The sequence below is a fragment of the Carcharodon carcharias genome, chromosome 4, assembly GCF_017639515.1.
Source record: "Carcharodon carcharias isolate sCarCar2 chromosome 4, sCarCar2.pri, whole genome shotgun sequence".
NCBI classification, from domain to species: domain Eukaryota; kingdom Metazoa; phylum Chordata; class Chondrichthyes; order Lamniformes; family Lamnidae; genus Carcharodon; species Carcharodon carcharias.
Genome location: NC_054470.1, coordinates 36,990,670 through 37,134,848, shown reverse-complemented (window position 1 = coordinate 37,134,848; position 144,179 = coordinate 36,990,670). Strand labels below are relative to the sequence as shown.

General features: G+C 40.6%; 1 protein-coding gene across 1 annotated transcript; it reads left to right on the top strand.

Moving 5' to 3' along the window:
- The first annotated feature begins 43,952 nt into the window (after nt 1-43,952).
- ptch1 (patched 1) lies at nt 43,953-133,418 on the top strand. The gene is made up of 24 exons (XM_041186590.1): nt 43,953-44,425; nt 45,590-45,782; nt 69,968-70,157; nt 70,426-70,495; nt 70,643-70,734; nt 74,573-74,771; nt 75,654-75,775; nt 78,560-78,707; nt 80,158-80,289; nt 86,494-86,649; nt 90,646-90,744; nt 91,726-91,851; nt 95,131-95,249; nt 96,233-96,638; nt 99,387-99,699; nt 105,709-105,851; nt 107,327-107,510; nt 111,388-111,668; nt 113,983-114,120; nt 117,810-117,952; nt 123,144-123,243; nt 124,321-124,575; nt 129,458-129,979; nt 130,474-133,418. The coding sequence occupies exons 1-23, from the start codon at nt 44,258-44,260 to the stop codon at nt 129,977-129,979; spliced, it is 4,299 nt and encodes a 1,432-aa protein (XP_041042524.1). The 5' UTR covers nt 43,953-44,257; the 3' UTR covers nt 130,474-133,418.
- The last annotated feature ends 10,761 nt before the right edge of the window (nt 133,419-144,179 follow it).

Here is a 144,179-nt window from a genome sequence, read left to right as displayed (position 1 = left end):
CATTCAGCCCCTCAAGCCTGCTCTGCCATTTAATAAGATCATAGCCGATCTGATAGTAACTTGAAATCTACATCCCACCTACCCCTGATAACCTAACAGCCCCTTGCTTACCAATAATCTATTGACCTCTGCCTTAAAACATTCAAAGGCTCTGCTTCCACTGCCTTTTCAGGAAGAGAGTTCCAAAGACTCACAACCCTCTGAGAGAAAAAATTTCGCCTCATCTCTGTTTTAAATGGGTGACCCCTTATTTTTAAGCAGTTACCCCTAGTTCTAGATTCTTCCACAAGAGGAAACATCCTCTCCATATCCACCCTGTCAAGACCCACATCCACCCTGTCGCCTCTTACTCTTCTAAACTCCAACAGATACAAGACAATGGCTAACATTACCCATGATCTGGTAATGATAGACACAGAAATCACAATTTAGTTCCAAAACTTAATGATAGTTATATATTTGCCAGCATTTGTCTTGGTAGTTGGGTATACAGATGAGACCATGGAACATGAGCAGAGATTTGTGTCATCATTCAGTGGGAAAGCCCTTAGCTAATGCCTTGATCCTGAACTATAATGGTGTGAAATGCATGATTCCCAACTGTTATAAATTCATACCTGAAGTTTATAAGAATAAATTTATGTCTTTTTAGAAACTGGACTAGAAATTCAACTGTGCCCCTCCCAAAAAAAATTAGGCTTACATGTTCACTTGGTCCAAGGAACTACAGTAAATTCATGCTTGGACCTCATTGAAATTTCTATGTGCAGTCAGCACTACCCTCATTGTTGATTACTTGAACGACTGTTCAGCGAGCCTGGAAACCGTGCATCTCTGATGCTGCTTGAAAGCAGTCAGCACCTCTTAAAGGGGAAATGCACTCTTGCTGCTGAGAGCAGAGAATATTTATAAAGTGAAAAATGGCTGTAAGAGGTGCAGATATAGCTCCCAGCTTGTCTGATTCTTTGGAGGCCCTGGTGTAGGCAGTGGACAGCAGAGGGGAATCCTGTTAGCTACTTCCAGGAGGCAGAAAGCTCTCCAGACAACCCCTTCACTGCCAATGGCAAGAAATTGTCGAGAAGGTTAATGCAAGATTAGCTCCCAGGACAATGCTGAAAGATGTTCAACAACCTTACCAAATTTGTCAAGAGTATTGCACATTTACACTCAGTTCACACTTCCACCACACCCAGCCTCACTACTCACAATATTCCCATACTTAATTTCCTTTCACTCTCCTACAATCACTATACCACAATTCATTTCACCACCTCGTCCCTATATTCACATATTACAGTAATTCTCACCACATATTTTACACACTGCATACCAACTAGCCTATCATGACAGGCTCATTTTCTAAACACCACTGTCGTTAGTACATTCCCATCTTCCTTCTTCTACTTTGTTTTGGGAGTGTCTGAACGGAGAATCAGCTTTTGTGTGTTTATTTGAATAGTACGAGCTCATACTCTGAGATTTCTCCCTTAGTTTCTTCTTTCTCCAATCACATGCAACATGAAGCAGCATTCACGGAGACCACAGGTTTGAAAAGTTCAATAAATGGATAGAAAAACCAGACACCTAAGACCCCCAATTTCCCTGCCTCACACAATCTTCCAACACCATTCCTCCTAGGAATGTGCAGAGAATCAGCCCTTGTACTCATTCTGTAAATTCTACATCCTTAAGTGTAACGTATAAAAAAATACATGCAAAAGTTTTTGTGCTTGGAGCAGCCTTTAAAAGAATGAGCTTATCCACAAAGCATAAGTCCTGGAATGCTAATATTTGTATGTTACATTTGCTTTCAATACAACAACAAATGAAGGGAAATGAAATTTTCATAACATATGGGTGATGCTTTTTTTTAAAAGATCAGGTCTGTGTTCTTGTAACATTTCAATTCTAAGATATCGTTGTAATTGGACTTGTTTTGCACCACAGTACTTTTCCTTAGACCTTTCTTTTCTTGTTTAACTGTTTATATTCACTATGCTGAGCCTTTGGACAAGCTAAACAATGTGCAATTAAAAGCACTAATGTCATGGAATAAACAGTTGCAGCCAAATCAAAGTCCAAATACACCCATAATTGTCAAACATATTTTCATGATTAAAGTGATTTCTTTTTGTTTTCAAAAATGTAAACATAGATTACATTATTTATTGATCATACAAAGTCAATGCAGCTTAGCAATAGCAAAATGACTTTTACAATGTTAAGACTTCATGACACTGACCGTAAACAATGACAATGCATTTTACGCCTATGGGGACATTCAAACTTCTGTAAATGAGAGGCAAGGGAAAGGGGACGAAAAGCTAAAATGATACAAAATGTTCTCAGCAAGGTTTTATCAGAAATACCACCTGCAAGTTGCCCACCAAGCCACTCACCATCCTGACTCAGAACTATATCGGCGTTCCTTCATTGTCGCTGGGTCAAAATCCTGGAACTCCCTCCCTAACAGCACTGTGGGTGTACCTACACCACATGGACTGCAGTGGTTCAAGAAGGCAGCTCCCCACCACCTTCTCAAGGGCAACTATGGATGCGCAATAAATACTGGCCCAGCCAGTGAAGCCCACATCCCGTGAATGAATAAAAAAAAAGTACTAATGACAATTCATCAGGTTGTTAACACTGATAATTGTGAAGGCAAATTGCAAATTCCATCACTGCCATCACTGGGTGAATATCATCAGTAGATGCAAACTTATAAGGAGCAAAGCAGCAGAGTACATTATCTTAAGGAGGCAAGAACACAAGCATGATGCTGGCCCACAGATGCTTCTTCATGCTGATTGAAAAAGAAAAAGCATGGATGCAATATATAGATTTTTTCTTCCAATGCATGGTTGAAGTAAGTGTTAGTTAAACCATTTCTTACTGTTATGGGAATCATGTGATTGTACAGACAAATCAGCCCTAAGTGCGGGGAATCTTAGGGGTGGAGCTTTTTAGCCTTGATCTTGGAACAAGCATGTAGCCTCACCAGGGGTCTGAAAATAAAGGTTACTGTTTCTTACAAGAAACCAGCCCAACATTCTAAGTTTATTACAATGGTGATACTAAGACATGGTGCACCAGAACACAACACAACAACAGCACAAAGCAGAGGAATGCCAGTTTGAGCTCCACTGAGTTCTCAAATCTCAGCCATTCTGTGCAAAGGGCTACAAATGGAAGCAAGAACCTACAATCTAAGGGGCGAAAAATCAAGCAAGATATCCCACTGGATTATGGTCAACTAAGAATGGAAATGGTACTGGCCATGAAGCAAATTGTCTGCTTTGTTAGCTGGAGAAGCATGTTGCAAAATCAGGGAGCAAAAGAGGTCAACAGAACAGTTTCTACATTTTATTGTACTTTAACATACCCTAAAATCAACCAAATGATAGGCAATTTGGTGTCAATTGTCTCCGTAAGAAATAAGTACTTTACACTCTAATGTATCACACACGCCATGGAAAACAGTCTATTTTTTGGAACCAGAAGCACCAATCGAACTCAGTAGTTCTTGATCGTACTTGCCATTCTGTGCTTTAATTTGGAATGAAGCAGCTTATTATTCGAATCAAATTTCGGTTTATCGATTGCTAATTTGATCTACCTCTGGAAAAAAAGTTAAATGCATGCACCAGACACAGAGACCTGATCCAGCTCACAGCAGTTTCATTGTTACACTCCTGTGTTCTGTTACCATATGAGTAGAATTTGGACAGTACGAGTCATCATTGAGGGTTGGGATATTTGTGGCGCCTCCTCCAAGTGGTGTTCAACATTGAATATTGATTTATTAACTGAGGCAGGACGGTAGGTGATAATCAGCAGGACGTTTCCTTGCCCATGTTTGACCTGATGTCATGAGACTTCACGGGGTCCAGCGTCAATGTTGAGGACTCCCAGGGCAACCTTCCCCTGACTGTATACCACTGTGCCACCACCTCAGGTGGGTCTGCGCTGTTGGTGGGAAGGACATATCCATTGATGGTGATGGTAGTGTCTGGGACATTGTGAAAATGTGAAATTGTCCATTTTGGCAGGAAGAAAAAAAGAGAAGCATATTATCTAAATGGTAAGAGATTGCAGAGGGATCTGGGTGTCCTAGTACATGAATCACAAAAGGATAGTATGCAAGTACAACAAGTAATTAGGAAAGCTAATAGAATGTTATCATTTATTGCGAGGCAAATTGAATACAAAAGTAGGGAGGTTATGCTTCAGATGTGCAGGGCATTAGTGAGATCATCTTCTTTGGAGTACTATGTACAATGTTGGTCACCTAATTTAAGGATGGATGTAAATGCATTGGAAGCAGTTCAGAGAAGGTTTACCAGACTAATACCTGGGAAAGGGTGGGTTGCCTAATGAGGAAAGGTTAGGCTTGTTTCTGCTGGAGTTTAGAAGAGTAAGAGGCGACTTGACTGAAACATAAAAGATCCTGGAAGGTCTTGACAGGGTGAATGTGGAAAGGGTTTTTCCTCTTGTGGGAGAATCTAGAACTAGGGGTCACACTTAAAAAATAGGGGGTCGCCCATTTAAAACAGAGATGAAGCAAAATGTTTTCACTCAGGGTCATGAGCCTTTGAAGCTCTCTTCCAGAAAAGGTGGTGGAAACAGAGTATTTGAATATTTTTAAGGCAGAGGTGGATAGATTCTTGGTAAGCAAGGGGTGATGGGTTATCGTGGGTAGGTGGGATGCAGACTTCAGGTTACTGTCAGATCAGCCATAATCTTATTCAATGGCAAATCTGGCTCGAGGGGCTGAATGGCATCTTCCTGCTCCTTGTTCGTATGTTCGTATTGTGTGTAAGATAAGATTCCATGAGTATGACTACATCAGGCTGTTGATTGATTTGTCTGTGGGACATTTCTCCAAATATTGGCACAAGCTCCCAGCTGTTAGTAAGGAGGACCCTGCAAGGTTGACAGGGCTGGGTGTACCAGTCGTTTCATGTGCCTAGATCAATGTCCAGTTTCAATCCTTTTAGATTTTGTAGTGGTTTAAAACAACTGAGTGGCTTGCTAGGCCATTTCAGAGGGCAATTAAGAGTCAACCACATTGCTGTGGGTTTCGAGTCACATGTAGGCCAGACCAGGTAAGGATGGCAGATTTCCTTCCCTAAAGGACATTAGTGAACCAGATGGGGTTTTATGACAATCAACAATGGTTTCATGGTCACCATTAGACTTAGCTTCTAATTCCAATTTATTAATTGAATTTAAATTCTACCTGCTGCTGTGATGGTACCTGTGTTTCCAGAGCGTTAGCCTGGGCCTCTGGATTACTAGTCCAGTGACATTACCACTACACCACCACCTCTTTTTGCCTAATAAAGGAGTCAAAGGTGATTGTGGGTAGGTGGAATGTGGAGTTGAGGCTGCAAAACGATAATCTTATTGAATGGCAGAGCAGGCTTGAGAGGCCAAATGGCCTACTCCTGCAGCTAATTCGTATGCTTGTATGTCTTCACACAGTGCATGTGACTTGAAAGGCTTCAGCAGAGTTGTGCCAACCCCTTAAAAGACATCTCCAGCCAACCTAAACCATTGGCATGACACTTGCACAGTACTGAACGTTTATGCCTTTAACTCATTCAAGCTGCTGTTGGAATATGAACAACATTTGTCAAACTGCAGTCTACAGATGTATCAAGCAGGCAACTGGTACATTTTTCATCAGGGCAAGCAATACTTTCCATATGGGTAACCAACAGTAGAATCTGAGGGCAGTGGAAGTTTTTTTCAGATGGTAGGATTTCCCATAGTTTAGAGCATCACTGGTGGCGCCAATTTCAGGAACCACAAGGGTTTCCACTCAAACAGTTTGCCAGCAATCTGTGATCATCAAAGCAGTATCATGCAATTGAGTGCCTACTTCTCAGGCAGCAGATTTGTTTTCTTTTGAGGCTTGAAGTCAAAATGATGTAAGTCCGAAAGAAGGATGCAATATTGGCTACAAGGAAACCATGGTTACCCTCTTGAGTCCTGACTAGTAATACCTGTAAAACAACCAGAAACAGCAACACAGCACAGGTGTACAGAAGCCCACACAGTCATCATGGTCATACCCAAACACACTGTAGCAATGTTGAAACAACACATCTTTGAATAATGATCCCCTTGGGAGAACCATAAAACTAAATAGCCAAATTTACTAAATGACCCCAAAATGAAGAAATTACCAACAAGTTTTCACTTTTTGGGCAGAATCTTCTGGCTGGTGTGTGGGTGGTGGAGCCCGCATGCCAGCGCTGAAAATGTCACGAGCGTCCCAACGTCAGCGTGCGGCATCGCGATATTTCAGTTGGCGGGCGCACTATGTAGCAGAACACGCACCCGCCATTAATTAAAGGCCTCATTAAGGCCCTTAACTTGCCAATCGTCGACGATTTTGAGGGGCCCGTGCGAACTTGGGCTTGGCGCACGGGCCCAATGGGCAGGCGAGTATGTGATTTTTTTACAAACCTCTTCTAGTGGCGGGATGAAGTTTGATAGCGGTTTAAAAAAGTTTAATAAAGTTTTTTGTTTGTTTCATTAACATGTCCCATCTTGTGTGACATCTTCACATGAGGGGGACATGTTAATGAATTTTTTATTGTTCTATTTTTTATATTTGCCAGGCTTTCAGCAATCTCCCTGAGGTAGCACTTTGCCTCAGGGAGGTGGGTGAAAGAGCGCACTCTGACAGTTGGGGAATCCCTCCCCCACCCCCCCACACAGGAAGCACATAGCGTTTCCCGTCGGACAGCCCGCTGGGCAGGCCCTTAATTGGCCCGCTCACTTAAAATGGCGGCGGGGCCCGTTTCGGCGGTAGCGATCAGCTGCCCTCTTGCCGCCGAGCCGGTGGGGCCTGCCCGCCCATCAAGGGCAAAATTCTGCTCTTTGTAATTTTTACTTTAACACAAATCACAGCCAACACAAATTAAACGTGAATTAAGGCACATGATACTTCAAATAAAAAGTTAAGATTCACCTTGTTGCTGTATTGATAATTTTATATATTTTACACAACTACCCACAACACTCCCTGTAAACATGTGGGACCACATGCAATTCCAAAGTACAGACACACACACCTCCTTGTAAATGTGCCTTCTGTATTTTCCCCTCTGCAGCAGCTCTCCTTTATGTCTGGCTACACAGCTTTTGGTCTTAACTTCATTCCTGTTAGTACTGCTTCCAGGTCAAGGGTCGCCAGGTCACATGGATCTGTATTTTTTTATGGAAGAAAATTGCAATTGATCACTTTACAAACGATGAAGATTCTTAAAAGCCCTTTTCAAACATTCTTTAAAATAATTACAGATTCCACAAACATGTGAAAGAAATTACAATTTTTCCTTACTCATACTGCTTCCAGATCAAATGTCATAAAGATCATCCTACAATATATTTGAGCTAAGATCTTTAAAATCATCATGTGCATGCTCCACAATTTTGCTATCTGTAGGGCATAAAAATTAAGCAAATTAAGGAACAAGATACTGGGCTGAATTGCACGGCCCCCTTTCAGCGGGGACGGGGCCGTAAAATGCGGCGAGACATTATAAACCCCATTGACTTCAGCGGGAACATAAAATCCCGCAGTTGTAAAATTCTGCCCCTAAATCAAAGCCAAGAACACAGCAAGGTGGAACCTGAAGACATTCCTACTGGGCCACCTTTCCAGGCAGCAAGAGCATACAACAATATATACAACACATTCCACTGAGTACACCATTCCCCAGTAGCATAGTGGTCTCCACATTTACACAATATAGTGGTCATACACTCTCACCGAAATTGCTCTCTGTACCATCTCAATTACCCACAAAGTCCAATTTTTGAATCTGATAAAACCTAATCATTCACAATTCCAAGCAAACAGTCTGTACAGAAATAAATAAAATACAAACGGAGTTAATCCAGCAAATATGAATTACATGCCTGCCTACTACTTTTTGTGCTGCTCCTTCACCTTTCTTGTGTTTCTTCCAAATTTCCAACTGAAAATGGAGCTCATCACCTCCTTGTCCAAAGTATTTGTTTTACTTTGCACAGCAAAAGGTTAGGTGAGCTCTTAAGTGTTAATAGTATCCTTTGAGAGCTGCAACTGAGCTATATTTCTCACATCTCTCCAATAACAGTCCAACCTGCACTGGCCACATACTATGAGTATGAATTGACTCACCTTGTGAAATTCTGGCCCCCCAGTTCTGATGTTTCAGCTTTAGTGACAGGACCAGAGTGTAGAAAAACTGGAATAACACAGGAGGAAGTTATTTCATCCTATTTTATTTTGTTTTCCTTTAGCTATGTTTAGAGACAGTTCGAAGTCCCTTTTCTTCTGGAACATGCAGACCTGGGAAACAGAGTAATTGTTTTGGCACAGCCTTCCAAACCTCCCTTGCAACAAGACAAATTGTATTGAGTTAATTCTTGCAATTATAGTACATTTAAAATGTTGGAAGGAAATTCTGTGAAATTTTCACTCACTCATTTAGTTCAGAGGGAATTCTTTGATACAACTGCATCCATATTTGGATGAATAATCAGTAAGTTTATGTAGAATGGAAATCACTTTTATGTCAATAAAAGCACGGGGCTGAACTTCCTCAGAGTGGCAATCAACATCGGATTGACACTCTGTGCCCAATTTCTTATCTTAAATTTTATCGATCCTATCTCACCCAACCTTGCGGCTTAGCCCAGGTGAGATCCAGGCACTGCAGCATGTCCTCAATGCCCAGCATTGAAGCCCAGGAGATTCGAAGGGTGAGAGGCCACACCCTCTTTTTCAGCCCGAGTTGTTGTAAACCAGGTACGTTTAAAGGTCCATTGAAATGTAAAGGTCCTTCACAGGCCAGGGAGAGGGTAAGTGGATAGGATTTGGGGAGGGGGGGGGATTTGGAGGTTGGGGCGGGGGATCGGAGGTCAACTGGGGGGGATCAGAGGTCAGGGATCGGAGGTCATCGGTCAGAGGGGAGGGTTGGATGACGGGTCCAGGGTGGGGCAGTGGGGACTTTGGGCCTCAGGTTGGGTCGGGCTTGGTGGGGGGTGTGGTGGGGTGTGGGGTGGGGAATTTGTTGGGCCTCGGTGGGTTGGGCGGTTGGGTTAGGCCTCAGGTGGGGTCTGGTCAAGCCTGGGGCAGGGTGGGGGTGAGAGTCAGGCCCGCCAGAGTGTTGGGAGGGAGGTGGGGGAAATCCCATGGTGGGAGGGGGAGGAGGGGTTAGTCGGGTGATGGGGGAGACACCCGGGGCATCGGGGTGGGGGCTGGAGCCCCCATGGGGTGGGGGCTGGAGCCCCCATGGGGTGGGGGTTGGTCTGGGTCGGTACAATAGTTACTCAGAAGTTACAAGTGGTTTTAATTTTTCTAACTTTTTCTGGATAATTATTGGAGTAACCCTGTCAGAATCATCCAAAGTTTGCGATTTAAATCACATTTTCGGATGGTTCCCAGTGCAGGGAAGTTTGCACTTCTGGGCAATTGCCATGCAAACCTTACCTGGAAACTTCCGAAGGGGATTCCCCAGCACACCTTAGGGTAACCCCCACCCTCACCGATGCAATGCTGGGGAACTTGGAAGTTACAACCCCTTGTGACATTATCCAAAGTGCAGAAATCTGTATGAGGGGGAAAGAAACAGAGGCAAAACTGCAGGTGTTCTTACTTGAAGTAGACCACCAGCAGATACGTGCTCCAGTTGCACCTGTGAGCATCCAACCTGAGCCAGGATGCCTGAGGTGGAGCAAGTGCAGGCAAAAAATGTGAGTTTCAATAGTATTTGGCTGTTACCAATAGTTTAAACGTGATATAAGTTTTGAAATTCATTTGCAACACAAACCTACTGATTTTGTGTGAAATTGTGCTGTTCTATTTACTCTACATGAGGTAATTTTATGGGCAGGATTTTACGCGTCGGCGAGTTGGGGTGGGGCCCGCTCGCCGACAAATAAAATGACGCGCGGTGATATGGGGCGGAACTCCCAACGTCACCACGCCCCATTTAAATTTTCAGGTAGGCGGGGCGCAGCAAAATCAGCTGCGCGCCCACCGACCTGTCACTGGCCAGTTGAGGCCATTGACAGAGTCAATTAAGTAATTAAAGGACCTGCCCATCCAACTTTAAGGATGACAGCTGGCCAGGAGTCCCGGCACGAATTAGAAAAAGCATGAAACCTCATTGCCTACCCACGTAAAATGGCGCCGCACCCCTGATCAGGAGCGCCGATCAGAAGCGTGCCCACCCTTCAACTTCGGCCCCGATGGGGGGAAAATCCTGCCCTATGAGTCCACAATGCCTGTGAGGAGCCTGACCTCACAGCAGCACATAGCAAAAGATTAGGCACATGCTGCCTACAATTCTCCATATATATATATTTTATATATATATATATATATATAAATGACTGCAGTCTCCAATGTCAACACATCAGCTACATGCTCCAGGTAGTTCACTGAGTCTGGTATTCAAGAATGTGATGCTCCATGCCTGCACTTACTTGTAAACTTACGCTACACATATTTTCAGGATTAGAGCATTTTGGGGGGGTTTGCTGGTGTCCATCAAATGGAAACTCATCACCTTGTTTAAAAGATTCCAAATTAAGCCTCTGAGAAATCCACAAAGGTAAGTTTCTGTCTGCCCAATGTTGAGTCAACATCCCCCTTGAGCACAGTAAAAAGATGAAATGCACCAAGCATCTTGATGCTTGTGATTCCCAAATCTCATGCTTGCTCATCTGCTTAACACAGGTCCTCATGTGATGTCTTTGAAGATGACATATGACTACTCAGAGGCTGCCTACCCTTCCAAGGTGCTCAATGATCGACCAGCTTAGACTGAAGGCATCCTTTCATGTGAAATTTTCTTTTTTTGCCACTTCACAACATGGTAACAACAAAATTTGCATTTATATAATGCCTTTAACATGGGAAAATGTCCCAAGATGCTTCACAAGAATGCTGTCAAACAAAATTTGACACCTAGCCACAGAAAGATGTTTGGGCAAGTGACCAAAAGTTTGGTCAAATAAGTAGGCTTTAAGGAGCCTCTTAAAAATCACACAATGGTTCCAGCATGGAAAGAGGTCATTTGCCTATTGTGTCCATGGTAGCTCTCTGCAAGAACAAATCAACTTGTTCCACTCCCATATCCCTGCTACAGGACAAGAGAGAGGTAGAGAGAAGAGAAGTTTATGGAGGTAATTCCAGGGTTTTGGGGCCTAGTCGGTTGAAAATACAACAGCCAATTATGGGGCAATAGAAAGTAGAGTGCACAAAGGAACTGAATTGGAAGAGCACAGAAATCTCAGAGGACTGTAGGGCTGGAGGAGATTACAGCAATAGGTAGGACCAGGTCATGGAAGGATTTGAACACAAGGATGAGAATTTTAAATTTGAGGCAGTGCCGGAATGGGAGTCAGGGTAGGTCAGCATGTATAAAGGTGACCATACAAATGAATATATGAACATACGAATTAAAAGCAGGAGTAGGCCATTCAACCCCTGCCCCACCATTTGAAAAGATTGTGACTGATCTGATTGTGGCATTCACACTACTTTCCTTCTACTCCATATAACCTTTGTTAATCTTGTTATATCCATATAACCCTTATTATCTCCATATAACCCTTGTTAATCAAGAATCTATCCAACTCACTCTTAAAAATATTCAATGACTCTGCTGCCACTGCTCTCTGGGGAGAAAGAATTCCACATACTAAAGATCCTCAGGGAAAAAAATTCTCATTTCCATTTTAACTCAGAGCCCCCTAATTTTTAAAATTAGTCCCCTAGTTCTAGTGTCTGCCATAAGGGAAAACATCCTCCCATTATCCACTGTATCAAAGCCCCTCAGAATCTTATATATTTCAATAAGATCACCTCTCATTCTCATAAGATAACTCCTTCATTTCAGGAATCAGTCAAGTGAAACTTCTCTAAACTGCTTCTAACACAATTGTATCTTTTCTTCAACAAAAACAGAATTACCTGGAAAAACTCAGCAGGTCTGGCAGCATTGGCGGAGAAGAAAAGGGTTGACGTTTCGAGTCCTCATGACCCTTCGACAGAACTTGAGTTCGAGTCCAAGAAAGAGCTGAAATATAAGCTGGTTTAAGGTGTGTGTGTGGGGGGCGGAGAGATAGAGAGACAGAGAGGTGGAGGGGGGGGTGTGGTTGTAGGGACAAACAAGCAGTGATAGAAGCAGATCATCAAAAGATGTCAACGACAATAGTACAATAGAACACATAGGTGTTAAAGTTAAAGTTGGTGATATTATCTAAACGAATGTGCTAATTAAGAATGGATGGTAGGGCACTCAAGGCATAGCTCTAGTGGGGGTTTTTTTTTATAATGGAAATAGGTGGGAAAAGGAAAATCTTTATAATTTATTGGAAAAAAAAAGGAAGGGGGAAACAGAAAGGGGGTGGGGATGGGGGAGGGAGCTCATGACCTAAAGTTGTTGAATTCAATATTCAGTCCGGAAGGCTGTAAAGTCCCTAGTCGGAAGAAGAGGTGTTGTTCCTCCAGTTTGCATTGGGCTTCACTGGAACAATGCAGCAAGCCAAGGACAGACATGTGGGCAAGAGAGCAGGGTGGAGTGTTAAAATGGCAAGCGACAGGGAGGTTTGGGTCATTCTTGCGGACAGACCGCAGGTGTTCTGCAAAGCGGTCGCCCAGTTTACGTTTGGTCTCTCCAATGTAGAGGAGACCTTTTCTAAGTATCTTTTCTTCCCCTTGCAATAAATACCAACATTCCATTTACCTTCTGAATCACTTGTTGTACCTGCATATTAATTTTTTGTGATTCATGCATCAGGACATGCTGTACCTCAGAGTTCTGCAATTTCCCTCCATTTTTTCTATTCATCTCTTCAAAATGGAAGTTCACATTTTCCCACATTGTACTCTATCTGCCAAAATTTTCCAGACTCACGTAACATTTGCAGACACGTTATGTCCCCTTCACAACCTACTTTCCTATCTATCGTTCTGCCATCAGCAAATCTAGCAATCATACATTTGGTCCCTTCACCCAAATCATTAATATAGACTGTAAATAGTTGACGCCACAGCACTGATCCCTATGGCAATCCACTGGTTACATCTTGCCAATCCAAAAATAACCCATTTATCCCTACTCTGTGCTTCCTGTTAATTAACCAATCCTCTATCCACGCTAATATGTAACTCCCTACAGGAAGCAGAGTTCTGAATGAGCATGCAATTTATGAAAAAAGGTGGAGTAGCCAAAGCTAGAGGTAACAAAAACATGGATAAGGGTTTCAGCAGCGGAAGTGGGTATTATTGTGGAGATGGAAGTGGGCGGTCATGATGATGGAGGGCATATGACATCGGAGGGTCAGTTCAGAGTCAAATAGGATTCAACCTCTGACAGTGGCCAAGTCCACACATATGCAAACCTCCTTCCTGGGGATGATGACTGGACTTTTAGCTTGGCACTGTAAACAGGATGTTGCGTGGCTAGAGCCCAGCCTGAAGCACAAGAGTACTTCAATTGACCTGTTATCTTCAATTTACTGGAACAAATGTCTTCTATTACTATTTAAGTAGTCAAACAACATCTTGATCTTTCCCTTTGAAAGTTTGATAATGTACTCTCCCATCTGAAATAGTATGTAAGTTAAGAGAGAACTCCACTGCTGCCAGTCAGACTGAAAGTAATACCTGGTTGACACCCATTTTTGCAGCATCCCACGTGATTATCCTCAATCAAATCTGATTCTTCTCAATCATGTTTGAAATTATTGTTCAGTCATACAGAATGTTTGTTCATCAGGAACAGCACTTCTTGCCTAAATAAGAGTGATGTGGAGGAATGGAATGTGAAAAAAGACTAGAATAGTAGAAATCTGGAACTACCTCTCCCAAAAGGCAGTATATGTTAGGTCAATTGGAGCTTTCAAGACTGAGCTAAGCGGATTTTTATTAAGTAAGAGTAAAAGAGATATGATTAAAGGTAGGAAAATTGAGTTAAGAGGCAGATCAACCATGATCTAAATGAATGGGAGAGCAGGCTCAAAGACCGGAATGGCCCACTCCTGTTTTTGTGTTTCCCAAGAAGCAGTGAGATGCTAACTGACCTATTCTTTCAACAATGCTTGCACTTATTTTGGCAGCAGATGTAAAAGCACAAGCATTCTTAATAAATTTTTAAAACAAAGTGCATAACTTATTCCAAATGCTGAACAAATTTAGCCACTAACACTTTTTAACAATCATAAATAGAAAACAATGAAAGAAGTTTTCAATTATTGTGCCTACGAAGAACCGGCCTTTTAGAATGCTAATAACAAGATGTGATAGGATGTCTATCTTTAACAACTCACTGTCACCAGTGTGATTTATTTTAATGAGCTGTTCCTTCTTGCAGTGGTCACGCCATACTGTCTGTAAGTGGATCCTGTGCCCATTAAAAGCCAGAAGATAGGAGCCTGCACAGACTGCATACTCAATGGGATTTGAATAATTCTAGATTGCAGCTATTCATTGAAATTTATTTTTCTCCAAGAACACAGTATTCTTATCACAACCACACTCAAGCAGGATGCTTGATTCTGAATAAGCCAACTATTTATTAACAGAACTTAAATAAATAAGAAATATATAAAACAATGTAAGATTTTATACAATTACTTCAGTAAATAGCATGATCTTTTAAAATATCACTTTGCTTCTAACAGTAATAAATATAATGAGTCTCTTTACTACCAAATTTTAACAGCTTCCTACAATATCTTTCCATTTCTTTCCACTTTGGAAAAGTACCCACACTTCCAAATTTATAGTTTTCTCTCTCTTTTTGGAGCCCCCACCTCCCCAAATACAACTTAAATGTAGCACTTGCCTTTAAATTTATGCTGCAGAAATTTCCAGGTAGACATCAAATAATGCATATGTTCCAGTAATTTCCAGATAAAACAATCCACAAGAGGGATCTACAATGTCATTTTGGCTTAATTAACACTTTAATATTGTATAGAATTTGAAGACAATAGCAATTTTCCAGAAACCAGCATGCTGTTGTTGGATGCCCATCTTAGTGTTCACTCAGCCTTAATGTTAAATTTATACAACTCCCAATAAATTCATCAGTACGTTTATACAGAAAGCTGTATCTACCTTACACAATGACAATACCATCCAGACAAAGAGAAAAAAAATGCAAAACACAATAAAATGAAGTGCATTCTGTTTACTTCCCTACCAGTTGTCTGTGTTGTTCTTTTTTGTGTTTGAAACAGCATATGTCTTCTGCTCCCTGGTCTATTACTCCCTCGGGAGTTGGGGGGGGGGGTGGTGGGGGGGAAGAGAGAGAGAGAGAGAGAGAGGGGAGGGGAGTGAGTAAGTGTGGTGGCTGACTTCTAGCACCTATGGGATTAATTGGTCAAATAACTCCTTATGCTGGGTCATAAAATGCCTAGCCACTATTGGACTTCAGGTCCCACATTGACTGGCTAGGTCATGGTTGACATCTGGCACTTCACAAGTCCTTCCAGGGGCTCACTTGGGTTTAATGAATGTGGCAGCAACATGAGAGGTAGCTGTCACCTGCCATGCACTAGCTGGTGGGCACTCCTTCTGGATGACTAAAGATCTGTATTGGAACAGACCACTGGACATCACTGAAGATGTGAAGTTCACTAACAAATTTCCCTCAAGCGGACACTCTAATCTGCATAATCCAAAAATAAGAGCAACCTGTAAATTTGAGATCCGGATCTCAACAGTTTTGTGAAGAGGATTCACGAGAGAAACTGCATTTATGTTTTAGAGCCCTGTCATTTGGGGTCCTCCTGCATGGAATTGCCAGTTTCTCCAATTTTATGCTGCAAGTTTATGAATGCATTTCACATTGCTGCAAGGATGTTGGTGCTGCTGGAGACTGCAAACTCTCTGATGCTCCATGCTGAGTGCTATGAAATACTTCGCGAGCACTTTTGTTCATTGACGCCATCCTTATAAGACATGAATTGACAATCGCTGTAGTGAACAAATACCTAAACCACAATCTCCATTCACCTGATTCCTGCTCCTTGGTGTCCTCTCAACTTATCCTACTTCATATGTATTAGGTGCTTCACCAGGTGCTCTTTCTCCTGACCTTAATTGATTGCATACAACTGAACTGATGCTAAAGTTTGTGAAGGTGCGTTGTGTCTTGATGCCCTCTGGTACCAAATATGTCATCTTGGGAGATCACTACAAAATAAAAAGGGAACATATGTTAACATAGTGCCTACATAAAATGGCTGATCACAGGATTCCAATGTAAATAAACTGAGTATTGCTGAAAAAAGAGACATATCAAAGCTTTTCGTCTTGCACTCATCAGGACACTTCACAAGAATACCCATATAAGGGGAAAACAACAATTTATACTGATTGTGAAGAGAGTGTTGATTAGTTGGCAACTGGACTCTCCATTGTGAACAGTGGCTGGGACATGCTGTTTGCTACATGGGGAGGCAATGGCACAGTGGTATTGTCGCTGGACTAGTAACCTAGAGATGCATGGTGATGCTCTGGGGAGCTGGGTTTGAATCCCACCACAGCAACTGGTAAAATTTGAACGCAATAAAAATCTGGAATTAAAAGTCTAATGATGACCATGTCAATTGCTGTAAAAACCCATCTGGTTCACTAATGCCCTTTAGGGAAGGAAATGCTGTAGTCCTTACCTGGTGTGGCCTATATATGATGCCAGACCCACAGCAGTGTGGTTGACTCTTAAATGGCCTAGGAAGCCACACATTTGTATCAAACCACTACCAAGTCACAGAAAAGGAATGAAATCTGGCATTGACCTAGGCCTTCACTGTCACTGGACCAAAATTATGGAACTCCCTTCCTAATGGTCCTGTGGATGTGCCTACATCACATGGACTGCAGCAGTTCAAGGCAGCTCACCACCACCTTCTCAAGGGCAACTAGGGATGGGAATAAATGCTGGTCCAGCCAGCAAAGCCCACATCCCATGAACGAATAAAAAAAAATGATCCTATGTACAGCCTACATACCTAGCATCACACGTATACCACCTTACTTATTTGTGTGATCGGCAGAATGTCTTATTGGTTTGACGGCAGCATCCTCTTAATGGTGAATACCACTCATGTTGCTATTGCATGGTAGCAGCATAAAACAGCTAGCTTCATGTGTTGCTCAAACTTTTGAGATACCTTGCCTTTCTAAGGTAATCTGAGGTAGACTGGGCACGTTCCAGGGCCAAAAGTGACAGCCATAGGTCCATTCATGAGTGTGCGCAATATACAGTGCGAAATGATCTGATCGGGGTCGCCATTATCCTGCAGAATGCCTTTGATGCGCCCTATTTCAGCATCAAGCTTGCATGGTGAGCAAATGACTCAGGCCCTATTTACAAGACCAATCTTATAGTTTCTGGCATTGTAAGAATCCCATCGCATATATTGACCGGTGAAGGTAGTCTTGCAGTAGACCACAGTAGAGAATCCCTGGCAGATTTCTCAAATAATGCATCAAGGAAGGGAAGTTCATTTGACTGCTCCATTTCAAAGGCAAATTTGAGCACAGGATGGAGCCCATTAAGACATGTAAGGAAATTATTACATGCAGCTGCAGATTTAAATATAGCAAATGTATCATCCACATATCGGAAATATGCAAGGGGTATGAGGTTAGGCGTCATTCCATCGAAGACACATTTCTCATGGAACCCAGCAGAGATGTTTGCGAGAGCTCAGCCTAGAGGGGGTCCCATGGCAACACCATCTATTTAGGCATACATGGTGTCATTAAAACTGAACTCAACTGCGCGAGTTGCTGAGTTCATAAGTTCATTGAATACTGATTCACACAATGGTGGCGGGTCTAGATCTCCATGAAATAGCTCAAATATCTATGGCTTTCTTAAGTGGAATATTGGTGAACAGGCTAGCAATGTCAAATGAGCACATAGACACAGCATTGCTATTGATATGAAAGTCCTGTATGGCCTTCGTAAATGTGAAGGAGTCCTTCACTGCGCATGTGGAAACTTGGTCAAAACTGGTTGTAACAATTTGCCCAATCATTTGGCCAATTCATGTTGTGCAGAACTGGTCATAGATAAGATAGGGCATTAAGGGACATCACTTTTGTGACTCTTGGGCAGCCCATACATACACGGATGTAGCAAACCGTGAGGATGAACCCTGTCATATATATCAGGCGGCAGCTCATCACTCTTACTTAAGTCCAGCAAGCGTTTTTTTAAGCTTACTTTTGAGTAAAGCTGTCCGGTCATCTTGAATGGCAAGTCCAAAGGATACGAATTTGGACCTGTCATTAAGAATGGAGTGCATTTTGTTGATATAGTCAGGCTTGTTAAGGATGACTGTTCCTGTCCCTTTGTCAGATTTACTGATGTATATATCTGAGTTGGTCTTAAAGCCTCGCAAACCTGTAAGACATTCGTGTTGCTGACTATACCCAACCGGCCTGAACTTGCAAAACTCAAAACACCATGTCCAACAACTTCACATTTTCCCATATTAAACTCCATTTGCCAGGTCTTTGCCCACTCACTCAGCCTATCTATATCCATCTGCAAACTGCTCATGTGTTCTTCACAACATACTTTCCTACCCTACCTATCTTTGTGTCATCTGCAAATTTAGCTACCATGTCTTCACTCCCCTCATCTAAGTCATTGATTTAAATCCTAAAAAGTTGAGGCTCCAGTACAGACCCCTGTGGGACTCCACTCGTCACATCCTCCAATCAGAAAAGACCCATTTATGCATACTTTCTGCTTTCTGCCAGCCAGTCAATCTTCTATCCATGCTAATGTGTTACCCAATACACCATGCGCTTTTATTTTTCATAATAATCTTTGATGTGGCACCTTATCAAATGCCTTCTAGAAATCCAAGTACAGTACATCTATAGGCTCTCCTTTATCCACTGCGCATGTTACTCCTTCTAAAAACTCCAATAAATTGGTTAAACATGATTTTCCTTTCACAAAACCATGCTGACTCTTCCCTATTGCCTTGAGCTCTTCTAAGTGCCCAGCTATAACCACCTTAATGATCAATTCTAATAACTTCCCCATGACAGACGTCAAGCTAACTGGTCTATAGTTTCCTGTTTTCTACCTCCCTCCCTTCTTGAATAGAAGGGGTATATTTGCTACTTTCCAACCTGATGGAACCTTTCCAGAATCTAGCGAATTTTGGAAGATTAACACCAGCACATCGACTACCTCATTAGCCACTTCTTTTAAGACCTTAGGATGTAGTCCATCAGGACCCGGAGACTTGCCAGCCCGCAGCTCCATTAATTTGCTCAGTACCATTTCCCTAGCGATTTCAATTTCACCAAGTTCCTTCCTCCTGTTCGCTTCCTGATTTGCAGCTATTACTGGAATATTTTTTGTATCCTCTATAGTGAACATAGGAGCAAAATATTTGTTCATTTCTTCTGCCATTTCCTTATTATCTACTATTAACTCCCCACTGTCACTCTCTAGAGGACCAACACTCACTTTACTTATGCTTTTCTGTTTTAAATACCTGTAGAAACTCTTGTTATCCGTTCTTACATTTCTAGTTAGCTTCCTCTCATACTCTAATTTCTTTCTCCTGATTAACTTTTTAGTCATTCTCTGCCGTTCTTTATATTCTGTCCAATCATCTGTCCTGCCACTCATCTTTGCAGAGTTATATGCTTTTTCCTTAAGTTTGATGCTTTCCTTAACATCTTTAGTTAACCACGGATGGTGGGTCCTCCCCTTAGAATTTTTCTTTATAGTAGGAATGTACTTATTCTGAATATCCTGAAACAACCTCTTAAATGTCTGCGACAGCTACTCTATTGGTCTATCCTCTAGCCTAGTTTCTCAGTTCACTTCAGCCAGCTTGGCTTTCTTCCCAGCATAGTTGCCCTTATTTAAGTTTAAGATACTGGTCTTAGACCCACTTTTCTCCCTTTCAAGCTGGATGTAAAATTCAATCATGTTGTGGTCGCTGCTACCTCGGGGTCCCTTTTCTCTGGAGTCATTAATTAATCCTGTCAGAATACACAATACTAAGTCTAATATAACCTTCTGCCTGGTTGGTTCCAGAACATGCTGCCCTAAGAAACTATCTCGAAAGTGTTCTAAGAACTCCTCATCCAGGCAATACTGCCAATTTTTCCACTTGACGTGTAGATTAAAATCACCCATGATTATTATGTCCCTTTATCACAAGCACACAATATTTTCTCTTGAATACTTTGTCCTATACCTTGGCTACTGTTAGGGGGCATGTAGACCACTCCCACTTATTACTTTTTTCTCCTACCTTTCCTCATCTCCACCCAAACTGATTCTAAATCCTGATCTCCTTAACCAAGGTCATCACTAACTATTGCATCAATGCCCTCTTTGATTAACAGTGCTACCCCTCCACCTATACCTAGCTTCTTATTCTTCTTGAATATCATGTACCCTTCAATATTAATGGCCCAATTGTTGTCATCCTGCAGCCACATCTCAGTAATTTCTATCAGATCATATTTATTTACTTCAATGTGGGTCATCAATTAATTTATTACTTTGTTATGAATGCTATGTGCATTCAGATAGACATCCTTCAGTTTTGTCTTTTTATTACCTTTGTAACACGTATTCTTGACTGTTGATGTATTCTTAAATTTCTCTGTCCCTTCCTGCCATTCTCTGACCCTCATTTCTCATGTTACTAATTTGTCCTCCTGTCTTGACTCTACACCTTGAATTGCTACCTCTACCGCTATCCAAGCTTGATCCCTCACCCCTCTTGTTTAGTTTAAAGCACTCTCTACTTCCTTAGTTATGTAATTTGCAGGGGCACTCATCCCAGCAAGGTTCAAGCCTCTCCCTCCCACTGCAAGTTCCTCTCCAGCCCTGAGCAGATGTCCTGAACTCTGGCACCAGGCAGGCAACATAGCCATCTGGACTCTCACTCTTTGTTGCAGAGAACAGTGTCAATCCCCCTCAGTATACTATTCCCTACTACCACTACATCCCTTTTTGCTCCCCCAGCTCAAACGGCTTCCTGTACCACAGTGCCAGCTCATTCACCTTGCAGATTTTGCTTTCATCCACACAGGTTGTGAGCACCTCAAACCTGTTTGACAGTTGCAAAGCCTGAGGCTCCTCCCCAACTGTCTGCTCGGTCCCATTATCTGTCTCACTGACAGTCACATCCTCCTGTCCCTCACTGCTGACCAAAACAAATGACTGTCTTCTAAGAGGTGTGACTGTCTTCTGCAACTAAGAATCCAGGTATTTCTCCCTCTCCCTTATGTTGTGCAGTGTCTGTATTTCGGCTTCCAGATAAATGATCCTGATCCAAAGTTCCTCAAGCTGCTTACACTTCTTGCAGACGTGTTTGTCATGGATCACCTTGGTGTCCAAAAGCTCCCACATCTCACAGCTGCAACATACACCTGTCCTGCCATTCTAACTTATGTTATTTAGTTAATTTACTTTAATTACTTTCTTCCAATGAATGCTACAATTTACTGTGTTGATTGAATGCTAGTGCCACTGACAACTAAAGGTTATAGGCACCTTAACTGCAAGGTATGTGCTTTAGATGTTTGTTCAAATTATTTTATTTTTATTGCTGTTTTTATCTTTATTGTTTTGATTTTAGTTTTAAAGTTTTCAAATTTTGGTTTATTATTTTAAAGTTTTAGTTCTTTTTATTTATAGATCTACCTTAACTCGCCTGTCCTAGGTTGGTTTCTCACACACTGTCCCTTAGAATGAGCACTTACCAGGCAATCAACTTACCAGCTTCCTGTGATGTCACAGTTGCTTTTTTACTTTTTCCCTGACTGCAGCCTCACAGCAGCTGAAACAGTGAACCCATTGACAGTATGGTACTCTGGCTACCAAAGTCTTAATTCTCCCAATTTCTCATACCTAATATTTCAATGAACCAATCTCCCGACTGCACAGCTCCCGACTGTCTCCCACAGGTCCGCTCCGCTCTGCTCCAACTCACCATCACTGGTGCATTCTCCATGGCAATGCCCCTACCAATCAGAGTCCACTTGCCAACAAATCAGCACTCTCTTCACGTACAATATAAATTGTTACCTTCCCCTTATATTGGTATGCTTGCGAAGTGTCCTGATGAGTGCAAGGTGAAAAGCTTCGACATGTCTCTTTTTTCAACAATACCCAAGTTCTGTACTACCAAACAACTATTTGTAAATAAACTGAGTGCCATTGTGTAGAATAAGCCTCAGTCTTATTGAGTGAATAGGTTTAAAGGAGAAGCAAGAAGAGGCCAACTTGCTTATTGTGCTGGTAGAGATTTCCCTCAATTATACCCTCAATCATTTTCACTCCAAAGTATGCAGGGCCACCTCTTCTAGTCTAAAGTCTAATGGTGCAACTGTGGGCTAGAAGGATGGTAAACTTCCACCTGCTGCTCTTACTTTGTCCTAACTCAGCACAAGATCAGGAGATTGGTTCATTGAAATATTAGGTATGAGAAATTGGGAGAATTAAGACTTTGGTAGCCAGAGTACCATACTGTCACTTCAAGAGGGAAAGGCACCTGATAAGCACCCCTCCACTGCCAGTTCAACATACTGGTGGCAGGCAGAAGAAATGTCAACCCTCAAAGTGCAACTTTCCGGGCTGCGGAGAAAGGATGGAAACCTAACAAGTCTGGGTTTCACCTGAACTTCTGTCTTCACCACACCTCCACCAATTCTATCCACCCCCAACCCCCACTCCCCCTCCCACTCCCACCACGACCACCACTATCAGGATTATACTCAATGTGGCAAAATCTCAAGGTAAAATTTCTTCAGTTGACATAAAAACATAAGAGCAAAGGAAATGGGATCAGAAGTTGGCCATTCAGTCCCTTGAGCCTACTCCACCATTCATTTAGATCATGGCTGATCTTCTATGTCAGCTACAACTGCTTGCACTATCCCCATATCCTTTGATTCCCTTAGTATCCAAAAAATCTGTTGATCTTGGACTTGAAAATACAGATAAGGTTAATGCACATCAAAATACATTTGAAATCTTTTGAAAAATACTGTGATTTTGGGGGAACCACATAAAAATGCATCATAATAATATTATAGGGCAAAATTTTCTGCCTGTTGAGCGGGCCAGTCAGGAGCAGGTGCGGGCGGGTGGGGAGCCGATTGCTGCCCACAATCGGCTCTGCACCGCCATTTTACACGGGCGGGCCAATTAAGCCCCGTCCAACATGATTCACGGCTCCCGAGGACAGTGGGAGGGGGCAGGTGGCGGCGGGACCACAATGACCAATGGGTCCAATGGTCACCCAGCGGCCTGTATTCATAGAGCACACAGGCAGCCTTCCAAAGGCTGGCAATGATGGCCAGCAGAAGGGCTCCCGAGAGCGCTCTCAGAGAGCAGGCTAGGCAGGAGGGCAGATCAGCGGGGCACAGTGCCCCTCGATTCTCAGATGAGTGCCTTACTGCACTCTTCAAGGAGGTGGCAGCACAGCATGAAATCCTCGTGCCGAGGGGCGGGAGGAGGAGGCCCTCCCCCCACATGACAAAATGTGCCTGGGAGGAGGTGACAGAAAGGGTCAGCGCGCACAATGTGGTGCAACACACCTGGGTTCAGTGCCGCAAGCGCTTCAACAACCTCTTGCAATCGGGAAGGGTGAGTACCCTGTTGGCATGGGTCACTTAGCACAGCAGTTAGATTGGCCCCCCATGCCCTCTCCCCACCCCCAACTCTGAATGTAGTTGAATGTAGTTACTGCATTAAATCATTCACGGCATGTGGCTTTCGCTGCGTGGGCCAGCAATTATTGCCCATGCCTAGATCACCCTGAGAGGGTGGTGCTGAGCTGGGTTCTGTATCCACTGCATGTGGAACACTTACACCCACAATACTGTTTTGGGGGCGACTTCAAGGGTCTGTACCTAAGAGCAGTGCTGGAACTCCGAAACATTTCACAGTCAGAATGCTGACTGACTGGGAGGGGAACTTCCAGGTGGCGGGGCACCCATCCATCTGCTGCCCTTGGCATTCTACGTGGTTATGCTTCCTTGCTTTGGAAGGTCATACAGTGTGCGTGGCAAATGTGATGGAGGCAGCGTCTGGGCAAGGGGGTCAGCCCTGGCTGCTTGGTGTGAGTGTGTGACTGCTCCAGGGTCATGATTCACTGGAGCCCTGCAATGTTTCACTCAGGTAGGGGTGGCAGGAATGCAATGGCAATCCAGGTACAGGGTGGACTAATCGATGCTCCTCTCTCCTTTTCAGGAGAAGACCACACACAATGGGCAGAATTTTCTGCCTGTTGAGTGGGCGGGCCCAACCCAATCTCTGGCGGGTGGGGAGCTAATCCCCGCCAGAGAAGCAGGCCCCGCCGCCATTTTATGTGGGTGGGCCAATTAAGGCCCGGCCAGCGTGACGTCCGGCGGGAAGCGCTATGTGCGGGCGGGGGGTATTCCCCAAAGTGAGAGTGTGCTCTTTCGCCTATGTGCCTGAAAGAGCGTATATCTCCCTGAGGCTAAGTGCTGCCTCAGGGAGATCGCTGACACTTTTAAAAAGATTAAAAATAGAAATAAAAAAATTTCCTTGACACGTACCCCTCATGTGACAATGTTATGAGATGGGACGTGTTCATAAATTACTGCAAAACTTTATTAAACATTTTAAAACCCTGCATGAAACCTCATCCCGCCGGTGGATGATGTTTCATGCTTTTTCTCTTGCCCGCCAGGGCTCCTGGCCTGCCCGCTAACCTTAAGGTTGGTTGGGCAGGTCCTTTAATTGCTTAAATGATCCTGTCAATGGCTTCAATTGGCCATTGACAGGTCGGCAGGTGCACAGCTGATTTTGCTGCGCCCCTGCCTTCCCTAAAATTTAAATGGGGAGGGATGACATCGGGGGCTCCCCCCAATGTCATCCCGACATTCATTCAGTGAATCAGCCCCCTAATCGCCGACAGAAAAATTCTGCCCAATAACTCTGAGCAGATGTGGATTGGCTGAGGTCAGGCACAGTTGGCAGTTCTTACCAGATACAAGCAGGAGGCTCTTGAGCTGGAGAGGTGCCATGCGCCCAGGTCAACTGGTAGCTATGAGGCTGGAGTGCCAGGGGAAGGTAATATTGCCGTGCACTGAGGTCACCATGTCTGTCCATGCAACCATTCTACTGTTGACTGTTTAGTGAATTAAGCTTCCAACATGGGTTGAAGGAGGAGCGCATACTGATCTGGGGGCCAGGCATGCACATTAACAGTGTCTCGACTTCAACTAATCAAATGTCCTTGCTCTTCCTTTCAGCCTCACCGAAGCTGGCCTGGAATGAGGAGGCAGAGCGCTAGCCACTAACACCTGAGGGCCCTGACAACTTACAAGCACCATCTCAGCCAGGCAGGCACCAGTGCAGATACCAGCACCTCGGTGGGGATTAGATTGTCGGCTAGTGTACTGGGGCACAGCAGTGAGGGCACTTCACACTCGCTTGAGGTGCAGGTGGAGAGAGGGCCCATGGTGCCAGCAGTTGGAGGACTGCAGGGGACCAGGAACAAGCTCAATGGGTGGCTGATGATGGGCCTCTGGAGTCATCACTGAGGCAGCAGACGCTGTAAGTCCAGCAGGGTCTGCAGAAGGATCTGGCAGAGATATGTGAGGCAATGCATGGCATGGTCTCCGTGATGGAGGGGTCCATGCGGATCATCAGCAATGCATTGACCCTCATGGGCTAGCGCAATGTTTCCTCCATAGCCAGGAATTCCCGGTCGGCGAGCTGGGGGCGGGGCCCGCTCACCGACACATGAAATGACGCGCGGTGATGTCGGGCGGAACTCCCGATGTCTCCGAATCCCATTTAAATTTTCAGGTAGGCGGGGGCTCAGTAGGATCAGCTGTGCGCCTGCCGACTTGTCAATGGCCAATTGAGGCCATTGAAGAGTCACTAAACTAATTAATGGACCTGCCCATCCATCCTTAAGGTTGGCGGACAGGTCAGGAACCCTGGCTGGCATTAGAAAAAGCATGAAACCTCATCCAAGGGCAGGATGAGGTTTCATGTCGGTTTTAAAAAATGTTATTAAAGTGTATGTAAAAGTTATGGGCATGTCCCAACTCATGTGAAGGTGTCCCCCCATACCCCCATCTTCCAACTCCCCCACCCCTAACCTCCAACCACCCTCTCCAACCTCTTCGCTGGGGCCTGCGAGGAGTCTTTAGATGCAGGTCCCAAGCAGTTCCAGTGATTGGAGGTGTCAGCGTAATTTTCAAGGACAGATAAGTATGTATGCCCTATGATAGACTAAGAAATAAAATCAGAGAATGTAGAATCAGCAGACAAACGGTAGAATGGATTGCTCTCTCTTTTCAGCGTTAGTTAGAAACTACGGCCCATTAAGATTGGTCAAGTTAGATTTTCCCTTTTGAAATCCGTGCTGGATATTCATAATTATATTTTTCATTTATAAATGTTCTCCTATTCCCTCCTTTAGTAGGAATTCCATTATTTTTCCTACCACCAATGTTAATTACTGGACATGTTCTGCGTCCCTTCTTAAATATTGGAATTGGCTATCCACTAGTCCTCCACCTTTTTCTAATGCATTATTAAATATGTGTAGTAATGCCTCTGTTACCACATTACAAGATTCTTTTAACACCCGTGGATGCAGTCCATCCAGATCAGATGGTTTTCTTCCTCTTCAAAGTGGTTTAGTTTATTCAGTACTTCCCTTTTTTATTTCAAATGCAGTTATCTCATTGCTCATTTTGTCATTCAATGTCATGCAAACTATTCTCTTTCCTAGGAAAATACCCAAGTGAGATCATTATTTAGGCCAGAATCTTCTGTAAAATGACGCACAGTGACGTCGGGCATGCGTCCCAACGTTACCGCGCATGATTCTGATCTTCCATTCAATGGGCGCACACTGGAGTCGGCTGCGCACCCGCCAAACTGTTAAGGCCTGTTAAGGCCATTAATAAACTAATTAACCCTATTGAGAAAGCTGCCCGTCCAACCTTAAGGTTGGTGGGCAGGCAAAGAGCCTAGGCAGCCTTCGCGTTTTTCATGAAGCCTCATCCACAGCGGGATGAGGTTTCATGAAGGTTTCATTAATTAAATAAAAAAATTTATGAAAGTTCAGAAACACGTCCCAGCTCATGTGACACTGTCACATGAAGAGGCATGTCTGAATAATTTTATTTTTTTATTTTTCAAGTTTAAAACTGAAGTTAATCTCCCTGAGGTAGTTGCGTGCCTCAGGGAGATTTCTGCACTCTCCCTCCTCCCCCTGCCTGCACAGATAGCGCTGAGTGCTTCTGGGCACACGTCACGCTGGGTGGGCCTTAATTGGCCTGACCATGTAAAATGACGGCGCGCTGTCAATTGCGGGCAACAATTGACTTTGCGCCTGCCCGCGCCTGCTCCCGACTGGCCCGCCCGACGGGGAGAAAATTCTTCCCTTAATATTTCTGCCATTTCTCTGTCATTATCTGTGTATTATCCTGTCTCTCCCTTAATGGTCCTGTTCTCATCACAGTCTTCCTTTTATTTATTGATGTGCCTTAAAAAATTACTATTTTGTTTTATTATCCTTGATAATTTAATTTCATTGTTTCATAGTTCATACCTTCTCTTTTTTGTCCTTCTCTCCTAATCTCTTTGTATTCTTTCTTATCCTACATCCGTCTGCTGTCTAGGCACTTATATATCTGTTTCCTAACTCTCAATTACTCCCTTATTCATCCATGAAGTTTCACTTGTGTTTACTTTGTTCTCTCTCTTAAGTACTTTCCTGCACTCTGTTGAACACAGTTTTAAGTGTTTCCCAATGTTGCATTAGATCACTGTTTGCCAATATTGTTACCTGTTTTATTTTCCCGAGTTCTATTCTCAGTCCCTCAAAATCAGCTTTTTTCCAATCTATTAACTGGAATTTTGTAATACTTATGTCTTTCTCTATCATCTTAAAGCATATTAAATTTTGGTCACTATTGCCTAGATGTTCCCCTACTTTTACCTCTCTTATCTATTCTGGTTCATTCTCCATCACTAGCGAATCTTCCCTTGTTGGGTGTTTAACATATTGGGTTAGAAAGGAGTCTTGTACACATTGTAGGAACTCAATTTCCTTATCCCCTTTCATGCTCAATTAATATCAGGGTAGTTGAAATCCCCCACGATTATTATTCTATGTTTCCTTCATTCAATTTCCTAATTTGTCTGCATATTTCTTCCTCCACTTCCCTCCCACTATGAGGTGGTGTTTAGACTACACCAATTAGTGTGATTAATCCTTTATTACCTTTAACCTTTATCCACATTTTTGTCTTGTTGATAGCCACATCTATTTACTGCCATTATGTTATCCCTAATAAGTAGTTACTCTGCTTCTCCCTTTCCTCATTTTTTCCTAAATACGTTATACCCTGCAATGTTTAATTCCAAGTCCTGATTTATCTGCAGCTTTATTTCAATAATCCCAATTATGACCCGTTCTCCAAACGCATGATTGAATCCAGCTCTCCTGTTTTATTACAGACACTTGTGTACATTGATGTACAGACATTTTAATTCATTTTTTAATAGGATTTCCTCTCACTTTTGTTTAACCATCTTTTAAGGCTCCTGTTCAGCAATCCTGTTTATTCCCTTGCCATCAATGTCCTTCCTTAATTTATTCTTTCCTATGCTCTCCTTTCCTGTTTCGTTCACATTTAGACTGCTTATGTTCCTTGTTGATCCCCCCCCCCAACAACTCCCCACCCAGTCCTCCACCATCCCCACCAACTGACTAATTTAAAGCCTTTGCCACCTCTCTGTTTATTCTTTTCACAAGGACATGTCTCCAGTCCCAGTTCAGACGGAACCCATCCCATCAGTACAGCCCCTTGCTGTCCCAGAACCGCTGCCAGAGTCCCATGACATGGAACCCCTTTTTCCTGTGCTAGCCCTTTAGCCAAGTGCTAATTCTCCTGAAGTATCTGCTCCTATGCCAATTCATACATGTCTCAGGCAATAATCCAAAGTAGTGTTTTTCAACCGGGGCTTCCCAGAACCCAGGAGTTCCACGAGTATCCCTAAAGGTTTCTGCACAATTTTCAAGTCATTTGAAGAGTCTTTTTAAACTTTGCGCAAGATGCTAAAGTGAAATACTTATGGTATGCAAGCAATGTCCAATCCATTGTAGTATATTGCAAATATGCTGTCTTTAACAGTATAATTAAATTTTGCATTGTTTTAATTTTAACAGAAGATAGGCTTGTTATTTAACAGTATTTCATAGGGTTCCTTAACCAAAAAAAGGTTGAAAATTATTGATCCAGATATTATTCCTGCTTGTTAGTTCAGAGCCAAACTCCTGATAGTATTTCAGCAGGACTTGTTCCTACTGATGTTGTTTGTTCCAAAATGGACTGCAACAACTGGATTTATCCCCACCCTTTCCAAGTTCCTCTCCAGTGGCCATGAGATATCCCATATAGTGGCACCAGGTAGGCAATATACTCTTTGTGGCTCTCGTTCTTGGCTGCAGAGCACTCTATCTATCCTCCTTATTATTACCACATTTACATTATGCTGTTCTTCCCCAACTCCATCACCCCGACATTCACACCTCTCCCATTCCTGGACTGACTTCTGTGCCATGGTGTCTTGGTCTGCATTGTGGCTGTCCTCCCTGCAGTCTTTCTCTGTGTCCTCACTGGTAATGAATACCTCATACCTGCTGGACAGGACCAGTGTTTCTGGGACCTCCTTCTCAACCTCTCCTAATCCCCGCTACCTGGTTTCCTATCAGTCACACCCTCCATTTCCTGACCTGTGTTTTCCTCTGGGTGTGACCGTATTTGATGTAAAACTGTCCAGAAACTCCTCCCACCCTGTTATCTATAAGTAATAAGGAAGAAGCTGTGTGACTGTGCATGAACAATATCTGGCACTGAGGTGAAGTAAAGATTTCTTATCTTGATTCTGGGTATGTGGGTTGCAAAACATCATTCAGTCCACTAGATTTTATTTTCTTCAAATTCTTTACCATATGTAGAATATCTTAATAGAATGTGTATGACATAGCAATGCAATCTATATAAGTATAGCGACATAGTGTTTATGGATACTGGACATTCAAATCACATTATGGCAAGTTGTAAAGTAGAATTGAATAAATAAGGTAATTTGTGAGCTAGCACTAACAGGAATGTCACAAAAGCTACTGGATTGTATTAAGAACCCAGTTGGTTCAGTAATATCCTTACCCTCTCCTAATATCCTTAGCCTACCTCTGTGATTCCATTCTCGCACTACATTATTGACTTTTGATGCTCTCCAGCAACTAAGGATAGATAATAAATACTGCCTTGCCAGTGATTTGCCCACACCCTAAGCACAAATTATGAAGCTATTGACTTACTTACGTTCAGGTCAGCTCATGTCCAGTAAGTAAAATGATACCTCATGTCAATGCATGTCAAATTACTTGTACAATATCACCTCTATTAAATTATACAGTTCAAGCACTGGGACCTTCATTATCCACCATGACACCTTGGTGCTTATTTTTTGCTTAACAAAATCAGGAATGCTAATCATAGAGATAAAAACAAAAAAAACTGCGGATGCTGGAAATCCAAAACAAAAACAGAATTACCTGGAAAAACTCAGCAGGTCTGGCAGCATCGGCGGAGGGTCATGAGGACTCGAAACGTCAACTCTTTTCTTCTCCGCCGATGCTGCCAGACCTGCTGAGTTTTTCCAGGTAATTCTGTTTTTGTTTTATGCTAATCATACTAGCCCTTGAAATTACACTGTAGAAAAATAGATTAAATGGGTTATCACACTGATTAAAATAGAAGGGGGTGAAAGTTCAGGCAAATCTAAACATTAATATCCCACAGCCTAACTAAAGGCCAACATTTATACCTCTTTTGAAGCAACCAGAAGGTTAAAAATAACTTGGAGCTAATACACCTTCTGAAAGAGGCATCACTAATACACTGTAACGAAAAGACAAACTATTTAAGGAAACTTAACAAATCAAAATAAACATTCCCAGGGCGATGACGCATTCCAGTCACCCCAGTGCCCACCAGTCGTGGATGGCCTTAAGTGTGCCAGCAGACACCATTTGTACCCTCTCCAGGGACATCTGGGTGAGGAGGTAACCATGGAATAGAGGCAGCCAGTCAGGTCCATATTTATGTCCATTACACAGAAAAACCTACTCCGGAATGTGTTGGAAGGCCACAGTACATCTCAAATTGATAAATCACTTAATTTCAATCATTCCAAATATGTTAACTGCCTTGTGACATGATGCCAGTTATGTCCTCTGGTTCCCTGAATTTAAAATAGGCACACTTTTAGACTCAAATTCTGGAACTCAATCACGTGTATTCCTTACAGTTCTCCATGTGCTTAGTGAACTAATGGACAGGTACATTGTTATTCAGCACATGGCTGCAGTGTTACTGTGAATGTGGCACCCTGGGATATATCGTCACATAACAATTAGTTCATAGCTCTTTACAAATAATATAACATTACATCCCTCTTTCTTTAAAAAATATATATAATGCCTCTATAATCAATATAGCCGTTCTAATCATTAACTTTCTTTCTAAACAAAAGAAGATTAACAATCGACTTTTATAAATAAACTGAACGCCTTAAGAATCTTTTTTGCTGTTTCCTCTTCTCAAAATATTAATCACGGAATCTCTTAGGTGATAGGATATTGTGCCTCCATCTTGTAGATTTGGCAGTGATGAGCTGGCATGCTGCACAGGTGATGTTGTGCATGTTGTTTCTGGTGTTGTGGGAGTTGAGCTTGATGTTAATGCTTTGTCACTTGCTGGTGACATTACTGATGTTGCAGCACTTGTGAGTGATGCGGCTGGTGTTGTCTCAATGGTTAGTGATAGCTTTGATGTTGTTGGTGATCTTTTCTGCTTTTCCAGCTCAGGGGTAGGTTGAAAATTGACTCTGTTCCTTTTCATTTGCTGACCAGTTTCAGTCTCAATGATGTATGACCTTGGAGTCTCAGCTTCATCATCAACAACTTTTTCTGGGTTCTGGGCTTTCATGATTGGATCCTGTACATGTACAATTTGTCTTTTCACCAGCTCAAGCAGGGATTCAGCAGGCTTATTGAAGAGTTGATCTCCTTCTACCTGTGTATCGGTGAGCTGCTGTCTTACTTCCTCCTAGTCATTTGGAGGGAATATCTTGCTTAGTAGAGTAATCTTTTTTATTTTCTTCCAATCAACAGCACTGTAAGGAATTTCATGTCGGTCTTAAGAGATTCAGACTGGAGTAACAATAAGGCAAGATTGGATCTTCCTTTGTCTCTCAGCATTCCATGAGGGTTCTCTTAACTGTCTGGGCATGTGTTTCTATAAATCTAAGTCCCATTGTGTAACGCGGTGATGAGGTGATGATGTTGAATCCATAGTTTAGCAAATTTCTTAAATTCTTTGCAGGTGATTTGGGTTCCATTATCACTTATTATTATTTCAGGAATCCCTTGCTCAGCAAACAGAACTCGTAGTGCTGAGATGATTGTAGTAGCTCTCAAAACTTTCACCTTTTGGATAAAAGGAAACTTTGAGTAATGGTCTGTAATTATGAGATACCATTCATGATTGTGTGTGAATAAATCAGTTCCCACAGCCATGGTCTGGGTATCATCTGCTATCATCTCCTCTTTTTGCTGTGTATTTCTGTACTTCTGGCATATATTTCATGTAGACACCATTCTTTCTTATTTTTTGCAGATGCTTATCCAGTAGACAGCTGATCTGGCTCTGAGCTTTCACTTCTCCATTCCCAAATGGCCTTCATTTACCTTCCGGTGAAGACCTTCCTGCATTGCCTTGGGTATGATCTGGCTGGCAGAAGACCATCTTCTAGTGAGATGTTATCTTTGATAGACCAACGCTGCTATATTACTGGCTGTGTTTGCTCTATTTTATCAGGTCATCCTTGGATCACTTGCTGAGAGAGCATCCCTGGTCTCATCTCTAATTTAACTCCATTTCTGTGGCCTTACATTCACTAGGTGAAGGATCTTTATACCTAGATCTTTTACCTCATGGTTTACTGAGGTAAGTTGCAGCCCTTCACAGCTGCTCAGCCCCAGGACAGCAGGACTTTGTTTCAGTGATGTGGAACATACAATTAACATCTTTTCCTTTGTGCGTTCCTTTGATTTAGGTTGTTTCTAGCTGACAGACCTCAGTTCCCCATATGCCATTAGCCTCACATTGCTCGGTTTTCCTTTCCTTGGGTTCTCATTTTCTTTCAAATATTTAGGAAAGAACTTCAGGTATAATCTGAGCATCTGAGCAGAATAATGTTACTCTGTGTTCTGGTATCAAGCTTCAGCTTCAGATTTATGGCTGTGGGTTTATTTCTCATCCTCTTCCTGACCTGAATGGTTGTGTGAGTTTCTTTTCTCTGGGAACTGTCACATCCAGCCATTCCATGCAGTTGTATGGTTTCTATGTCTATTGTGTCCTCAAGCTTGTCATCATCTCCTAGGGTTTGGATGTTTTTTTTTATATGTTTTTATTTGCTCTGTTTCTCCATCTCTGATAACTCATTTACCATCTTCTTTCATTGCTCTGTACATCTTTTCCCAGTGATTGGGCTTTCCATAAGCTCTGCAGTTTGACCTTTGTGCAGGACATTTCCTATTGTCTGTGAACTCATGTGGTCATCCACAGATCTTGCACATCTTACTCTCAAACTGGTGTGCATTCTTTTGTTGTTGTTTCCTGCATCAACCTTGCTACCTTTCTGTTGACTTAACTGAAAGCTAGCCATTTGGGTAGTCAGCGTATTTATCTGTCTATTCATGGCTTCATGTGCTCTGGCAGGTGTCTACAGCCTGCAATATTGCAACTTTGTCCTTTAAGATGTGCAGATCCCCAACTGAGCTGATCTAGCGGCCTTTTATCCATGTCCTTGAATTTACATTTTTTGGCTGCATTTTTCAGTCTTGTTAGGAAATTGCTAACAGGCTCACCTGATTCCTTTTTTTTTATTAATTCATGGGATGTGGGCTTTGCTGGCTGGGCCAGCATTTATTGCCCATCCCTGGTTGCCCTTGAGAACATGCTGGTGAGCTGCCTTCTTGAACCGCTGCAGTCCATGTAGTGTAGGTACACCCACCGTGCTGTTAGGAAGGGAGTTCCAGGATTTTGACCCAGCAACAGTGAAGGAACAGTGATATATTTCCAAGTCAAGGTGGTGAGTGGCTTGGAGGGGAACTTCCAGGTGGTGGTGTTCCCATCTATCTGCAGCCCTTGACCTTCTAGATTGTACTAGTCATGGGTTTGGAAGGTGCTATTGAAGGAGCCTTCGTGAATTCCTGCAGTGCATCTTGTAGATGATATTCACTGCTGCTACTGTGCTTCGGTGGTGGAGGGTTGGATGTTTATGGATGTGGTGCCAATCAAGCTTTGTCCTGGACAGTGTCAAGCTTCTGGAGTGTTGTGGGAGCTGCACTCATCCAGGCAATTGGGGAGTATTCCATCACACTCCTGACTTGCGCCTTGTAGATGGTGGACAGACTTTGGGGAGTCAGGCGCTGAGTTACTTGTCATACTATTTCTAGCCTCTGACCTTCTCTTGTAGCCACAGTAATTATATGGCTAGTCCTGTTCAGTTTCTGTTCAATCGCAACCCCCAGGATGTTGATAGTGGGGATTGAGTGATGTGTTGCCATTGAACATCAAGGGCCAATGGTTGGATTCTCTCTTGTTGAAGATGGTCATTGCCTGACACTTGTGTGACGCAAATATTATTTGCCACTTGTCGGCCCAAGTCTGGATATTGTCCAGGTCTTGCTGCATTTGGACATGGACTGCTTCAGGAGTCACGAAGGATGCTGAACATTGTGCAATCATCAGTGAACATCCCACTTCTGACCTTATGGTGGAAGATAGGTAATTGATGAAGCAGCTGAAGATGATTGGGCCTAGGCCTGAGGAACTCCTGCAGTGATGTCCTGGAGCTGAGGTGACTGACCTCCAACAACCACAACCATCTTCCTTTGTGCTAAGTGTGACTCCAACCAGTGGAGAATTTTCCCCCTGATTCCCATTGAAACAATGGGAATCTCATATCTCATACAAACTCACAATGGTAAATCTGACAATCTGGCTTTGGTTGAAGATGTGTGCTGAATTTTTCAAAAATATTGTCTAGGTTTCTGCTGTTGTCTTCACTCAGCTCCCAGCTATTAAACAAATTTAATCTTTTCTCTCTTGCCCACAAAAGGATGTAGCTGACTTTTTCTACTTCACCACTGCCTTTTAGAAAGCTACTGAATGTCAGTTCACACTTTTGTTTAAACTTCTCAAATGCCTCCATAACATCATCAGCCTCCCAATTCATCAGGGGCTGGAGCAGTGTTTATTGCTGTGGCAAGCATTTCATTTTTGCATGATTCACTTAATTTCTCTATCTCTGTCTCTCTCTGGCACTAATTCAGGTTGATTTTCCAGTCTAATTAAGAATTACCTTTGTTTAAAATGTTTGGGGTTTCACTCACAGACACCTCACTTCCACCATGTTATGTCTTCTAGTTCCCAGAATTCAAAATAATCACATTTTGGACTCAAAATGCTGGACCTTCTTCGAATGAATTTCTCGCAGTTTTCCATGTGGCTGGTCGGATGGTGGACTGATACATTGCTACTGGGCACATGACTGCAGTGCAGTGTTGCACCCAGGGCTGTATATTTACATAACAATTAGTTCCTAGCTCTTTAAGAATAATATAACAATATAGCAGTGCCTATTTATGGAGAGATGAACCATGCTTTTAGATCTATTAAATCTTGGATGCCACATTCTCATGGGAATGACATTTGCATCAATTTGCAAAGCCGGACCAGGCCAGGCCACGAGCAGTCAGTAAGCCTGTTGCCACGTGCTCTTGCTCTGGAAGAAAGCCCAACACCGACCTTCGCCTCCAGGCCGGGGAGGTAATGATGACAACCGCCGTCTCCCAACAACTGCACTCAAGAGGCCCCCGTCTAAGCTAATAGCACGCCATTAAACAAAACAACATATTGCTTCAGTTAGTGTTACTGTGCTTGGAAAATGAGAATGGTTTCACTCTTGTCCCCCCATGTGGCAGCATCTCAGTATCTTCTCTGTCAATCTCCTGCTGAACTGTTCCTACAAAACCATTTGGCCATTGAGACCGGGAGTCTGCGACTGGGAAACATTCTGTGACAGATATTAAAGCTGCTGTTCGTTTTTACTGGCAGTAAGATTTTTAAAGTTACTTCAATGAAATGTGACAAAAACTGGTAACCCTGTTTGGGACTGTGCAAAACTATACTGCCAAATTAAAACAAGAAAATCCGATTTAAAAAAAAAGACTGGGTTAGTGTAACTAGAACAGACGCATTTCATTAGGGGTTAGAATAAGTTTTTTTCTATTGTCTTCCATCTCTGTCTCCTCGTCTAGTAAAAAAAAATGAAATCAAACAGCAGAAAACATATTCTGATATCTGCAGTGTTCTCAGCTTCGAGGCTGAAAAGAGTTCTCTATAACTAAAATCATAATTTAAAAATTATGAAATAGCAATAACGATGTCCCTTTTTATAATGAGATAACCTATTATCTAAAAATGAACCCGATCCAGCGCTGTCTTGTCCTCATACTGTTCTTTTCTTGTGATGAACAGAATTGCCATTATTGATCGCTGCTCAGCATGGAGTTTGAAAGAGGACGGAAATCTGCGATTAGATATTTTTATACATTGTACAACCATGTGCAACCAACAGGACAAAGATCAAGAATGACTGCTCTGCAATTACCCTGTATTTCTTGGTTCTGGTACATGGGTAGAAACCAATCTATGCCTTGTTTAAGAAAAAAATGAGCTGCTACATATTGCACATTGATGTATTAATCTATTATACTTGATCTCTTTCGCACATGCATTTACAAGCTGACTCCTTTACGCTGTGTGTTTAATTCTTTATCACCCCTACACACAAACAGACACACTTTAACAGTCTGTCTATATTTGATGTGTTTCTGACAGTATTTATTACATTTTTCCTGTCTTTCACTCAGTCTTCTGTCTTGGGGTCTCATTATTTCTGACACGCTGTTTTTCTGCCTTTCACGTATTGTTGCTCGGTGTCTCATTCTCTTCCTGTATCTCTTTTTCTCACACATATCTTTTTGTCTCCCTTTATCCCACAGTCACACATCTTTTTTCCTTGTTACTACTATTGTCTTGAGTCTTGCATCCTCGTCTCATTCGCTATTGTTCACCCCCTCTCGCCTCGCGTTACAGTTCTTAACAATTGTTATGAATTATTAAATAATAAGATAACGGTAACACAACTTCTATAAAATTGAAATGCCTTTATTGAATGCATAGCATGATAACAATTCATACCTAATGCAATTTCTCGATTGGTGCGGACAACTGTATGTAATTGAGGCTTATCCCAATCAGTGTATTTTGGCAAACATTTCGGGGTATTTGAACGTTTTTTTTTATCAGAATAAATGAATTAAATGGCTGCGTCTCACATAAATGTGCTGATGTAAAGTATGTAGTTACGCAATTTCATCTTTTCCAACTGAGTCATGTCTATGTACAAATGTGTTGCCATTCAATTTAGTCCCATTTATTTTCTCTACACAAATTGTTCGGTGCAATTTCAAGCAGTAGTGGATAAATTTGCCCTATTTTAGTTGTCAATGTTTTGGAGAGTTGAGTATGGATTTCACAGCAACCGAATACGTGGTTCCTCATGGTTTGTGCTTTACAGGCTGTTTACACAGCACTGATAGCATGCTAGTTTCGTTTAGATTTAAGTTTAGTTTATTGTGCGGCGGCGGGGGGGGGGGGGGGGGGCGGGTGTTGGGATAGTCACGTGACGGTGACAGGTCCTGCCTATTGAGAGCAGACCACCCACCTCGAGGATCGCGCTGCTTAATAGAAACAGGCATGTAATTGTGAGACCTTCCAGCACACAGCAGAATGACTGCAACCTAGCAGGATTATTACACTTCTTGTTCTCTTAAAATCACTTTTTAAACTTTGTGAAAGATAACATCGTATAGTTCCCGAAAATATAAAGCAAAGCAAGACCGGTACGGTCACACAGGGAAGCCTCGAGGAAGATGGTAAGTAAAATTACCTTTGATGAAAAAAGAGACTGCAATGCTCTTGGGGTGAACTCTTGGCAAAGAGCATGAGCTTGTTGTGTTACTGATATAGTTAATTCAGCCACTGCTGCTGTAGTTAATAGTGGGATTATTATGGTTGGGCGATATATCAGCATTGATATGTATCTGAGGTGATTTTGTTTTCTCACTGTATTCGGAATACTCAGTTAGGCTTGGTTGGTCGCTGAACAGACGGGGTCATTGATGGAAACGCTGACAGAGTTGGGGGTCCTTAGGATCCCTGTAACTTATTTTCACGCTCCAAGGGGTCGCCCCCAGCTTCCGTTCATTGCAATTCCTATAGAGATGCACCTCTGGGACAAAAAGAAATCTCTGATTACTACTGTCTCTTAGCAGGGAAAAAAGACATCTAAATTTTCTCCAATTGTACCTCTGTAAGTGATGTGGTGTGCCATAATATTGCTGTTTTATTTAACCTATTTCCGATATATAGAATGTCAATGAATATTGCATTTTTTTATTTGCTTTACTTCCAACATATTTAGCATTTAAATGCGATTTGAAGTTAAAGTCTAGTTAATCTGCCCATAAAAGTAATCCAAAGCATGGGTGATAAACCGAATAAAGTATTTCAGATCAAAGGCGACAATACAAAGTGCAACCAGATAATTATATTTAAAGCGTAGCCTTTTACAAAAAATTCTTCAGCCACGAAAAGGGATGGTGGAGATCGCTGCGTGTAAAGAAATGTCTTAATCTTTCTCATTTTCACTTAAATAGTTTTCCCCCAATAGACATTAGCAACCCCCCCCCCCCCCCTTTATTTTTTGCTGGTAATAGTCCTATTGAGTGATGTAGGCGTGAGGTGTAAACCGGATTAGCAGAGTCAAAGGGTGAGCACAATGAGGCGGAATTGTTTTACTTCCTTTCATTTCTCACGCCTATATATCTAATAAATTTGTTGCTACAGCGGTAGGTCAAAGGATCGTGTCGCCAATCGTGTTCGACAAGACGTGATGCTAGGTTGTCAAATGAATGACCCCTGAAATGATTAAAATTACTTACTGAAAGCAGATTTTTTGGTGTGTGTTTGTCAGTGTATACATGTCTGTGTGTTGTACCCCTAATTCGGTGTCCATGTTCTGGACAGCGTGCAATCCACTTCTCTTTCAGCTCGATCAAGGGTAATTAGTTTCATTATTTTGACAGATTTTGTGAGTAGTGCTTTTCCCCTCCATCGTGTGTGGGAGAAGTGGGGGGCTTGACATATTGGAGCGAGGTACAAGAAAAACGACTGTGGACTGCGTTTGAAGATTAAAACTTATTGGAGGACAATATCTATTTCAGTTGAAAATCCCTGTTAATTGAAAATAGTTCAAAGAAAGAAGTACAAGGAATATTCACAATCTGGTGAATCCTTAGTAATTAGTCCTGACAACAAGCTACGTTGAAAATATGCTGCACTTTCAGATGAGTCAAAGTGATCTCTAATGTTCCGTCACTCTGTGTTCCAGGAGTCAAACCAATGTATGAGAAACTCAAGTGAAACTAAACGAATTATATATGTTGAAGAGAGTTCTAATTCAAATCCAGTAGTTAAATCAAATAGCTCCAAAGAAACAGTTGATACGAGTTTGGAAATGATGTCGAAAGTTCCAGTTCACTTATGTTTATTGGAATTGAAAATGGGATGAATGATCCAAGTCAGTCAGGGAGTCTTTTATAGAGAGCCTGTATTTTTTGTACCGTTGGCGCCAGAGCTGCTTAGAAATGGATAGTGTCTTTAAATCCTAAAGATTTAAAACCTATATATGTTGGATTTGGAAGAGCCTAAATGTCTAAATGTGCCACAATGCATATCTGCTGGCATTGCCTATTAAGCGGGAGCTAATAATGAAACACTTCAAAACCTATAGACTGATGACAGCATGGACAGAGGGACGAAAAGCCCTGGCACAGTATATGGATGGGTGGATAGACTGAAAAAGGGAACAATTAAAATAAGCGATATTTCACGATGCACTGATTTACACAAATATACATACAGTAATTGGATAGACTATTAAAACTTGTAACCCATTCATTTAACAGTTTTATACTTGTAAATTTAAACGCTAAAACTTGCTGGTTCCTTCCAAGTCAGACAATACTGCTCAAAAAAGGATTATCTAACAATTCAGGGTATTAGATTTTATGCCTGTCTCTACCTAAACATAATGATAAATGAAAAATAACCAAGTGAAGTTAAAAATCCACATAACGTAAAACATGGGTATCCCGTTAATGTATGATTGGATGGTTGATTAAATATACAGAAATCCTGTTAATAAATGCCATTGCAGAAAAGAAGGGTCACATGCAGGAGAGTCACACTAGCTTGCTAGTTGTACTCTGCAAAACCCAACTGACAAATAAAATTGATTCAATCCATTTGAAAAAAAAGATTCTGACCACTATGACGAGACCTTTAGTGATTTGTTGAAGTTAACCCAACCGGGCGTCGAGCGCCGCTTACATGAGCAAGGCATGCATATTAAAGACAACAATGCTTCCAAATGTAAATAAGGCTAGATTGATTACGAACAACATTATCGCTTCGGAATGGAACACTCGCATGCATTAGCAATGAGGCAAATTGAGGGCATCCATAGCTGACCACCCAAGATGTGAGTTTGTGCTCACACTTCTTCCTTTCTCTCCAGCCACACAGAAGCAAGTCAATTATATGCTAAATGTACTCCATCCAATCGCTTTGCCTTTAAAGCAGTTAACTATAGACCACAAGATTAAAATGCATCGTCCTTTTAAACGTTTTCCTATTTTAAATAGGACAATCGTTTATAATAAATTGGAGGAAGAACTGCCATTGCAGCTTCAACATTTTGTCAATAAACGATCCCTGAACACAGACCCATTCATTATATTTGATCACAAGCCAAATGTCTTACATATCGCAGAGTTGCACACCTTAAGCACATTGTTTATAGGTGCGTGAAAATGAAGTTCTCCGCAGCCATTGATTAACAACGTAACAGGTTACACTCCCCTTTCAAATAATTTTGTAATGTTAGGTTAGCAAATACATTTCTCATTGAGGTAAGTGTCGTAATCTCAGATCCAATCAATAAGAATTTTTCTAGTTAATTGTATGAGTCTTAAAACAACTGAAGTTTAATGATACAGACCACCAAAAGATGACCTTCCTTGACAGTCCCGATATGGAAGACATCTTTTGTGTACAGATTAAAATTCGCAGCCAAGTATGACATCAGGTTAAAAGGATAATGTTCCTTCAACATTTCGGGGTACACTATTAAATGTGGACAATGACCAATTAAGATGCGTTGATTTTTTTTCCTAAATTACATTTATCTCTTGAAATTGAACATTGTTCATTTCTCACGTTTCATTTGTGGTGACGATATTTTAAAATGTTTATTTTTAACGGAATATCAAGACCCCTCACACACACACAGTCACACACGCATATCTAGATAACGTAGAACGCGTTTTGAACAGAAACAGCTGTCCTGGTAATAAATGCTAATTCAGAATTTGGATTGCATTTCGACCAAGCCATCAATCTTCAAAGCGGTTCATTGCAGTACCTATTGGGGTCTCTATGGGGCGTAGCATAAAATATGTTTTGCGGGAAAGGTACAACCATATAAACCCATTCATTACAGAAGTATGGTTAGCGAGTGTATTGCATTACAATTAACATATTGACCATAGGAGAAATGTATGTGTATCCAATATTTATAATTGTGACGATATTTACTTCCACTGTCCTAATAACAACAGAAATACTAATCCATGAAGACTCTATGTTGACCACACATCTGTAGGATTGATGTAAGTACAATCGAACTAAATTGAAATAGACAATGATTAAATAATAACTCATTGTCATTTTCAATTTAGTTCGACTGTGATTAAATAATAACTCTGGGGTACTTAAACAATTCATGTATAGATTGAATAAATTAAACCAGTAAAAGGTGATAGATAATGTCTAGTTATTTAGAATAGTGGTTAACGAGCTTTCCACTTTCTCAATAATGAAATCCAGTTGTGCTAAGAATTACGATGTTTACTTTAAAATAAAAATGTGAAAATATCCGTTCTACAATGGAATCGATTTATTGTCAATATTGAAATAAATTATGGTCCTGAATTTATAAATCGCCACTTTTGCGGTTATCTTAAATGTCTCCTTTGGTGTTTATGTAATGTGATCCTACTTCCGTTTGATCTCATATGAAAAGCTTAGAAATGCTGAATAAACGATTCCGTAGGTCTGCCCGATTCGTCGTCTGCATTGCCCACATCCTCGTATTTCAGTTCCTACATTCCATGCGATTTCTGGCCTCCGTGATTCTGAACTGTTATTCCAATTTAAACTTGAATTTGTTGTAACATACTGTAGTGTCATATTACGGTATTGCGCTCGATAAAATAACACATCTCAACGAGCCCAGCTTAAGGCCTTGAAATACTATCTAATTGTGACATCGAATGAAAGGAGGACTGAAAAAAAAATAAAGTTCCTAAAATGGGCTATGCGTCTTCAAGCTTCAACCCGAAGCACTGGTAAATGGTACAGTATTGGGTAACGGCGAATGGATAGATCTCGTTAGGAATGCCGGCTTGTCTCAAATTCTTTGCGCACCATCGCACACGAAGGTGAAATTCAATTTAGCAGGTTTCCTTCTCCAGCCACCTCCTTCCCTTCCAGAAATTAACAGAAGTCTGTTAATTAGCCATGCAAATCACACTGATCCTGATGGAGTTTGACAGGACCACTGAGGGTTTTGTTTTCTTCCTGTGCTACTACTGTAATTCAGCCATTCCCACATTGTTACAGCGCGTCGCCCTGGGTACGCCGGTCACATGACCTTCAGTGAAACTCCCCTATCTCTCAATGAATAAAATAAAAATGTGTGTGGTTTGTGCGAGGGCGGCCGGGAGGGATGTGGGAGATTTTTATGATTAAAAATTAAAGATAACTTTATTTGTATCTGAAATCCCCCGTGGTCACAAAAGAAATAAGGTTTAATCATTTTCCAAAAGATTTTTTGTCATCCAGTCGGATAACTTTCCCATTTATTTGAAAAAGTTTATTTTGTTTTTCATTTGTGTGCGTTGAGAAAAAGCAGCTATTAAGATTTCGAGCGAATACATGCACAAGAAAATCTGACACTTCCCACTGCACGATCCAGGCACTGTCATTATTTGTGCAAGCTGGTAATTCAACTGAGACCTCCCAGCATTTGTTACAACTTGAGGCCAAGATGCCGCGAAAGGATTTTCTTTAAACAAGAGCAAGTTACCGACCAAAAGTTCAATCTCCTCGCGAGAATCGGCCGCAGTGTAATCTACAGAAACCCCGATGTGCCGCTAAAGAAAGAAAAATAATCCTAGGATCGTATCTTTATATATAAAGTCTTGTTTTTAACCAAGTGCGTGCAAAAGAAGAGAGAGAGAGGGAGACGGGAGTGAAGAGCTATGATTTCTTTCAGGCGAACCGCGGCTCCCCTGAAGTGGGGATGGATGCATTCACAGCCTGGGTGGTCTCTCTACTTTGGTGAGCTGTTGCTAAGCAGCTAATAATAGTCGTGTTTGCTGAGTAATTTCTGCCTTCCTCAGCCAATCAGAGCCAAGCAATACAAGCCTTCTCCCAGCCATCTGACGGCCCTGGAGGCGGGTTTTTGCTTTCCTTCCCCCCCTAAATGGAGAGAGAGGCTTTTTTTCTATTGAATCAAGGCTCACAGAGTTCCAGGGCCTGGTGCAGAGAATGGTTCAAGCGAGTGATCGGTGCGGGTAAACTTCCGAGTCTCTGGAAGAAGGTGAACGTTTTCAAGCTTCCCTCTCCGGTCTCTCTTAAAGCGCACAGTTCCCGTGAATGTAGAAGATCGCCAGGATCCCCCAGATCGCGAAATGTGGGAATGGAGGGCGCAAACTTTGACTCGCCATCGCTACGAGGAGTATGAAGTTTGCCAGACAGCGTCTACTTTGCTGAGGATTAAAGTGGCCGTTTGGTGGAAGCTAAGACAGTGTGTGATTATACTAGCCCAGTCCCATCCACAACATGGCCTCGGCTGTTAACATTGCGGAGCGCCGAAGGACAGAGGAGGACCATGTTCAGCAAAACAGGAGGAGGAGAAGGAGAAACCTGCGGCATCCGACAGCGGTTTTAGATTATCTGGAACGGCCGAGCTATTGCGATGCTGCCTTTGCGCTGGATCAGATCTCAAAGGTGCATTTCCAGTTTGTAAAACCCTCCTTTTTTTGTCTTTTTTTGTGCACGGGGGCCTTTTGTGTTCCCTATTATTATCCTAAAGCGATATAGTGGGAGCTGAACGCCGCCGGATCATTGCTTTTTACCCGTGTTATGAACGAATCGCTGAAAAGAGTGAAAGTTTTAAGCAAGAGTAAACAAAGCTCAGCTCTCCGACTCTCCGAGCGGTGTTTCCAGAGCTGCTGCAGTACAAGTAGCACGGAACATCGACACACTTGGATATGTGTGTGTGTGTGTGTGTGGGATTTCATGTCTTTTAACACGCCATTTTTCCATATAAATGCTTTAAACCGAAGAGGATCCCGGATTATCTTTTAAAAAAACACGAGGCAAAAAAGATCCTGGCTGCGTGTTTAAGTTTTAAAGTAAACAAAAAGGGAAGCATTCTTTAAGCGATGGTATCTGTTGAGAGTAGGGTTCTAAGCTGAAATCCATGTGGCTGCCCTCTTCCGTTCGCAAATATTGTCGTAACTCTCAGATGGCTGCTTCACTTCCTAATTCAGATCACAGCGTCCTGATACTGCTATGGAAATGAATTACTCCAGCTTATGATGTTACAGCAGAGCAACCACGTGGATGTACTATTTGCTGCTATGTATTCCATTAGATGTTGACCCTATAAATGTGGTTGTTACATTGAAAATATTAGTTGGGAAAACTTAACATGTTGATCCTTTTGATGTTTAACTTTTTTTTCCTCCTGAAAACAAAACCGTCAATGCCTCTGTTGTCATCTTAATTCATTTGCTAATAAATATAGATTTCAAACGATGAGAAATCTGTTTGCAACGTCTGTATTTCACTCCCCATAGTATCCTGTCACCACTGTCGGTGGATTGCAATGATACTCCACTCAGTCGGATGAAGTGACAGTCGCTGTGGAGACTTGCCATCATCTTTAGTAATATAATATCTTTACGCCAATGTCTATTGAACATGAAAGAATTGCCGAATGGTGCTAGTTTAGGTAAACAAACTGCGATATAAAAGATAATTTTCCGTCTGAATCCCTATTACTGCAGCTGGAAATGGTCAATAAGAAAGAGTGCTGTCTCTTTAAGGGTGCGATTGTCCACTGAGTTCTCTCAGTTCCTTAAACATCTCTTCTGGTTTTTATTTTAGGGAAAGGCTACTGGAAGGAAAGCACCGCTGTGGCTTCGAGCTAAGTTTCAAAAACTGTTGTTTAAACTGGGCTGTTACATTCAAAAGAACTGTGGAAAGTTCTTCGTTGTGGGCCTGCTGATATTTGGGGCTTTCGCAGTGGGATTAAGGGCTGCTAATCTAGAAACCGATGTCGAGGAGCTGTGGGTAGAAGGTAAGGGAAAACTTTCTTGTGATCTTCTTTTACAGAATCTAACTTTAAAATAAGGAATAAATGTGCTATTAGAAAAGAGTTGGTGGGGGGAATGAAGAAACATCGTACCAGAATGGGATTGTTTATTGTATAGCTGTTTGGCCAAGAGCCAAGGAAAAGTTACAAAGAACTTGCTGTAATCCATAATGATGAATTTCTACATTTGTGTAAACCTTGCTGGGTCTGGTGTTAGAGGTGATGATAGTGATTTGTGGCATATTGTTTAGGGGAGGAGGAGGTATTAAAAAGTTTTTTTTTAAATCGAGCTTGTCAAAGCCGCCATTTTGTGAGTGCCCCCAGCAGCAGAATGTGATCAGTGCAAGCTCTCTGTGAGTGAGTGTGTGTGTGGTCCTGTTTTGGACAGCTTTCAACTTTCAAAAAAACATTTGTCTCAGGAAAAAAAGTGAAGTCGTACAGACTGGAACGCATGTTTGCAAAGTAGATTAATGTAACCTAGCGGGTGGTGACGTATGTTTAATATAATTGCAGTTAGTATTGCATTAAAAAAAATTTCTATAAGTCGTGTTTTTTTTCTGTGGGAGGAAACTAAGTTCAATTAAGAAAGATTTTGTGAGCTTTGATCTACATTCTAGTGGTCAAAAACAATGGGGCAAAAATGGTGAATTGTTAATTGATGCATGAGTAGTTCACGATCTGAAATGCATTTAGTGAGCTTTTAGCACTGCAAATGAACAGTTTTTATTGTTTGGGAGGGAGAAGTGAAAACAGTTTTTTTGTCTCAATGCCGTGAAATGTTTCTCACAGAGTACTTTTTTACTAATTAAACGTAGATTGTGAAACCTATGTTTACTATGTTGTGCAAGGATAAAGTATTTTTTCTTTAAATGTTATTGTAATATTATTGTATATGTCAAATGAAACCTTCAGTTGTGAATTTTTTTGTTATTTATATTGATAAAATCGCATGAAAGTTACTAAATGTTTAACTTTATGCCTTCGAATATGAAAATTTCAGCATTTTTATGAGTAACCCTCAATGTTCCTTTTATATTCATTTGCTTAAAGTTTTTTTTATTTGCTACCTGTAGCTGTGATTTTTTTTTTAGGATTTTTGTCTTCTCATTTGCTTCACATTTTGCCTTTGTCCCTCTGCCTTCCCTCCTCCTCCCCAAATGGCTGACAGCAGCAGGAATCTTGTGTAGCTGTGTGTGTTCTCAGTAGAGTGTGTAACGCTTTGGTCACGAACATGGGCTCTGCACAAATAAACCAAATGAGCAGCAGTTGCATATTTCTGTGGTTAAATGTATAAACAAAAGGGAGTGCAGAGTGAGGAACTGAACAGAGAGAGAAGTTGGGGGTGGGGGGGAGGTGGTGGTGGGATTCTGTATGGGGGACTAGTTTTCTTGGTTTGCAAAAAATTGGCATCATAAATGATGGGATGCAATCATCACTAGCTGTTTGACAATATTTTATGTTCAGCTCATCAATTTTCAATCAAAAAATTTTGAAGTATTTCAGTGTAAAGTTAATTTGACCTATTGCAGAAAATGATGGCTTTCATACTCAATAGATCACTAGTGATGAAATAAAGTAATATACCTTGCTGATGAGAATGTGCCATTGAGGTTCATTTTAAAATTAATTAGAGGATACAAAATCATTTAGTCAACTTATTGTTTTGACCATTTGTAAGAACAAGCTATTTCTATAGTTATTTACAGGATTATCATAATTCATGGTGGTAGGGCGTGTGTGAATCTTTGAATGCATATTGAGAAATGTGCACAGTTATCTGTCCCATTGATTGAGGATGAATGAAGACACCATTTACTATATCTAGTCTTCAAAAGATTCTAATTTCTGCAGAACTGTGTTCACTAATTGCAAAAAGATTCTGTAAATTTGCAGTTTTCTTCCAACAACTCTTAAAGGTTATAATGTGATTACTCCAGAAGCGAATAAATTTTACTTCATAACATACCATTGTGTCTTTCTACACTCAAAAGACATGGATTTAAATATTAGACAAATTTATAGCTAAAATATTTAAATTGTTTATAATGTACTTTTTGGAACAATGTTAGAAGATGCTTTATATACTGTCTTAATTTACTCACTTAGCCATTTGTGCCACCACTGTTATTTACTGCTTCAGCCTGTGAATTTACTTTTTTTTGCTCCACGGTTTATTCACCAGCAGGCACACTTGAGTAATATGGAATGGCTACCAACCAAATGTTCTCCTCTTCTTCTGGCCATGATTGGCAGGTGTTCTCTTGGAGAAACTTAAATGTAGATGTCATTTGTTACTAAAATTGATATAGTTACAGGCTTCTTGAGATAATTTTTCACAAAAGCCATTTACTTTTGTAATTGGCCTTCCTATCAATCAATTAATAAAAAGAATAATTGGGTACACTAGATCATCACTAAATTTATATAAAGTGTTTGGCACTGTTAGCAACTTTCAAAACAAACTACAGCTTATTCAGATCATGTATCCAATTGAAGTAGTCAGTGCCAACTGCCTTGTTAACAAACAAAAGGACCAAAATATTGTTGAGTGTTTGGTTAAAACAACAACATTCAAAGTCTTCTAGAAAAAGGACCTCACAGTTCAGGTCAATTGCATTTCCTGTACTGTGCCATATGGTACTAAGCCATACTATAGCCTTTGCATTGAACCAGATACATTCGGTGCATTAATATATTTTCTTCTGGAAAAAATTGTGATTGATTACAAATATAACTGATCGTAAAATAAAATTTCAAACTGGGGTCCTTGCACCTTGCAGAGTCAACAAGAACAACAGTTTTTGATGTTTCTCTGCATTTATTGACAATTACTATTTATTTCTGTTGCTGAATACTTACCAAGTATTTCAGCAATGATAGCATTGTTTGATGATCACTATTCTGAATTAAATAATAAAATGATCAAATTAGTTGAATACTCATTTTAGGAAAAGCTTAACATTTGCAGTAAGATAAACGTGTCTATGATTATAATTATAAAATATAAAGCACCTGGGAACAGGTTAAGAACAAAAGAAAGGGTGAAATGAGAAAAAAACACTTTGCCCATCAAGGTCATTCCTTCCTCAGACCACCTATAATCTATTGCATTTATTTTTATGCATATATATTCCTTGATATCCAAAAGTTCTTCCTCTGCACAATATTGTGGCAATGTGATATAAACTAATATTCAGCTTCCTCTTGAGAAATTGCATTTTTTTTAATTTAAAGATTGTTCTTTATAGAGCTTCCCATTCCATGGTGTAAGATACATAGGAACATAGCACTTAGGAGCAGGAGTAGGCCATTCAACCCTATGAGCCTGCTCTGCCATTCAATAAGGTCTTGGCTGATCTGGCTGTATCTCAAGTCCACTTTACCATCTGCTCCTCATAACTCCTGGTCTATCAAAAATCTGTCTAACTCTGCCTTGAAGAAATTCAATGACCCAGCCTCCGCTGCTTTCTGGGCAAGAGAATTCCGCTTACTAACAACTCTTTGAGACAGATAATTTCCTCTTTTCTCCATCTTAAAATGGTAGACCTCTTACTCTTAAACTGTGTTCCCTAGTTCTAGTGTCTCCCACAAATGGAACCATCCTCCCAATATCTACCCTATCAAATCCCCTCAGGATCTTACATGTTTCAATAAGATCACCTCTCATTCTTCTAAACTCCAATGAGTATAGGCCCAAACTGTTCAACCTTTCTTCATTAGATAAGCCCGCCATCCCTTGAATGAGAGGAAAAATTGGGTCGACTAGGCCTGTATTCACTGGAGTTTAGGAGAATGAAAAGAATTGAAACATATAAAATTCTGATAGGGATGGACAGACTGGCAGACTGGATGCAGGGATGATGTTTCCTCTGTCTGAGGGGGTCTAGAACAAGAAGTCACAGTCGCAGGATACATGATACGCATTTAGGACTCAGATGAAGAGAAACTTCTTCACTCAAAGTGGTGAACCTGTGGAATTTTCTACCACAGAAGGCTGTGGAGGCCAAGCTATTGAATATATTTAAGAAGGAAATAGATTTCTAGACTCCTGGGATAAAGGGGTTGACTTATTAAGAATGGCTAAACAGGTTAGGCCTTTATTCATTAGAATTTAGAAGAATAAGGGGTGATCTTATTGAAATGTACAAGATTCTGAGGGGGCTGGACAGGGAAGATGTTGAGAAGATGTTTCTACTCGTGGGGGAATCTCAAACTAAGGGACATAGTTACAGAATAAGGGGACACTCATTTAAAACTGAGATGCAAAGGAATTTCTTCTCTCAGCGGGTAGTGAATGTCTGGAATTCCCTACCCCAGAGAGTTATGGAGGCTAGATCACTGAAAGTATTTAAAGTGGAGGTAGATAGATCTTTGAAATATCGAGCAGTTGAGAGCTATGGGGAGCTGGCACAAAAGAAGAGTTGAGGCCTGGGGCAGATCAACCATGATCTTATTGAATGGTGGGGCAGGCTTGAGGGGCCGAATGGCCTACTCCTCCTGTTTCTTACGTTATACTCTAAAGGTGTCACGGGGTATGGGGAGAGAGCCGGAGTATGGTGTTGAAATAGAGGATCAACCATGATCATATTGATTGGTGGAGCAGGCTCAAGGAGTCAAATGGCCTACTCCAATGTTTCTATTAACCTCTGAACTGCTTCTAACGCAATTATATATTTTTTCAAATAAGGAGACCAAAACTGTATACAGTATTCCAGATGTGATCTCACCAAGGCCCTGTGCAGCTACAGTAAAACTTCACTACTTTTCTGTTCCATTCTCCTTGCGATAAATGCCAAAATTCCATTGGCCTTCCTAATCACTTGCTGTACCTGCATACTAACTTTTTGTTATTCATGTACCAAGACACCCAGATCCCTCTATATCACTGAGTTCCGCAATCTCTCACCATTTAAATAGTATACTGCTTTGCTAATCTTCCTGCCCCAGCACTGCTCCTTGTCACAGCTTACCAACCTGAAAAAGATCCATTTATCTCCACTCTCTGCTTCATGTTAGCTTACCAATCCTTTATCCATGTGAATATGTTACCCCCACACCATGTAATCTTATTCTGTGTACTAACCTTTGATATGGCACCTTATTAAATGCCTTCTTGAAATCCAAGTACAACACATCTAGAGGTTCCCTTTTATCCACCCTGCTTGTTACTTCCTCAAACAACTCTAATAAATTAGTTAAACACAATTTCCCTTTCACAAAGCCATGATGACTCTGTATGATTAAATTATGATTTTCTAAGTATCCTGCTATGAGCTCCTTAATAGTGGATTCTAGCAATTTCTCAAGACAGACGTTAGGCTAACTGGCCTGTAATTTTCTGCTTTCTGCCTCTCTCCTCTTCTTGAATAAAGGTGTTACATTAGCTATTTTCCAATCCACTGGGACCCCTTCAGGATCTAAGGAATTTTGGAAGATTATAACCAATGCATCTATTATCTCTGCAGCCGCTTCTTTTAAGACCCTAGGGTGCAGGCCATCTGGTCCTGGGGACATGACAGCCTTTAGGCCTATTAGCTTTCCCAGCACCTTTTCCCTCATGATGGTGATTGTTTTAAGTTCCTCCTTCCTGTTCACCTCTTGATTTTTAAGTATCTTTGGGAAGTTTTCTAAGTCTTCTACAGTGAAGACAGACAGAAAGTATCTGTTCAACTCCTCTGCCATTTCCTTGTTTTCCATGATCAATTCCCTAAACTCACTCCTTAGAGGACTAACACTAGCTTTAGTTATTCTTTTCCTATTTAAATACTCGTAGAAACTCTCACAATCTACTCTTATATTATTAGCTAGCTTTCTCGCATGCTCTTTTTCTCTCTCTATTTTTTCTTAGTCATTCTTTGCTGATTCTTAAAATTTCACCAATAATTTGACATATCACTAACCTTTGTAGATTTGTACAGCTTTTTTTTCAATTTGATACTATCATTGACTTCCTTGTTCAGCCATGGATGATGCAGCCTTCTCAAAGAGTCTTTCTTTCTCACTGAGATAAGTCTTTGCTGAGAGTTATTAAATATCTCAAAAGTCTGCCACTGCGTCTCTACTGTCCTACATTTTAACCTAGTTTCCCAATTCACGTTAGCTAGATCTGCTTTCATACCCTTATAATTGCTTTTATTTAAGTTTAAAACACTAGCCTTGGACTCCTTCTCCCCGTCAAACTGAACATGAAATTCTATCATATTATGATTGCTGTCACCTAGAGGCTCCTTTACTATGAGGTTATTGATTAATCCTGTCTCATTACTCATTACCAGGTCCAGAATACGCCTACAGAACAAAAATGAATCAATATACCACTACCAAAAACTAAAGGGTGGCAGTTCAAAATTAAAAGTAGAGTAACATTTGTAATTTCACTCCCAGATTATGCAACTATCATTTATTGAGCAAAAGAAACCCTGATCTGGATTATAATTATGGCAGTGCAATCAGTGCTAACAATAATTAATTAAGACATAACCATTTACCAGTGTGCAATAAACATCAATGCTTCCTATAATCTACCTTGAGAAGCACTGTTACAGTAGTATATAAACTTAAGAGAACACAATTCTTAGCAAATACCTTTCCTCACTGAGGTGATTTCTGCCAACTTATGCACTCACTGTCCAAAATACTAGGATTTGAGCTTATTATCTTCTACACCTGTTAATTCACTAAAGTTTAGTTTGGAAGTTGAACTGAGTTCTCCCAGAGAGTATAATTAAGCTGAAACAAAAACAGAAATACCTGGAAAAACTCAGCAGGTCTGGCAGCATGGGCGGAGAAGAACAAAGTTGACGTTTCAAGTCCTCATGACCCTTCAACAGAACTAAGAAATAGGAATGGGGCGAAATTTCACCCCTTTCCTATTTCTTAGTTCTGTTGAAGGCTCATGAGGACTTAGAACGTCAACTTTGTTCTTCTCCGCCCATGCTGCCAGACCTGCTGAGTTTTTCCAGGTATTTCTGTTTTTGTTTTGGATTTCCAGCATCCACAGTTTTTTGTTTTTATCTCTGTATAAATAAACTGTCCAGACCATAGTGAACTTGAGGGTAATTCATTTTCAGTTCGTATTTTATAATGTAACTGAACCTTTTGCTCACCTCAGAGACCACATAGTTTTGTACCCTTCAGTTTTTGCACGCTTCCAACTTCAGGCATTTATACAAACATACAAACTAGGAGCAGGAGTAGGCCACTCAGCCCCTCAAGCTTGCTCCACCATTCAATAAGATCATGGCTGACCTGACTGTAACTCCAACTCCACATTGCTGCCTACCCCTGATAACCCTTCACCCCCTTGTTTATCAAGAATCTATCTACATCTGCCTTAAAATTATTTAAAGACTCTGCTTCCACTGCCTTTTGAGGAAGAGAGCTCCAAAGACTCACGAGCCTCTGAGAAATTTCTCCTCATCACTGTCTTAACTGGGTGATCCCTTATTTTTAAATAGTGACTAGCTTTTATTTATAAGCTTTTATTTTGCTGGGAGTTATTTCCACAAATCCAATATACATTGAGGGGTGGGGAATTTTTCTGTTCTCCAGACTTGTTTTAGGCTTGTTAATTTTAAAGTATATCTTGTGGCTCTGCATTAACTATGGTGCTGAAATAGTTTGCTAATATCTAGATAATTTTGTGTTTCAGCATTTTAATAACCCGCACCATGTCCGTCTGTATCTTCTCAAATGAGAATAAGTTCTACAGATTTCATAACCTAAAGGTCTAAATTTTCTTTCTGTAGGTAAGGTTCCCAAGCTTCAAAATATGGCCTGGTAATGATCTGTACAGGGTTGAATAATTTGTTGTGAATATTAATCAAATTCTACAAGATACAAGTTGGCAAGTAAATTTTAATACTTCAGCTAAAGTGGTTGACATTATTCCATATTGAACCTAAATAATAATATCATGTGACATCAACAGTATAATAGTGTACATCTATTATAGGCTCCAGCTACTTTCTCAAATGCTTATTCCTCCTGATGAAGATTTCTGACTCCCAATACCCAATAAACCACAATGGAAAGTTTGATTACGTGAAAGATACTACAATTGTTGTTACTGCAGTATTCTATTGAATGATGCACAGTTGTGCAGTTGCTGCTTGAAAAATGTTTTACCCATGTTATTCCGCAATAATGCACAAATGAATATTGCATTATTGACTACTGTTGTGATCTCAAAGATATATTTGTCTATACTTCCACTTATGCAGGAGTGACCTCAGACCAAAGCTCCCTTGGCCCAGAGAATCTTTGATTGAAGTAATAGCCAATACTTCAGTAAACCTTCAATAACAGACATTATAAAAATGGAATCCTGGCCTTATGAAATGCTAGTCTTTTTAAAATGAGAAAGAACAACATTTTTTTAAAAGTTATTAGCTATTTACATGGCTACTGGAACAAAAGGATATAATAAGTATTGAAAAATAACTCTCAGTCCACATGATTAGGACTCTGTGTAAAGGTATTTCTATTTTATTGACTTAATTTCTCATAGAGGTTGGGTTACTGGTTCACCCATTTTGGGACTTGCTAATTAAAAAAGCCATTTAGCTTTTGTATGTATTCATTCTGGTTTAAGCAAAATGCTTTAAATTTAGGTTATATACAATACATGGCACAAAAACAAACCATTCAGCCCAACCAGTCTGTGCCAGCGTTTTTGCTCAACTCAAGCTTCCTCCCATTTTCCCTCATCTAAATCTATTGTAACCCTCCTATTCCTTTCTTCCTCTTGTGCTTGTCAAGCTTTCCCTTAACTGCACCTATACTGTTCGCTTCAACCACTCTCTGTAATTGTGAGTTTCAAACTCTCATCACTCTTTGGATAAAGAAGTTTCTTCTGAACTCCCTGTTTTGTTTCTGATTTAATCAATTTTTTTCCACATTAACAGTACTTTTATCCTGAAAGTTTGATTGAGAATCATTTTTGAATGTTCTCAACTCGCCAATAACAATTCTACAGCATTATTTATCTGCTCATTCACTGTCAAGGTGTTCCAAAATGTATTAGTAATTTCCAGTTTTGAATGCAATATTAAAATACCAATTTTATTATCTTCTTGATGTTAGTAAATGTTGGTGTGTCTTCCACTAAATTACAGGCATATCATGTGTGCCCTGCTCAAAGGCAGGTCTTTGGCTCATTGTCTGCTGATGAGCTGTTTTCTTGGCAGTCTTTTCAGTGGTGGTTTGCCATTGCCTTCCACTCTCAGGGGTAGAATGAGGAGCAGGTCCCAAGTCTACCTCAGCCGGAACAGGAATCAAACCCAAATTGTCGGTACTATTCCGAACCACACATTAGCCATCTAGCCAACTGAGCTAACTGCTCCCCCTTAAATTGCAGTGTAACATCTAATTTCTTGTGCTTCACAGGATATTATCACATTGAAATATTCACTTCAAAGATTGCTTTCACAACTGTAAATCTATAAACTAGATGCCGTGGATCTTTACTTTTTAAATCAACTTATGCTGCATTGGTATTTTTATGTATTTTGCATTATTCTAAAATTCAGGTCAATGGAGCAGCATTTAAGTCTGGCAGAAATACCAATTATGTTAAGAGTATTTTTAAAATAAAATTCCTCCTCAATATTATGCTGTAATGAAGTACCACACATTGCATCGAATGCATTTAGTGAAAAAGCATATTCTCTGACATATACAAAGCTCTCCTTACGACATTGGACAATACAGGACAACATATGGATTAAGCATGTGTAGATGTTAATATTTATTTTACAAAGCTCTGACTCTAAAACGGAAAAAAAAGTTTGTATGTTGGACCAGTATTTAAACTGTACATATCTGTGCTTGAAGACTAAAATAAGACAGCTTCCAGATGTATGAACTGAGTGATCCATTTGTTTAGATTATGCTCCACAGCTGATGCCTAGATTAGTGCTGGCTGGACGAAGCTATGGGAGATTTGTCTGGTTTCCACGATGCCATGTTTATATTTCATTTGGATTCCTCCTTCAAAGCTGACCTCCCTGTGACCTGCTGATAGGCTATGTCCACTAGGATACTAGATTCATCTTGGCTGCAACTGATCTCAAATTGAAAAATTCAGATTATGTCTTTTTCTTCTATTCTGTTTTTATTGTCCTGCTTTGGGATTAATTTTGTCCAAATAATTTTGACCTTATGCTGAGATGTTGGTGGAAGCTGGAAGTAACTGGTTAATTACATCTTGTTGCACTTTGAAAATGTATTATGTCAACAGACTGGCTTACTATATATCTAGATTACGATGTACAGTCCTCTGTGTTTATTATTTAATTAGCTTAAAAAGTAGTTTAGTGCCATTGTTTAAGGAAAGGAGGGCAAAGTGGTTGATGCTATCAGTATATTTAGTGATAAATTTCCAAATAAGTATTACAAAAGGGAAAAGGAAATAAATGGCTAGTGTACAGCTTTTAAAATAGTATAGCTAAAAGACTTTTGGCCCAAGGCTAAGGGATCCTGCCCAAAAATGCCATATGTATTACACAATCGAGCACTGCAATGTAAACAGAATACTGTGCCATGGAAGCAGGGTGGTCTAAACCTCCATCCCTCTTCCCCACACACCACCCCCCCTCCCACCCCAGTTAAAAAATCTTCTCTGCTGTGAAATGACCACAGTAGTTGTAGTGTTATTTCTGTTTTGGCTGCTGAGCCAGGTTTTGGAACAAAACTGACAGTGAACATTTGAATTATTATAGGTTCTGCACTGCCAAGGAACTGCAACTGAATTCAAAATCCGGTAGAAACTGGGTCAGATCCAATTGTCTCATTGTTTTTAAACAGCTTATAATACATATGTACACATATATAGTTCCCAATTCTAGTAACATAATACGTTTCTCTCTATATATTAAACATCTATATAATTTTCTGCCAACGGTAAAGCCCAATTTTAAGCTGCCTAAAATGACATTGCCTTTGGTGTAGATTGTCCCTTTAATCAAAGGGAATTCAATTGAAATGTAAAGTCTTTGAATTGTATCGAAATATACAATCTTTATATGATTTATTTTTGACAAACTCTGTAGGTGTTTGATAATTAAATGGCTCAAAATATTGGATAAAGCTTTTTCTTTAAAAGTAGAAGGCATCTTTTCCCTGAATATTCCGACGGCGATTGTTGCACAGTATCTTTGATCAGTCGAAGATGATTTTTTTGTTAATTAGTAGCTCATTTATTCTCTGTGAAGTAATAGAGGAGGTGAATTTTTTCTATAACTTTTTTTCTGACTAGTTTTGTTACCTGCTGCAAAAAGATCAAATGCTCTTCATTCTGGAGATCTTGGGAAGAAATGGCTGGATCTAGTGGTTTTTCTTTTTTTTTAAAGCTACTGTTTCACATGGCTTGCAAAATATATCTCTTTTTTGTTTCCCACACCAATTGATTTATCATTTTGCTTGCAAGCAGACTTAGAATGTTAGGGCAGGAACACACTCACTTTTTTCTCGTAACTTTTTTGTTGCAGGCCGAAACCAGTTGACTTGAATAAATTTTTCTGCAGTCTGAATGAAGCCAGCAACGTGGAAAAATCTTACCATTCAGGGTTGTCTGAATGTACATTTCAGCCACACAGTAAGCTGTATTTGTAGGCAGTGGACTGCTAAATACAACCATTTTTCGCAGCGGAGAGTTAGACAGGTGATTAGCATAATTAGCACAGACCAAGCTATACATATGGAAATACTAAGTGTGTAAATGCCAGCTGCGGTGTAAAATTTATGTCAGGGGGTCGACAGGGCTGTGTGAAAGTATTGTGTTACAGCTGCAGGTCAAAGCCTCCATTGCTTACCCCCTTTCTTTTGATAGTGAATGCGCTAAACAGAAGAGAGGAGAGAAAGAACGGGAAAGAGAAGAGAAGAAGGAATATAACAGATAAGGCTTTGATAAAACATCATGATTGCTCTAAAAGTTTCTATTTTCTTTAGTGGGTTTGTTTTTATTTTTCCTACTTTCAGTCCATCCGTGTATTTGTTGACATTAACTATTTCTCATCATAATTTCCATACAGTGTTGCACCCATTTTAGTTTCTGAAATTTGTGAAATACTTTTGAAAGGAAGCATCTGTTTTAGTTTGCAGTGAAATGTAACAACTGCTGGTAAACATTTAAATGTATTTTTGATTAAAATGTTTCTTCTATGTGCATAAATATCAATTTGGTGGCAAAACTGAATGAGTACCTCCTGTATCATGAGGTGATCTTTTGGAAGATAAAAAGTGTAGAGTTCTTTAGTTCCTTCATTGAGTTATTAAATGTATTTCTAAAATTCTTTCTTATTTCCTGCCAGGAAAAAAAACACTAGGGGGATATATTTGAATGAACCCATAAGTTTCATTTTCTATGAAGTGTTCATTCAGTTTTTGTTTTTACACCTATTTTATGATAGACTTGTGGTGTCAGTAGTGGAGTATAGTTAACATCACACTGACCCTGTGATGAAACTTCCTCGTGTCTGCAGGGGGTCCTTATGAGTCGGCCCCTAATCCAGCTAATCCTAGTCGCAACAAAATCATGAAAGTGGCCCCCAGTGATGTGTGTTTCCCTGCACAGATGCAGAAGGAAAAGTGTTGGTTATAAATCACTCTGAAATGATGTTCCATACAGACTGGGGAGCTCGTGTGAAGCTGGGGGCGGCCATTGTGTTTGCCCCATGTGGCCTACAGTGGAAAACCAATGAAAAGAGACTTTGTTGCCTAGAGGTGAGACCTGCTCAGAACTGATCAGTGATGTCAGCTTCGCAGAATGTGGATAAAAGGAGTGGGGTCAGTGTGACGCAACAAAAGTGAATGTAGTGACATAAGGTTACAGCCTTTATCAGCGAGTGTATGATTCCTGAGAAATTTCTACAACACAAATTATTTGTAATAAGGCTAGTCATATAGATGTTAGAGTTTCCTTTAGATTTTGGAAATTCAATTTGAATTAATTTGATGTTAACATTAGTATTAAATGGTGCAACATAAATTTAGGTGTATTTTTGCAAGAGGATAGTTGAAAGTTAATTTTGCATGGTTTCACAATAGTGAATATTTACGGTTCAAGTTTACATTCAACAAAACTAAAAACCAAATTCTACAAAGTTGTCATTTTCAGCTCTATATGCTTTTTTTATTCGTTCACAGGATGTATGTGTCGCTGGCTAGGCCAGCATTTATTACCCATCCCTAACTGCCCTTGAGAAGGTGGTGGTGAGCTGCCTTCTTGAACCATTACAGTCCATTTGGTATAGGGAGACCCATAGTTCTATTAGGGAGGGAGTTCCATGATCTTGACAAAGTGACAGTGAAGAAATGGCAATATAGTTCCAAGTTAGGATGGTGTGTGAATTGGAGGGGAACTTGCAGGCTGAGGTATTCCCATGCATTAGAAGCCCTTGTCCTTCTAAATGGTAGAGGTCGTGGATTTGGAAGGTGCTGTTGAAGGAGCCTTGGTGAGTTGCTGCAGTGCATCTTGTAGATGGTACACACTGCTGCCACTGTGCATTGGTGGTGGAGGGGGTGGATGTTGAAGATGGTGGGGTGGGATGCCAATCAGCTGGCTACTTTGTCCTGGATGGTGTCAAGCTTCTTAAGTGTTGTTGGAGCTGTACTCATCCAGGCAAGCGGAAAGTATTCCATCACATTCCTGACTTATGCCTTGTAGATGGTGGACAGGCTTTGGGAGGTCAGGAAGTGGGTTAATCTCTGCAGAATTCCCAGCCTCTAACCTGCTTTTATAGCCACAGTGTTTATGGGGCCAGTCCAGTTCAGTTTCTGGTCATTGGCAACCCCCCAGGATATTGATAGTGGGGGATTCGGCAATGGTAAGGTCATTGAATGTCAAGGGGAGATAGTTGGAGATGGTCATTGCCTGGCACTTGTATGGCAGGAATGTTACTTGCCACTTATCAGCCCAAGCTTGCTGTGGATATGTGCACTGAATGGTGGATGCACAACCATACAGATCAATTCTCAAATCTGATCTGTGCTGAGTTCACCGATCCAGTTAATCAGGCAATGTAATTGTTCTCCAAACCAGTAGTTAGGGTGGAGAAAAAAATAGCCCAAGGTTCCTGCTTGTGATCAGGAACATTTGCTAGAAGGTAGGCATGCTGAAGAGTGACTGAAGGTGAAATCAATTCTGCTATGTATTAATGCTGAATAGCCCGATGTCACTTGCTTGTGCATGGTACCAGAGGCTGCTAGTATCCGTGGAATGGTACCCCCAGCACGATTTGTCTCCTTCAGGCAAGAAAATGGAAACTTTGGCCAGAACTTTCAACCCCTCCTGTTGGTGGGATCTTCCAGTCCTGCTGAATCAATGGACGTTTGAATGACTTGCTACATCCATTGTGGGATAATCCCGGCCAGTATCTATTTTAAAGTAATTTGAGATATAGAATTTTAATATTTCTTTTGACTAGAGTGGCACTGGTTCATATATGATAGTGTAGCTTAAAATCTTTGTAAAGATAGTAAAACTTGATTCTTTTCATTTTCACGTTGTCTTGGTGGAAGAATGCGAGTTCCGAATTTATCCGAACTGCACTCCTGGGATGGAGGTCAGGCACTATAGCCCAAGGTAGAACATCTTCCAGGACTCAGGGATGTTAGAACTCCACTCAGAGTCTTGTCTGCTGGCATTTCAAACAGCAGCCTGGTTTTTGGATCCATTCCAAGCACCAGTATCCGAGGAGCTGAGGGGAGGAAATTCCAACCACTGAGAGCAAGCCGGACATGAGATGAACTCTGTGTACAAGTCTGCTCAGTGACACAGCTGGGACCCACCAGGAGTCCAGGCTTGGTTCCAGCCCAGAATTCCTATCGGAAATCCCATAGCATGACTGGTATTGGACCCGTGCACCTTTTATAAGTTTTTTTTGAAAACTGTCAGTGACTGACCACTTTTTTCGTCATCCCTTCTCTAGCAAGCTGTGTTCATCATGACCAAGGCATCCATAATTTGAATACAAATCAATTACCCAATCCTTATCTTGGAAATTTCAACAGAGTTAGGAGTGGGGGTCACCAGTTCCCACTCAGCCAAGGTTACTTTAGCAGAGCAGGTCTAAGGATTTTTGAGTCCACTTAGATTAGTTATGACATTGCCACTAATAAGAATCTGGTTTTCTGTATAAGTTGATTATGAAGCCTCTGCTATTCATATTGAAGCAGACTGGGTATCAGGAGATGTTATTAAACATATATCTTCCCATGGCCATTTTGGATGGGAGATTCTATCACCTGTACATTCATCCCCTGTGGTCAGGCTGGCAAGGTGGGTGGTTTGACCACCAGCAATGCTGTTGTTGGCCAGCCAGCAAGAATGACTCAGTAGGGAATCATTTCCTGATTTTTTTTTTCTCCAAAGCATGTCTATAACCAGTTTCTTCCATTCAATATAGCGGAGATTGGGAATTCATTGTAGTGATAATTCTCTTTTTAAATGGCTTCTGTGAATGTGGGTAACAGAAACCTTCTCCAGGTATTGTTGATTTTGTACCAATAAAATTTAATGTAAGTAGTTGACAGAGCAGAAATATTCAAATATCAAATAGCATATTCCATGGTTCCCAGTGGGGAAAAAAATAGACATTTGCAGTATATTGGCAAAGGTCAGCCTATACTTTAATATAAAGGAGGCCTTCTTGGTTGTTTCTAGCAGAACTATCACACTTTTTGGATAAGGTGTTGTGACTCTGTAGGCAATGACACAGGGTGGAATTTTATGCCGGTGAGATTTTATGGTCCCGCCGAAGCCAATGGACTTTTGAAAAGCTCGCCGCATTTTACGGCCCCACCCTCGTCGTGATGGGGCTGTAAAATTCCACCCATGATTTGAGTCTCGCCCACTGGGAAATATTGTTCTGACCTGATCATGCTCAGCAGAGAATATACAGAGTAGTTCTGAAGCTCTGTAATAATGCAAAATTTTGTGTAAGACTTCATAGTAGCAAATGATGGTATATCATTTCAGTACACCAAACCCAATCCATATTACTTTTATTCAGTTAATAAATGAAACATTTGAGGCCTTGCTGCAATCAGTATAAGTTTATAGTTCCAAATGTAACAATAACATTTACAGACATCTGATTCAAGACCCAATCCTTTCCTTACAATTTCTTGAAGTAAAATATAACTTTGCATATTTTGTTTATTTGCATAGCTTCCTTGAACACCAGTTATTATCTATATCAAGATAGTTGTTTGGTAGTACAAAATTGGAATATTGCTGAAAAAAGACACATGTTTTCAAATCTTTTCATTTTGCACTCATCAGGGCAATTCACAAAAATACCAAAAGTAAAGGGAACAACAATTTATACTGCATGAGAAGAGTGCTGATTGGTTGGCAAGTGGATTCTGATTGGTAGAGGCATCAGTTAACTGATGACTGACAGTTAAATGCCAAGCTATGTTTAAATTCAAACCAGGCAGATTGACTCTGATTGATCAAGCCATTACCCTGGGGTATAAATCAGAGAAATGGCTGTCACCAGTTTGGTTAAGCTAAAAAAATGCAATGTGTGTACATGTGCTTTCTGTTTGCAAAGCACAGGGCTGTGCATTAATGTATTGTAGCTTCTAGCATGCTAAGTGAGCCACACAGCGAGCCCAACTAATTATCTTAAATTGGTTGTCAGTGTAATTCTTAGCATACTCAGGAATATATCAAGCAATATTTTTCACAATATATCAAGATACCTTATTATAAAAATATTGACTAGGATCGAGACAGTAGCAGTTAGTTAACTGTTGACCTGAGGGTTCTTGAAGTGTGAAGAAAACCTCAGATCATTGGGTTGAAATTCCCCTTCGTGATATTGTCATAACAATTAATGGCAAAATATTTCTGGCCTTTTGACTTTAGCTTTGGGGTGCACCACCAAAATTAGTCTGATTTTGGCCCAAACTAAAAATCTGCCCTATGGGCAGGTGCCATGATCATACTTATACAAGCTTGGCTTGAGCTTCCACATCATGTCATTGAAGAGCTGAATGTAGATGAATTAGAGGGAGAAGCTAAGAATTGATCTTGGAAGTCTCCCAAGGTGACAGTGTGGGACTAGGAAGGGAAGCCATTGTTAAAGATGGTCTGGTTACTGTTAGGTAGATACGAGTGGAACCAAGCAATGATTTTTCCATGGAGAAGGACAACAAGAATGGGAGGATGGTGTAGTCGATCATTTCAAGAAGCCAGGGAGGAATAATGCTCTATGGTTGCTGTCATAGAGAACTGCATTCACTGGTGTAGTGGAAGGATGCCAGATTGATCAAACAGAGAGTTGTGGGAGAAATGGCCATGGAGCTGGGAGACAAAAGCACAAGATGGAGTGGAAGCTGTTGAGAAGAGAAGGGTCAAGAATGTGTTTTGAAGGAGGAAGTAATGATGGTGGTTTTCAAAGAGAGGAGAGACAAGTGCCCGAGAACAGGAATATATTTACTCTGCCAGTTAGCAAAGGATGTTGAATGGTATGGAATGTAGTGGGAATGTTGCCAACAAACCAGAAGGAAGCTGAGCCTGGAGAGAATAGCATGTAATGAGGGAGAATCTGGAGGGAGACAGGGGTTTATGGCTGGAGTGCAAAGGAATAGCATTGTGGCAAGCTGAAGGGAGGTGGAGGTGGAGCAGCAAAGCCATGAAAAACTACCTTGATCTTAATATGTTAGAAATACCCTGGCCAACTGGATCAAGGTAAGGGTACAGTGTTTGATTCCAGATGTTACTTTGGACTCTTGATTATTTCAATAGCATGATAAATAATTTGCTTTTATCATTACTGCATTCAGTTACGGTTAATGTTGGGTATTATGTAGGGTAAAGTTAATCACCTGTAAAATCACCTATTTAGATTCTTCTATATGTGAAGCTGAGGTTTAATGGCTTTACGTGCATGGATAGAGATGTTGGCAGCAAAGTTTCTGATTGATCTGAAATCGATGGAAATGTTCAGGATAACAACGTAGAATAGAGAAATTGACCTACCCATGATGATAAAGCAGCTTTGTAGGGAAATCCGAACATAATGAACCATGGCAGAATGTTTTGTTGCACAGACTGCGGTTCAATTTTATATTGCTTGAAATCTGGGAATATAAACGTTTGTCTAATTCCTGTGAGCTGCCATTGGTTACTGAAAAATTCCTATGAAGTAGTATCAAATGTGAAAGTTTTTAGCGATAGTTTTAAGAATGTTGAAATTGTGACGTGGCTTGAGTAAGTGTAAGTAAATGAAAATGTGTGTGGTCGAATCATTAAATGGCTGGTCAAATTAATATATGCATGAATTTAAAACACTTCCTAAAATTACTTCAGAAAAAAAGATTGAGTTGAGATGATCCTGTATTTTAGGAAGTGTAAATTCTACTATGCTCCCGTATTCGTTGTTGCTGCATCCCATTTCAGATACAGAAGAAAATAACACCCCAAGTACAAGAAATGTGAATGTTTTCTTCTCCATATCAAAATATGTAATTTTTAAATTATATTATATAAATTTGCACGGTTTCCTACTTTTTATGACGTTCTATTGACACTAATTGAAAATTTACATAAAGGCACATCAGAAACTTTGTCTTTTTCCATTTTTAAAGGCATTTTATATGTTATTGCAATTTCTCTATGTGCCAAAATTTTGAATAAACTATCAGGCTTCCTTTGTGGATAAATACAAAATTAATATTGGGGTTTTACTTGTATTATGTTGATCTTGAACCGAAAAGAACTCATTGGCAAATGTACAAAATGGTTTAAGGATGTTAAAGTATGCACTTGCATTTATCTGAGAGCTATGAGGTCTCAGAAGTTTTTGACATTCAGTCGCATCTCATTGAATGCTAAACTTTGACGTGCTCTAAGACCTTTGGGTATTGAGGACCTCTTGACGGTCTTCATAGTGGCATTTGTCCTATTTGTCTAAAGTATGGAACTGAAATATAATTACGTGTAAATTATTATTGAATACAATAATGGACTCTGTGTCTATTTTCTCTCATGTGACTGTACATATTCTGTGCTCCAAATTGATGTTAGACTCAAACTGGACAGATTGTTCAGTCTTCCAGTCTTTCCTCCATTTGGCAAGATCCAACAAACATGCCTATTATTGTTCAGTCACCAAGTTTTTCCAGTGCGCTGTCCAAATGGGACCTGTAAAATGTTCATATCAAATACTAATTGGTTGGGGTTAATTTAATGGCTCTGGCAGCTCCTTAACATGACAGACCATTCACACTACAGGTATCTTACAAATTAGTAACAACCTATCCACTCCACATTGATTTTTATATTTATATATAATTATCAACTTTTCTAATGCCACCAGTTTAATATTTGCTGCTATAATTTTTTGTTGTTTTGATCTACCTAAAATCAGATGTCATTTAATGGCAAGAGAAGCAAGTTTTATATATTGCATATTAAAAAATCTGTACTGTTGATCTGAATGTCTGTCTTGGATTCAAGGTCATTTTAACCTGAAAATTAGAAAAGTAGTAGTATGTTTATTAAAATCCTGCACTGGAAGACCATGAACCGCTAATAAGCACTTTTGTAGCTGATCACTGAAGTTCTATGTAGTGAATTCAGACAGACTTATGCTGTATGAGTCAATACTCATTTTGTGTATTTGTAGTAAATTCAAATGGAACTAGTGAAGTGGGATTTAAAGTTTTCCTTTATAAGTGTTGGGCAATGTCATATAACATAGATCAACAAACCATGCTTTTAAGATCTTTAATGGAATTTGACAAGAACTTGTTTGGGAAATAATAACTAGTGTTGATAGTAAACAGTTGGTCAATTTGAGAAAAGATGAAAAATGTCTTGTTTGTCCTGGTCAGGATTTGTCGTTGATGCAAATTAGTGTTAAGTTCCATTGATCCCAAAAGGAAATATCATCTCGGGCAAGGATTCCTAATAAGAATCCTTTTGCTATTGAATGAAAGATGGCTTCTGCAGTTGGTGAAATTCTTTTTTTTGTCTTGACCCTGGTTGGGATTTAACAAATCTTATTAAGTAATTTTTTATCTGAATGGATGTCAGGGGTCTTTACTGTTTCAGCTCTTTGATTAGGGTGATAGTGCTGGAAAATGTTATAGCTGTACTGATACTAAGCACTGATGCAGACTGTCTCAGTGCTGGAGTAATAGAAGCTCTGTGCTGGTGATTGTTAATGAACTGTGTAAGTGGATCATTTTGGGCTCCTTTTGTACACTGCTGATTACTATTGCAAGGCCTTATGTTTTATAGAAGTAGAAAAATCATGCGGTGTAATTTCCACAATATAGTGATTAATGAGAACTAGGAAGTAATTGTCATGATGGGAAATAATAGCATATAGTGCACAAAATTACTTTCTAGGCCCCTACAGTAATTTAAACTTCAAGTAACACAAAGTAATTTATTATAGAGAATGCTGAGTATATTTTTCCTCATTTTGCTTGCATTACTCGTTTGTTCTGGGGATAACCTGAAGGATTTCCTATAATAGTTTGCCAAGTGAACCATGAGTAAAAGTGTTCTTGGTACAGAGTTTATACTGATATTTCTGGCAAAAAATAGTGAAGTTTTGCTAGTTAAACAATCAATTTGTCATTTGTTTAAAATACTGTATTTAGGCAGAAAAATATTCAAAAAGCTTTAGAAATTACATAATATATTAACGTTTTTCTTCTTGGAAAGAGGAATTTTGTTGGAGCATTTGCACAAGTACTGCAGAATATAAATTGAAAAAAATTATCAATACACATATTGTAAGTAGCCCATTTATTCTTGTGAAAGGTTGAGGGAAGGCTGGTATCAGTGCCAAAATCATGGTTCTTTAGTCTGGAACAATAATGGTAACATTGTTCTCAGAGAATTTGATGAGATACAGAAGAACATTTTAAATGACGTTTTTTTAATAAGTTAATTTGACCCCGTTGCATTCTTTGGCGATGTTTATTCAGGCTACAGGTACGTATGAACCATGTACAGGCTGTGGGAATATTTCAGCTCCTTTAACTGAAATGCACATAAATGAGCAACAATTTAAGCAGTAGCAGTAATTTTATACCATTTATACATTGCTAATCTATTATCCCTAAATTTAAAATGTTGAGCTATTTCATATTCACTTCTATATAATTTGTGCTATTTTGTGTTGCAGTAAAGCTTGTTTTAATGTCCCATATAGTTCTGGTGCATTGTAATCTGCAACTAACTTAAATTTAGAACTAGATATAATTAGATCTTTTCATACCTGGTCTAGGTGTGAATTACCCAATCATTAACATCATGAATAAATTATTTGTGACCGTAGAGTTAATCTTTTAATCCCTTCACATCTGTTTTGCAAAATATAGACAATTAGCATTCTCATTTCTCAGTTTTTTTGGCGTTCAGTTATTTCTCATTCTGTTTCTTGTGTTTTCAAAAGTCTCTATCTACCTAATATCACACATGTGCTGAGAAAATTTTGTGTTGTTTAGTGCTGAAGTTTTGTTTCTATTCTGCAGAATGCATTTTCTACATCTCCTTCTAAGTTTCTCTAGTAAAAGGCTATCAAACTTTAACTCCCAATTTTAACATAATTATTTTCAGAATACAGTATTAAATGTAACAATTTTAAGGAACCTCTAACTCCAAAGGAGTGACTTCCATAAGACAAATGTGTAATCTTATATTTTGTTGTTGCCCTGTGGCAAGCAAAGTACTTACAAATAAATGCAAACTTTTTAATCTTGATTCAGAAAACTGAGCAAACTAAAGGAACTTCCTAATAGGTATATTAAACTGAATATGGGCTATGCTGATATGCTTGACACTGAGGAACTTTACAATTACACTAACACATCCATCATGGCCTTGCTCACATTCAGTTGGAGATTTAAGATGAGTAGGAATGTTATTTCAAGTGGTATTATCATGATCACTGATTAAGCAGGATTGGGAGAAGCCTGGGGTTTGACATTAATGTGGTAGGGTCTCAGGATCCTTGACTACTTAGGCAGGGTTTCCAGATCCAGAAGTACTGAGAGAGGTGATCCTGTGTTTTTGGAACACTCGTATGAATGAAGTGGTTCTCAGAATATTGCAACAGATCTTGGGATCTGGGATCATTTCAGTAGAAGTCCTGGCATTGATAACAATTGAGAGGAAAAATAAATCCATTCTCAATGGAAATCCATTCTCAACCTGTTCTGGGGGTTTAAAAAGAAAGTAAACAAGCCACAATTGCTGCTAAACACAGTTCTCAACTAACTGTGTACTTTGTAATAGAAAAGTTCTTAATACTTTAAATTAAAACTGCCAAAAATAAATCATTGAAATTCACTCTTTGGTTTGATTGAAAACCTTTTGAAAAATCAAGGATCTCATAAATCTTCACAGGAAGAGATTTGCTTTTCTGCTTCTAATGCATGATGGGAAATTCTGCAAGCAATACATGCTCAGAACGAACAGTTGTGGTTGGAAGCTCTGTACAATTTTTTCCTAAGATAGAAGAATCAAGTCCAAGCTTAGATTTTTAAGATATGCTGAGACCTTGAAGTAAAGAATTAAAGAAGGCATCAAGACACAAAATGAATGATAAATTTAATCATGTTATTGTGAAATATGCCTTTAAAATATTTTGTTTAAAACTCATTTTGGATATTATAAATTTCAGTTACTAAGGAAAAATGACAAACATAACATTTTTGATAAACATTTTGATCGGTTCATCAACAAACCGACAGCAAGTGTTTAAATTGAAAATTAACATTATAAATATTTATATCCACAGTTCCAATTTGAAATGTTGACTTAAAAATTCTTACAAGAATTGGATGGAAATTGCATGCTTATGAAATATTTTGATAAGATAAATTGAGTACAAACAAAATTTTATGCATCAAATCCTGATGCATTTCAGACCTAAATCCCACGTTTAGGATTATTTTGAAGCTGCAGGTCGGAGTGGAAGATGCAACATATAATCAATTCCTCTTTATAATCAATTGTGACATAATAGAAGTGCATCTGATTACTTAACAGAATGGTTAATTTTTCAAGCAAAACTTTAAATAAATAGAGTATTTTGTCAGCTTGCTCCTGTAAGGTAATAAAAATCTGGCATATTGGTGCTAAACTGGCCAAAAGAACCCCATCTAGAACAGTGTCCTGGAGACACATAAACAAATGTTATTTTATATGTTTCTTTGTTAATTGAAGTACTATAATCAATTCATGATCTACCAAACGACATAAGGCTAGGTTTTTATGTTTGCCATATAGGCATTAAGCATTGTCGGAATGTAGTGCAGAGTAGAAAGTTGATTAGGGAGGATTTCATGCAGGCTGTAGAACCTAGCCTATTTTCTTCCCATTAATTTAAATGAACAGAAAATTAGACAGGCTGTATTTAGACAGGCATGCAATCTTTCTCACTCAAGTTGACTCTGTGACCCTCTCAGGCAATGCTTAATTCCCAGACAATAAGGATGAATATCTACCTGGCAGTATCTTGGATGGAGTGTGTTATGGTGAAACGTTTCTGGGTGTACATAAATGGATAGAAGGAAGCCACAGAACTGTAATCTCGCCATTTAGTTAAATGTGTAAATTGAGGTTGAAGAAGTTTGTACCTGTGTTTTGCATATAACTTTAATTGTCCCGTCTCTTAATTTTTATGGCATGAGTAATTTCAGAAATGAATAATGATTAGTAATGGTAAAGATGTGCACCATGTGTTGTGATTAGTGGTTGGGGTGAAGAAATTCCTCTTATTGCTGTATTCTGAGCTTGTTTTTTCACCATGCAAATGAGAAGTGGCTCACCCATCAAAATGCCCAATTCGGTATTGAACCCAATACTGAATCCCTGAACCATGTTGCAAATTACTCCTACAACCAACTACCTTTTTTACATATGTGCAGGTTTTCTTCCTTACTTGGCTTTATTCCTAAAAGTCAGTGCCATATAAAGTTAGATCGTAGCAAAATAATTCATGGTTAATATCAGAAATGGTGCCTTGTGAGTGACATATGAAAGAGTGTGGGAAGTTTTACATTATGCAGCTAAATTCTTTAAGTATTTGGGGATTCATTAAGAAAGCATGAATTTGTAGAATAGCTTTACGCCATACCAATATCATTAAAAAAATCTTGGTCGTAATAATTGAAAATACCCTTTTTTCCCTTAGTTGGTGGTAGAGTGAGTCAAGAATTATCATACACACGACAGAAGATAGGGGAGGAAGCCATGTTCAATCCTCAGATCATGATTCAAACAACTCCTGAGGAAGGTGCTAGTGTTCTAACAGTTGAAGCACTGCAGCAGCACCTTAACTCTGCATTTAATGCCAGCAGAGTGCAAGTTTATTTGTACAACAAGTAAGTGACATTAATTCAATCACATTTCTTCATATTTTCAAAATTGCATGGGGAACTTCTTTCAAAATCAAATTAAATCTTTGTTCTTAATGGGAATTTGAGACTTTAATGTAGACAAATGTACCATACTGTTGCTTTTCAGACCTGTTAATTCTGGTCCAGTCTTGTTGAAGTGCCATTTGATCTTCCCGATTTTTAATTTTTATCTTGTCGATATATTTTTTAACTAAGCATTTTTTTGTCTTTTTCTTTTAATCTTATCATTTAGACAATGGACCTTAGACAACTTATGTTATAAATCAGGAGCACTTGTAACAGAAACTGGTTGGATGGATCAGGTGAGTTTGGATCCCTCTTAAAATTAATAGAACATTTTTAAATCAAAGATATATTCCATTAGACAAAGTAATTAATTTGTTCCATTTTTTGATGCTTGCTATTCTTATTCAACTAAATGTGATACCTTGCTTCTATGTTTTTACCAGCTTATTGAAAAATTGTATCCCTGTGTAATAATCACACCCTTGGATTGTTTCTGGGAAGGTGCTAAGTTACAGTTGGGAACAGTCTACCTGCCGTAAGTAAATCTTGGTTGCCATTAGTTTTAGTTCCATCAGTTAAAAATTACAGCTTTAGATTCTTAGAAAATACTTCTTGTGATTCTTTTTGTGTATATCTTTTTATTATAAGTATGTGAATCATTACTAAAAACAAAGCCAACTGCAAGGTAAAGCATTGACTACACAAAGATGCAGGATTTTAATTAGGTCCTTCACTGTTGTAAGGGTCAGGAACATTAAAGCTTTGAGGTTGTGCTGGTTAACAATTTCAGTCTGTAGGCTGCGATTAATATTTATTTCACTATACTCTCCTGCACTAAAAATTTTTAAAGCAAGCAAGGTCTGAAATTGCACTTTGATGCATATGAGTACAACAAAGCCCAATTTGGGACGAACGTCTAATGTACAAAGACCCCTGGAAAACATCCAACCCAAAATTGGGTTGGGGCAATTTTTAAGTGTCCTTGGCAGCCACCTATAACAGACATTTTACAATTGTCGGTTTACCACCTGTTTTAGGAACTTGTGCAGAAATTGGTAATGGTAGAATGGAGCAGGGTCCTCTCTAGATTCTTCATTGGCCATTGTTTTAGAGCCAGGAGGAGCAGAAATGCTCCCCCAACTACACTGTCCAATTGCTATTCCACATCCACCCCTTCCCCCAACCCCACTTCCTGGGACTTAACCTTCAGGCTACCTCTAGCGCAGCAAGTGACCCGATATTCATTTTTCAAATGGGTAAGCTGCCTGTGGAGTTGCGACAGGAGCCAGCAGCTTACCCACTTAATAGTAATGAGACTCAAGGCATAATTTCATGTCAGACACTAACCTCCTGGCTCTAGTCACTCGTTTTGGCCACATTCACACCTAAAACTGAGCACCAATGTATTTTTACCCCTCAATCCTTTTACCCAGTTCACACAGCAAACATTTGGTGCCATCAATCTCTGTTCTACTGCCCATTCACATCAATCAATGGAGACTTTTGCCTGCTGACATCAATTAACAGGGAGTAGTGAAAACATATTTTCTCACATGTGACTGCTTATCAGTCACTTACATTTAGTATTTAGACATGGAATATTACATAGATTTATAGGATAATGATCCTAACAAGAATCATGAGCTATTTTTTCTCTGAGAGTTTGGAAGTTTGTTGGAAGGGTGGGCAGGCACAGAGAATTGATAATGTAAAAATGGAATTGTAAATAAGGGTTTTGTGTTTTCTGGTTGGGAGAGTTGAAATAATGACTCAAGCCTGGTTAAGCAGATACAATGTGGTTTGAACCACAAAATAACCCAGCCAAAAGCCTCTCCAGTCTGTCAGCATCAGGAAGAAATTCAAAAGGGGGGGATGTTGGTCGATTGCCAGGTTGTCAAAGAGCATAAAGAAGTAAGGTATCATTAGTGGTAATAAAGGTCAGGTACTATGATTGATTCAAGTAGAAAAACAGTTATTATAATACAGGAGGACTGTAATCAGACATTATGTCACAATCTTTTGATGCTGCCAGATGCTAGTTTCTTATCCTGTTAATGTGCAAAACTGACATCATATTTTCACAGTGGAAAAGTCTCAGTAGGTACAGGCTGTCAGCACTTTCATATTAAATACTAATTTATCTCACAGTATCAATCAAAGTAACATAGGCAGAATTTAGAAGAGCATATCTGTTAAAATATTTATGTTCCTTTAGATTAAACAGAAACAAGTAACTATCCAGGGAAAGAGGAGTATTCACATTTTTGGTGGTGGAGAGAAACCAACATTTGTTGTTCACTCATTTCCAATTTGAATAAACTTAGACAATATGATAGGATTTTTTTATTCCACTTCAATGTCTGCACATATAAATACTTATTTTAGCCCCATTCTGAAAGTCCTTTATTTTTGTGAGCAAGTTATTACTTTAATTTTTGGGCTTTATTCTTTTTGCCTATTCAGCCTGATACCAATGTAGGGTAGGCTCACAGCTCTCCAATGCTGTTGGTAGCCGCCAGGAGGTGCTAGAGATCACCTAGGTATGTCCTTCCCTCTGAATTTCTATTCTTTCTACTGGGAATTCTTTCAGCCTCCTACTTGATGCAGCACTGACTATTAGCATGCAAACCCTCAACATCACTGAGCCTTCCCAAAAAATTCATTTTGACCCATTGTGCACTGATGAATTTTAGCACAAGGTTATAATTTTGAGTTTAACACAAAATTAAAATGTTAATTTTATTTTTCAAGAATGAATTGAATTAAGAGATTTTATGTGGTGAATTTTTTGAGTATCATTCTATATCTTCGTAAAGTTTTATGATAGCAGTTCACAGAGCTTATACATGTCGAATTTCAATGAGATTGATAGAAAACACAAAGCTAAATTTCTTGCTGATATAGCAGAAGTTGGTGGGGAAGATATTAAGTTTCACTGTTAGGCTGATGAACACAATATTGTGAATTGACCACCCATTATACAGCACAACGAGTTTTCCTTTCCATTTCAATGAGAAGAAAAATTGAGTTGGGAGTATAATGGGCATTCAATATGGTACCACTAGCTTTCTGTCTGGCAGTGGAAGTCATAATCTATCCCCATGAAAAATCTGTGCACCAGTTTCGCAATATATGCTTCTGGTGTGGTAAGCCCATTTGGGGAATGCTAAAGATGAAAATTTACCCATGATTTTTCGCTTGCTTACAGCAGCAATGTTACCATGCTTTTGATTTTCTTCCTTTCTCTAGTTATGGAGCTATCAGTAGGGCACAGTGAGGAAATAAGATGTTCACAGGGCGGCCTACAAAAATGGCTGAAACAAAAGTTGAACATTTTAACTTTGCTTTTGTTCATGGCAAAGAGAAAACATAGATTTGATTTCAGCAGTAACCTTGCTACCCTCTCTTAACATAAAAATCTTGCCCACAGAGTGATATGACTATATGCAATATAGTATGTGAAAATTTGATGCCATGTAGTATTCTAATGAACAAACTATATGAATATTTCATTACATAGAATTTGTAGCACAGAAAGAGGTCATTTGGCACAAAAGGTCTATGCCAGCAGGCTAGATTTTATTAGCTTGGCAGCTGGGTGCCCAAAAATGGCAAGGGAAGATGAGAGGGGGGACACGGGAGTGGTGGGAGAGAACCTATCATCATTCTGTTGCCATGTTATCTTGCTATTGGTGGAGAAGGTGGTTGATGATCTTCCCACCCAGAGACCAATTAAACAAATTAAGGACCTCTTCCTACCACTGGCATTTTAGCAGTGCCGGGCAGGCCCTCTGCCTCATGGGAAACCTGCGAGATAAACCCTGGTGGTCCCCTAGTGGGTTCAATGGATGAGGGTGGGCTCTCCTATTTGGGCACTGATTGGCCCAGGGAAGGGTTCTCTGGCAGAAATAGCTGCTCCCATGGCTATGGCTGCACCTGCCCTCATCAAGCTTCCACCAGCCCCCCACACCCCTCTCGCCACAGCCTGTGTGATAGGTCCTGGTGCCCCCCAACTCCACGTACCTGGTGGCAGGATACCATCCTTCTGTGGCATCCTCATCTAGGTGCAGTTCCAGCAGTGGCCACAGCTCTTAGTGGTGCTGGTGAGGCTGTAGAGCTGCTTGCACATGCGCGCGCGCGCGCGCACACACACACACATAGCACCACCACCACCACCACCACCCCCCCTCCCCCACCCTCCCCAGCGATTGGCCAACAGCTCCCAGGGGTAGGCAGCCTCTTTAATAGGGATAGCAGCCCCGGCAGAAATCAATTAGTTCATAATGCAACTAAGCTCATAATGCAGCTCCCATCTGTAGTAACACTTTTAGATGTAATTTTTTTAATTGAAGACTGTATCTATTTCTTGACAGAGGCAAACTGCAGTTGCAGTGGACAAATCTTGACCCCTTAGAATTCCTGGATGAGTTGAAGAACCTAAAGTATGAGGTGGATGGTTGGGAGGAGATGCTGAACAAGGCTGGGGTTGGACATGGTTACATGGATCGCCCATGCCTGAACCCTGCAGATCCAGAGTGTCCACATACTGCCCCTAATAAAAACTCAACAACAGTAAGTAATAAATGTAGACCTTCTACCTAAATTGGGATTCATACCATAGTAATTATTACTGAACTTTCATTGTGAAACATTGACATAGACAATTTGCCTTAATTATCATTTCTTCCACGGCCAGAATATCACATTGGGTGCGTAGGCGTGTGCCCGACACGCCCGAGTGTGAAATGACATGTGATGACATTGGGCGTGCGTCCCGACATCACCACGCAGTCTCGTGATGTTTCGTTCTACGGGCGTGCACTGAAGTCGGCTGCACGCCCGCTGATAATTAAAAGGCCTATTAAGGCCATTAATAACCTCTAACTTGAAATTAATCTGCCTGTCCAACCTAACAGGATGAGGTTTCCTAAAGCTAATACACATTAAATTAAACTTTATTTTGGAATTAAAAACATGTCCCATCTCATGTGACAGAGTCACATGAGTGGGGGCATGTTTTATTAATTTTTTACTGTCTATATTAATTTTTTTTTTAAAACACTTCAATCACCTTGAAGCAGCTCCTTGCCTCGGGGAGATTTGAAGCGCTCTTTTGCGCATATGTGCAAACTGCATGCTAGGCCCGGTTCTCCCTCCTCCCCCCACCCCCACCCACACCGGCAGCACTCAGCGCTGCTGCTCATGATTCATGCGGGACGGGCCTCAATTGGCCCTCCCATGTGAAATCGTGGTGCGGAGCCAATCACGGGCAGCGGTCAGCTTCCTGGCCACCCCCACCAAGCCAGCCCTACAAGGTAAATATTCTGGCCCATGTGTTAATTACAAGTGTATCTGAATTGTAAATTGAAAAATGTGGAAAATAATGAATCCTCTTGTTACTGTTTGTAATTATATGGTATTCAGTTGTCTAATGATACTTTACTATATTTTCAGCCTCTTGATATTGCCCGAGTGTTAAGTGGTGGTTGCCAGGGACTGTCCAAAAAGTACATGCATTGGCAAGAGGAGCTAATTTTAGGAGGTACCACAAAGAACAACAGCGGAAAACTACACAGGTAAACAATCAAACTAGATTGGAACTGAAATCAATTTGCACAACCCAAGTTATAGTTTCACTTAGTGCACAGCAATCAGGAAACAGAAATACGCAGCACTGAAACCTAACTAAGGATCTTTTGGTCAAGGCCACACAATGGGCCTGGTTTTGAGCCCCCACAGGAGTCGGTTATGGAGGTGGGTGGACGCTCTTGGGAAAATCAATTTGAGTGACTGTTTCGTACAAAGTAGGTGGAATTTAATATCCTCCCCACAAGGCAAGTTTGGAGTCTGAGGACGGAGAGTGCAATTAATTGGCATGAGGGTGAAGTTGGGGACCACACTGCCTTCCCAGCTTTGCCCCAATTAAGTTCAGATCCAGAAGGCTTGTGGCGGCCTTCCCACTCCGATGGCAGTTAAGGCCCTTAAGTGGATAATTAATGTCCACTTAAGGGCCTTATCCTGATACCAGCAGCGGGTGCAAAATGAAAACCCTTCCTGGGGGGAATGGGATGTAGGGGGAAATGGTTTCCTCGTTCAAAGGCACTCAGTGCCTGATTGAGTGGACTGGCACCGTTAAGTGGGGGAGAGTGTTGGGAGTCACCCCTGCCCCCTCTGTCCCATGGTCCCCTCCCCTGACCCCCGTCCTATCCTGGGTCCCTCGCATATTCTGGGCCTCTAATGTGCATTACTGGCAGCTACCCCCAGTGGTGCTGACGGAAATGTTGGCCTCTGATCAGCCAGCAGCTCTCAGAGGTGCTGGGAGGGGTGCTCGGGGTGATTTCCGACCCCAGGGCCTTTGATCCCAGGGAAGGCCTACCGCTGGCCAATACAGACGACATGGGGTTCTTGCCAGCTGTCCAGCGCAGGCTTTGGATCCCTCTTTAAGTCTAACAGTGGGGTTCAGAAACCACATGAAAATCATGCCCTATATGTTGTAAATATTCACTGAGCAATCACCTGGGAAGGGGAAACTCTCCAAGTAGACTGTGTTTGTTAAAAGTGAAAAGTCTTAATAGCTTGAACTGCTGACTTTTTGTACACCAAAGAGGGATTTTGTCTTAGGAAGAACAACTCTTTTTGTAAAGACACAGATATTTAAATGATTTGTTTTCAAAAATGACCACATTTCCTGTTACGTATGGAAGTGCTAGAGATGTCAGAGATCTTGTATCGACCTATCCCTGGTCACACACTCCAAGACCCCACAATCACTATCAGCAACACACCCCTCCGGTCAGGACAGAAGTTTTGCTATCTTGGGAGTATCCTTTCCAATAACACTACACTAGATGACAAAATCAACCATCACCTGGCAAAATCAAGCGAACGTTTGGCAGGCTCACTCACAGACTTTGAAAAGAGCATGGAGTTTGTCTCCAAACAAAGATCAAAGGCTACCAGGCTGTGGTGTTGTATCACTTCTTTATGGGTGCGACACTTGGACAACCTACCGGCATCACATAAAGCAACTGGACTCTCCACTGTCTGAGATCTATTTGCAACATCAGGTGGCAGGACAAAATCCCCAACACCAAGGTCCTTGCAAAGTGCTGCATGTCTGGCATTGAGGGCATGCTCACCAAAGCTCAGCATCGCTGGGTTGGTCAGGTGGTCCGAATGAAGGATTCCCACATACTAAAGGCAGTACTGTACAGCCAGCTGAGCATGGGAATCTGCACCAGAGGACAACCCAAACTTATATATAAAGACAATCTGAAAGCTAATCTCAGAGCCTGCAAGCTGGATCCCAACATGTGGGGAGAAACAACCTTGGACAGGCTCAAATGGAGTAGTCTCCACCATAAAGCAATTTCAACATTTGGGGAGAACAGAGTCAAGTGCCTTAAGGGCAAGCAAGCATGGCACAAAGCCACTGCCTCCATCCATCCCTCCACCACTGACTTCATAAGCAGTATTTGCAATTGATTATCCAAATCTAGACTTGGTCTAATGTCACACATGAGGCAACATTAACCTTGACTGTAAACTAGGTTTTTTATTGCTGAACACTCATCTGTCAAAGTGACAGGAGAATCCATTATGGGAGTGCAAAAATAGCGATATTTAAATGTATTTTTAAGTAAATATATAATCTAAACTAACATGTTTATTTATAATCTTTTAGTGTGGACCAGTGTTTTAGTCTGGCTCAATGTGTTATATAAAGCTACTGAGCTATCATTTGGGGAGTTGTTTTATTAAACTGAAAAGGGGAGTTGTCCATTATCTCTACTCATATACTTCTTTAGGCAGAGGGGAGGTGTTTTGTTTTGGAAGTGATGGGAGAATGATATTTTCCATTTTAGGCCTGCTTGAATTACATTTTTTTTATCTGAGTACCATGATAAGACTGCCATTGATAACAATCATGAAGTCACAGTTCTGGCTTCCTTGAGGACATTGCCTCTTCATAAACAGATCATGAGGGAAGTAAGCAGAGAAAAAGAAAAAGAAATTCTCATCCCAAAAAAGGTTTCCAACCTGGTTTCAAGTGGTGTTCAACTTTACTCTGTACAATACAAAACCTAATGAACTAATCAATAAAATAGGCCTCCTTCGAAGCAAAAATACTCATGTTTTCTATCCTGCTTCTAAGACAAACTAGGGACAGGCATGTTGTATGTTTGTTCACAAGTTCATTCACTTAAACAGCATTCCAGCTTAATAAAAGTCAAATTTTTAAAGGGTGAAAGAAGTAGCTAAGAGATCATGAGCATTTCATTTATGACTTTGTAAACTGAGTTCTCTTCCTGATGATGTTTATTTTTTCCCAACCCCCATCTTTCTGTGCCTCTGTTCAGTGCCCGGGCTTTCCAGACCATGTTTCAGTTAATGACCCCCAAGCAGATGTATGAGCACTTCAAGGATTATTACTACGTTTCGGATATCAACTGGAATCCGGACAAAGCTGCAGCCATTCTAGAGGCCTGGCAAAGGAAATATGTTGAGGTAAAATGAAAAGTAAATTAAAAATGCTTTTGGTGAGACCAATACATTGGATCAGGACATACAGTAAATAATATTTTAGAACCTAAGGAAAGAGTTAGCTACCACAATATTCACTTTACAACATTGTAGCCATCCATCTGTTTGTGGGATCGTCCTGTATGCAGAATGACTGCTGTATTTGCCCTACATAACAACAGTCACTGCACTTCAAGGTAGTAAATTGTGGGTGAAGTGCTTTGAAACATTTTCAGAGACCTTCAAGTTTTCCAGCTATTTTACAAACCATCATTTGATAATTTAACTTATTCTGAATAAATAAAATCCCATTAGCATTGTAAGTTTTTGTGCATTTGTTTTTTCATTTTAACTTTAGAGTTGGAAATACGATAAGTTGTATTTCAATGTTTAGAAAACTTTGCATATAAGGCTATGTGTAATAGGAAGGATGTGTCTGTTGAATGGTCTATTTAGCTTCCAGATTTGGCTTCCTGCAGTGAAGCCTGCTTCTGTCTCTTTTTGCTTGCACAGTCTACAAAAAAAATCTATGCTATGCAGTGCCTGATTTGAGATAAACCTGTTGGGATTCAGAATCATTGGTATTGCTTTTTTTTTGGAATACTACCTGTGGAGATTGTACTTTTAATCCAAACAAATGTTGTGTTAATATTTCAACCAAACTGAGAATAACATTTGTTTTCAGCTGCATTTACAAACATAATATAGAAACAAACAAAGCCTACACTGAAGTGAGCAACAGTCACCCACTGTGATTGTTACTCTGTTTATTAAAAAAGGTGTCTGGAAAACATTAGCTAGGCACAGAATCTGCTCACAGCTGCAGTCCCATTGGTAGGGTCATGTGACATCATCTGGCATTTGTTTCCCGGGCAGTGACCTTTTTAAAGCAGCCTGTGACCCTGTGTGCTGGCCAGCCAATGAAGCATGAATGAGAAGCCCAGAATATTTCTTTTTTGTTTGAATGAAGAAGAACCTGATGAATTGCCTAAGCGGTGACTTTTACTGTCAATGGAGGAAGGTGGGGGGGGGGGGGGGGGGGGGGGGGGGGGGGGGGGGGGCGGTGGTGGTGGACGGGGGGCAGGGGGTGCAAGTAACAAAGACTTTTACATATAAGCAGAATAGGAGGTTCATTAAATGTCTGTAAATCAGAAATGCAGTTCAAGTAAGATGACGAGCATGAAATAGCTTATCTCATTTTCTAATGTTGCTGTGGACCTTAGGCAAATTTCAAAATTAATGCAAAGATTATATGGAGGCTTTGAATCTTTATACCTAATTGATTAATTATTAACTGATCTGGTCATTTTTTAATCATTTGTTGCAACTATTTTAAGAAAACTAAAGAATTTGGATACAATTTTTACTGAAAATGCTTGTTGGCAACCAAATGAGTATCTCCTTTTAAAGTTCTTTTTTATAACATTTTCGGCAGGTTGTCCATCAAAGTGTTGCACAGAATTCAACCCAGAAGGTTCTTTCATTCTCTACTACTACCCTAGAGGACATCCTCAAGTCATTTTCCAATGTCAGTGTTATACGTGTGGCTGGTGGCTATCTTCTAATGGTACGTCATTCTGTGTATCAGAGATTGCAGCTATGGAAATAATAGCATCAGTACTTCTAACAATGAAAAATATTAGGGAAGCTGTTAGTTACTGTAGCATAAAGGCATTTGGCAGAGTAAGTTAATGTGGGACTGGGGAAACAGTACATATTGATGTAGAGAGTCACATGATGGTAGACTGTGTATAGTAGAGTCTGGAAGGAGCTAGTGTGGAGACAGCACCCATGCAGGGCTGTACTTTTGGGATATATATAGTTATAGATAACTAATAAATGATTTATGTTCAACCAAATAAGCCTCCAGACCTCTTAGTGAGACACCAAAAAACCTTACAACATGGTGGCAGTGAAGGATAGACCCTGAAGTCCTGGAGAAGGAACCCAGAATCTCGAAGCATGAAAAGCTAAAGAAACTGAAGCCTGGCCTGAGTAAAGAATGCATAAATCGAAGACACATGTGGAGATCGCCTAAAAACGAAAAGCTCCAATGCAGAGGTGGAGGCTGAAGGACTCCATTAGAGCATATGGAGCTCCATTGGAGCTCTGATCAATCACAGAGTCAAGGGACCTAGCTAGATCACAAAAGGCTAAACAAAATTCAAAAAAGGATAAAAAGCAGAAGAATCCACTACAGATGAAAAGTTGGACCTGATTGAACGCAGAGGCAGAGTCATAGGACCTAGCTGAATCGCAAACGGGGAGGCGGTGGTGTAGTGGTATTGTCACTGGACTAGTATTCCAGAGACCCAGGGTAATGCTCTGGGGACCTGGGTACGAATCCCGCCAAGGCAACGGGTGGAATTTGAATTCAATAAAAAATCTAGGATTAAAAGTCCGATGATGACCATGGAACCATTGTCGTTTGTTGTAAAAAGCCACCTGGTTTACTAATGTCCTTTAGGGAAGGAAATTTGTCATCTTTACCTGGTCTGACATACCCACAGATCTGGCATCGACCTAGGCACCGGAAACGACAAAGACAATCTCAGCCCTGTCAGCCCTGCAAAGTCCTCCTTACTAACATCTGGGGGCTAGTGCCAAAATTGGGAGAGCTGTCTCACAGAAGCAACAGCCTGACATAGTCATCCTCACGGGATCATGACTTTCGGATAATATCCCAGACACCACCATCACCATCCCTGGGTATGTCCTGTCCCACCGGCTGGACAGGTCCATCAGAGGTGGCGGCGCAGTGGTATATAGTTGGGAGGGATTTGCCTTGGGAGTCCTCAACATCGACTCCAGACCCCATGAAGTCTTGTGGCATCAGTTCAAACTTGGGCAAGGAAACTCCTGCTGATTACCACGTACTGCCCTCCTCCAGCTGATGAATCAGTGCTCCTCCGTGTTAAACACCGCTAGGAGGAAGCACTGAGGGTGGCAAGAGCGCAGAATGTACTCTGGGTGGGGACTTCAATGTCCATCACCAAGAGTGGTTTGGTAGCACCACTACTGACCGAGCTGGCCGAATCCTAAAGGACATAGCTGCTAGACTGGATCTGCGGCAGGTGGTGAGGGAACCAACAAGGGGGAAAAACATACTTGACCTCATCCTCACCAACCTACCTGCTGCAGATGCATCTGTCCATGACAGTATTGGTAGGAGTGACCACCGCACAGTCATTGTGGAGATGAAGTTCGGCCTTCACATTGAGGATATGGTCCATCATGTTTTGTGGCACTACTACCATGCTAAATGGGATAGATTTCAAACAGATCTAGCAACTCAAGAATGGGCATCTATGAGGCACTGTGGGCCATCAACAGCAGCAAAAATGCACTCGAACACAATCTGTAACCTCATGGCCCAGCATATCCCCCACTCTACCATTACTATCAAGCCAGGGGGTCAACCCTGGTTCAATGAAGAGTGCAGGAGGGCATGCCAGGAGCAGCACCTGGCATACCTAAAAATGAGGTGTCAACCTGGTGAAGCTGTAAAACAGGACTACTTGCGTGCCAAAGAACATAAGCAGCAAATGATAGACAGGGCTAAGTGATCCCACAACCAAAGGATCAGATCTAAGCTCTGCAGTCCTGCCACATCCAGTTGTGAATGGTGGTGGACAATTAAACAACTCAGTGAAGGAGGAGGTTCCACAAATATCCCTAACCTCAATGATGGAGGAGCCCAGCACATCAGTGCAAGAGATAAGGCTGAAGCGTTTACTACAGTCTTCAGCCAGAAGTGCCAATTGGATGATCCATCGCGGCCTCCTCCGGAAGTCCCCAGCACCACGGATGCCAGCGTTCAGCGATTCGATTCACTCCATCTGATATCAAGGAACAGCTGAAGGCACTGGATACTGCAAAGGCTGTGGGCCCTGACAATATTCCAGCAATATTACTGAAGACTTGTGCTCCAGAATTTGCCGTGCCCCTGGTCAAACTGTTCCAGTGCAGCTACAACACTAGCATCTACCCAGCTATGTGGAAAATTGCCCAGGTATGTCCTGTACACAACAGGCAAGACAAATCCAACCCGGCCAATGACCACCCCATCAGTCTACTCTCCATCATCAGTAAAGTAATGGAAGGGGTCATCAACTGTGCTATCAAGCGGCACTTGCTTAGCAATAACCTGCTCACTGATGCCCAGTTTGGGTTCTTCAGGGCCACTCAGCCCCTGACCTCATTACAGCCTTGGTTCACACACGGACAAAGAGCTGAACTCCTGAGGTGAGGCGAGAGTGACTGCCCTTGACATCAAGGCAGCATTTGGCAGAGTGTGGCATCAAGGAGCCCTGGCAAAACTGGACTCAATGGGAATTGGGCGGAAAATACTCCGCTGGTTGGAGTCATACCTAGCACAAAGGAAGATGGTTGTGGTTGTTGGAGGTCAATCATCTCAGCTCCAGGACATCACTGCAGGAGTTTCTCAGGGTAGTGCCCTTGGCCCAACCATCTTTAGCTGCTTCATTAATGACCTTCCTTCCATCATAAGGTCAGAAGTGGGGATGCTTGCTAATGATTGCACAATGTTCACTATTCGTGATTCCTGAGATACTGAAGCAGTACATGTCCAAAAGCAACAAGACCTGGACAATATCCAGGCTTGGGCTGACAAGTGGCAAGTAACATTCGCGCCACACACATGTCAGGCAATGACCTTCTCCAACAAGAGGGAATCCAACCATCATCCCTTGATGTTCAATGGCATTACCATCACTCAATCCCCCACTATCAACATCCTTGGGGTACCGTTGATCAGAAACTGAACTGGACTAGCCATATAAATACTGTGGCTACAAGACCAGGTCAGAGGCTAGGAATCGTGCGATGAGTAACCCACCTCCTGACTCCCCAAAACCTGTCCACCATCTACAAGGCACAAGTCAGGAGTGTGATGGAATACTCCCCACATGCCTGGATGAGTGCAGCTCCCACAACACTCAAGAAGCTTGACACCGTCCAGGGCAAAGCAGCCTGCTTGATTGGCACCACATCCACAACATTCACTCCCTCTACCACCAACGCACAGAAGCAGTAGTGTGCCAGAATTCACCAACCTCCTACAACAGCATCTTCCAAACACACGCCACTGCCATCTAGAAGGACAAGGGCAGCAGATAGATGGGAACACTACCACCTGGAAGTTCCCCTCAAGTCACTCGCCATCCTGACTTGGAAATATATTGCCGTTCCTTCACTGTTGCTGGGTCAAAATCCTGGAACTCCCTTCCTAACAGCACCTTGGGCGTACCCACACCACATGGACTGCAGTGGTTCAAGAAGGCAGCTCACCACCACCTTCTCAAAGACAACTAGAGATGAACAATAAATGCTGGCCCAGCCAGCGAAACCCACATTCCCATAAATGAATAAAGAAAAGGCTGAGCAAAATTTAAAAAAAAAAGAAACAATGCTGAAAGTCAGAAGAATAATCCATTGTGCAAATGAAAAGAAGAACCTGAGGGAACGGATTGTCATAGGACCTAGCCAAATCAAAAAGAAGAGAGCAAATTTCAGGAAACAAATGAGATTACCCTTTTAAAATAGCAGCTATAATTCAGCTATCATGATCAGCACTAGCATTCCAGAATGCAGCTGCAGGAAAGCTGCAGCAATGGGTCCACAGCCGGCGCCATTACACATGGCGGCCAAGCTCAACTAAATGGGAAAAAAAAGTTTTTAAAACAGTAGACCGAGCAGAAATTCATCTTCTCTTTGATCCCCAGGCTTAAAAAAGCAAGTAGCTGGGCCAAACAAGCTGTTTTGAAGGTTTCCCACAGAGAGCATAAGGTTAAAAAAACAGCCCCGTCAGCGCAATGGGAGCCCACCAAAACCCAACCAGTGCAGGAAGAGCAAAGAGCAAAATAAGAAGCAACTGCAGAGCCATCTTAAAGAGGTTATGAAAAATAGCCATGGATAGTAAATGAAAACCAGCAGATCAATTGAACTGATGCAACAGCCAAACCAGACCCAAAATTGGGCATCATGGAGAAGAAATTTTTTAGATTACAGGAGTACATCAGTATTAAGCAAGAAAGTAGAAGTAGAAATAGTACAAGTTAACATGTTTTATACTGGTTTGGTGTATTGATGACATAATCCTAATGCAAGGCATTGATGAATCCTCAACCAGTTTTGATGAGCTATTAAAGTTCTTTGACAAGTGTTTTAAACTTTAAGTTTTTTAATCTTCAAGTTGTGGAGCGTACAGAGCTTGAAAAGGGGGATAGAGCAACCCAAAGAAAGCAACAAAAGGGAAAAAGACAATGCCCAAGCAAACCACACGATGGTAGCAGAGAGGCAGAGAACCATGTGAAAGGCTGAAAAAAATATCCTTTTGAAAATTCTGACATTACCTAATCTAAAACAGCAGGTGGCAGTGCAGAGTGGGCAGCTAGCTGTGAATGAAGGAAAGCTATCTGAGAGTGCCCAAAAGCCAGCAAAACCTGAAAAAGGAAAATGAAGCTATTCCACAGGAAAATGTTCGTTTCAAAGCTGAGTTGGAATAACTCAATGAGAAGAGCAGCGAGACACAACAGCAGACAGCTAAGGTACTCAAAGAAGTTGCTGCCCTGAAAGACTCTTTGAAGAATCAATACATAATCCTGGAAAAACATGAGGAGTTAAAAAGATGCTGAATACTTCAGAAAAAGCTGTGTTGGAATTATCAATAGCAACAAAGCAAAGCATTGAAGCACAGTGTTAGTTGCCAAGAGGTCAACAAGAAAACAAACGGTTGAAAGAATAGTTGATTGTCCTTCAAGATCAAAAGAAAAAGGTGTACATAAACCTTCAGCAACATGAAGAAATGAAGACCGTCTTGAACAGTAGAATGGAAGGACAGCAGAACAAAGTCGAGGAGACTCTGATTTCTTTTTATCCATTCATGGTAACAAATGGAAATGAAGGTTCCATTTTTGAAATGTCAACAACCAGCAAGATCATGTCAGCCCCCACTGAAAACAAAATTCTAAATCCACTCTAGGAATGAACGGAGTGAGCATTCCCTTCGGAAGGAACGGGACAAACCCATGGTTGTTAGTAGAGAGAAATGCAACGCGAAGGAGCACCAAAAGCAAATCAAATGCAGACAACAAAGTGACGGAAACACAGCGAACAACAATTTCAACATCAAACCAACAAAGTCAATACAAAGCAACTGAGACTATCATTCCTCCAAACTTGACAAGAACAAAGTATGGAAGAATTGTCAAGCATCCACACTGTCTGAATTTATAAAGTCAGAGACTTGTGGGGTGGGGGGAAGGTGAGCATGGAAGCAAAGAAAATTGTACTGTCAAAATATTTGGGTAAGGAGTGGGGGAGGTGTAATATATGGGTGTTCGGGTTAATGTGGTACTAGGGAAACTGTATCGTCCTCATAGTGATGTAGAGAATCACATGATGGTTGACTGTATGCAGCCGAGTCTGGAACGAGCCAGTACAGAGACAGCACCCATGCAGAGATGTACCTTGGAGATGTATATAGTTATGAGTTTTTAATGAAACGGTTTATGTTCAATCAGACAAGCCTCCAGACCTCTGTGAGACACCAAACAACCTTGCAACAACTACAAACTGGTTTGATTGTATTCTCATAAAATTGTAATAATTTATAGCGCTCCTTTGTGTTTGAGTGGGAGTAATGTATTGTTTTATTTCATTTTGAGCTATATTTAAGTAATTCTTCATTTAGAAAACATCAGGAAAAATTAAATTTTAATGCTTGTCTTCTCCCTTGTTCTGCTTGCAGCTTGCCTATGCCTGTTTAACCATGTTACGGTGGGACTCCGCCAAGTCCCAGGGTGCTGTGGGGCTGGCAGGCGTCTTGTTGGTTGCACTGTCCGTGGCTGCAGGATTGGGCCTGTGTTCTTTGATTGGAATTTCCTTTAATGCTGCAACAACTCAGGTACAACATAAAGTCAATTACTTTGTACTAAAATAAAATAAGTTAACTTTTCAGTCCTGTAACTATTTAAGTAATGCTTTGTGTTATAATATCCATCAGAAGTGGAGTAACTTATTCCCAGTTGTGTGTCTCATTATTATTGCGGCGTTTTAAGATTAAATTATAATTAATATAGTAATGGCTTCTCCTCCGAGCTGTATGAATAATCAATTTAAAGAGTAAAGTGGAGGGAATGGGTGGCTATTTCTTTCCCTCCCTCAATAAAGTCAGTCAAGAGAATCTGAATGGAGTTTTCTGAATTCCCATCGCTAGCAACAGTGCATTCATTTTGTTGCCTGACTAATTAGTAGACACTCAACTGAGTTTTGATTTTCTAATGTTTAGCAAAAAAAAACTGAGGCCAGGGGTGAGGGTTGGGAGGAGGGAATGAAGGTGTCGGGGGCGGTGAGGTTGGGAGAGGGGGTAATGAAGGTGTCAGGGGCGGTGAGGTTGGGAGGGGGTGGAGGGAGTACGGGGGGGGAGGATGGGGTAACGGGGGAGAAAATGGCAACTGGGGAAATAGGTGTAAGAGAAGGAGTGCGGAGAGGGGAGGGAGTCCAGGGGATGAGGGAGAGGGGTTAAGAGTGGAGGAAGAAGCAAGGGTGTCTGAGGGAGTCCGGAAGGGGGAAGGAGTAAGGCTGGAGGAAGAAGTTAGACTGGAGGAAGAGGTAAGACTGGAGGAATGAGTTGGGAGAGGGCATGGACTAAGGGTGGCGTAAGAATTAAGGGTGTCTGAGGGAGTCAGGAGGTGGGACAGACTAAGTGGGGGGGGGTGGCAGAGGGTTCTGGAGGGGGGGAAGGGTTTCTGGTGGGGAGGGGTCGGAGTGGGAAGGAAGGGATCTGGATGTAGGGGATGGATGTCCAAATGAACGTGCAAGGGAGGGTCTATGACTGTTTCCTGGGGAGTGAACTGAAGGTGGGCATGGTATGAGGGAATGGTGGGAATGACAGAGAACAGAGTGAGACAGTAGGGTGGGAGGTTGAGGGTTTGACTTTAATGGTAGAAGGGGTGGCAAGGGTGGTTGGTTGGGACTCGGAGGCAGACACAGATCCTGGGGTTGGGAAGGAGGAAGTCGGGGAGGTGATTGTGGATGGGGTGAGATTTTCGGGAAGGAGGGGAACGTGCACCTCCATCTGCACATCCCCAAAGGAAAAGGGTTGTGGCTGGTTGGTCACGGAGAGGAGGCAGAAGGTGATGCTGGGGAGGGGGTCAACTGTGATGGGAGAACAGAAAAGGGTGATTGGGGAAGGGAAAAGACGGGGGACTGCACATAAAACCGAATCCAGATCATGCTGTCCAAATCGAAAGTGAAAGGACAGTCGTGGTGGGCGAGACATGACACTGCATAGAATGTTTGTGTGGTGAGCGGAGCCATGGACGGGATGAGGACGTGAGCTCGAGAGGATATGAGCCTGATGGAGATGTGAGGGTATGGGGAGAGTTAGTGGTGTTGTCCCTTGAGGTGTGAGATCCCCGTGGATGTGTGATGGGTTTGTGAGTGTGTGAGTTGAGAGTGATGAGAAGAGTGATTTACCTTGGCAGAGACCATTCATCCTGTAGTGGCACTAGGTGGCAGTCCTGTCTTGCAGGGCATTGGCACTGACCACCACTGGCACCACCTCCCAAGCCGTATTAGTGATGTTGCTGCCCATCCTCCGGCCATAGCAGGGGTAGTGGACATAATTGCGAGCCTCCACTGCTTCCAAAAGGACATGTCATTGAACCTGGGAGCTGCAGTCTTTTTGCCTTTCAGGGCCATGTCTTCTCTGCAGCAGTTCTGGCTTGGAAGCACTGAGAGGTGTGCATGCGGTTGGACTTTAAATATGGTGGCCGGTGTGATGAAGAGGCGAGGTGTTGCATGGCGGGCGAATGAGAGCCTGCCTGCCATGGAAGTGGCGTGTTTCCCGGGAAAGCATTATTAATACAGTAGGTTTGGGATGGTACAGTGTGAAAAACAGCCATTGTGGCCAACAGGTAAAACATCGTTTTACCCAGCTGCTACCACATTTAAGGTGGAATCATCCCAGATTTGCACTGAGTAAAATATGTTTTAAAAACTACCCTGAAATCGTCACCAATACCAAGAGATGGTGGATGTGACCCAAAAATGTCAGCCGAACACATTTATTGCAATGTTTCACTCAGCGGTTGGATTATTTGAACAGCTCACTGGAGAAATTTAAACTGCAACCTCTTAAAGAATATTTTTTCAGGAAAAGGAATTACATGGGATGCTTTCAGAGGTTCATACTTATTGATCATAAAACTTGCTGTTTGAATAATGTTATTTCATATATTTTTAATTTACGTACCTGAGCTACAATCCAACACTGACAAAATTAAAAACAAATAAACTTGCATTGTCAAAATTATCTGGTTGTCAAAAGTATGGAGTAACATTTTTTTCCTTTGCTATATTCTCTCTTCTTAGACATCTTGAGTGCTAAACTGAAAAAATGTTTATACTGACACATGTTTAACTTGGATTCCAGGACAGCAATATCCATGAGCCAGTTCCAGCATTTATACTAGCAAATTGGGCGCCCATATTCTGGGAGCAAAATAGTAAATCTAATTGTTAATGGGCCTGGTGTTGCACCACCAAAGCAAGGGAGCAAGATTTACTACTGTAAACAATGGAAGCCATATCATGGTCTGTAATCTCCCTAAATTAGACCTGAACACATGCCATTTTCATGACAACTCAAAAGAATATTGTATGAAGCTGATTTCCAATTAAATTGAGTCAGCCATGAACTACAGCTTCTTTTGACCTTTTGGCGGTACTTCGATTACCTCTGGAAGAGACCAAGGTGTTATGGTGATCCTGAATGACTATCACCAAGGAAATGTATTTTGTTTCATCAGTAAAATATACATCATAGTCTCAGATTGCATTGGACATCTTGATGTAATTGTGTATTGCTCATTTAACTATATAGCACTGACAGTTCAGTCGCTGACTCAAAACATAATCCTCATGCAAATTAGTTCCAAATTTGAAATCTAAACACATTTAATTTCCCGATCTTAAACTTTGTGAGCCACGAAATGTACGAATGTTATATTGAGGACTAAGACAGGACTAAGTGCTAATGAAATAAATGGCCTTAATCTTTTATTCAAATGATTAAGTTTAATGTCACTACTATTACTACAGCAACAACTTACATTTATATAGCACCTATAGCATAGAGAAATGTCTCTAAGTACTTATTCTTAATACTTAAATATTAAGGAACCCCAGCGGATCTCCGGACCGAAGGCCAGAGAATGGGGTGGAACCTGGTTCATCTGAGATTCCGTCCCATATTTCAGGTATGGGAGGCTGTGGGAAAATGTTCAATCCATGTCCAACAACCCCCCATCCCCGCTATTATTGGGGCGTGAGTGGGAGAATTCCTGGACAGCTAAGAGCTGGTGTGAGGTTTTGAGGCCTTCAAAAAGGTACCAAACCTTTACCAAGCAAAAGTACTCAATCTTAATTCAAGGGCTCCAGTAGAGGTGGAGAGATTTAAATGTTTTTGATTTTTGACCTAGCAGATTGGCTTTTGACTAATCTGCTGTCAGATCACTGGTGTACCCTCAGGTGCCAGTGGCCTACTCTGTCTATGCTGATGACTTTGTCCCTGCACATTGTGTCCCAAGATGGGGCTGAAGGCTTGGAGCATCAGCACAAATACAGCCTCCCCTGCCATACTTCTGCCAGTGAAGCAGACCAATCAGAATCTTGATCCCTGAAAACTTTGTTGGATTTTGCAGAATTAAGCATTGCAAGCACTTCATGGAATGAAATGCAAAAGAAAAATATTTTGTGACAGTCATTTATGCAGTACACTAATGTAGCACTAGTGATATTAGTTACTTCATCAGAACTGCTTCAATTGTAACATTTTTAATTCCACATCTAAGATACTTGTTAAATTTAGATTGTATTGATATGCCTCTTTCTGCAGGTTTTGCCTTTTCTTGCCCTTGGTGTAGGAGTGGACGACGTTTTCCTTTTGGCACATGCATTCAGTGAAACAGGACATAATAAAAAGATTCCATTTGAGGTAAGAATAAGAACTTAATTTCAGGGAAGCTGGCAAATGATCTTTCTTGCATTCTGTTTCTTTTTCATATTGTCTCTTTGGGTAGCATATTTGATATTTCAGAGCAAGCATCATTTTTATAACTAGATTTATTTGCAACTGGAGATGGGGGGGTGGCGGGGGGGATGCGGGGTAGTTTGAATAGAAAGTACTCGCCCAATCTTTAATTGACTTTTAACAAAGCTCATGTCTATGTAACCTAGGTGTGGGCTTTTGGAGTTCAATGACAAAGTAGTAACCTAAAATAAATCCGTATTTGGTTGACTTTCTTCCCATCACCAACCAATTCCACACACACACACACACACACACACACACACCACCCCCCCCCCCCCACCCCCAACAATAAACCCCACACGCAATATACACTGACTCTTCAGTTCCCGGTGTCTTTGTTAGCAAGCTTAAAGCATTTTGACTGTCTCATTCTGCTGGACCTTTTATGTGCTTTAAATCAAAAAGTAAACAGTTCCCTTTGGTAGAAAAACATTATCCCTCTGGTTTTGAATGACAGACTAGCTCAATGTGTGGTCCAGCATTATATTGCTGCACCCTTTTTTTTAAAAAAGAGTGTCACTCTGTGTTAGAAGCCCTGCAGATATACCATCAGCTGAAATATGAGGATAATGCAGGAATAGTTGTATCAAAAACAGGGATTGTTTAGCTTTGATGAAAAAATGCCCACTATTCTTCTCCAGCACAATAGGGTTGTGGCACATTTTGTGAGAAGAAGATTTAACATATGATTAGATCAACCTAAAGAATTTAACTATTTTATAGTGTGGAGAGAGTTGAGTACTGCATGCATAGAGTTTCTAGCTTACTATGAATGAAGAGCTTACTATGTTCCTTCAAAAACAACAATTTGTTATCTGATGTCTATGGGAATAGCCATCATAAATTTTGTTTTGATATGCTTACATCTATTATGCCTCTCCACAGGACCGAACAGGCGAATGTCTAAAGAGAACTGGAGCAAGTGTGGCCCTCACCTCCATTAGCAATGTGACTGCCTTCTTCATGGCTGCTTTAATACCTATCCCTGCTCTAAGAGCATTTTCCTTACAAGTAAGTGAACCAATACTATTCAGTCAATTTTTTTGGAAAATCATGTATGCCCCTGTTGTTGCTACTGAGTATCTAAAATAAATTGCGCACTCTGACATTCTGTAAATAAATGCATTGTGATTTAATAAAACAACATGTGTACAATTCAGTGAGTCTTACTGTTTTATCAATAATGTTATTGTAGTAAGATGAGGACCATTAGTTATCTTTTAATGGGTGATTGGAGAAATATAGCTGACATACACACCATTGTCCATAAGCTGTCACTAGGGAGAATGTCAGAGGTGCCTTTACTCAGCAGCTTACTGTGGTAGCCTTGCTGTTGGAGAAAAATACTCCTGGTGCATTTCTGCAATTGTCATGAAACTGTGGTAAATCCTTTGCAGTTTGAAGGTGGCCAGTGTTTAATGGTATTTATAATGGTGCCTTGCTTGCCAGAACTATAAACACTGGAAGTGAAATTCCTTATGAAATCATTTAATACTTTGTGGCTGTATGTATATAAGGCTGCACTCACTTTTATTGTTACATAGGTAGGTTAAAATTAGTTCTGCTGTTTAAATTATAATCTAGTAGTATTTTTCCAGTCACTAAAGTGAAATTCCTGCTCCACAAATCTGCAAAAGAATTATTTTTCTAAAACAATCCACTGCTAATAAAACATCATGGATCAAGTCCAGTCAAGGAGCTTAATTAATTAGCATTGATCCTAATTAAAAACCCACATTCTAAATGTGTGTACAACCCGCATGTGATAACAAGTAAGTTTTTTTTTGTTTTGAGTAGCATTTTTCCAAAAGCATCAAAAGATAAGTCCTGCAGGCTAGCTGATATTCATAAAATCAAGGCAGATCGTATTCCTTTACAATATTGCTGACTGGAGACATAATTGCTTCAGCTTAACATGGAGACAATTTATGAGGTCAACTAACCTCTGCAGTGCAGATAAACTGTACTATTTCAGAAGAGTAATTTTACTTTTCGTAACCTGTGTCTCCACTCATTTTTCATGCTGCTTGACCTGTAACCTCCCCAGCGGAAACGAAGGGTTGTAATTTTTCTTGATACCTGAGATAATAATTTCAGCGGCTGGATACTGCCAGAAAGACAGCACTTTGAAGCTAAGAGTGACAATGTGGTTACAGTAATAGTTGATTCTAAATGGAGAGGGTGAGAAAACGTTTGGACAACTGTGTATTTTCTAAACTACTTAAAGTGGATATCAAAGTAGAAAGTGCAGAAGCAAATTCTTACTCTTCCAACTCCCTTGGTGATATAAGTTTGAGTTCCCAAAGCACCTGTTCAAATCAGTTTGATTGGCTTACAAAGCAGAAGTTTAGCATCGAATGCAATTTAAAACAGAAAGCGAGCTCTTTTTTTCAGCTTGGTTTGACATTTTTTACTTTAAAAAAAATAATTCCAATTGATTTATGTATTCAAAGAGGGAGTTGACTTTGACCTTTTCCTTAAGACAGTGTGAGATAATTATCAAAGTATCCACGTCTTTTGAGGCCCAGTATCTGTAAAGCAATCCAGCCGCTGAGGGAGAATGAATGGTTTCCTGATTAGCTCTTGCAAATGCAGCCTGCTTTCAGTCTTGCATGTCAACGGTTTCTTCTTTCCTTTCTTCCTGTTATTTTGCTTGGAATGTTTGGCATAGTTTTCTCCTGAATTGTTGGTCGAGTAACAAATCTAAATTTGATCAGCTTTTGGTGTCGCAGTTGACAAACATATTAAGGTAATCAGATCTAAGTTGGTAATTTTGTGAAACTTGCACAGACCTGCAAAGAAGACTGGATGAAGTACTTTTAAATACATCTATGCACATTTATTTATATAGTATGAATAGATTTCATTGGAAAACATATTACAGTGTATTGAAGAGGAGAAATAAAACCCTTGGCACAGTTGTGGCAGATTGTGTAAGTGCAGTGAATGGCCTACGTAGCCCCCCTTCCCCAATTATTTAACCTTTGTAGACCCCTGCCTTGCACTCTGAAGAAAAGCTTTTGCAGCAGTTTAGAACTGGGTATTGAAAGGAACAACAAAGGGAGGATCTAGCAGAGTTGCAAGCAAGCAGAAGTAAGGTGGGAACTGTGGATGACAGGCCTCATCATCTGCTCATCACCTCTAGCTATGCATTACACTCATTCTCTCTGGGTGGTCTCCCAGGAATGGCGGATACAGCATGTACCTTGGACTGGGCCCCTACCAACCAGTCATGCTGGCTTCTCTTTGTGTACCTCATGCACAGGCTTTCATTCTCTTTAACCTTAGCATGAAGTAACCAGTTTCGCTATGAACTATTGATGATGCATGTTGAATTGTATGATTTATTTGAATTGTTAAAAAAAAGAAAAAATTCTTTGCTTGAAACCACACATAAATCGATCTGCTTAGTCCTTAAAGCTTAACTCCACTCAGTTTCAGAGTTGGTATGTTCATTCAGAAAACATTTTTGAAGTCTTTTACTCTTTTTTTTGAATTATCACTGCAAAATATAATTGTTTCAAAATTCAAATAGTAACCCTAAAATTCAAGAATTTTGCTGGAGTTATAATTAACATTTGATATGTACCTTTGCCTTTCTAAACATAGTTTTTATACTTATTTAAGCCATGAAAATGCTGGACTTTAAACAGGATTCTGAGATTTATTTTAGGTAATCTATACAACAAGCTAAGAAAAAATATCACCGATTTTTAGAGCCAGTGTTGCAGTTTTCACCGGTGCTAACCTTTCACTGCTGTCCCCATTGTTTAGTTGTGGTGCAATGCACATTACTACATGGAATGTTGATCCCAGTCTTTGTTCTTTTTGATAAATGCCATATAAGTTACAAACAGCTAGGGGTACATTGATCTAGGTGAAGCACAATAAATGTGTGAGCAATACATGGCAAAACAAAACTGATACTTCACCCTTCTGAGAAATAAAGAAAATTGAGATTTTTTAGTAAGAATTTTTTTTAGAAAATTGACAATTGTATTTTACATATAAAATAACAAGTACTTTTGTCAAAAAATTAAAAATCTTTTTAAAATGGCTGTGATTTAACATTGGTTATTCATTAATTTATGTTAAGTAGTTGTGGGAATTAATCCCCTTCCCCTAAAGTAGACCTTTGTTCTTTAAATTATAAAAGGCAAATGTTAAAAATTTTCGTGCTATGATTACTTAACATAAGTTACGTGTGTGTTCGTACTTTCAGCAATGTGTCCTCGCAGTCTGCTTTGTCTCTGTTTTCTCAAATGGGCTGTCTTTTATTTTCGTTTCCAGGCTGCTGTTGTTGTGGTATTTAACTTTGCTATGGTTCTACTCATCTTCCCTGCTATTCTCAGCATGGACCTCTACCGCAGGGAAGATAGGAGACTCGACATCCTCTGCTGTTTTACTAGGTATGGGCCAACTGAAAAGCTGACTTTTGTACATCTCCTAAAGGTTCTGTGGTATGTGAATAAAAGACCCCACAGCTTTGCAGCACTGCTTTTCTTGAGAAGTGGGATAAGAATGAGTTTTATGGCTCTTTTTGACTGGATAATTTACTAGAAGCAGAATTGTTTGAAGAGCAATAAACTCTCTTGGCCCCTGAAAAAGTAACAGATAAATCAGAAAGTTATGGTCTGTAGAAGAGAATTACAGATTTTCCCATGGATTTTGGTAGAACTGATTAATTCCATTCATATTTAAATGCTTAAAGTTGTCATCCCATTTTACAAAACACTTGTTAAATAATATTGATCTGAAAAGTTAATAGGATTTCTTGTTGACACAAGAAAAAATTCAGTAATGCTATCAGAAATTTAGAGTAATAGCTAAGATTTTAGTCTGCAGTCAGTCTTTGTTACAACAGATAGACATACATGGTGTACACTGTACATTGTGGGCAGATACAGAGTAATGGATGGTAAATCCTCAGGAGATTACAGATGGCCCAGGATCTAGTTTTGGTGAGAGGTATTGGTTTTTAGGTGTAAGCACCTCTAAGACTTCCTGTTGCAATAATGCTGATGGGGTGGTATATTACTGCATGCTTCTCACATTGTTCTTGGGCTATAAAGGGAATGTTGCTGGTCTGCAGATAAGAAAAGGAGCCAAATTATGGAGATTTTTCTCTTGGTTCTGTGCATTGTTTTTTCCAACTGGATTATTTTCTTTCTCATCTCAGTCCACAGTGACCACTTTAGTGAGTTTCGTGTCAGAACAGAAGAGTTTTTGATACATATGGAAAAGTCAGACTTGTTTACACATTTGTTGATCTTTTGGATCTCATGCAGAATGAAAGATGTAAATGATGAGAATCAACAATGAGCACTCAGAGGATTAAAGTGAGTGTCAATTTTGCACTGCTTCACGCAAATGTTTCTTCTTTTTCTTTCAGTCCCTGTGCCAACCGAGTGATTCAGATTGAGTCACAAGCATATCGAGATACCAATGACAACCATCCTTGCCAACCACCGCCACCTTACATCAATCAAAATTTTACCCACGAAACCCAAATTACCATGCAGTCTACTGTCCAGTTACGCACAGAATACAATCCTCACACCCAGGCTTATTATACAACTGCTGAGCCTCGCTCTGAGATATCTGTTCAGCCAGTCACTCCAACCACGCAGGATTCACTTAGCTCTCAGAGCCCAGAGACTGCTAGTTCAACACGGGATCTTCTCTCCCAGTTTACAGACCCCAATAGTAACTGTGTAGATCCACCCTGCACTAAATGGACTCTCTCTTCTTTTGCCGAGAAGCATTATGCACCACTGTTGCTAAAGCCAACAACAAAGGTGAGTACTAGAATCAAACTGCTTTACCTTGTTTATTGTTACCTGAAATAATATTTAAAGCAATGTCATGGCAGGATATTTGCATTCAACCTTCTGGGTAGATATGAGGGATAATTTTGAACTTTGCAACCTGGGCAGCAACTTGGTGGAGTGAATCATCCAACCTCTCATTCTAATCAAAATTAGGCAGGCTCTGCAACTGCTTTGGTGGAATAATGACAGATCTTACAGACAGTACAAAAAAACAGGACCAGGTTTAATTGTAGACAATACTGTAAGAAATTTCAAGAAGACAGACAAACTAAGAGATTAGATAGAGAGATGTCAGATTAAATTTAATACTGTGAAATGTAAGCTGTACATTTTGAGAGGAGTGAGGGGTTGGGGAGATATGTGTAAACAGTAACACTTTGAAGAGTAAAGCAAAGATATAGGGGGTCAGTTACACAAATCTTTATTTGGAGAGCAAGTTGATAATGCATATGGTTTTTGGATCACTAATCTGATATGTATAAATTTAACATCATTACCAAAAGAATAAAGGGGTAGGTTAGGAGTTTTTTGTACACAACGTTGTTGGGACATGAAATGCCCTAACAGAAACAATAGTTGAAGCAGAATCCAAAATGGCTTTTGAAAAAGGAAATGAATGAATATTTGAAAAATTAAAGCTTAGCACAGCATGGATAAAGGGCAGGGGAATGGGCCAGTGCAGGCGTATAGACCAAGTGACCTCCCTCATTTCCTATATGGGCATTGGAAGAGGTGAGGAGAAACAGAAAGCTCAGCTGGCTGGGAAGAGGGCCCAGAGAAAACATGAAGCCAACAAATCCTGCACCTTCTCAGGCCACTGTCTTCCTTTGCAGAAAATGTGGCAGAGACTGTCATGCCAGAGTTGGGCTCTGAGCCACTTCAGGAGATGCTTAACATAGTTGACCACCAAGGTGCAAATATATTTTAAAAATGCTGTGTGGGTCACAATGTTCAATTTCCAAATGTATTGAAAAACTCCTACATTGGGCAATTTATATAGCAAAATTCAGTTTAAAAGATACATTGTGTATATGCAGTAACAATTACACCTTTAGATTGTGCTATGATTGACCTTCACAATATTAAAAGACCTATCGTGTTAGTGTTCTTTAGAGTATTGTGGTTTTCCTTGCATTAAACTCTAATTTGTACCTTACTGAAAGGGAATTAATTGTAGCTTTAATTATTTTGAGCAATCAATGAAAGTGAACATAAAAATGTGACCAGCAAAAATATCACAGCTTTAGTTAAAACGTTTTAGTACAGTCATTTATAAATGCCCTTCCCCTTCTCTTCCCCTCTCCACTACTCATTCTTTCTCGCTTCTTTTCCTTTTCCACTTTGCCGCTTCCATTTTCATTCCTTTCCTCCAACATCTTCACTTGGTCCATACCTATCTCCTGATTCAACCCTTCCCCTTTTCCCCAACCTGTCACCTGATCTGAATAATTTACTCAGTCTCTATAGAAGATCTGCCTTTCATTCCCGATATACAATCAATCTCTGAAATGCCCGATCCAATTATAATTAAGGAAACTAAATCTATTGTTTGCAGAAAACATCTCAGCCGTTGCTTATCACCAAGATTTGCCTATTGCCTTTGGAGAAATAGAACCAGCTACTGTTCTTCAGATACTTCACATGATCAACCAACAAATGTACATAGATATATTTCAATACCTTGTCTTTGCAGTTGCAGAGCCTGCCTAATTCTCATTAGAATGAGAGATTGGACAATTCACTCCGCCAAGTCATTGCTCAGATTGCAAAGTTTTAATATTTAATATCTGGCATAAAGATATTTACTGTAGGTAACTACAGTAAAATAATAAAATTATCTCTGATCACCATCATCAGCCAACATCATTTGTTAGATTTCTTATGAATTAAGATGTTGCTAAGTTATCCATGATTAGATTGTTTGCTTGGGCTATCATTAAGGGCAGAATTTTACCATCGGCGAGCGAGACCTGCTCGTCAATGTGTAAAATGACGCGCAGTGACGTTGGGGGGAACTTCTGGCGTCACCACGTGCTATTTAAATTTTCAGGAAGGCAGGAGCGCAGCATAATCAGCTGTGGGCCCACCAACCTGTCAATGGCCAATTGAGGCCATTGACAGGGTCAATTAAGTAATTAAAGGACCTGCCCGTCCAACCTTAAGGTTGGCAGGCAGGCCAGGAGCCCCAGTGGGAAATCAAAAAAACATGAAACCTCATCCATGGGCAGGATGAGGTTTCATGCAGGCTTTAAAAATTTAAAGGTTTTGTGAAAATATAGGACATGTCCCAACTCATGTGACATTGTCACATGCGGGGACGTGTAAGGGAAATTTTATTTTTCTATTTTTGTCTTTTTCACATTTAGAGCCGATTTCCCTGATGCAGCACTCTAGGATTTGGGATTCCACCCCCCCCCCCGCACCCCCCCCCAAATCCCCGCACAGTGAGCGCATAATACTTCCATGCAGACATCATGTTGGGTGGGCCTTAATTGGCCCGCCCACATGAAATGGCGGCGCACCCCCAATCGGAGGTGCCGATTGAAAGCAGGCCCTTATGCGCCCGCCCATCATCCCCCACCACCCCACCCCCCCTCCACAGTGGGGGGAAAGTTCAGCCCTAAGTATTTTCTTAACTAATCTTGCCCAGTTCCCTCCATGTTTGAGCCTGTGAATTTTGTTGAGTTCTAAACCTGACTTTTTTTTATGTCACAGATTGTGGTCACATTGCTTTTTTTGGGTTTACTTGGGATCAGTCTCTATGGAACTACAACAGTCAAAGATGGACTGGATCTTACGGACATTGTACCTCGTGATACCCGAGAATATGACTTCATTGCAGCACAGTTTAAATACTTCTCTTTCTACAATATGTACATTGTAACTAAACAAGAAACAGACTATCCCAATGCTCAACACCTGCTGTATTACCTCCACAAAAGCTTCAGAAATGTGAAATTCATTTTGTTGGAAGATAATGGGAAACTTCCAAATATGTGGCTGCACTATTTTCATGACTGGCTACAAGGTAAGAACAGCAATCCTTTCATCTTATTTTTAAATTATAAGATGAGGGTACATGAATTAAAACATTATTCACACACTAGATATTGTCTCGATTTTGAAAATAGCACCAATAGAATTACTCTGCAAGAGTGTGTTTATTAGCTATTCTTCAATACTGAACAGCAACACCGAACTGAATTTTATACATTGTATTTTATTTGTAATTCTATGCTTCTGTGAAATGCCTTGGGATGTTTTACCATGTTAAAAGTGCTATGTAAATGCAAGTTGCTGTTGGTGTATAATGTTATGGAATTTCTTGAAGTTCAAATGGAAAAATAACAATTTGTTAACAATTCCCATTTATATTTGGTAAAATCATTACAAAGGCCTTTTCAAGAACAGAAAGATCGGCCGTGATCTGTAATTTAGAACCTTGATCAAAATCTTTTGGAAAATATTGGGTATCGAAAATCTGCAAGAGATTGGCATATCATGGTATAAGTGCTGAGATGCTCCCACCAAGGAATTCCACTGTCGAGTTTGCCAGAGTTTGTAGGGTGGGGATAGATATCCTGATTTGCCTTGCAGTAGTAGTTCTCTGTGCCAAGAGAAGCACTTCTAGGGTATCATCTACTGGAAACATTCTGGAAAGTCCATTAGAAGTGGCTGAGCCGAGGTGTGTCAGACCCACATCTCTCCCAGAAACAACATATAATTGTCCTCCTTATTGCCCCTTCTGTAATTTTTTTTCTGTGGGGATGTAGCGGGACGGATGGGAAGGGGTGCAGTACAGGATGGTTGTCTGACCAGTTCTACTTCTGCCAGCCACATGCTGGGTACTTTTGAGGCATAACACATGACATTCATAATCCCTGACCTCTTATCCTCCCTGGCTTGATTCAACTTAGGTAGATGTTTCATCCTTGCCAGTTTCTCCAGATCGTTTAGTGCTAGATTGGGACCCACTTCATTTGATTCTTGCTTAATTTCCACTGGACTTATGCTGGAAGCCCAGCTGTAGATTTTTGAGGGTTTCAGTATAATGTACTTCACTCTTTCCTTATAAATGACCTATACCTAGCTATGCTGATAGTATCTTATGTTTTAAATGTATCTAATGGAGTAACTGATAACTGGGGAGAATTATCAAGTTTTATCGCAAGGAATTTGGCCCTAGGGCTATCTTTCATTTGGATTGAAGATTTTATATTGCCTCCTAAATTGAACATGGTAAGGTATGATGAAACTAAAAGTGCTTCATCAATTAAATAATTACCGTAGAAGAAATGAAATGCAGACATCCAAAAGGGAGAGTGATATTGAGAAATTGTTTATCCCACTGGAAGAGAGTAAGAGGAAAAGTCAGAGAACATTAGTGATGTATGCACTAATACCAAGAAGTGTAAGTTTCAAGAATCATCATGTAGGCAAGTGGACAGTACAGTGTCTTGTAATTTGTTTTCTAGTGTATTAGGAGTTTTTGGAGGGGGCAAACAAAATTGTTGACTTACTACTTGTTCACTAGTTCTTGGTAAAGTGGAAATTACTGAGTGTAATTTTGACATATTGTAGCTATTTGCATGTTGCATGCTGAATAATGAATTCTAGGTAGCAAACTACAGGAATCACTATAAAGAAAACCATTTGCAACACTGGGTTCCTAGTTAGCTTCAGTGCCCCTAATTTATGAAGGGTAACAGGCAGCCAGGGTGTATGAGTGCCTGTGGGTCAAGCTCAGCTGTTATGATTAAGGCCATTGAAATGTTTCAGACCTGTTCTTTTTGTTGTTAAACCTGCAAAAATAGTTTGCCTTCATCACCACCATGATATTTTTGTTCCCATTCATATCTCCAAAACATTCTGATCCATTCTCTGATTCACTTCTCGCTGCCCCTTCTGGCTCCTATCTGATGCTACTGCGTTGCTCCAGCTTCGGACTCTGCTATGGCTTCTGGCAGGAATTCTGTATCATGATGGTTTTGCTAGATCAGGAAACCCTGCCAACAGAGCATAGCAGAGTCTGATCCCAAAACAAAACAGCAGCATTGGGTGGATATCAGAAGTGCAATGAGGAGTGACTTGTAGTAAAAGGCTTTTTTAGTGACTGGAGGAAGGGGGGAATGTTACCTTTATGAATTTATGAACTGAGGTGGACAGCACAAACTATTTTGAGTCTTTTGTTTTTCACACGAAAATTTGGAAACATTTTGTCTCTTGTGTGCTGTATTCTAATATAAAACAAAAAAAGTCTGTGCACATTGTTCATTTTTAATTTCTGTAAATTGTATTTTATTGGTCAGTTATAAAGTTCATTACTGCAGTGGTGAGTGTTTGTGTTGATGGGTTAGTAGATAATCCAGTTGAATGATTATTATTTAGGGAAGCTAAGCTTTGAAAACATGTGTGCAAGCCAAGGCCACACCGAGTGGAGTGCTTTGAAATCACCTAGGTGGTATTTACAAATTGGTTCCTCTTCATTCCGAGCCAGGTCTGGGAATGTGCATCAAGTTTGGCAGGTGTGCTCTGTGTGTTTTTGAAGCTGCTGCCATTGTTTCAAACCAGTTTGTTTTAAGTTGATGTCTGCAGGTCTACGTGGGAGTTTTTTTTCAAACTGGAATAAGCAAGCTCAGCCCTTAGGCAATGGCATTTGTGCCTGGCTTCTTTAGCCTTATCTCCTTACAGCTGTAGTTAACCTATCAGATCTGTAATGATGGTTTTGATTACAGCTTCAGTGCAGCTGTGAGGTGGGTCTAAAAGTCGGGGTATGCGGTTTGTCATCTGCTCACACAGAGGCTCGTTGTACAGGGTTGTGGCTTCCTGTTCCAAATCTGATCCAAATTACCTGCTTGGAACAGCTAGTGATCTTCCATGCTTTTTTAAAAGGGTACAGAGGAAAATTGCAGTTGAGAATGAATAGGTGTTGGCTGTGATCTTTACATGTGCTGGCAACAGATCTCACGACTTGTAAGTGCTGCCCAAGTCAAACAGATGGAATGAATTGAGGACACAGTGCTAACTCATGCTGTGCTCAAGGAACGGCTGAGTTCCTTTTACTTTTTAACTTGTGTGTTCATACTGTTTTCTCTCTGTGCTGAACACTTTTTCCTCCAGTCTGTTCCGTGGAATTTGGTTGTGTAATTTTGCTATTGGAAAAGGTTGCCATGACTATACTGTGCATACTATACATAGTTACAGGCTTCACATTCAGGGTTTTATTATAACATGCATCTTCAAAAAAGGAGGGAGCTTAAAGATACTTAAGGATCGATTTTAACCTGGTGCAGATTCAGGGGTGTGGAGACTGAAGCAGGTGGTGAACCATCCATCTTCTTGGTATGTGAGGCCCAGAGACTGACTTCTGCCTAAACACAGCGGGAATAGCATCAAAGTTAATGGGTGGGAGTGGAAAGTCAAATGGCGGTGGGGTTTCAGGGTAGTCGGGCCACTGCTAGGGACACATTGGTGTGGTCCCTACCAAACAAAGTGAGGAAGTGGGATAAGACAGGTCAAGGGGGGTATCATAACCAGGGCAGGGAAGTCCCAGAGCATCCTTGTGGGGCCGGGAGGAGTACCTCTGCTCCTATTTGCTCACAAGGAACTTGTAAAAAGGAAAATAAAGTTTACCTGTGCCTCATATTTCCAGGATGGTACCTGCAACCAGCTTTCACTGACGGGTTCAAAATTGTGCAGTTCTTTCTCGGTGTACCGTTAAAATGGCAAGTATGCCCAATGACATTATTGTAATGAAACATAGCAATTTAAATTAGGCCCCTTTCTCGTGCCTAATTTCAGTCAAGTTAAAACGGTGGGGGCAGGGGTGGAATGATGGTGGGAACACATTGGGCAACAATTCTGCCAGGTGGACTGGGTTAAAATCAAATCTTTAGCTTCTAAATTTTCACCCTTTAAACTTTTGGGGCATGCTTTGGTATCAATGGTCTTGCAATTGCATTGTGTGAATTTTAGTGTTATTTGATTGTGTGCAATTCTGTTCTTGCTATTTTAAGAGAGGTATTAACTTCCTAAAAGCAACAGATTAACATTTCTAATGAAATATCAGTGTAGGAATTTCATTAGAATATATAAGCATTTGAATGTTATAATTTACATAGCAAAATTTAAGACCCCAGGATTTTAGACTAAGTAGCTACTAAGAATGATAATTTCCCTAAATTTCTCCGTCAATCTGTTTATGTCTTTTCCTCTCTCTCTCTCTCTTTGTAAAGCCCTTCAAAATCCATCTTAAGTAAGCTTTTAGTCATCCTCACCAGCCTGTCTGTTTTTTGGCTCAGCATCCATTTTGCTTAGTCCTATTTGTGGACACCTTGCAAAATTTCTTACGTTACTTTTAAATGCAAGTTGTTGTCATGATGTGATTCTGTATCAATTTCACTTTTTTTTCTTAATCTGTTACTTTGTCATTTTTCTTCAAATGTGCTGAGATTTAACTCCCTGCCAACACCTACCCCTGACCTAAGGGAATAGCATATTTGATGGCTGAGGCAGCTTCTCCCTTCCCCATACCCGCTCCTCCTCCCACTCCCTCCCTCCACCGGGGGCTTTGTGACATGCATTGACTCTTCAGTGCTCTTTTGGGAAGAAGGAACAACTTACTATTGTTCTTCATTTTTTTCAAAAAATTCCAACTGAGATAGCAAGCTCACTATATGCAGAATCCCAGTCATAAACTTAAGACGCCTCATTGTGAGCACAGCAGGTTGCCAAACTAACTTACAGATAAAAACAAAAAACTGCGGATGCTAGAAATCCAAAACAAAGACAGAAATACCTGGAAAAACTCAGCAGGTGTGGCAGCATCGGCGGAGAAGAGCAAAGTTGACGTTTTGAGTCCTCATGACCCTTCAACAGAACTAAGTAGAAATAGGAAAGGGGTGAAATTTCACCCCTTCCTATTTCTACTTAGTTCTGTTGAAGGGTCATGAGGACTCAAAACGTCAACTTTGTTCTTCACCGCCGATGCTGCCAGACCTGCTGAGTTTTTCCAGGTATTTCTGTTTTTGTGTTGCCAAACTAACTTGCTGTATACCAATTTGCACTACCTTATATCAAGTGTCTCTTAAAATACATTTTCTGCCAATGATTCTGTAATTCTACTGGAATTTCTTTTCTAGGTTGCCCATCCCCATAAAATCTACAATTGTCTTTTCTAAATATAATTGTTCTTACCAGATATCTGATATACATATGTAATAATGCTACAGTAATCAACATTTTCATCTCCTTCACAAAGTGATCCATGGTGGCTACAGTTCCAAGGGCAACAGTGACCCTCTAATGCCATGTGCAATTGGTCAATTCTCATTCATGAGTCCAAACAGTGAACCCTCAAATTATTCAACCATGAGGGGCATCACTGTCAAGCCCAAGCTGTTCAGTAATTTTGAATCTGTGCAAATGCAAGTTAGAGCACTGTCTGCTGAATAGAGGTCAGAAACAGGGATCCTGATCAGCCTTCCCCTTTTTAGCCTTGGGATGCTGTGAGGGCAGTTTTCAATTGCCAGCTGTCAATTTCTTGCCTAAAAAACAAGCAGCCAGCAATTCAAATCAGGGATTTGGGGGTGGTGGGGAATGCCAGCCCAGCTGCCCTGTTGACACACAAGGCCCTGTTAGTGCAAATTTCAGGTGAGCCTGTAAATGGACAAGCAGTCACCCAACTGTTTCAGGTGAGCATGCTAACATATACGAATAGGCATTTTCAACAAAAATCAAATCTTGTGACCTTTTGCGAACCAAAAGATTTGATGACGCCACAAGTGATGTATTTCTTTTATCTTTTAAACTCAGTAAACTTTCCTACTCACAAAAACCCAAATCCATTTGCAAATGCAGAAAGAAGGCAATTTTACAAAATGTTGTTGCGTGCTTTCATACATTTTCCATTTGTTGTGACGTGCTGATTATTCTGTAAAGCCAGTGCTCAAATTTAAATAGTGTATACAAGTTAATAAATGCTTTGGCTTGCAGGCTATTTATTATTTACAAAATGTTTCAACTCTTGTCTAATTAGGTCTACAAGACACTTTTGACAGGGAATGGCAGGCTGGGAAAATTACTCACAGCAGTTACAAAAATGGGTCTGATGATGGTGTTCTGGCCTACAAGTTGCTAATTCAGACTGGCAATAGGCATAGACCAACTGACTTAAGTCAGGTAAGGGTATTTTTTAAGATATCAACGCCTGTTTTGTTGATGAGTGAGAAAATAACTCGATTTCTTTTGTCTTTTGAGTTGCTGAGTGTGAACCCAAAATTCCTCAAACGTTTTAGTGGCCCCTCTTGTAGCAATACATTATTTCTCCACATGGCTTCTGCACACAAGGTTACAGAATTACAATTTTTTATTGTCTGCCTTCATTACAAATGTGAAGTCTCAGTGGAAATGGTACTGAGCACTGAAAAAGCAATTAGGTCTCGTTCAAGCCATTTGTCTTTTTTTTTCCTTTTTTTGGCAGAATCCCATCAATAATGTGCTGAGAGTAGTTCTGCTTTTTCTCTACCTTCCCCGTCATATTCAAGATGACAGTTTTACAGAGTACATTGTTTAAAGTTATTATGTGGTGTAAAACATGTTGGTTTACTGCAGACTACAGCATACCCGTTAACACTGAAAGAAATAAGTCACAAAACACTGATGTAGAGTTACCCTGAATGAGTATTTACTCTGGTAAGCTTTAAATACAGTAGTTCATTCTTTACTAGGTGTAGCTTGTGGGACCAAGTGTTGGACTGTAACTTCTGATGTAATTTCCTGTGCCTGGGAGGGAGAAAAGTGTGCCATGCCCACAGGGGTTGCTAGCTGCACTGTTTGATTCCAGATACAGCTGAAGACATACAGTTGCTGAGTATCCTGTGGATTAATTGAATCCAGAGCCTGCGAATCAAATCTTTTTTGTACTCCTGTCACAGTTGTGTTTCATTCAAAAAAGACCTGAAATGGGAGCTTGGCCAGTGTACTTAAAAGCAAAGAAATACGTATTTTCCATATATTTCATTTAACGTTCAGCCTTCCAGCTCTCCCCCCACCTCCAAAAAGTGCAAAAATTGGCAGCAGTAGACAATTCTTTTTGACACTATAGGGCATGCTGCTTTTAGTCCAAGATGAATACTCAAAAGATGATTGCCCCCCCGGTGACCCAGGCAGGATCTCGCTTCTGTCTGTTTCTTGGCGTGGTGCATTTTCCGAATATACACAGGTCAGGAGAAGCAAGTGCTAGCAAAATTTGTACAGATGTTGTTTTATTTTTATAGCTCTCCTCCATTTGCTGGGTGGCATTTCCTTCAGTGTTAACAACAGAGGTTAACTGCGCACAGACGTGCACAGGGACCCTTGCCAATTTTTTTCTTTCTCTTTTTTATTGTTATTCTAACTTTCATATTGTTTCTATAGATACTTCAACTCTTAGGGAGGATTTGCTACAAAGTGAAGTGTTTGTGATATGTTTTGTAGCTTCAAATTGAAGTAAAAATTGTTGAGATTCATTCCCTGTGTGAAGGCAAGCTTGCTTTCCTTAAGCATTACGTTCATATGAGTTGTTTCTTTTTTGCCCTGTGGCATTTGAGGCACATTGATGAAAGAAAAAGAAAAAAAAATCCTTGTGTTCTAAGTAATTTTTCATCTTGTTACAGTTGACTAAACAGCGCCTAGTGAATGCTGATGGAATCATCAACCCAAATGCTTTTTACATCTACCTGACTGCCTGGGTCAGTAATGATCCTGTGGCCTATGCTGCCTCTCAAGCCAACATTCGGCCACACCCTCCAGAATGGGTGCATGACAAGGCAGATGACAGGCCAGAAACTGCGCTCAGAAGTAAGTCGACCCTTCTTCCTTTAACTGTTTTACCTAATTTCTTAATCTCAAGTACTTACACTGGTATGGTTGTAATTAATGGTCTTTAAAGTCAATTCCTATTGACAATTTTAAAAAGTGGTGGGCTTTTGAATTTTATTTTTAGCGTCAAAAACCAAATTAAAATAACAGGGAAAATCAGAGTTAAAAAACTAGGATATACCTGGAGAAAATCAGTAAAAATCAGCTTTTGTTTTGAGCATCACTTCTATGTTGTCAAGTATTTTATATTATCATTTTCCTTATACAATCTCAATTTATCATGTGCTGTATGCGATACAGACTTGCCTTGTTATGTGCGATAGACAGTCATAGCTTATCATACACTCCACACAACTGTACCTCATCATGTTACTCTATAGTATCTTAACTTGTCCTGTACTCTATAAGGGTTGAATGAAGCAGTTCCATTTTTCGTGCTTTGGAACATTTAAAATGGGATTTCATTAAGGCAGATATGTAGCTCTAATCGTATCAATTTCTCAGACCCCCTATAATTCTGCACTGTAGGTTCCGGTACAGTGAAACATTTTATTCTATATTTAATGAAAACCAAATTAATAGCAGTTGCAACATTCTCAATTCCATGGATCAGCAGTTGGCAGCAAAACAATAAACTGCTTGGATTACCAATTGGTAAATTATTTTCCTCTTGACATATCTAAAGTTTCCAGTATTCTTGAGGATCAAAAGGGTAATTTTAACCTAACCTACCATGCAGGAAACTGACAGCATCAGATTAGCAGCCATTTCACACCCAACATGATTTTACTTATGACATTGTGCTATTGGTACCATTCCACATGCTACTTGATGTATATGCACAGAACATGTGTAATGTCACTCACGTGACCTGCTGAAGACCCTTGAGATCTGGGAGAATTCTTGTTTTAATGGTGGGAAATGGACCAAAACTCATTTTAAAAACCTTCCAATTTGGAAAATTAGGGTCTTACCAGTGGAAATTAGTTTTTTAAAAAATAAAATCATTGATTGTAAATTATATTAGACTGCAGATTTATTAATGAGTTTCTAGCATTGCATCAGTCACACCAATTATTTCCTTAAAAAAATGTGTGCATTTAGTTAGAGTAATTTGTAAGCCTTGCTGAAATTCATATTGTAAATTGGAATAAAACTTGGTATGGAAATTGATATAAAAACAACTTTTTTCAAGTACAGTACATTTTTAAACACACACTTTATATTCTAACCAATAGTATACTAAATGCAGTATAACATCTATTACACTTGGATTACTTAAAATGAATATACAGTTACAGTATTACAGGAACAATTCTGGTATTACTACCTAAGCATTTTTTAAAAAACTGAAATTCTATATAACCCCTCTTCCTAATACAAAAAGAAAGCTAAAGGTTAAGTGAGGGAAAATGTTACATGTGTATTTTTTTTAGAATTCATTTTATTTCCTGTAGCAAAAGAGCATATTTTACTTTCTTCACAAACTGTAAAGGGTTTTCCATACCCATTAGTCAATGATATGATACCAGTATGTGGGTTGTTGTACACCTGTGCTTCATCACAATAATTCTGTGGAGTATTGGCCAGGAGGGGGTCCTTTATGTCTCAAGGAGGGAACTTGGATTGATTTAATTTCCATTCAGGATTCAGTTATGTGACTGCCTGTTAGTTGAGGTTATTGGTCTGTGCAGTGGGCTGCTGAAAATGTGATTGGATAATGAAGCTTCACTGTATTCCAAACCCTGGAGCCTGGTGGCAGCCAGCCAAGTCTTGTCTTAATGAAAATTTATATTTGAGATTATAATAGGGCAAATCATGTTTAGCAAGTCAGTTGAATGACCCTGCAGGGTTTGGAACACACAGCAGCAAAAACTAAATGCTGGTTTTGTTGGGATTTTTTTTTTGGTAAGGTCTTGCATTTAAAAGAAAGGAAAGGCACTCGTTGAAAAATACAGTTGGTCCTACAGATGTAGAGATCTTAGATTTTGATTTTAAACAAAGGCTCCATTGTCATATTGTATGATCACATTTAGTTTCACTAGTTAATTAGGTCTCGATTTTCTTTAGCTTTAATGCCGCTGAGGCCACCCAGATGTAAATGTCTAATATGGATTCAAATACTCATTCTGTAGATAAGTTACAGAATATTGTGCTTGTTATATAGGTCTTTGTTGAATTGATTTCTAACTAATTTAGGCTGTTAACATAGAAAATTAATTTGGATATGGATAAAATGAGTGGTTTTACTGGCAAGAAACTGGTTTCCTTACAGTATGTTTAGCTAGTTTATCAATATATTATAGTTCTTGGGTGGGAGGGGAGTGGAGAAAAATTGCAACATAATGCTTTTTATATTAAACTTCAATTCCAATTGACAGACAATCAATATTTATCAATTTTTCAGATTTTTGGGACTACACAGATATTTTCATTAAATGAGAACTTTGCCATCTATAGTTTTAGTATTGTATTAAATAGAAAAATAAAAGTTGTTATATTTACTACAGCAATTTGTTTAGCACAGTACTGCTGGTTAAAAAGGAAATATTTGGTGGAATTCAATGTTGCCCCTGGAGGCGGGTTTGGAGGCATGTGGTCAGACGGAAAGGTACAGGTTGGCGATCTTGCCACCTTTCCACCTCCCTCTGATTTAGTCCATATGGGAAATCCCAAGGATGGCCTTCCTGCCCAGAGGCCAACTGAGGCCCTTAAGTGGCTACTTAAGAGTCTGATCCCACTGCCGCTGGTGTTTAACTGGTAATGGCCATGCCATACGGGCCTGCCACTAGGAATGTCCTGTCAGATAGACCGAGGTTGGTGGGGGCTCCCTCCTTGCCAGACACCATTACTGAAGAAGACATCCGCCCAGCAGGAACAGAGTGACCCGGAGTAAGATCCCTCTCTGGCTACAAATTGACCCCACTCCTTCACTAACCACCACCTCCCCCTCCCCCACCCGACTGCACACTAGACCCTCCCTGTCTTGTCACAGCAAACCCACCCTACTCCCCTTATTTCTGGGGCTCCATTGCCAATTCTCTCTGCTGAGACCATGCTGCAGTACTGGCAGTGGCCATTGCTCCTGGTAGCACTGCTGGTACTGGAGAGCTGCCAGCCCCTAATTGGCTGGCTATTTTGGGGATGAAATATTCCCCTCACACAAGTCAGGAATCCTGAAGATGGGAAGGTAAGTCCCCAGTCAGGACTTAATCCCATTGGGCCTCCCAAAAATGGCCATGGTGGGATTGCGGCTGGTTTAACTGCCATTAAATTCCACCCATTGAGGGTGAAATTTTCATTTTCAGGGGCCATGTCACACCCCGCCCAATTTCCCCTTCCTAATCGAATCATATCTATTAGCGCATCCCCCAAAGTTCAATTTCACCCCCATTCTATTTATTTCCCCTCCCCTCCTGGAAGTGTTGGTTCCTTCAAACTGATCATTATTTATGTGTAAGCGTTTTACAGTGAGTCCTACAGGCTGTCCAGTATGTCAGCCATCATAGCTATGCCTAATTCTATGTTGAGCATCCATTTAGGCACTTCTGTCAAGAGTAAATGGGTGATGATTAGGAGCTTTTGTCGTCGTTTTTTCACCTTCTCTGCAGGAGCTTTGCTTCTAATTGCAGCAGCCCTGCAAACTGAGCACAGGCCAATGATTGAACCTGGACCTTTCTGGTCTGAGCCATTAGGACAGTTGTATCATTGTAGGTTTAAGAAACTTCTATCTATTCAGTAATTCTAATATACCGTTACAGACTAAATCTATTCATGAATAATTTCCAAATATATAATGTGTGCATGAAATGAAAGATAGTAGTTTTTAAAATAAACTGGTTTGCTTTATGTTTAGTTCCAGCAGCTGAGCCCATTGAATACGTCCAGTTTCCTTTCTACCTCAATGGATTGCGTGAGACTTCAGATTTTGTGGAGGCTATTGAGAAAGTCAGAAACATCTGCAATAACTTTACTAACCAAGGACTTTCCAGTTATCCAAACGGATATCCATTTCTTTTTTGGGAACAATATGTCGGGCTCCGACATTGGCTGCTGCTAGCCATCAGCGTGGTCTTGGCTTGCACTTTTCTGGTGTGTGCTCTTTTCCTCCTGAACCCATGGACGGCTGGGATCATTGTAAGTTTACAAGGAGCTTTGTTGCTGCTGAATTCCTTTTGGTATAGCTCTTTCTTTAGTCGGGAAGGTTTTGTTTATGTCTGGGCCTCTGGTGGGGTATGCCTGTGACATCATTCATGAAATGTTTATTCGGCATGGAAAGATGACGACAGTGAAAATTTAAACATTGGGGAAAAATCCTAAAAGTTAGTTTCAAGTGTTGTAAGAACTTGAAGGGAAGAAAAGTATTTATTGCTTTAGATAACTTGCCCTAACTGTTTGTTACAAAAATCATGCAAGATACTGTTGCCCTTGCTTTGACTAATTTCAGAATAAGAGTAAAATTGCACAAAACATTAGAAGTTGTTCAAAATAATACCAGATGTGAACCAATTAACTGAGACTGAATTGCAAACTTTGTGTAAGTAAACATGTTTTATGAAGAGAAATGTTTAGTCTGCGATGTGTTTTGTTGGATGGAGTGTTCAAGCGGAATTAGGATATTACTTCAAATTTCATTAACGCTTAAAGCCTTTCACACCAGACACAGATTCTTTTCACATAGATTACTTGGTCAGGGCCCGAAAAATAATATTTTGCTTTTGGTTTCTGTGTTCCATTGCAGAACAACATTTAGACTCTTTGTAAACCTTATCAGTTGGTGCTACTAGCATTTTTAAAACGTTTTACTGTTAGATGAGAAAAATGTCATGACTTTGCCTCAAATTTAATTGTTTAATTTAAATTGCAACCAGACCAATCCTTCTGTGTTTTCTCTAAGAAACAGAGAGGCCTCCGTAATCTGACACTCATCAGCTGATCATGGCATTTAATCTTTAGAGGCTTTTGGCCTACCTCAGATTCATCTTCACTTATTTAGGATTCCTGCAAAACTATTTGGAATAATCCAGCTTTCTTTCTGAACCTTTGCAAATAGTTTTCTGCTCCTACCACAACACTGAAGTGACTCTAATCAGAATCAAAAATGGTACTCTCTGTGACTGTGACCATGGTGCACTATCGCTCCTCAGCCTTCTTGACCTTTCTGCAGATTTGACATGGTTGACCTGAGCATCATCCTCCAAATCCTCTCCTCCTCTCTGCAGCTGAGTGGAGCTGCTCTTCCCTGGTCCCACCTACCTGTCTAATCTTAGGCAGAGAATCACCTTCATCTTCTTCCCGGCCCTATCTTGTTACCCCTGAAGTGCCCTAAGGATCCATCCTTAGTCCCATTCTGTTCCTTATCTACTTGCTGCTGCTCGGTGACATTATCCGTAGACATCAGTGTCTGCATGTTTGCTGGTGACACCAGATTCTCAACCTTGGTCTCCTATTTGACCAGGAGCTGAACCTCAGAATCTATATCCCCTCCATCAGAAAGACTATATACTTCCACCTCTTTGACATTCTAATGTCTGCCCCTCCCTGATCCCATTTCATGCTGACCCTTATCCGTACTTCAATAAACTCCAGACTGAACCATTTCAATGCTCTCCTGGCTGACCTTCCATCCTCCACCTTCCATAAACATCAGCCCATCCGAAGCTCTACTGCCTGTATTCAAACCCACACCATCCCATCCACCCACTATCCTTATACTCATTGACCCACATTGGCTCCTGATCCATTAATGGCTGAAATTTAAAATGATCATCCTTGTGTACAAATATTCTCATGCTAACTTCCTCCAGGCCCAACCTTCTGAGAACTTTATCTTATGAATACCCCACTGCCTTCACCTCATCGTTAGCATCTGTGCTTTCAATTGTCTGGGCCCTAATCTTGGGATTTCCCTCCCTAAACCCCTCAGCCTCTCTACCTCTCTTTATTCTTTGAAGACTTTCCTTAAAATCTACCTCTGACCAATCTTTTAGTCACCCCTCCTAATCTCCTCTTTAGCTAAGTGTCAGTTTTTATTTGATTACATTTCAATAAGGTACCATGGATTAAGGGTATGATATAAATGCAGGTTGTTGTCGAATGAGATTGAAACCTAATTTTGAAATATTTACTAATGCTTGCCATGGAACACTGTAATTAGTGTTTACACTGTGAAGGGGTGTCCAGCTGATTCATGTGGAGAATTCCATCAGCACAAAGCAATAAGTTTTAACTAATAGAAAAATAGTGTTATTGCTGCTCTCTGTCTCTTCCTGGAACACTTTCAAATTACTTCTTTCAAATTCACCTTTTGGAGAACCTAGAAATTAATCTGTATGTGTTTTCATTGTTATAAGAAGATAGACCCTATACAAAATTAGTTTTTTTTTACTCCACCATAGCAAGTTAATTTATCTTGACATAATTAGTGATGGTTTTTATTAACCCCATTTAGGTATTAGTCCTAGCACTGATGACTGTGGAACTTTTTGGCATGATGGGCCTCATCGGAATTAAACTGAGTGCAGTTCCTGTAGTGATCCTCATTGCCTCTGTCGGAATAGGGGTGGAATTCACCGTTCATGTTGCTCTGGTATGTAAAATGACCTTCATTCACTTTTCCTTTCGTCGAAGCATAATGCAAGATGTGCACACAACTTCCTGAGAAAAACCACGAGGCTAGAATCACAGAATTGTTACAGCGCAAAAGGAGGTCATTTGGCCCATCATGTCTGCACCAGCTCTCTGAAGAAGCAATTCACTTAGTGCCATTCTCCCGCCTTCTCCCCATAACTTTTTCAGGAAATAGCCTAATTCCTTTTTAAATATTTCGATTCTCCACTACACTCTTAGGCAGTGCATTCCAGACCTTAATCAGTCACTGCATGAATAAGATTTTTTTTCTCATATCGCTTATGCTTCTTTTGCCAATTACTTTAAATCTGTGGCCTCTCATTCTTGATCCTTTCACAAGTGGGAACAGATTCTCCTTATGTATTCTGTCCAGACCCCTCATGATTTTGAATACCTTCATCAATCAAATCTCCTCTCAGCCTTCTTTTCCCCACGGAAAACAGGCCTAATTTCCCCAATCTATCTTAATACCTGAAGTTCCTCATCCCTGGAACTATTCTTGTGAATGTTTTCTGCATTCTCGCCAATGCCTTCACATCCTTCCTAAAGTGCGATGCCCAGAACTGGACACAATACTCCAGCTGTGGGGCATCCAGAACTGGATGCAACACTCCAGCTGAGGCTGAACTAATATCTTGTACAGGTTCAACATAACCTCCTTGCTCTTGGACAGGTTCAACATAACCTCCTTGCTCTTGTACTATATTGCCCTATTAATAAAACCTAGGATACTGTATGGTTTATTGACTGCTTTCTCAACTTATCCTGCCACCTTCAATGACTTATGCATATATACACCCAGGTCCCTCTGCTTTTGCACCCCCTTTAGAATCATATCCTTTATTTTATATTGTCTCTCAATGTTTGCCCTACCAAAATGAATCACTTCACATTTCTTCACAATGAACTTCATCTGCCACCTGTCCGCCTATTTCACCAGTCTGTCTATGTCCTTTTTTGTTCTAAACTACCCTCCTCACATTTCACAATGTTTTCAAGTTTCATATCATTTGCAAACTTTGAAATTATGACCTGTAGACCAAGGTCTAGGTCATTAATGTATATCAAGAAAGGCAACAGTTCTGACACTGACCCCTGGGGAACTCCAGTACAAACTTTCCTCCAGCCCGAAAAACATCCATTAACTATTTCCTGTCACTCAGCCAATTTAATAAACATGTTGTTACTGTCCCTTTTATTCTATGAGCTATAACTTTACTCACAAGTCTGTTATGTGGCACTGTATCAAAGTCAGTGACCATGTACACCACATCAACAGCATTGCCCTCATCAACCCTCTCTGGTACTTCTTCAAAAAACTCCAGCAAGTTAGTTAAACACAATTTTCCTTGCTGGCTTTCTTTAATTAGTCTGCATTTGTCCATGTGACTATTCATTTTTTTCCCAGATTATTGTTTCTAGACGTTTCCCCACTACCAAAGTTAAACTGACTGGCCTGTAGCTGCCGAGCTTATCTTTTCACCTTTTTTTGAACAAGGGTGTAATGTTTGCAATTCTTCATTCTTCCGGCACCATTCCTGAGTCCAAGGAAGACTGAAAAATTATGGCCATTGCTTCCATCATTCCCACACTCACGTTCCTCAGTATCTTCGGATGCATCTCATCCGGTCCTGGTGCCTTATCCACTTTAAGTACAGGCAGCCTATCCAATACCACCACCTTATTAATTTAAACCCATCCTGTATCTGAATTACCTCCTCTTCAACCATGGCCTGGGTAGCATTTTCTTCCTTGGTAAAGGCGAGGACTATATTTTCAAGATTAGAATACTCCTAAAGATCTATGAGGCAATGCCCTTTTGATTGTTGGTATTAATTACATGTAGAAATTGTTAATAGAACGGTTAGTGGTCATGGTTTAATTCATTTAGGTGCATGAGAAAAGGTTTTATGTCCAGGTAGTTAATTGATGTTTTAATTTGAAGGATGAAGTGAAATAGTACAGAAGCTGTATATTAATTGCATAGAAAGCAAAATATTTACAGTGGTGTAGCAGCAAATATCTGGAGATGTGCCTGGAGGAAATCCACCTTTAAAAAAGTTATTAAAAATATTTTGTACTAAAAGAAATCATAAAATAATACCTTTCCTACACTGGGATTAAATGAGAGTTGTTTAGGTGCATGCTTTAAACAAAAATAATATCACAGTTCTGGCTGATATATTGATACAATTGTGGTATTTGCTCATACAGTACTTCCAGAAGTCTGCAGGCAGAACCTTGTGGGAAGGCAAGGGTCTCGGCCGCCAGTAGGAGAGCTGACCAGAGCCCCGTGTTGCCCCTTTTTGGCAAGGCTGCCCATCTTGTACCACTCACACTTAATAAACCAGCAGCAGACCTTCCTCTGGGATCAAGGACTCCAGGGGCAGAAGTCTCGTCCACCAAGAGCTGCTGGTCAATCAGGCCGACAGCTCATCTGTACTCAGCTGCATCAGCAGGGAGGTGGTGGCTGCTGCTAGTACTACAGCCACTCCAGGCCTCAGATGGAGGAGAGACCCAGGCATGAGTGAATGATAGCAGAAAGGGTGGGGAAGAGGTCAGCAGCAAGGGTGGGGGTGGTTTTCAGGCACCCCTCCGACCCCCATCCCAATGCTGGGCTCTTCACGCAGGCACTGAGTGCCTTTGAACATGATACCCTCCCAGGGCATCTGCAAGGCATCTTGCACAGGTTTGTTTGTCATGCTTCCCACATGGTGAGCCCCTCCATGCTCACCACTGGTTTAATACCGGCAAAGACGGGATGAGGTCCCTAAGTGGTATTAATTGGCTCAATTGGTGGTGAAGCAGGAAGGCCGTCCAAGGGCTTTCCCACCATGGACTTAATCAAGGTAGGGGCAGAAAGGATCAAGGTGGGGGCAGAAAGATGGCCGAGTCCCCAACTGTTACTCTTCTGCCCAATTTAATGCACCCTTGCCACCAAACTCACCACAGGAGGGCACAAGATTCTGCCCTACGAGGCTAGTGGCATATACTCAATTTAGTATGGAATGACTGTGCAAATACGTGTTCTATGTCAGAACATGCTAGCATGAGAAGAGGCCATCTGGTCCTTTGAAACTTGCTCTTCCAGTACGCTAACTCATCCAGTGAGGTATCCAACAACATTTTGGAAATAAACTTTAGAATTAAAACCATCTATAACTAGCATAAGAAAATCATTATGAGTCACTGTGAAATCATAAATAACAGTAAATTTAAATAATGCTTAGTATGTTGAGAAAAACTAAGGCCTTACATGGTGGAGAATTTGAGGAGCAACAATGTAGGTAACCATTAATGTAAAAGTAATATAAAACTGATTGGCTGGCATCTTTTTTCTCATCTGACATACCTAACACATAAACAGCCTTCTTGTAATATATAAAGAGTTTGGGGTTGAATTTCCAATTATCTGCTGTAACTACAGCAGAAGAACTCCAGAAAACGGGTGTGAATTCAACCCCACTATCTTTAGACCCTTGGATATCCCACTTGTTAAATAAAGAGTAGGCATTTTTGATGCTTGGTTAAAATTAATCTGAAGCATTTAGTCTGTCATGCATAATCAAAACAGCTGTTGAACTGTTGGGTAGTTCTTTATAGGTTTCAGCACACGAGGTCTGATTGTATTGATCTTATTGCCTGCAGGCATTTTTAACTGCTATTGGAGACAAGAATCGGCGGGCAGTTCTTGCACTGGAGCACATGTTTGCTCCTGTACTAGATGGGGCCGTTTCAACTCTTCTTGGGGTTCTCATGCTTGCTGGATCTGAATTTGACTTCATTGTCAGGTAAGAAGCTTCCCTTTTTCATGGCTAGTACCAGAAGTTTGTTCCTCACTATCCATCTTCATTTTGAGCTGCATAGCCATTTCTTTTTAAATCTCATATCACGCTGACTGTGGCGTTTTGTTGTAAATTACTTTCTGTCTGAAGTTTTATTTCTGGTAATTAACTGGCTGAAATTTTTTTACCAATGTGTGCATGATGGTTACTGATTGAAACCACTTTACCTCATTTGCTGTTAACTCCATACTAAAGACCCAGGCTTCTGTGCTTTATAATTTTAACAATGGAACTAGAATGACTGATTTATCATAACTTTTATGTGCTATATTATAGTGTAATTATACCAAAGTATCCGCAATTTTAAGAATATAAGGTGCCGAAGTTGTAGGCACAACAAAATTCAAAGCTCATCACTTGAAGGAGTTGAGGGGGGGAAAAGGAGAAGCAGCAGCAATGGACCAATACATCCCCTCAGTGTCAGATCATCTGTTTTACTGGATGCAGCTGTTTTACTTACCATTTCAAGAAGAAATTGCCTCCTCTTTCTTTATGTGGAAGTTCATTCTTTTTATTGGTATTCAAATAGTCATTTAGTAGTACAGAACTTGAGTATTGCTGAAAAAAGACATTTTTTATCAAGTTTTTCGTATTGCAACCAATAGGACAATTCGCAAGAAAATACCAATGTCAGGGGAAATGAAAAATTTATACTGTATGACAAGGGAGTGCTGATTCATTGGCACGTGAACTATGATTGGTAGAGGCGAATGTACCAGTTGATAGTGACTGACAGTTGACTGCCAAGCATTGTTGAAATTTAAACCAGGCAGGTTGACTCTGATTGGTCAAGACATTGCCCTGGGGAATGACTGTCATTTATTTTGTGTAGCTGAAACAAATTGTCTCTCTTTACCCTTATTAAAAAGAAAACTGAAAATTTCCCTAATTACTGTACTTCCTGGGCTGCATATTGGTGGTGGGGGGTGGCACGGACAACTTGACTGCCAAACCACCCATCTCCACCCCCACTGGAAGCAAAGTGGGCTAGAAGCCAACCTGCTCTGCGTGAGTCCAATCTGTAGCCATAATGCGCTGTTTGTGAACTAATTTGCCTGATGGTAGGACTTCCACCCCTTACTGAGGAGGAAGTTCTGGCCCATCAGACCGGTGACTCCAGCAGTTCTGACAATGCCAAGATCTCATTAGTGGGCGCTGCTGGGACTGCAGCCAGTTCCAAGAAGAAGGCCCCATGGGATTCCAGATTAAGATAAGTCTGGTGCATTGAATGGGGAAGGTTTGGCCAGCTTGAACAAGGGGAGGAGGTGGGAGATGGTGGGTATTAGAGGGCAGGTGAGTAGGAAGAAAATGAGGGATATTATCTTGGGGTGGGGGGAGGGGCGGCGGTGGTGGCTTGTCCCCGATGCACAAAGGGCACCCTCCAAAGATAGTATCCCTCCTTTCCTTTTCACCCTTTTAAAAGCTTAACAAAAATGACCTGCCCACTCCTGCCTGAATGCCCACGCCAACCATATTATCGGCTTGTTAACAAGCTCAATTGACTCTTTATTTTTTATTTAAATATGATGGGCTGCCAATTTCAGTGGCCACCTGCCTACTGTGTTATGGGTTGAGCTTGGGGTAGGAGGGAAGGTGTTGTGGTGGGCGCCAGTCCTATTTGACATGCTTCCCTGCCAAAGACACAGCTGGTGGGGGCAAGTAAAACCCAGCCCTCTGTTTTCAGTAGCTCAGATCCTGCTTTCACTCATAAATTTTACTCCCTGTGCACACAAACACATTAGGGGCAATTTTAACCCTTCTTGCACAGGCAGTTAAAATGGCCTTTTGTAATATACCCACACCAATGGCACTGCGTTCCATCAGCATGTGGTCGTGATGGTGAGAGGGATATCTGGCAGAAGGCCATATGGAGCTCCAATTACAGCGCAGGTATTAATTGAAATGGGGGGGTGTGAGTGGCAGGGTCACAACCATGTGGAATGGCTGGACACTAACTTGGAGGCAGGTGGTGGTGGTTGGATATCAGGAAACGGGTTTCCGCAGGTTCAGCTGAAATTAATATAGGACCTGACTGCAGTTCTTTATCTCAATTTCTTGGTCGCAATCAGCCAGATTGAAAGGCTGACTGGCTCCTGGTCACGTAAGCCTTTACCATCAGGCTACAGCTGGAGAGTGGAAGGAAGCAGAGGGAGATCAGGAAACCGGGGAAGATCAAGATAATTGGAAAGGCACTTCATGCCTGGATCCAGCAGTCCTCGCTTCCCTTTGCTGATGTATTTCCAAGGCCCAGCTATCTCAGCCAGACAGGGTAGAATTTAAAGTGTTAGTTATATACAAGATGCCCATTATAATGTTTAAATTGCTAATGTGCCACTTTGAAGCAAATTAGTTGCCAGTCCCCTGTTCTGCCTTTGTTAAAATTGAACATGGTCATTTTGGAAGCAGGTTGGGGTAAGGATTCAGATTTTAACATCTCCCCAAAGCATTGGCATGAGAGATGGCATCATGTTCCATTCGTGCTACTGGGCTGTGGCAATTCTACTCATCTACAGGACAACAAGCTCTAGGAAATCAATAATTTGAATGAATTCCTTATGCATTCAGTCTCCCAGCCTATGCAGGGGGAGTCCAGAGCCTGCACAGTCCCAGTGGGAGCATCCCTGGGAGATGCTTTAACTCATAACACAGACTTTGTCAAGGTCAGCTCAACTGCAACACCCATAGAGGTGGCCACATACTTTATAGTAAACTGCGGAGTTTCACTGCCAAACATGTAAGCCATTACATGTTATCTTGTGGACAGTCCAATGCCTTCAACAAGTTACTGGTGTACAGCAATTGCCTTTGCTTAAAATGTTGAGTCCCTGATCCCTGTGTCTCAGTCCCTTTTAGCTGAGCTAAGATATGATCAAGCCCTCTTGTTCTAATTTTCTTTCTTCTTCTCCTGAAGTCATGGGCTCATGCTAATGTGTTGATCCACAGATGATCTCCAGCACCTCACACAAGTGGTCATTTTTCAGGTTTGAGGTTAGACATTAAGTGTCAGAAAGCTAGTTGATCATGGAGGGTACCACAGAAGAGCCTGATCCAGTCCTCTACTTGAACTCCTCAAACAACTTTCCCTCAGTCCTGGATAGTCATCAGGCATGGGATCCCCTTTCCCTTTCCAACTAGTAAAAGTTGTAGCACCTGGTAGCTGAAATCAGCTAACTCAATATACAATAAATGCTTACCATCCAGTAATGCCCAAATTCTACGAATTAATTATAAAAACCCAGCAGGGACCAGGGATTGAACATGTCCTGCATGGCTCAGTTCTGTAATTGAACCAATTAGGGAACTGGAGTCTGTTTTTTAACTACCAATTTAAGTGGATACATTGCTTATTTTTTATAGTTTGTTTATTTTAAAGAGAGTAGCCTGTTGGGTTCTGTGACTTCGTCTTACTTTACTGTTTTTGCGGCGGAATTGGTCTGGGCATCTCTATATAAGTATGATATAAGATAAATACAATTTTGTTGCAGAGCTGGGGGTGGGGCCTAATAATTGCCCCAACATAATTAGCAAGATAGAGAGGGGCGGGAGTCAGTAAGCCAAATAACTAAGACAAGTGGTTGTCCATTCCCACCATTAACAAATGCAATATAAATAATCATTTGGTAGTGCAGAACTTGAGTATTGCTGAAAAAAGAGATGTGTCTAAGCTTTTCGTCTTGCACTCATCAGGACACACACAAGAATACCAATATAAGGGGGAAAATAACAAGTTATACTGTAAGTGAAGAGAGCGCTGATTGGTTAACAAGTGGTGTTGCCATGGAGAATGCACTACTGATGGTGACTGACAGTTAACTATCAAGCATTGTTTGAAATTTAAACCAGGCAGTTTGACCTTGATTGGTCAAGGCACTGCCCTGAGGAATGAGTCAGCAAATGACTGTCGCTTAATTTGTTTAGCTGAAATGCAGCTAAATGGCTCTGTAATATATTGCTGATATATCACATGATATGAAATTTTGATAGGTCATGTTGGGTAGTAATGACAATGTCCGCAGATGTTTGCTGCTCAACTTAATGCATTACATATATGAAAAAGCATCATAGTACATTTGGACATAGTGAAGGCAACTGTTTGCTGTCTTGTTGCACAATAATAAATTGATCCTTTATTTGTGCAAGCCCATTAAAAACATACTTAAGATTATGGCGTTGAAGTTATTACTCATAAATATCTCTGTAAGTTTAATTTGAGTCCCAGCTGTGTTTTATACCAAATGGTAAGACCTCTTATGGTTAAAAGCTTACCTTGGTATTCATAAAGTCTCCCGGTCCATAACCTTGAATGGTGGGAATGGATAACCACTTGGATGCTTTTCCTTTTTGACCAGAATTCTAGCTTTTATGTTTAAAACGGTTGATGCAAAACAAGAGTATTCATAATGTTAAATTGTACTACAAAAGATTTAGTTTGCAGTGCAGTGATGCTATTGTGTGAAGTGCTCTTATCTAATACAATGCCAGAATCTGCTATAGAACTGGCAGTATTTTAAAGCAGAATGCTGGTTCATGCTTTATAAAGGATTGCAATTTGAGCTATTTAGTAAAACTAAAACCCAGCATCTCTGAGGACTGTGGGCAGAAAGTTTTGATTAGTGTTGTGAGAGGAAACCTACTTGATACACTTGAGATTTAATTAGTGATTCTGTTGTGAGATGCAGCAGCATTTCACAGTGGATTAGCTGCCTGAGACTTTGCTTCTCCTGCCTCTAGACTAAATTGTTTAAGTTCTGCACTCTTTACTTCATTTGTTTGCTTCTGCTGGGGTTAAGGTAATGGGGCCCCTTTCATTGTGCATGTTGTATGGTCCTGTTCAGTCATTCAGTTCACGTTCCATATTTTTCTGTGTGTGTAACAAACTATTCATGAATAACAGTCCATACCATGTGTTTGTCAATAAAATTAACAAACTAACATACTGTTCTTTTTTTTTTGGTCAACTAACACTGTTGTTGTGGGATGTAGCCTCACTGATGTAAAAGGTAAATAATTGTTGTGGTATTTTCTCTATGTATTTACACCAAGATTTGAGTTGTAAATGACTTTTAAGATGTAATTAGTTTGACAAATATAAGGAGGCCCTTAAAATTAATTGCACTAATCTTTGCAACTGTTACAGGTATTTCTTTGCAGTACTGGCTATTTTAACTGCTCTGGGTGTTCTCAATGGATTAGTGCTACTCCCAGTTCTTCTTTCTTACTTTGGACCATATCCTGAGGTACTTTTTTCTTTTTCTTTCATAATGATTCTAACATATTTGGACTTCAGAAAGTTCTTAGCGGAAAATGAGGATTAATTCACTAATTCTGTACTCTTAACGGAGCCAGGCTTGAAGGGAGCAGAGTCAGAGAACTAGCATGACAGTGTTGTCGCCCTGTCTCTGACCCACATTCCTTTAACACATGGCACTGGAAGTACAGGATTGGTTAATTCATCCTAAAACAATACGAGTTACCAGGAAATCAGATAGGTGCAATTATGAATAAATTATGGATTTGAAAATCACAAATATTTTTTTTAATTCCAGCCCAAATTCTTCATGAAAGAATCAAGGATTTAAAATGCCAGATTCATGAAGCCTTCTTGACTCCTACCTAAATTCATAGCCCTGTACAACCAGTAGAAAGTCAGCATTATTGATGGGGATAATGCTGGACAGACAAGAATGTCTGTGCCCGCACTCTGTTCTTTGAATTCCAAAGAACAGGGAAGATTACAGGTTATTGCCCATTGGCGTTGCTGAAGGGTAGGCCTTAATTTGGCAGGTGCATGCATAACTCCACAATCAGGTGAACCAAAAATAATTAAGGGTCAGCAGTAGCTAAGTCTACCAAGAAGGGAAGAAAATAAAGTCTAAGAATAATACTTGAGGTTAGCTACCCTGTCCTTAGTGTAAAAAGTCAGAGAGGTGGAAATTCATGCAGATTTGACACATAACTGGTCTTGGATCAATTACTAGACTTGGTTTCATCATATAAAACTTCATCGTGTCTTGTTTTCTTTAGACAAAACCAATCCCAAGATCATCCAGGGGACAGTTGGGGGACCAGGGCAAGGCCTGAAATCAGACATCCTATAATATTATGACCATAATGAACATGGTACTTGTGCCCAGTATCATCATTGAATAGTGTTAGGTACTGCAAAGAGCCAAGTAACTGGAAGAGCCCTCACCAGACTACCTCTGTTTCCAGTGTGAAAGAAATTACTCATTGTTACAACCGACTGGATGTGATTACAACAGTGTGATGAACTCTAGGTGAGACTAATTACTCTTCACACATTCGTTTCATAGGTTTCACCTCTTGATGGGAGAACCCGGCTGCCTACTCCATCACCAGAGCCACCACCTCGAGTTGTGAGATTTGCCGTTCACCCTGAGCAAGGGAATACTGGATCTGATTCTTCAGATTCTGAATACAGCTCACAGACTACAGTTTCCGGCATCAGTGAAGAACTTCAGCATTATGAATCCAATCCCAGCTCTACTGCATCAGCCCATCAGATCATGGTGGAAGCAACTGAGAATCCTGTCTTCCCCAGATCCACAGTAAGTGAAGCCAGTTTCTTTTTAAAAAAAAGTACTTACCAATATTTGAAGGTTCAACATTTTCCTTTAGCTATCATTGCTTTAATTTCATTCAAAATGATGTACCAACAACAGAAAATTTTGAATTATTTGACTTCAGTGGCAATGCATTGTTACTTGTAATGTTTGACTGAGGACCATTATTTGTCAGTGACACCTAGGTGTTTTTTTAACTCGTTCAAGGGATGTGGGCGTTGCTGGCTGGGCCAGCATTTATTTCCCATTCCTAATTTCCCTTTGAAAAGGTAATAGCGAGCCACCTTCTTGAACTGCTGCAGTCCATGAGGTGTAAGTACACTCAGAGTGCTATTAGGAAGGGAGTGCCAGGATTTTGACCCAGCGACAGTATAGGAATGACGATATAGTCTCAAGTCAGGATGGTGTGTGGCTTGGAGGGGCTCTTGCAGTAGTGGTGTTCCCATGCATCTGCTGCTCTTTTCCTTCTAGGTGATAGAGGTCGCAGGTTTGAAAGGTGCTGTCGAAGGAGCCTTGATGAGGTGCTACAGTGCATCTTGTAGATAGTGGCAGCAGTGTGTACCATGTGTCAGTGGTGGAGGGAGTGAATGTTTAAAGTGGTGCATAAAGCACCAATCAAGCAAGCTGATTTGTCCTGGATGGTGTTGAGCTTCTTGAGTGTTGTTGGAACTGCACTGATCCAGGCACGTGGGGAGTATTCCATCAGATTCCTGTCTTGAGCCTTTCAGATGGTGGACAGGCTTTGCAGAGTCAGGAGCTGAGTTACTCATCGCACAATTCCTAGCCTCTGACCTATTCTTGTAACCATACTATTTATATGGCTAGTCCAGTTCAGTTTCTGGTTAATGGTAACCCTCCCAGGATATAGATGGTGGGAGATTCTGTGCTGGTAATGCCATTGAATGTCATGGGGAGATGGTTAGATTCTCTCTTGTTGGAGTTTGTCATGGTCTGACATTTGTATGGCGCGAATGTCACTTGTCACTTATTAGCCCAAGCCTGAATGTTGTCCAGGTCTTGCTGCATATGGACATGGACTGCTTCAGTGTCTGAAGAGTCATGAATGGTGCTGGACATTGTACAATCATCAGTGGACATCCACACTTCTGACCTTATGATGGAGGCAAGGTTGTTGATGAAGCAGCTGAAGATGTTTGGGCCCTGGACACTGAGGAGTTCCTGCAGCGATGTCCTGGGTCTGAGATGATTGACCTCCAACAATCACAACCATCATCTTTTGTGCTAGGTATGACTCCACCCAATGGAGAGGTTTTCCCCTGATTCCAATTGACATCAGTTTTTCTAAGGCTCCTTGATGCCACACTTAGTCAAATGCTGCCTTGATGTCAAGGGCTGTCACTCTCCTTGAGCTCAGCCCTTTTGTCCATGTTTGGACCAAAGCGGAAATGAGGTCAGGAACTGAGTGGCCCTGGCAGAAACAAAAATGAATGTCAATGATCAGGTTATTTCTGAGCAAGTGCTGCTTGATAGCACTGTCAACGACCCTTTCCATCACTTTGCTGATAATCGGGAGTAGACTGGTGAGGCAGCAATTGGCTGGGTTGGATTTGTCCTGCTATTTTTGGACAGGACGTATCTGGGCAATTTTCCACATTGCCAGGTAGATGCTTACAGATAAGCTGTACTGGAACAGCTTAGCTGAGGGTACGGCTAATTGTGGAGCACAAGTCTTCAGTCCTTATGCCAGAATGTTGTCAGGGCCCATAGCCTTTGTAGTATCCAATACCTTTAGCTGTTTCTTGATCTCACAGGGAGTGAATCAAATTAGCTGTGATGCTGGAGACCTCACAAAGATGCTGAGATGGATCATCCCTTGAAGATTGTTGCAAATGCTTCAGCTTTGTCTTTCGCACTGATGTGCTGGGCTCCTCCATCATTAAGGATGGGGATATTTGTGGAGCCTCCTCCTGCAGTTAGTTATTTATTTTTCTACCGCCATTCACAACTGAATGTGGCAGGACTGCAGAGCTTAGATCTGATCCATTGGTTGTGGGATTGCTTGGCTCTGTCTGTCACATGCCGCTTCCACTGATTGGCATGCAAGTAGGCCTGTGTTGTAGGTTCACCAGGTTGACATCCCATTTTTTTTAGATATGCCTGGTGCTGCTCCTGGCATGCCCACTGCACTCTTTGTTGAACCAGGGTTGATTCCCTGGTTTGATGATAATAGTAGAGTGCGGTATATGCTGGGCCATGAGGTTTACAGATTAAATACAATTCTGCTGCTGCTGATGGCCCACAGCGCCTCATAGATGCCTGGTTTTGAGTTGCTAGATCTGATCGGAATCTATCCCATTTAGCATAGTGGTAATGCTACACAATACAATTGAGAGTATCCTCATTTGAAGACAGGACTTTGTCTCCACAAGGACTGTGTGCGGCGGTCACTCCTACCCATACTGTCACTGAAGGATGCATTTGCAACAGGTAGGCTGGTGAGGATGACGTCAAGGAGGTTTTTCTCTCTTGTTGGTTCTCTCACCACCTGTCACAGACCCAGTTGAGCAGCTATGTCCTTTAGGACTCAGCTAGCTCAGCTGGTAGTGGTTTGATCAAGCCAATCTTAGTGATGGACATTGAAGCCCCCCACACAGAGGACATTCCGTGCCCTTGCCACCCTCAGGGCTTCTTTCAATTGGTGTTCAACATGGAGGAATACTGATTCATCAGCTGAGGGGCGTGGGGTAGTAGGTGGTAAACAGCAGGAGGGTTCCTTGCCCATGATTGATTTGATGCCATGAGCCTTCCTGGAGTCTGGAGGTATTGTTACGGACTCTCAGGGCAAGCACTCTGCCACCACCTCTGGGGGGTCTGCCCTGCCAGTGGAACAGGGCATAATCAGGGATGGTGATGCTGGTGTTTGGGACATGATCTATAAGGTATGATTTGGTGAGTATGATTATGTCAGGCTGTTGTTTGACTAGTCTGTGGGACAGCTTCCTCCTTGCAGAGCCATTTCCAATGCCTAGGTTGATATCAGGTGGTCTGTCTGGTTTCATTATTTTTTGAAGATTTTGTAGCTGTTTGATACAACTGAGTTGTTTGCTGGACCATTTCAGGAGGCAATTAAGAGTCAACCATATGGCTGTGGGGTCACATGTATGTCAGACCAGGGAAGGATGGCAGATTTTCTCCCTGAAAGGACTTTAGTGAACCAGATGGGTTTTTACAGCAATCAACAATGGTTTCATGGCCACCGTTGGATTAGCTTTTAATTCTTGATTTTTATTGAATTTAATTTCTGTCAGTTGTCGTGGTGGGATTTGAAACTTTCCTAGACGATTAGTTTGGGCCTCTGGATTATTAGTCCAGTGACATTACCATTATGCCACTGTCTCCCCCTAAATATTGTCACTTAATGTGAATATATTACAGCTACAAATACAACTTTAGTAAATTCCACAGCAGATATAATTTCCTACATCTTTAAACAATAATTGCACAGTAATAATGCTTTCTGATGATTATATATTAATAGTTGCTTGGTAGTACAGAACTTGAGTATTGCTGAAAAGAGAGACATGCTGTCAAAGCTTTTCATCTTGCACTCATTAGGACAGACTCAAGAATACCAAATTTTAAAGGAACCAACAATTTATACTGCATGAGAAGAGGGTGCTGATGGGTTGGCCAATCTGCTCTGTTTGGTTAAGGCATTTTTGTGGAGAAGGCACCAGGGAGCTATTGTCCCCCATGCTTTTGTTTAATTAAAAACATGCAATGCTCTTTTTGCTTGCAGAGGGCAGGGCCCTGCATGTGAATATATGTAGCTTCTAGCAAGCATAAATGAGTCACATTGTGAGCCCGACTGATAATCTTAAATTGATTGTCAGTATAATTCCTAGCACACTCAGGATTATTCAGCAAATACTGCTCAGTTGTGGAATCATATCTAACTTTAGAGGTTATGTTCTGGGTTTTGCACGCACAGGCTGATTGAGTATGGTCAGTACTCTGCCTATTACAAACAGCCAAAAGGACGTGCAGTTTGATAGTACCGGTCATGAGGATGTATGGCCTACACACCTGGCATTGAACCAGCACTGAAATTCATATACCACATTATTCATTTGTGTGGTAGGCAGCACATCTTTTGACTCGACAGCAGCATCCTGTTAGTGGAAAATAGCACTCGTGTTGCTACTGTATAGTAGCAGTGTAGAGCCGCTAGCTTCCAACCTGTTGCTCAAATTTTTGGGATACTTTACCCTTCCAAGGCAATTTGAGGTGGACTGGGCATTTTTCAGGTCTATAAGTGTCTTAAACCCTTTCGTGAGTATGTGTGCTGCACAGTGAGCAGTAGTCTGATTGGGGTAGCCATATTACATTCATTGCCTTCAAATTCCTCCTCCTAAAAAATAAGTTGGACAAGACCTAGCAGCTACATTTAAAGTTGATGCCTGTTCACTGCTTGATGTGGTTCCTGGACATGTGTTTTACCTAAGGCAATTGCGTGATTCCAGAAACCAAATTCCATTGTGATCAGGAACAGCTTCTGTGATGATATGAATTTTTAACATAACAATAGAAGAATCTTTAGGAACATTAAAAGGCCTTTCCCTTTTTGCTATTCGCAACCATGCTTTCTCACCATGATCTCTTTTTTCCCTCAGAAATACATTGAATTGTTTGTTGAAACTATTTATATAGCTACTTTAATGGATTTCCCAGGTTACTTATTCCAATAAATCCTTTTGGGGTGAAAGCATTCTGCCTCAGGTTTTTAACTGATCAAAATATTTTTTAATTAAGTAAGTCATATTATACATTGTTTATCAAGTTGCACTGCAGTGTAATAGTAAATAAATTGATATGCACGGGCATTAATAGTTCATATTGTTTACAGGTTGTCCAGCCAGATTACAGATTCCATCGACCAAGACCAAGGCCATCTCCACAACAGGATATTAAACATCAACAATCCTGGAGGAATTGTAGGAACCAGAGTTTGGAGGCAAGGGAAGGGATTCAACCGCCTCCTTGCAGACCACGCATGGATGCTTTTGAAACTGCTCATGAAGGGCATTCCAGACTAGGCAATAGAGATCGTCAAAGTCATAGATCCCGTTCTCATAAGACTAGGAACACAACAGCCACTGGTGCTGCAGCACCAACATACTGCCAGCCTATCACTACTGTGACCGCCACAGCCTCAGTTACTGTCGCTGTGCATCCTCCCATACACAACCAAAATGTATTTGGAGGGTACCCACATTATGAGGGGTACAGTGAAACTGATGAAGGAGCATTTGTTGATCCTCATGTGCCTTTTAATGCACGTTATGAAAGAAGGAGCTCAAAGGTGGAAGTTTTAGAGTTGCAGGACGTTGAATGTGAAACACAGAGCAGTGGGAACAGAACAAATTAGGTAAGTTTCCTACAGAAATTCAATGAAAGATGCACTAATACATAAAATGTTATGAATCATTGTTATGAATCATTGATACCTATGTCAAATTCTTTGGGCTAAGTAGAAAAGGAAAAATTACTGATGTTTCTTCTAACAAAAAGTAAATTACTTGAGTAAATGCGTTATTTCACAAGTTAAATTAGTGTTAAGTCATGTATGAATTTCGGAAGATTGCAACTATGTAAACTATAATTAGTATGTGTTTATGTAAAATGAAAATAATTTCATAGGCTGGGATTTTCCGGCCCTGACTTGGGTGGGCATTATTGCGGGCAGGACGGCTGCTCTCCAAATTTTCCCGTTCCGCCCATGATGATGCCCACTAGTGTCAGGGCTGGAAAATCCTGGTCATAGTCTTTATACGAATGCTTTTTAAAAACTTGAAATGAGTTACTGAAATCATTCTCAATATCTGTTCCTAACAGTTGTGTTTTCCTTTTAACCCTTTCTAGTATGGAAGTTATGATGCACAGATGGCCAAAGATGGTAAAACTCTTCACTTGCATAGTCCTTGAAACTCCAAGCTATAAATACAGGCGATCCTGAACTGGGAAAACAGTTTACTGCAACTGTTAATCTATTGTATTATTTGTTAAATATTCTCTAAAATATTTAAAGGATGTACACATATGTATTATACAGATGTACAATGTAAAGTAGTATAATTTTAGGAGTTGTGAACCTCCTGTGAATGGATTGGGAACAATGTGTGATCTATACATTATGTACATTGATCTGTGTATCTGTGCCACATTTACGCTTAATCTAGTCATAAATGTCAGCATATGTTGCTGCTGCTTAAAATATTGTATAATTTACTTGTATAATTATTCTATGCAAATATTGCTCATGTGATAGGATTTTTTTGTAAAGATACACATTTTTAAAAATATTTTAATTTTGCATATCACAACCCTGTGGTAGTATAAAATGTTACTGTTAACTTTCAAGCACGCTATGCGTGGTTCTTAAAATGATCAGATATGAAGAAAAGCACGTTAATCTTTATGACCTTGTTAGTTATAGTTGTTTGATTCTCTTGCTGTGTATTATACAGGTCTGTGTTGTTTTAATTTAACCCTTAGTGTGTGTATATTTATTGATCCCCTCCAGATTCTTTGAATGATGAACTGTATCTGAAATTCTAACTGTCAAACTAACACAGAGACAGTCTTTTTATATTTTTTCTTTATTTATTGTCAATCTAAATAGAATGCATTTTTGAAAATGATCCACCATTAAGCTCAGACACTGTTCTCTTTAGCATAGATTTTAATATTTGTAAAGACATACATTCAGCAATGGAAACTTGTGATGGGGAGGCTTAAATCCAATCTCAACTTTATTTGTAAATATGTAGGGGGAAAAACTGTCTCTTAATACTGATTTATGTTAATGTTAAACTCATCTACTGCTACACATGTTTGGCATCACTATAATCAAATCAGGTGGACATGAAAGGAATGAATCTTTCAGGAGGAGTCTTAAGTGTATGCTTTTTACATATATAAACTGTATTTTAAGGAAAAAACATAGAGTTCCAACTTCACAACAGAAAAACACTTCATTGGCTATAAAGTAGTTTGGGGCAATCTGAGGTCACGAAAGATACAATATAAGTTCTTTCTTTTCATTTGATGTTCCAAAACCCAAATGATATCTGTGACTGAACCACAATATTCTGTTAATGACTATCCTGATGCCTTACTAAGCTTTTGCTTTTGTCTTGGTAGTGAATTGGTTGGTCATTGTGGGATGAAATTGCTTTTGGTGATATTTGTAACAAACAGGCATTCACATGAAATTCACCTGTGCATTATTTTAATGCATTTGTTAACTCATCTAAACTAAATGTGTAATCAAATGCATTAAAATAACACATGGAGGAACTCCATGCAACTATAATAAGATGATAATTACAAATATTTCAGACGGTCATTTTTAGATATTTCTTTTAATGTTCAATATTGAAGGATTGAGGCAATTTGACCTTGGCCGTTGCATAAAACGAGCAATATTGGATCTGCTGCGTGTTTTACACCTCTCCCAAATAGGAATATCAGGAGAGGAGTATAACAGGTGGTGATCTGAGATCGCCCATTTTGCACTATCGCCATAAATTAAATTATGGCCTTTGAATCTTGTGATTTATTTTGGTACTTTGCCACAGTCTTGTTGCTATTGAAATTACAGATGATGCCAAACAGTGTTGCATAGCAAATAGATTGAGTTATATTTTCTGTTTTAAATGTTAAAATAAGCTACTGCCATTAGCACACTAAGGGTTAACCCTAATTGCCAACTTTCTTTTATAAAAACAGTTTACTTTCTGGCATAGAAATGTGTGTGACATTAAGCCACAGATTTCAATGTGGCACTTGTGGTGGATTGACTTGAGATCATCCAGGATCCACAACAAAAACTGTATGGTGTAAATTGGAACTAACTTCAGATGCCATAGCGCTTATTAGATTGTGTCAAAAGTTCAGAGTGGCTTCCCATTGCTACTGCCTTAGCGTCTGTCTGTCACTTCTCACCAGTTATTTTCTCCCTCTTGTTTAACAGCACAGATTCTATCAAATGCAGATATAGATATGTGTACTTTCTCCCTTCCGTCCCCCACTGTCTGCTGCTTCTGCACAATGTAGACATTTTCTCCTATCGTCACATTGGCAAAGGGAGAACTTCTCAGTGGCTGGCAACTATGTTTTTAAGAAAAAATGTATTTTTTGTGATATTTATATTTTTGTATCATAAGAATGTTTTCTTACAGTATTTGTATGCCAGTTTATAACAAAAATGCAGGGATTTTTTTTTCTTCTGTTACAGCTATGTTTTACTTTGTAATGGATTTTAATCTGTATAAAGTGCTTACTAATGTTAATAACTAAATAGGAAAGATATATAACAGTTACATTAAGAACTCGTAGATTTTAGTATGAGGATGCAAAAGGAAAAATATTCAAACTGGGTCTCATCACCTGCCTGTTTTGGCAGAGATGGGTTTGTGTCATTTCAGTTACAAAGATAAATGTATGCCATATAATTTATTTATATGAAAATTTATTTTTGTAGTGTATATAGTAGTCATCAAGTCTTTTGACAGAAGTATATTTTTAAAGAGTTTATATGTAATGATACCATTATGTTGGATCATAACTGAGACAGTTACAGTGCACACTTTCATTGTAACTTACACTTGGAGAAGATGTTTTACAGTGTTAAAATGAAAGCAACTATTCTAAATGTTACATAATTTGGTTCAAATTTCCATGGAATACATGCCTTGTGTGTTTTATCCATATGCATCATGGGACATGGAAATTGTTCAAGCTCTCTAAATATTAATGTTCAAACACTGATAGAATTTCTAACAAATAAAAATAATATAACTTAACTGTGGTATCGTGTCCTTATTACTTTAGTAAATTGTTTTGAATTTATAGTCCCAAAAATCCACAAACCTTTAGTATGTTCAGGCCCAGCAGATCACTCAGCATCAGAAATTGGTTACACCAGATTTCCACCCATCTGAACTTTTCACTGGAATTTCCTGTAGGGGTGGAGGTAGGCGATTGCAGCAATGCTTTCTTACAGTCTGACATCATAAATAGAGGCTGGACCAGCAAAATGGCAACAGTCACCAGAATCCATGCTAGTCTCACGTCTGATGTTCCCAGACCTACAGTACCCACCCACTTCCACCCTGGTTTCATGCCCTGGAATACTGAGCAAAAAGAGATATTGCAGTAGGGAAGGGACTGGTATCCAGTCCTTGGCACCATCCTCAGCCAGACTTGCTAGCTCTGCACCGAACCACCTTCACCTTTGCCTTAGTCCTGCCCCCATTTACCAAGTACTCCAGCTGCACTGATTGTAGCACAGGTTCCCATTAGCAACATGCAAATTACTTGACCCTCTAGAAATCTGATGGGGTCAGTCACTCCCTTTCAGGCACTTCAGAAGTTCACTCCACTAGCAACGTGGTAGAATGGGACCACAAAAAATAAATGGAAGAAAATAAATGAATCATACAGGTATAAACCAAGTTTCTTTTATCAAAGATGCCTGTAATGTTTGGAGTATATCTTGCACTCAAGATTAGGAGTGCCTATTTTACATTGGGCAGGATTTTCCCTTCATCCAGCAGGTGGGCCCGGGAGCAGCTGTAAAACGGACAACCGCCACCCATGATCGGGCCCTGACCACAATTTTCATGCTGGCTGGCCAATTGATGGCCAGCCAGTGTGAAACGTGTGCCAAGAGCCTCAGTGCTGCCGGGATGGGGGTGTGAAGAGCGCAAGCGCTGAAGTCTGTGCGTGCGCGGGGGAGTGCACACTGAAAGCTCCCTGAAGGCACAAAGCTGCCTCAGGGAACTGAAGAATTTTTAAATGAAAAATAAAGATTTTAAAAATAAGGGAAACGTCGCCACTTGTGACTCAGTCACGTGAACAGGGACATATTAAAAATTATGTTTAAAATTTTTTATTTTTTTAAATTACTGTTGGAAACCTAATCCCGCCCGTGGATGAGGTTTCCTAAAAAACGCAAAGGCTGCCTGGCATATTCGCCTGCCCACCAACCGTAAGGTTGGACATGCAGCAAAAAAACAAATTAATTGTTAATTTAATGGCCTTAATAGGCCTCTTAATTGTCGGGCGCACTGCATGACATTGGGACGCTCGCCCAACGTCATGCGCACTATTTTACTCCTGATTGGGTCGAGCAGCACCCACCTGCGGGACATAAAATTCTGCCCATAGTTTTACATAGCTTGTTTCTATGCTGTAAATACCAACAGATCAGGATCCACACAAATCTCCTCCCACCCTTTCTTCATCTAACCCTGTCAACATATCCTTCTATACCATTCTCCCTCTTTAAGGTTTCCCCATAAACACATCTATGCTGTTTGCCTTAGTTATTCCTTGTGGTAATGAATTCCACATTCTAACCGTTCTCTAGTCAAATTTGGATTTTTAGCAACTATCTTAAATTTATGGTCCCTATTTCTGGTGTCACTCCACAACTTGAAACATCTCTATGTCTACCCTACAACTCCTTTCACAATCTTAACAGCCTCTATCAGACCACCCTCAGCCTTTTTTCTAGAGAAAAGAGCCCCAGACAGTGCTAATTCCCAAATGAGCCAGAACTTCTGGTTTGATGGTCCGCACTCACTGCTGTTAATGTCAGGGGCAGACAAAGGTCTGCCTCTTCAGGGCAGGAAATAATGGAGGTTTCACAGAAGACCCGAGGAATATTGGCTCATAATAAAATGTTTGCTTAAAATAACCATAACCAACTTGTTACAAATAGCTTTAATTTCAACGCCTACCTCAAAATTTAGAATACAAGCATTGTAAATGACTGTGACATTAAATGTGCACACCTGTCTCCCTTAACAGCTATGTTTGCAGGAGTTTTGTATTTGGAATTTGCATGGAGAATCCCCAAGCTACCTTGCCTTCGGATTCCTAAAGCTGTGGCAGAGAGACTTTTATCTCAATACAAAAGCAAAATTCTGCAGATGCTGGAAATCTGATACAAAAACAAAAAATGCTGGAAACATTCTACAGGTCAAGGCAGCATCTGAGAGAAACAGAGCTAACCTTTCAGGTCGGTGACCCTTCATCAGTATGTTTCTGATGAAGAGTCGTTTACCTGAAACGTTAACTCCGTCTTCACAAATGCTGCCTGACCTGCTGAGTGTTTCCAGACTTTTATCTAAAATATCAATTTCAGAGGTCAAAGAATAAATGAATTAATCCTCCAGCCCAATCCTTTGCACAAATGTTTCAATATTTTGAGGTACCTTTCTTGAGACAACTGAAGGATGAGTAATATTCAAGAACTGAACCTGTCATGCAACATTTAAGTTCTACATACAATCATTACTCTTGTGAAGCTTCCTTTCTTGGAATAAAGATCATGAACAAGGTAGTTCTATACTGACTATGTAGGTTTATATATGAAAACATATTTTTCAAGGTCTCACCTTTAAGACACACTACACTCAATCATCACCTGGTGTCAAAGCAGGAAGTAAGAGGTCAAGACACCTGGTGATTCAGGCCGTAGCAGAGCTCTGCTGCAACATAGAGCATAGCTTTTTAATATGATGGGTTTGTTGAGAAGAATTTTTACCTAATATCTAAAAAGGCATTATTTATAAATGTACCTATTCTAAATTGAAAGGATGAAATCACTAGCATTGTGATTTGTCTCCAGAAAGTAAAAAGTGAAGAAAAAGTCATGTTCATTGTTTGCTTTACATTAAGTCCCTAATTAATGGGGCGAATCCATCTGGAGATAATGAAAACTGCCGGACGATCAAGTCTCCTTTTTGTGACACAGTGGCCTTGAAATTGTACAATGGGATACTAGCAGAAAATTGCTTAATGAGTTTGTCTGAAATTCCTCTCTTAGCTATTTTACTGAAAGTACTACCAATTTTTGTAACAAGTAATATGTCCACTGAAGGGGAGAGGATTTTGAGGCAGATGTGTTTAGCATCTGCATGCTGGTATCCCATGGCAAAAATTCATAATTTCACAGCCTATGAATCTGTTACCTCTGATTGGGTTATTTAAATAATGTAGTAAAATTTCCAACATGTAAAAACAAGACTTTTTTTTCACCAATTAAAGACAAGATATTCCTGAAGAACAATGCTGGCAATGCAACATGATGCTCTGACTCACTTGTAATACAAAAAGTCTTCATAGGCAGTGAATTTTACCAAGTACCAGGCATTCAGTCAACTATTTACCTGACAGATACCCAGGCAGTGTGAAAAATTAATTTAAAACAAATTCCATCTTAACTAACTTCTGCAAATCTAAGCTCCAACTCTCATCAAAATTATTGCAGTAATGGGAATGCAGCAAATCGAGACTCCATTGCAGCTGTACAGGTTAAGAGGCAGATATAAGGTGAGAAGTTGCTCCTGACAATGTAGATATGGATAGTTCACCTTATTTAGGACAGATTAACACATATTAAAATAGCAGAGAGAAGAATTTGGTATAGGCATGTAAAGTTTTCATACATGTATGAGGCTAGAAAGTGGGTGTGCTTGTTGACTCCTACCTTCCTAATCCTCCTCTCTTCCTCCTGTTCCTGAGCTTCTCTCTGGTGGCAAGGGCTGTACCCTCAACATGACCAGGTTCTGGAAGATACAACAGGCAATACCTGAGCCACGAGCAAATTGGTATTGAGTAAATAAGATTAGGGAGTAAAATGCGTGGCTCAGAAGTTGGTGTGGGTGAAATGGGTCTCGATTCATGGGGCACTGCACCAGCACTGAGGAAAGTGAGAGTTGTATCATTGGGACAGCCTTCACCTGAACCTTGCTGGGACCAGTGTTCTGGCACATCGTATGACTATGGCAGTAGAGAAGGCTTTAAATGAAATAGTGGGGGCAAGGGATTAAGTGTGGGAAGATGTAATAAATTAAAGAAAAGACAAGGCAAGACAGTAAGCTAGCAATAAGTGAAGTGATAATCAGAGCATGGTAGGAAGGGACAGAGCTTATAAACTTAAGTGTGTGCCAGCAGATAAACCCAGACCTTGCAAAAAATGGTAAAAATACAGAGTTAAAGGGTCTATATCTGAAAGCGCATAACATTCATAACAAAACAGATGAATTGACAGCTCAAATAGAAATAAATATGTATGATCTGATAGCCATTACAGAGACATGGCTGAAAGATGACAAAGACTAGGACCTGAATATTCAAGGGAACATGACATTTTAGAAAGACAGGAAGCTAGAAAAAGGTGGAGGGGTAGCTCTGTTAATTAAGGATGGCACTAGTACAATAGAAAGAGATTACCCTAGTTCTAAAGATCAAGATGTCGAATCAGATTGGGAAGAGATAAGAAATAGTAACGGTAAGAAGTCACTTGTGGGAGTAGTTTATAGGCCCCTGAACAGTAACCATACTGTAGGGTGGAGTATACAGGAAAAAATAATGGAGAGTTGTGAGGAATAGTAATGGGGTGATTTCAATCCACGTACAGATTGGGCAAATCAGATTGGCAAAGGTGGCCTGGAAGATGAGTTCATAGAGTGTTTTTGGGACAGTTTCTTAGAGAAGCACGTGCTAGAGCCAACCAGGGAGCAGGCTTTTCTAGATCTGGCAATGTGCAATAAGACAGGATTAATTAATGACCTCACAGTAAAGGTGTTCCTAGGTAGCAGTGGGCATGGCATGATTGAATTTCCCATTCAGTTCTAGAGAGAGAAGAATGGGTCTAAAACTAGTGTTTTGACCTTAAATAAGGGCAGTTTTGAGGGTATAAAGACAGAGCTGGCTAAAGTGAACTGGAAAATTAGGCTAAGGGATAAATCAGCGGAGATGCAATGGTAGACATTTAAGGAGATACTTCGTAACACTCAGCAAAGATACATTCCAGAGAGAAAGAAAGACACTAGGGAAAGGATGTACCATCTGTGGCTAACTAAGGAAGTTAAAAAATAGTATCAAATTGAAAGAAAAAGTGTGCAATTCTATGAAGATTAGTGGCAGCTTAGGAGATTGGACAGAGTATAAAAAACAACAAAAATGACTAAAAACTAATAAGGAGGGAGAATCTAGAATACAAGAGAAAGCTGGCTGAAAATATAACAACAGATAGTAAAAGTTTCTACAGGTATTTAAAAAGGAAAATAGTAAGTAAAGTGAATATTGGTCCTTTACAAATTGAGTCTGGGGAATTAATAATGGAAAATAGAGAAATGGCGGATGAACTGAACAGATATTTTGCATCTGTCTTCACTATAGAGGATACAAATAACATCCCAGAAATGATTGTGAATCAAGAGGTGAAAGGGAGCAAGGAATTTAAAACAATTGCAGTCATCACAGAAAGGGTACTGAGAAAATTATTAGAACTAAAAGTTGACAAGTCCGCAGGTCTTGATGGACTTCATCCTGGGTCTTATAAGAAGTAGCAGTTCAAGAAGGCAGCTCACTACCATCTTCTCAAGGGTAAAAAGGGATGGGCAATAAATGCTGGCTATGCCACATCCCATGAACAAATAAAAAAAGCTGCTGAAGTAGTAGATACATTGGTTTTAATTTTCCAAAATTCCCTAAATTTGGGAAAGGTCCCTTCAGATTGGAAAATATCAAATGTGACTCCTCTATTCAAGATAGGAGAAAGGCAGAAAGCAGGAAACTACAGGCCACTTAGCTTAACATCTATCATAGGGAACATGCAGGAATCTATCATTCAGGAGGTTATAGCAGGGCACTTAGATGATCTCAACCCAATCAGGCAGAATCAACATGGCTTTGTGAAAGGAAAATCATGTTTGACTAATTTATTAGAGTTCTTTGAGGAAGTAACAAGCAACGTGGATAAAAGGGAACCTATGGACACGATGTACTTAGATTTCCAGGACGCATTTGCCAAATCAAAGGTTACTACGCAAAATAAGAGCATGGATAGAGGATTGGTTAGCTAACAGCAAACTCATAAATGGGTCATTTTTGGGATGGCAAGATGTAATGAGTGGAGTGCCACAAGGATCAGTGCTGGGGCCTCAACTATTTACAATCTATATTAATGACTTGGATGATGGGACCAAATATTTGGTTGCTAAATTTGTTGATGATACAAAGAGAGGTAGAAAAGTAAGTTGTGAAGAGGACACAACAAGTCTGCATAGATAGGTTAAGCGAGTAGGCAAAAATTTGGCAGATGGAGTATAATGTGAGAAAATGTGAACTTGTCCACTTTGGCAGGCAGAATGAAGAAGCAGCATATTATTCAAATGGGAAGAGATTGCAGCAATTTGAGGTACAGAGGGATCTGGGTGTCCTGGTACATGAATCACAAAATGTTAATGTGGTAATCTGATGTGTAATATACCTTTATGAAGAATGTTACAATGGAAGATCACATGATCTTAGCGTGGGTTCCCTCTGTAGTTAGTAGCCTATAGTCAATAGTTAGTAACAGCAGTAGTACAGAGATAGAGTTTGAAGTGTTAGCACGTGTTTAGTTGCTGCTGAGTATCTTTGTAAATAAACACAGAGATTCTACCTATGAATTGTCTGCTACTCAACTCTATCATTAGTACCAAATTGGCCACCCCTTACAACAAGCGTGCAAACAGGATCCAACAAACTGCTGACAAGGATTTAACAAACTGGGTACGAGGATGGGGTAAGTTAAACAGGAGCAAGCAGGAGAAGTAGAAGTTCCGTTTAAATCATCAAAGTAACTCCCTCACAGTAAGCTGCAATTTGGAAGAATTGATTCTTTCCACCCAGCAACAGACGATTGGTCCCACTATATTAAGTGTCTCTCATTCTTTTTCCAAGCAAATGAGATTTCGGGGGAAGAGAAGATGCGGCGATCCTCTTAAGTACATGTGAGAATAAGACTTATGGTGTGATTCAAAGTTTGATGGCACCCAGTGTCCCAGACTTGAGAAATTTTGATGAATTAACGGACCTGCTGAAGGGCCATTACCAACCAAAGCCCTCAGTAACAAAGCAAAGCTTCAAGTTTAATTCAAGAATTAGAGCCCTGGGGAAGACAGTTGCAAGCTATGTGGCAAGCTTGAAGCAATTAACAGAGCATTGAGAGTTCGGTGCATCCTTAAGCAATATGCTTAGAGATCATTTAGTGTGCGGTGTGAATGAGGACATGATTAAGAAGAGATTGTTACCCGAAACAAATTTGGATTTTAATAAGGTGCTAGAGATTGCACTAGCAATGGAAAATGCAGTTAGAGAGTCAAAAGCCATACAAGGCGTGCAAAATGGCACTGCCCACCACATCGGGCGGGAAGCCCCAACCAGAAAGAACGTGAAAATCAGGACTCTGCTCAGAGGTGGCAAACAGCTCCTGCTAGTGGGAAAATGAGAAACACAACTCAGCAGTGAAAACAAGGAGTAATGTCAAGCGGTGGAAACAAACAATCTTTTAACAACTGGCACTTTAAAAAAACAATAATTTATTGTCATAAAAACAGACACATAATGAGACAGTGTAAGGAAAGAGTCAAACAGACTTTTAAAGAAAAGAAAAAAACAGTGAGATCTAAAATGTAAAAGAGCCTGAGGCAACAGATTCAGATATTTCTTCACTAAGATAAAAGCAAAATGCGGATGCTGGAAATCTGAAACAAAAACAAAAATTGCTGGAAAAACTCAGCAGGACTGTCAGCATCCTTGAAGAGAAAGACAGAGTTAACATTTCGAGTCCGTATGACTCTTCTTCAGAACTAAAAAGTAAAAATGTGGTGAAATATATATTGTTTAAGGGGGGTGGGACAGGTGAAGCTGGATAGAAGGCCAGTGTTGGTGGAGGCAAAGGAGAGATTGCAAAAGATATCATAAACAAAAGGTCGAAGGGGTGTTGATGGCGGTGATACTGGCTAAAGGAGGTGCTAATGGTGACATTAAGAGTAGAAAGCAGAATGAGCAAGTGATAGATGGGTCTACTGGGTGTGGGGGAAACGGATGGTGTGGGGAAAAAAGATCGAAATAGGCTAAAAGGTGGGTATAAAACAATGAATGGAAATAATTTTTTAAAAATAATAATAATAGAAATAGGTGGGAAAAATATATATATATAAAATTGAAAAATAAATATTTGAAAAAAAGGGTTCAAAAAGGGGTGGGGCTGGAGGAGAGAATTTATGGTCTGAAGTTGTTGAACTCAGTGTTAAGTCTGGAAGGCTGTAAAGTGCCTAATTGGAAGATGAGCTACTGTTCCTCCAGTTTGCGTTGAGCTTCACTGGAACATTGCAGCAGGCTAAGGACGGACATGTGGGCATGAGAGTAGGGTGGTGTTTTGAAATGGCAAGCACCATTGACTGCTTTGTGGAACACCTTCCTTCCATCTGTCCACAAGCATGACCCAGACCTTCCTGTTGCTTGCCAAGTGGAACCACCTACATGAAGCTTGATATGAGACATGCTTCTCTACAGTTAGAATTAGATAATGCCTCCTGGGAATTTGTCACAATTAATATTCACGAAGGGTTGTACCAGTACACTTGATGCCTTTCAGCATCTCCTCAGCTTGCGCCATCTTCCAGAGAACAATGGAAAGTTTACTGCAGGGACTGCCCCAGGTTGTAGTCTATTTGGATGATGTTTTGGTGATGGGGTTCACTGAAAAAGGGCACATGGCAAACTTAGAAGAGGTCTTAAAACATTTCTTGCAGGCTGGAGTGCGTTTTAAAAAAATAAAAATGCACGTTCTGAGCAAGGGAGGTAACCTATTTGGGTCACCAGGTAGATTCACAGGGCCTCCATCCGGTTGAGGAGAAAATGAGAGCCATAAGAGAGGCACCTGCACCAAAGGACACCTCAGAACACAAATAATTCCTAGGAATGATCAATTATTATGGAAGGTTCTTACCAAATTTGTCTACAGAACTAGCACCCCTACATTATCTACTCAAAAAGAACCAATGTTGGTCTTGGGAGGCGCCCCAGAAAGAAGCTTTCAAGAAGGTCATACAATTGTTGCACTCGTCCAACCTATTAATACATTATGACCAGAGGAAAGAATTAGTGTTGACTTGTAATGCATCCCCCTACCAATGGGAGCAGTGCTCTCCCATCAGATGGACGATAGCACGGAACAACCTATTGATTATGTATCAAGAACGCTCACCAAAGCAATAAAGGGTTACTCACAGATAGAAGAAGAAGGCCTGTCAATCATCTTTGGTGTTAAGAAATTTCACCAGTGCGTACACAGCTGCTATTTTACTATAGCTTCAGACCACAAGCCATTGCTAGAATTGTTCTGCGAGGTCAGGGCTATACCACCCATAGCCTCAGCAAGAATACAGCGATGGGCTTTAATTCTGGCAGCATACGAGTATACTTTTGTACATAGGCCTGGTAGTCAAATTGCAAACGCCGATGCACTTAGTCGTTTGTCTTTACAAGAAAAGGATGTGGGAGCCCCAGTTCCACAAGAACTTATTTTGTTGTTACATTTCTTAGATTCATCATCAGTATGTGTTCAACAGATCAGAGACTGGACAAGTAGGGACCCAGTCCTATCACAGGTATGAGAACAATTACTTTATGGTCGGCCACAAGAGACTATTTGTGACGAAATGAAACCATACTTTAACAGAACACATGGAATAACCAGCCAGGATGGCATCTTATTGTGGCGAGCACGAGTGATAGTATCTCCAAAGGGTAGACAGCCATTGTTAATTGGACTACAGAGTGCATATCCAAGAATTTCCCAAATGAAGGCCATAGCATGCAGCTATCATTGGTGGCCTGGGATGGATAGTGAAATAGAGAGTTTAGTAAAGAATCGTGTGCGATGTCAGCAACTGCAAAAGTTACCTACAACAACTCCATTACACCCTTGGGAATGGCCAGGAAGACCATGGGTGCAGTTACACATTGACTATGTTGGATTTTTCATGGGAACAATGTTGCTGCTCATTGTTGATGCCCACTCAAAATGGACGGACATATATGAGGTGAAATCACCAACTGTTACAATTGAGAAGTTACAGCAAATTTTTGCCATTAACGGACTACCAGATGTAGTTGCTTCTGATAATGGCACAGCATTCAGCGGTTTATCAACCTCAGCGGCATCACTCATGTAAAAACTTCATCGTACCACCTTTCCAAAAGTGGACTGGCCAAAAGGGCAGTCCAGACATTCAAGGCAGGCATAAAGAAGTTAACTGGGGATTCCTTAACAACCAAGATAGCATGCTTTCTTTTCCATTATAGGACCAGATCTCACACAACAACAGGAATTATTGAGGAACCGCTGTCTCAGGGGGAGATTGAGCTTAATAATACTGAATTTAGGGGGGAAGATGGAAAGGAGTCAGGGAAGTCAGAAAACTAGACTTGACTGGCATAGTCACGAGAGGAAATTTACTGTGGGAGAAACGGAATATGTGAAGAACTTTGGAGAAGGACCAGAGTGGTTACCGGGTAAAATAAGTGCAGTGACTGGACCTCTATTTTACCTTGTGGAGGGAGAAGGCTGAGTGATACAGAGACATGTGGATCATCTAAGGAAGAGAGAAGCTATGCACCAAGAAACAATTCCACCAGTGTTCGCAACCGGGTCAGTGTTTACTGTTGAGAGAACTCAACCCTGTACAGGCACATCTGATGTTCCTTCAAGAGTG

Excerpts from the sequence above, each read along its gene's own strand:
- ptch1 (XM_041186590.1), top strand. The coding sequence starts at position 44,258 with ATGGCCTCGGCTGTTAACATTGCGGAGCGCCGAAGGACAGAGGAGGAC. Across the intron at positions 111,669-113,982 it reads CATGGACGGCTGGGATCATT|GTATTAGTCCTAGCACTGAT; the intron begins GTAAGTTTACAA and ends AACCCCATTTAG. Across the intron at positions 114,121-117,809 it reads TCACCGTTCATGTTGCTCTG|GCATTTTTAACTGCTATTGG; the intron begins GTATGTAAAATG and ends TATTGCCTGCAG.